The 144,179-nt window shown below is 44.9% G+C and overlaps 1 protein-coding gene across 1 annotated transcript; it reads left to right on the forward strand.

Annotated features, from left to right (window-relative positions):
* Positions 1-5,475: 5,475 nt before the first annotated feature.
* Positions 5,476-95,218, forward strand: LOC142494728 (uncharacterized). Its single transcript, XM_075599162.1, has 5 exons — positions 5,476-5,598; positions 6,414-6,530; positions 12,903-13,046; positions 17,299-17,391; positions 94,956-95,218. The coding sequence occupies exons 1-5, from the start codon at positions 5,476-5,478 to the stop codon at positions 95,082-95,084; spliced, it is 606 nt and encodes a 201-aa protein (XP_075455277.1). The 3' UTR covers positions 95,085-95,218.
* Positions 95,219-144,179: the final 48,961 nt, after the last annotated feature.

The following is a 144,179-nucleotide window of genomic DNA, read 5'->3' on the forward strand; positions in this document are numbered from 1 at the left end:
CAACTCCCCAGCCGCTAGGGGGCCAAGCAGCCTCGGATCTGCGCCAGTCCCACTCTCCACCACCTCTCACTCCCGTTGTGTGTGTGTGTGTGTGTGTAGGGACATTTTACTCCTGCCAACAATTTGTGCCTCACTTTCACCCCACCCTACCCCTGCCCTTCACCCCCCCTACCCCTGCCCTTCACCACCCCTGCCCTTCACCCCCCTCTACCCCTGCCCTTCACCCCCCCTACTACCCCTGCTCTTCACCCCCCCTAACCCTGACCTTCACCCACCCCTACCCCTGCCCTTCACCCCCCCTACCCCTGCCCTTCACCCCCCCCCCCCACGCCTGCCCTTTGACTGACGCACGCACACACCCTGACTGACGCACTCACACACCCTGACTGACGCACGCACACACCCTGACTGACGCACGCACACACCCTGACTGACGCACGCACACACCCTGAGTGACGCACGCACAGACCCTGACTGACGCACGCACACACCCTGACTGACGCACGCACACACACCCTGACTGGCGTACGCACACAAACCCTGACTGGCGCACGCACACAAACCCTGACTGGCGCACGCACACAAACCCTGACAGCCACACGTACACACACTGACAGCCGCACGCACACACCCTGACTGACGCACGCACACACCCTGACTGACGCACGCACACACCCTGACTGACGCACGCACACACACTGACTGACTGACGCACGCACACACACACACACACACTGACTGATTGACGCACTGACTGACACACACAACATACATACTGACGCACGCACACAACCCCTCACAGCCGCATGCACACAACCCCTCACAGCCACACGCACACATACACAGACTGACGCGCGCACACACACACACACACTGACTGCTGCACACACACCCACTGACTGCTGCACACACACACACTGACTGCTGCACACACACACACTGACACACACTGACACACACACACACACACTGACACAAACAAACACACACACACACACACTGACACACACACACACTGACTGACACACACACACACACTGACTGACGCACGCGCGCACACCCCCACACCCACGCACGCACACACACAGACTGACGCGCGCGCGCACACACACAATGAATGGTACACACACACACACATATACTGACACACACACACACTGACACTGACACACACACACACACTGACACACACACTGACACACACACACACACACACACTGACACACACACACACACACACACTGACTGACACACACTGACTGACACACACACACACACACTGACTGACACACACACACTTACTGACGCGCGCGCACACCCCCACACCCACACACTGACTGAATGACTGACTGACTGCCGCACGCACACACTGACTGACTGAGGCACACACACACGCACACACTGACTGTGTGTATGTGTGCGTCAGTCAGTCTGTGTGTGTGTTTGTGTTTCTGCGTCAGACTCACTGACGCGCGCGCACACACACTGACTGACTGACGCACACACAATGACTGACGCACACACACTGCATGAAGCTGTAAAGGAGGGAGGGGGGGAACTGGATTGATGTGAATGGGGGACAAACAGAGAGAGGGGGAGGGGTGAGGAGAGAGAGAGGAGCGGGAACATTACATCCCGGGCAACGCCGGGTCTCTCAGCTAGTATAAAATAAACGTAAAGAGAGGGTGCATACCATTCAATGATGGATACAAAAAAAAGGAACAACAGGACAGTCACTCTTATACTCCCAGAAAGTGAATATATATATCATTTACGTGAATCACTATCCGTATTTGAAGTGTGTGTGTATATAAATATATATATACATACAAATGAGCATACAGTAATATTTCCATTTGCTATTTGCCTTGCTATGGAGGGTTTTTGTCACTTTTTTACTCACATAACTTCACATATACATACATATATAATATATAATATATATAATATATATATATATATATATATATATATATATATATATATATATATATATATATATATATAATCCCTTTTCTCCAGCTTCCTTGAATGTACTACTGTATGAGGAAGATCATGTGACCAGATGCTAGTGCACGTTTAGAGAGAGGGAGGGCAGTGCTGACAAAGGGGTGTGCCTTGGTTTGTGACAGGCCATGAAGGGGCAGTGCCTAAGCAAATGCTTGTTAAAATAGAATACAAGAAAATTGGTCTTTCAAAGTTGTTTTTTTAAAAACCGAAAATGCTAAAAGTATTTTTTCTTACTACAGAACTGATTTATTAAAAAAAACACACATGCAGGATATAGACTGAACTGCAGCTTTAAGCTCTAAACATGAAGGTCAGTCAGTGCGGGCCACCATTGAAGCAAGTAGATATACAGTGGAGAGAAATGGTGCTCAAGCACATTGACCTCACATTAACAATAAGAGGACAAGAGGGCACTGGGAGGGTGTTAAACTTTGCAATACTATATTGATAAACATTTATTTAGAACTGTATATGTACAACGATTTTGATATTCAAGCGGAATGTCATTTTCTTGACACATTGCTAAGAAATTTTTATTGCTGATTCAAATTGATGTCATAATTATGTATTGTAGTTCATCTGAGGTCCAAGTTTACAAATATTCATGATTTGCGCAAGCAGTCATTTATAAATTCGTCCCTTTGTCTATTCAAAGCATTGTGCCTAATAATCCAAGATTCTCTAGAAAGTTACTGTGATGGAATGTTGTAAAGAAATCAATCATTGGTCATATCCAACAAACAGTTAATCATCGCTCATATCTAACAAATAGTTAAGGAAATCTATATGAAAGATTTATAAGAAACTTCAATATGAGCATTTGAACTGTAAGTGAGGAATAAGAAATTCCCAGGGTTAATCAATTGAATTCTATGTTCAATAACTATACTTATGTAATATATCCTCTGTTTCACAGGAGGGTTGTGTATATTTGTTTTTAATATAGGTTTAGTGATATGCTCATAAGAATTTTCTATATAGTTTAATATGTTTATTATGTTGGTTGTTAATATCTCACTGTATGGCTATATAGGATATTGTCTGCCTGACCTGGCTCATTACTAGTCCGAAACCCTCCCCCCGTGTAAATACATGCTTCTTCACATTATGTTATCCCCTCCCCAGGTGCTGTTTCTCATAGGAGTGTTCCTGTCTGTGTTTTCACATGAGAAGAGCTCTTGAGTGACTGATCTGGGGTAGTTGGATACATATTTTATTACTTGATCGCTTTTTCACTGTGTATCAATGCTTAGCAATGATATAGCGCTACATTCTGTAACAAGTAGGGAGGTGGATGGGTTTTTGGCCGCATCTCGCGATATTTAGCATTTAATCATTATGTTTGGACTGGTACAACGTTTGCACATGCGCAGGCAGGTGAGACTTGCTTGAGCCGCATCTCGTGAGAGTTCGCCGCTCACTTCCCCTCTGGGTGCGTGTCATCTGGCTGAGGCGTGTTCAGGCTTGCGTCTCACGGTGAGACTCAGTATAGTGCTGGTCTGCATGGCGCGTGCGCAGCGCACTCCGGTTCTGATTGGAGATCTTGAAGTGATGTCACACGCTGATTTTTGGCGCCAAAGCGGCAGACGATCCCTATATAAGGTACTTGAACTATGTTTTAGGCACTTCTTGATAAAGTGCATTTTTGTTGCACGAAACGCGTCGAAGGTTTCACAACCGTCTGTTTTATGATCTCTTAACTAATAAAAGATTTTTTGCCAGACCACTCTTGCCTCTTTGGCTGTGCGCTGCACGCTTCACTACATTGGACTCTCCCTCACTGGATTCAGCAGCACGCCTAAGGAGAGAGGGACTGGAGGTACTAAGTGTGAGTACGTTTGCCTGGGGCCATCCCAATGAGGTAAGGGGGGGGTGTTTTTGTGCATTTACCCCCTGCCTTCAGGGTAATTGGAGCCCTTTCATAGGTTTGTACTGCTTAATTGCTAATTCCCAGTGCCCTCTTGTCCTCTTATTGTTAATGTGAGGTCAATGTGCTTGAGCACCATTTCTCTCCACTGTATATCTCATTCATTGACCAGACTGACAGTGATACCCAAAATGGCAGCTCCCGCTTCCCTGGTAGACCGCGTGGGCCGATGGCAGACTATTCTGCAAATGCACAAGTTACAAAGAATTGGCCAGAAGCGGCGCCAACAGGAGAGCCCCGCCCGCATGGGGGGTATGGCGCGAAAGCTGTAGCCGCGCCTTCATGGACAGTAACTCACTCAGCCCCAGTGCTGAGTCAACCGATTAGTCTATGGGACCCTCCCCTAATATCAACCAGGGGGAGTGGTTTCCAGCTATGCCCCGTGGGTATGGATCCCGCGGGCCCAGGAGCTGGTGCGCTGACGGCACAATTACCAGAGGTAGTTCCGGCAGCTGAAATCGTGTGCAAAAAAGAAGGATACTTTGCACGCAAAGCAGCTGAAAGAAAACGGCTGGAATTGGCGGCAAAAGAGGGACCCCACCCTGTTGGGGATAAGGGCGCGAAAGCTGTGGCCGCGCCCTCTAGGACTGGGAGAGGTGCGGCCTCAATTAAAGGACATCCTATTCCCTTGTGGGACCCGCCCATAATCGCTACACTTGGGGGCGGATTCCAATTGTGTCAGATGAGGGCTGAGCTGAACAAAGGAGTGGCTGATCACCCAACCCCTGTTGGTCACTCACGCGGAACCAGCTTCCAGAACAGACCAGTGTTAAAAGTGGCTCCCACCAAGACAATGGCCTGCTCCCCAGACATGAACCGGATGGTATCGACTCAACCCTACGCAGTACCAGGGGGAGTACTAGTGATCCGTGTAGGGGACGCGGAGACAGTAGTGGGCCTCTGCCTGCAATGCAGACTGCCCGGCGGTACCATGGGCACGGCGGCGCGCTGTCCCCAGTGTGGCACACAATACCTGTAGCCGATGCCCACGTTTGTGCCCATTCAGACCAATGACCCAGGGGGGAATACGGCCAGGCTGTCCGCCGAGTCCCCCGGTGCCCTATGGACCAAGGGTGCGGATCCAGAAGAGCGTGAAGTGAGCGGTCAGGCTACTGACCGAGAGAAAAGAAGGCGGTCGCCGCGTTCGACGACCCCAAGTACCCTTAGTGCAGATCCCTTGGACGAGGGGCCCAAGGAGTTAACCAGTACCCTAGTCTGGCCGGTGGCGGTGTCCTGTGGAGGGAATGGAATAAAAAGACCACTTACCGGAAGTGACAGCGGACGGAGTCGGGTGTCACCGGTGGAGCAGAGACCGGAGAGGTGGAGCCCAGCTGTTCTCGGGACCGGCGGGTCCAGTGGCAACGGGCGATCCACGCCCAACCTGCGGACTGGTAAGGATAGTCCTTGTCCTTGCCAGGCTCCAATACCACCGCTAGAGGAGGAGAGGCCGTGCCAGGCCTGGACGGCGCACGTGGGCGCATGCTGACTTCCGGACATAATCGTGGAGGAAGAGATCCCGCATGGGGGTCCATCCCAAGATGGCGGCGTATCCGACTCCAGCAATGACGGTGTTTCCGGCGGAGGTGGCGGAACTAGCGGAAGTAGAGGACAAGCGTCTCAGCGATCGGGTGGTGGTTCCCGATCGACTAAAAAGACCCGGAGTAAGCGGCGGACAGAGAAGGGTGAGACGCAACCGGCGATACCACTGTCCAGTGGTATGGATCAATCTGATGACGGGGAACGGGTCGGAACCCCGCGGCTGCCAACCGCCTACCCCTACGCCCAACCCCACGCCCTAGATAATGCCCCTGTCCCAGTCACCTGTTCCCGGGGATCATCATCCAGTTTGGGGGTGTCGGAAGGGTCCTTGGGGGTTGGTGAGAACCGGACTGGGGAGAGACTGGGCAGCTTTGCTTCCGAGGGTGGGTCCAGGGGAGGAGGACAATTGGGACAAGTATCGAAGTCCCGGTGGGTGCCTGAGGAGGCGGATGTACCTTCTGGGGAGGCCTCAAAGCATGAGAGGTGGTCCAGGCCCCGTTCAGCAGGGACCTCTGGGGTATGCTCCTGGGGGGTACACATGAGGGGGACTCTCTAGAGTCTGGGCCCGAGAAACCTAGGGAGACCCGTTGGTGGGCGTCCTTATTTGAGGGGTACGTGGGGTGGATGGACCGCACGCGGTTCTTGTTAGAGAAGGATGACATCGTGGACTACTGGTGGGATAAAGGGGAGTTCACGCCCGCCGAAAAAGGAGATGCAATTCAGGTGGTTCATGATAGGCAGGAATGAAATAGAACCCATGGGTCCTGATATATTGTCAGACCCTGTAGACCCAGATGAGCCCTTGTCCTGGGTATTACCAGGGAGAGCGGGGAACGCCAACTTAACTAGGAGTAGTCGGGCTGAAAGGGCGATCACTGCAAAATACAAGTACTCCCATGGGTTGGAGTACCCGTACGTCCCTGAACCCCTCATGCAGGAGATTGAAGATAACAGGGACCAGTGGTTAAGGGAGACCATAGAGGAGTACATGGTCAACAAGGGGGGAGCCATTACTGGTAGTAAGGCAGAAGAAAGGATTGAGCACCTGATAAGGGTATGGAGTATCGGGCGAAGTGTGTACAAACATAAAGTAATGTACCGGCCTGAGAGGGGTCTGCCGCGCACTTACAGTGTGACGGTACTGGACATGGGGGGTCGGGAGGTGAAGAAACCCGATCCCCGGCACTACTATTAGGAGGTACTGGGTAGCATTACGCGGGTTCGTGGCTGCTGGTCGGGACGTGCTTGGCGCAATGTGACTTGTTGTTTTATTATGCTAATAATAATAATGTGTTCCATTTTACAGTGCTTCCTGGGGAAAGGTATTCAAATTTAGGTCCCAGCCGGGACAGTAAGGCCTGGTAAGTTATGGGCATGCCAGCAGTAATCATGGAGGTTTGCCCTCACACCCTGGTGAGGTGCCCTATGTATGGATGGGCGTGGTCACAGGCCCTGACTCCACGGTTGGTGATGTCAGAGTTGTGTCAGCCCCCAGAGGATACATAAGGCACAGCACTGATCAAAAGTTAGGTAGGAGCGAGTTGGAAGTAGAGAGTAAGAGTGTGTTGCTGAGTTATGGAGTTAAGAAGCTGTTAAAAGGACAGTGTTGGAACTGTGACCAGGGACCTGGTCACAGAGAGATATCCCTGCGGGGATAGGGAATCCCTACATTAGGAGGACTATACCTTTCAAAGGGAAGTACGGTGAACAATGGAGGGCTAAATTCACCCATTGTGGAGGGCAGCTGGCCCACCGTGCAAATAGAGATGTTCCTGTTAAAAGATACCCTCGTGTGTAAGTGTGGAGTGATTACGCAGGGGGCTGCACCACAGAGGAGTTCCTCACCAGGACCATCCACAAGCTCAAGCTGGGATCCTGATGAGGTGGAGGCGCTGCACTGGATCTAGGTAGGACTCAACCACACTACCTCAGCTGCCTGTCTGGGTTGGCAAATCCCCACACACCATCATGCGGGAGACTAAGGAGTCCTGTTGCCAACAGGTGCACCACCAGACATCACACTGTAATGGGGACTAGTTAGACCACAGGGGCCAATATGAGATTGGGTGGGTCAGGCCAGTCCAGAAAACCCGTTACATAAGACTGATTTCCTGTTTCCTCTCCCCTCGAGCCTGGAGACAGGAAGGCTGCTGGATGCAGAGAGGGGAAAAAGCCTCTCCCCAAACAGGTTAAATGTTTCTGTTCCTTTTTGTCTAAAACTGAAAAGTACCTTGTTTTGTTGTTGGAAGTGGAAAAGCCACTTCCACCCTGAGTTAGGGAAAATCTAAGTTAAGTTATCGCTCAGGTGAGCAGCTTTTTGTTTTGATGTGTTTCTGTTGTATGCACTGTGGCAGTCTCAGTGCCTGGGATTGAATAAAACAGGCATAGCCTGTTTAAAGGAACAGTACGTGACGCCTCATCATTTAACCTACCCTAAAAGACCGTGTTCTAACAGTCCCGGACAAACGGCGGAGGCCCGGAGTAAGCTGTTTGTCACAATATATATATATATATATATATATACTGGACACCTAACAAGCTCCTATTGAACCCCCAAAATAACCACAACATATATATAAGCATATGAGTGTCACAGAGGAGTGCTACTGAGCATGGCAATATATATGTAAAACCAGAGACAGCACATAAAACACAGACAAAGCTCAGTTTTAGCACATCCAGTGAAAATCATACACGGTACAGTGCCTAAATATATATGTATAAATATCTATTAAATAAAATGGTCTTTTAGTTTGACATTTTTGGCCAAAATTGTTGTAAGCCCCTGAGCCAACGTCACGGCAGACCACAATTCAGGGGTCCCTAACGCTAATATAAATTCTTAATAACCTGTGTAATAACAGGAAGAATGATTTATAGTAAATCTGTCAATATTAGTTGCAAAGTTCTAAGTCTGATTGAAGCCTTTATTAACCTGTACATTACCAGGAAAAGCACTCTGAATTAGAGTTGTCACAACCATCCTGCAAGCAAACAAGTTCCCTTGTGTGGAAGATGCTATGGAGTGAGCCCTTAACCATTTAAATGTGGGAGGGGGTGAGCTTAAATTAAGTAGGAGGTTGCCAACCTCCAATCAGCCAGGACTAGCTGAAACACAATATATATATCTATATCCCCTCTCTCTTCCTCTCCCTTCCCTCACCCTGCTCTGTCTCCCCCTCCCTCTCTCTCCCCCCTGCTTTCACCCTGCCCCCCTCTCTCTCCACTGCTCTCTCCCCCTCCCTCTCCCACCCACCCTCTCCCCCACCCTCTCTCCCCCCATTTCTCTCCCTCCCCCCCCATTGTTTTCTCCCCCCCCTGCGCTCTCTCTCCCGCCCCCCCCTGCGCTCTCTCTCCCGCCCCTCCTGCGCTCTCTCTCCCGCCCCTCCTGCGCGCTCTCTCCCTCTCCCCCTTGCGCTCTCTCTCCCGCCCCTCCTGCGCTTTCTCCCTCCTGCGCTCTCTCTCTCCCGCCCCCCGCGCTCTCTCTCCCGCCCCCCCGCGCTCTCTCTCTCCCTCCCCCCCGCGCTCTCTCTCTCCCTCCCCCTGCGCTCTCTCTCTCCCTCCCCCCACGCTCTCTCTCTCCCTCCCCCCGCGCTCTCTCTCTCCCTCCCCCCATGCTCTCTCCCTCCCCCACCCTTCCCTCTCCCTCCCCCACCCTTCCCTCTCCCTCCCCCACCCTTCCCTCTCCCTCCCCCACCTCTCCCTCCCCCACCCTTCCCTCTCCCACCCTTCCCTCTCCCACCCTTCCCTCTCCCTCCCCCACCCTCCCCTCTCCCTCCCCCACCCTCCCCTCTCCCTCCCCCACCCTCCCCTCTCCCTCCCCCACCCTCCCCTCTCCCTCCCCCACCCTCCCCTCTCCCTCCCCTCTCCCTCCCCCACCCTCCCCTCTCCCTCCCCCACCCTCCCCTCTCCCTCCCCCACCCTCCCCTCTCCCACCCTCCCCTCTCCCTCCCCGACCCTCCCCTCTCCCTCCCCGACCCTCCCCTCTCCCTCCCCGACCCTCCCCTCTCCCTCCCCGACCCTCCCCTCTCTCTCCCCGACCCTCCCCTCTCCCTCCCCGACCCTCCCCTCTCTCTCCCCCGACCCTCCCCTCTCTCTCCCCCGACCCTCCCCTCTCCCTCCCCGACCCTCCCCTCTCTCTCCCCGACCCTCCCCTCTCTCTCCCCCGACCCTCCCCTCTCTCTCCCCCGACCCTCCCCTCTCTCTCCTCCAACCCTCCCCTCTCTCTCCCCCGACCCTCCTCTCTCTCCCCCCGACCCTCCTCTCTCTCCCCCCTTCCCTCCTCTCTCTCCCCCCTTCCCTCCTCTCTCTCCCCCCCTTCCCTCCTCACTCTCCCCCCCCCTTCCCTCCTCTCTCTCCCCCCCTTCCCTCCTCTCTCTCCCCCCCTTCCCTCCTCTCTCTCCCCCCCTTCCCTCCTCTCTCTCCCCCCTTCCCTCCTCTCTCTCCCCCCCTTCCCTCCTCTCTCTCCCCTTCCCTCCTCTCTCTCCCCCCTTCCCTCCTCTCTCTCCCCCCTTCCCTCCTCTCTCTCCCCTCTTCCCTCCTTTCTCTCTCTCCCCCCTTTCTCTTCTTTCTCTCTCTCCCCCCCTACTCTCCTTTTCCCTCTCTCTCTCACCCTTCCCCCCTCTCTCTCTCCCATTCTCCTTTCCCCTCTCTCTCGATTTCCCTCTCTCTCCCCCTTCTCTCCTTTCCCCTCCCCCCTTCTTTCCCCTGACCCTCCTCTCTCCCCCTTCCCTCCTCTCTCCCCCCTTCCCTCCTCTCTCCCCCTTCCCTCCTCTCTCCCCCCTTCCCTCCTCTCTCTCTCCCCCCTTCTCTCCTTTTCCCTCTCTCTCACACCATTCCCCCTCTCTCTCCCCCCTTCTCCTTCCCCCTTCTCCTTCCCCCTTCTCTCGATTCCCATCTCTCTCCCCCTTCTCTCCTTTCCCCTCTCTATCCCCCTTCTCTCCTTTCCCCTCTCTCCCCCTTCTCTCGATTCCCATCTCTCTCCACCTTCTCTCCTTTCCCCTCTCTATCCCCCTTCTCTCCTTTCCCCTCTCTCCCCCTTCTCTCCTGCATTCTCTCCTTTCCCCCTTCTCTCCTTTCCCCTCTCTCTCCCCTCTCTCCCCCTTCTCTCCTTCCCCCCTTCTCTCCTTTCCCCTTTCTCCCCCCATCCCCACTCACCCCGTTTGCCCCCCCCCACCACCCCGTTTGCCCCCCCCCACCACCCCGTTTGCCCCCCCCCCACCACCCCGTTTGCCCCCCCCACCACCCCGTTTGCCCCCCCCCACCACTCCGTTTGCCCCCCCACCACTCCGTTTGCCCCCCCACCACTCCGTTTGCCCCCCCCACCACTCCGTTTGCCCCCCCCACCACTCCGTTTGCCCCCCCACCACTCCGTTTGCCCCCCCACCACTCTGTTTGCCCCCCCCACCACTCCGTTTGCCCCCCCACCACTCCGTTTGCCCCCCCCACCACCATTCCGTTTGCCCCCCCCACCACCATTCCGTTTGCCCCCCCCACCACCACTCCGTTTGCCCCCCCCACCACCACTCCGTTTGCCCCCCCCACCACCACTCCGTTTGCCCCCCCACCACCACTCCGTTTGCCCCCCCCCCACCACCACCACTCCGTTTGCCCCCCCCCCCACCACCACTCTGTTTGCCCCCCCCCCACCACCACTCTGTTTGCCCCCCCCCCACCACCACTCCGTTTGCCCCCCCCCACCACCCCTCCGTTTGCCCCCCCCCACCACCCCCACTCCGTTTGCCCCCCCCCCCCCACCACCACCACAGACCAGGGAAGCAGCCTTTGCACGGAGCTTCTGGCCGCCAGTGTACAGCTCTGCCTGCCCCCAGGTTTCCCCGCACGCAGCCCGCGCCCCCCCCCCCCTAAATTATCTTGCGCACCGCTGCCCTAGAGAATAGCACCGTGGTATGGGAGCGGATACATTGCATAGTTTGAAGCAGCGGGGTGGGGCAGAACGAAGGATTTTAGATGCCTGAGTTTATCCTATAATATACAGAGATATATTACAGTCATGTCAGTAATTATGCTCATCTCATTACTCCTCAGGTGTTCCTACACCTTCCTTAACATGCACCTGTTCAAGCCTGGAGATTGAACCTCTCTTGTACATATTCAGTATTTTTCCATTGCCCTCGACTGAACCATGTAACCCCTTCGCTGCCAGATAGATCTGCCACACTATATGATTTCAGGCATCTCTGGAAGCAAACATGTTAACTGGCAAAGGTACTTAATTGATTATGCCGGAAGAGTGTGGTTTATCAGCATTTTATTCCATAACTGACCATTAATTATTTATGAAGATGCAGATATGAGCGGTCTCCGTTCATTCAGGAATTTGCTTTGCATTAGGAAACACAAAAAAAGAATAAATAACTTTGCTTGTGTACAAATCAGATAAGCTCAGGAATTCATACAGATTTACAGGGGAGACAGTTGGAAAAAGCATGATCAATACTCACTAATAGCTGTGCATATTCCTCACTCACGTCTCCATGTTTCCTAGGTTATTGATTAAATACATCTTTCCTCCAATTAACCTTTCCATACTGTTTGCATTGACTCTCACATATCTTATTATGTATACCTGTTTGTCATTTTAGATCTTTGGCCATAGAAAGAAAATGTCTGCTATTCCCCCACTGCCAAAAAATGGGTTTCTGCTGAATAAGTCAATGTGTTTAATATGAGTATTAAGAAGAAATAATATATATTTATATATATATCATGGTGGTTAATAGTATGATCATCACTTTGCTTTCCTTTCTCAAACATATTTTGAAAGGGATTGCACCTTTGACAGCAAACAAGAAAATAAAATGGCAACGAGGATAGAGAGGAGCGAGTGGGTTTTGAATAGCTGCAAAATCACGGCTTACACAACCCATGTTTCTAAACAAGTGGTTATTCTTTTCCTGCTAACACTGAGTTCAGTGTTTGTGAAATTGCTAGCCGGATGCATTGAATTCAGTTTGTAATGCGGATCAGATGATAACAAGGCAGGAAATATCCTCCATTAAATGCATCCGTAGCTCCTATTTTGGTTCATTTTATTTATTTTTTGATGGTCCATATTTAGCATTTTTATGTTGCGCTTTCCCTTCTGTTAATCTGCTACTGCTGATGGTGGCGGCAACTGCATTACTAGAGAGGGTTTATGGAAACCATTTGCACAACAAATTGCTGAGGCCCACACATGGCATCAGAATCACTGCTTTGTTTTGTTTTGTGCTGTTTTATGATGGGCTTTGAGTTGGAAAAAAACAGGCATAGAAACTCAGTGCAAGTGAACTAACCACTTCGCTAGAAGTTGGAAAAAGCAGAGAGAAAGAAGGGGACTCTGCACCCTCATACTAAAATCTAGGGGACATTCCCTGCACCCCTTCTTCCATCCCTCATACCCCCAATTTGGATGTTAATTCAGACAAACACTCATCTCTATTCTCTTGTCTCTCTCAGGTGGACCCAGCCCGGCGAGCCCTCAGGCAGCACAGTAGTAGGGGAGGGGACCAGTCACAACACTTATTACTCAACCGTGTTAGTGAAGAAACTCAGCAACATCTTTAAGGTACAGTAAGAGAAAACCTTGAAGACTCACTTCCCTGCATTTAGTGAGTGAAATAAGTATCAGACACCAAGCCTGCCTCATGTTACAGGTGGTATCCTTGCTTGTTGAGTAGGATCATTACTGGGCTGCAGATCATCAGGGATTAGATCAGCGAGTCCTGTATTTGTAGCACCAGGTCCTTACATAGCTCAGTGCAAGGAAAGTGCAGTTGATAATGTGAAATCAAACCAGGAGTGGATGAGCCTGTTGCTGGTACACTGATCTCTCTCTGTTATGGTGGCTTGGGTAGTTTGGGTGCCACCATGTCCCTCGGTCTATGACTCCAGGTGCCACAACTGAAACAGCTCTGTTACATTTTGGGGTTAGAGATTTAAAACAACCCAGCCTGTTTTAGACTTCCCTTAAAAATCAGGAGTATCCATTTAAATGTGACGGCCACTAAAGTTTTGTAAAGGCATTGCAAAGAATGGAGGCTGCCAAAATAAAAAGGGGTAGAACAGAGGGAGAAAACATACAAATAAAACAGTTTATTTATTTTTTAAATACAATTTTAAAACATGAACTTGATGAACCTGGATATCCTCTAGTCTCAACTAGATTAAAAGGAAAATGTCTAGCACATGTCTTTTATCAGGTGCTTTGCTCAAGTGGTTTATCATGCCCTACTCCAATTCATTTCTTCAATACCCCCTTATAGCTTTAGGCTGCGGTCCCACTAACTACTACAGCGCACGCCTTGGCGTGCACTGTGCGATCAAGCCCCGCCCCCCCAGTTCCTCCGGTCCCAGTTCCTACCTTGTCGCGCACCTTTCCCTAGCGGTGCGCGAAAGGTTTTCAGGCAGGCAGGGGAATTTGAGATTGGCATTTGCGACGGAGGCGTGGCCACGCCCCCGCCAGCGGTTCAGCCAAAGAGGGCGAACCAGCCGCGGGACGTCATGGCCACACCCCGCAAACCTACCGCCACGCCCCCTCCCGTCGCAAACATTCTCTCTCCCCTCAGACCGCAGATCGCGGTGTAGCGCTGTGCACGCGCCACCCCCCCCCCCCCGCCGGCCGCGCGTGCCACAGTGCTGACTGGGGACTCAGCCTGAATCAGCAAATATAAGACTTAAATGGTTATTAATTAAACTGCAATAGGGCTGATCAGGGCATTATCACACACGCAAACTCCAAATTAAATCAATGGGAGTTTCTGTATGATAGTGCCCTAACGCCTAACCAGCACTACTGCAGTTAAATGAATAACCTCTTAAAGTGATTGAGAATGCAACTGCATTAGAGGTGGAGCCTTCATGTCACACATTGGATGCTCCCTCTCCTTGTGTAAACTACCAGAGTTTATTGGCATTAATAAGGCACTGTTATTGTTTCCACCTATTTTTCCAGCTGGTGAATAACAGGATACTGCTCACTAGTCTGTTAGGATAAAGAGTTGTGAAGCGACTAGGAAATATATATATATATATATATATATATATATATATAATATCAAGTATATATATATATATATATATATATATATATATATATATATATATATATATATATATATATATATATATATATATATATATAGAAGAAAGAGAGGAGAGAGCGCACACCCCATAGCGTAAAAACGTAAATTTATTGAGGGGAGGGGGAGGGGGGGATAAAAAATGCACTCACAAGGGTACAAGTTTTAAAAGCATATTGTAATATAATCACCACCATCCGGTAACTGCAACAGGTGCTGGAATAAATCCTCGGTCCCAAGATGGTATTGAACCACGTTGTTTGCAGGATGTCCTGGGCTTGGTGATGGTATGAAACGATTTCCAACGATACCAGGAACACACCGCCCTGCCTGGAGTTCTCTGCGATAGCCGGCGCTCAAATCAGTTGGTAGCTGCGCTCCGTGATGATGTAATGTCCTTGCGTGCGTGATGGCGCTCCCTGACGCGTTTCGTCACACACGAAACGGTGTGTTCCTGGTATCGTTGGAAATCGTTTCATACCATCACCAAGCCCAGGACATCCTGCAAACAACGTGGTTCAATACCATCTTGGGACTGAGGATTTATTCCAGCACCTGTTGCAGTTACCGGATGGTGGTGATTATATCACAATATGCTTTTAAAACTTGTACCCTTGTGAGTGCATTTTTTATCCCCCCCTCCCCCTCCCCTCAATAAATTTACGTTTTTACGCTATGGGGTGTGCGCTCTCTCCTCTCTTTCTTCTGCAGATTCCTTTCGGATGTGGTTAATCCTTTGAGAGCAGCCGGAGACCCCCAACACCATTTGCATTTTAATTTTTATTTTTTATTTTTCAATTTTATTGGACAATCAAATTGAGGACTGGTATCACTCTTTTTTTTATTGTTTTTCATTTTTATATATTTCATATTATATTATCCTTTTCATTGTATATGTAACCCTGTTTATTGCATCTATATTGGGTGTCACATATCACTAATCGGTATTTATTAATGAATATATTTTAGCACACTTTATACTATTGATTCATTTATATAATTGATTCACATATACCCACTAGGATAGGCACTTAGTCGTTTCATTACACACAATTAAATAGATTATATATTTATACACCACACTAATTTACCCCTATAGGCGCTGCTTTTTTTGTTTTTGTTTGTCTTTATATATATATATATATATATATATATATACTTGATATCATTATGCAGGGCAGCTTGTTGAAGTTGAGAGATCATTCTTCCCCACTTGTAATAAAAGTGGGGTATTGCGTGGGCGATCATCGCTGAGAAGTCTTTATTTTAAGTTTTGCTGACTGGAAAGATACTTTCCTGTGGCACAAGAATAGAAGGAAGCACTCTCTTGACACTTTCCTTGCTTTCCAGATGAGGGCCGGTCTTTGCGGAAGGATCCTGCCCCTGTTAAGTTCCAGCTCTTCTCACCTCTCAAAGCCTTGAGAATATTTATAAAAGCAGCTCTGTGACGCACACGCCCCGGGGTTTTTGGGTCTCTCCTTCTTCCTTCATTTCCTCCATAGTTCCTGACATTGTGCGGATTCGTACGCCCCTGCTGCTACTCGGACAGAGAACTTCTAATCTTCATCCCGATAGTGTGCAGGGTCAGTCTGGACACCAACCTGAGAAACCAAACCAGGGAGGATCTGAAGCAGCTTCTGCTCATCCTGCTGGCAACATTAGGGACTGGTAGTCTCAGGTATCCTGCTCACATCACAGAACCAGAGACACAGGGGTACATAGCAAACAACCAAATGTTGTGTTTGCATCAAATGTAGCAAACCTGTAAATCAAGTGCTTTACACCACTTACATCAGAAGACCTTCAAAACAAGAATTTTCTGCATGTACCTGCATCTTTAATGTATCTACTTTTCAAAAGGCCAATACTCACGAAATGCATGGGCGCTACCTAGTCCTTCTGCCAAAGGTTAACTCTGGCCACCTCCAAACACTTAACTCCTTGCTGTCTATAGGCTAGGCAGCGCCTCAGCAATAAACACTTCCCCTATAATTATGGGCTGAGCTTATGGTACATGTATCAGATTTAAAAAATAGTTTTCTACATTTGATGCATATTAAAATAAAGTTATAATAAAGTACACTTATGAGCACACGTGTCAGGCAGGTCCCCAAACCTGCCGTACCCCATACTCCCAAAGCATTGAGTGTTTCCACTTTAGCCAGGGACGCTGGGAAGTGACATACAAATGACAACTCGTAGTGTGTCAGTTTTTGCTTTTTATTCACTTTAACAGGGGTAACGGGAAGTTTATGCCACCTCGAACTTTACTTTTTTTTTGAACAATAGTAAACTGTGAGACAATAACACAGTGACAGAATTTGATACAGCTCAATATAATATGTGTATCATGTTCGCAAATCACAGACTGATGTTAGAACCTTTGATGCAGTGAAACAGGATAAAAATGATGTAATGTGTAAGAAAAATTGTTTCAAATTTCCCTTCAGACGTTACTCTCTGGGCTATTTATCGGTTCTGTGACTGCAAAACTTGTTCAAATTGTGCAAAAATACAGCTGGAAAAAGACTGGGGCAAATCTGGCGCAAAGTAAAATACACAGCACCAGATATATATTACAGTAGATGTTTATATCTAATTACTGACATGTCTGATGTGGGCTGCATGCTGCATGCTGCATGCTCACAGTCTCGTCCCCAAGCCTGAGATCTTGAAATTGCTGTTCGCCTCCATGCAGAGACTATTTTGTTAACTCCTTTCCCATTCCTTTTACTTTAGTTGAGAAAACTGTGCTTGGACCTGAGCCAACTTTCATGTCATCACCACAATCTGCTGAGCATTGTTCAACTGCTCCCAGACACCATCGGGAAGGTAAGTTGTGGGAAGCTGCTCTCCGTGCCGTGGTGTGTCTAGGATGCTTGCGTGCGTTATTCATTGCTGTGTATTACCCAACACAGAGGAGAGACTTGTATGAACAGCAAAAGTAGCCATTTGTATGGACTGTGGATTCAGACATCAAGAGACATACAGACATGTTCAGTTCTATAGGCCACAATTCTAGAATGACAAACATAGCAGAAGTGGTTCAAATAAAAGTAACTAAAAGGTCCAGAAGTTTGGGGGGACATTGCAGCGAATATGTCATGAAAGAAAAGAAGGTTATGGAAACTTTTCAAAAGACTAAAACTAAATAATGCACGGAAAGGGTACACTCGGGTCAAATGTGAGGACATATGTCTTCAATAAAAGGACAGTTGATGCATGGAGCAGCGGGGCAGTGAAGGCAGTCAAGTTTAATGTAGCAAAAGAGCTAAGCATAAGAAAATAGACACAAGGGTAATCTATATAAGGAGGCAGAGGTAAATTACAGTTGGAGGATTTAGACCAGGTGGGATATTTTCACAGACTATGGGGCTAATTAATTATGTGCTGTGCGACCAGCCGTAAACCCTTATTGACTTGAATGGGGGTTTGAGGAGATTGCATTGGCGTTTTTTGAAGTAGTCCCTTACTGTGTCAAATGGTCGATATCTGACATCCGTTCATATTTTATGTAATACCAAAGACACTTGCAGCCAATAAAAGAGAGCACATCGGAACTGTCCAGCTGATAAGTGGCTCTCAAGACGGCAACGAAGAAGCATCTTTATAACTCATCCCTCACTAATGTTAAATAACCCTTTCCCCTTTCAGCAGGAGCGATTTCCTTCCTGAGATACTGTAGGATGTTATTCATAATTCCCTTCTTTTATAACCTTGCCCTCCTTCTCTTCTTGCTGTGGTGGGGCGGATGGTTGTAGCCACTATTACAGTCAGCCGGAAGCAGAAGTTTTAAGCTGAGATAACAGTGACTTTAATAGCTCTTTCTCAGAGTTCAAGTTTCCTGAAGGGCTGGGCTCAGCACAGATCCAAATGATGGTATTGTTCTTACAGTGGGGATAAGCAGCTGTCTTCATAGTGCCCCTGCGTGCTTGTAGACCCTCTGTGGAGCACATAGTTGTGACTGGCACGTATGGCACACCTGTTAGCACGTATGGCACACCTGTTAGCACGTGACCTGTATATGGAACATGGGTTAATACACACGGCTAAACTAACCAACTCACCTTTTGCCTTCGCAAGGTACTTCAAATGAGTTAATATGTACCCTTACTTAGTTGCAATCATAGCTATCCGCTGCTGCCACCACCACAGAAATATCAAATATTAAATTTGCAAAGTCTAATGGTCCATGTTTATTAAAGAAAAACTATGCACTTAACACACAAAAATCTGTTGTGGCAAAATGTGTCCGAAAAGGTAATTTACTCTCTACAAAGTGCGTGCCACAGTTCAATCAGAGCCCAAAGCATTACTTATTAAATGATGTCTTTAATATTATAAAATACAATGCTTAGATTACAGAAAAAAGATTATTGCAAGAACATACAGTTATAATAAATGCAGACCAGTTTCTTAAAATAAAAGGAGATAAACAAAGAATCTAACTTACGTTACCATCTAACATCAGATATTTTCCCAAAGGGTCTTGAGTGGAAATTGAAATTTAACGTGCTCCAGCATGGACACTCCCTTAATTGAAATCTAACTTTCTATTTAAACATGCCAACTTTTATGCCCAGACCTTCTGCATTGAAACACACATAAACCCCAACCCTTTTCATCAATCAGCCATCATAACATTTACGACTTGAAAGAGAAAAAACCTTTCTCGCAACGTTTAAATTTGACTCAATATATAAAAGACCTCATAACTCAGTTTCTCTAGTACTTTGACACACGCCATCTTGACTGTTGCGTCTGTGTCATTAACCTACACGCGAGCATCTAAAAGTTGACAGCCTAACATCTATTTTTGCAGGAGAAACAGATATCTGTCGTTTGCACCTCTTAATCATGAAATGTTTGGCATCATTTGATTCCTCTCATTACAATGGTCACAAATAGGTATTTGATATTCTTGCAAATAGGTGTTAGGCCAATGATATCTTATATTCAATATATTTACTCTTGTGGAATACCTTCTTAGCCACAACCCCTGAACCTTTCAGAACCCTCCAAAGAATGTCTTTTGAAGGGGCCTTTAAACAGTTTTATTTGTTTCTTGTGTCAAGAAGCCATATTTTAATCCCATCTTTGGCATCACAGATGTTGACTTGAGATAACCTCAGTTTTATATAGCCCAGACCTGGCTCAACAGGCCATAAAAATAATTCTTGTATTTTTAACATAATTTTTAACCCCTGGTTAACCCCTGAAGCAACAGATTGATTAAAATACTTATTACAGTATATCATCATAGTATCATGCCACAGCTTTTTACCACTTGACAAAAGTGTAATAAAAATAGTGTTAAGTCATAAGTAACAGGTAGGTAGACTCATGAGTAATAAAAGCCCAGATTGAACATCCTAATCCAATTATTTCTTGGCATAACATAGGTTCAGATTAACTCTATCCTCAAACCCCCACAAATCCCCACAACTCAGAGCTCAGATGCTTCCTAATATACCAGTTAGATGCAACAATTTATAAGGGATCGTAATAAATGTTTTATGCTTTCCCTTTTAACTAGACATCTGCTGTATTGTATTTTACTTAAAACTCAATAAAAGCTGAGTATAAAAAATAAATGAAAAAGACATACAGAATTTCCTTTTTGTTTGAGCCAGTCTCACTCATTGGAGGGCAGTGTCACTGGATGGAAAGCTCACTCGTATTGCATGGCAGCCTTACTCACTGGAGGGAGGGCAGCCTTAGGCCTCAGACATGGTCAAAAAGACCGTGCTGAGGCGCGCTGAGCCGCGCTGAGGGGAAACATTATCCCTATCAGCGCGGCTTTAGACGGCGCTTCCGCACACTTCCGGAGGCGTGTGGAAATGCAGGAGACAGGCAAGTTTAAATTTTGCCACTCAAGGAAGCGCAGGGCCGGTCACGTGACTGCCAGAAGCCAATTGCAGTCCGTGACGTCGGCGCCGTGACGTGGCGCCCTAGCCCCGCCTTCCGCCCGGCTCGCTCCCGGCACACAAGCGCACTTGCTGACGCCCATGCAGGGACACGAAAAATCTCCTGCTTGAGCAGGAGAGCATGAGCGTCAGCGTTGCCCAGCGCTCTTCACTACACTATGTATCAGGCCGCTGGCACTGAGCTCGCTTGGCGCTTGGTGCTTGGCGCGCTTACCTTCTATGTGAATCAGCACATCCCCTCTCCCGCTGTGCTCATGCGCGTGCACACACGCTCTCCCAAGCGTTCTGCTTGGGGAGACAAGGGAGAGATACTTTCCTGCTGAGAGCAGGGTCACATGACCCTGCTCTGACAAATGGGAAGAGAGAGGGCGTGTTTTACACTCCTGTCACACACACGCTGACACTGAATTCAGCAGAGAAGTGGAAAGGGGAGAGCAAACGGACAGGGGGGGAGCAAACGGACAGGGGGGGAGCAAACGGACAGAGGGGGAGCAAACGGACAGAGGGGGAGCAAACGGACAGAGGGGGAGCAAACGGACAGAGGGGGGGCAAACGGACAGAGGGGGGGCAAACGGACAGAGGGGGGGCAAACGGATAAAGGGGGGGCAAACGGACAGAGGGGGGGGAATGGACAGGGGGGGCAAACGGAGTGCTGCTGTGTGGTGGGGGGGGCAAACGGAGTGGTGTGGTGGGGGAGAAGGGAGAGAGATAGGGGGGGAGAAAAATAGAGGGGGGAGAAGGAAGAGAGAGAGAGGGGGGGAGAAGAGGGAGAGAGAAAGAGAGGGGGGAAAGGGAGAGAGAGAGAGGGGGGAAAGGGAGAGAGAGAGAGAGAGAGAGAGAGAGGGGGGAAGGGAGAGAGAGGGGGGGATGTTACACCGGTGCTGCCCGCAGACCAGACCCGTCCCCTGAGCTGAAGGGGGAAGTGGTAATACACGCACCCGCAGCAAAGGGAGCGTGTCCGGAGTGTGGTATGAAGCGTTGCCAGGCCAGGTGCAGTAAGGTAGACAATACTTGCCGGTACCAGTTGTAGAGATAGAGTGAATGATGCCTTGCCGAAGTCAGGGAGTGGAGAGTGGAGATAGGTCGTAGTCCAAGCCATGTTCAAGGGGTTACCAGAGTGAGCGTTGTCCAAGGGGTGCCGAGATCGAGAGCCAGAGGGGGTAGTCGTACGAGCTGCGTCAGAACCTGTGAAAACACTGAGAGAATCCAGAAGTACTTCCATACAGAGACTATGTCGAGCAAAGACTGAGAGCAGAGAGGAGCTAGATAAAGCAGGAAGGTCCAATTAGGAACGGAGGCGGGACAGGAAGAGCTACAGGGAGACACTGCAGATTGGTGCAGGCATAACAGGCCAGGTGAGTCTTGTTAGTAACCTGAGTATGCCCGTGCAGTGTGCGGGGGCGGAGCCTGAGGTCCGGGGGACGGGAATCAGAGTGTGCAGACTGAGCGTGCTCCGTAACTCGTGTACGCGTGTGAACCGAGTCAGTGGATGGTGCAGGTGTGCGTGCAGGAGGGCGTGGGCGCGCCCGGCGCTGAGCAGAGGAATTGCCGAGGGGAGTGATCCCGCGACGGCGCAAGGAGCCAAGGAGGCCAGTAAGGCAGGATTGTTTTGTGTGTCCAGGTGCTCCCTGCAGGGAGGGAGTGCTCTGTGTGGGGAGCGAGGAGAACGCCGATTCCTGGCAGTACCTCCCTCTTCAGGAATGGCCTCAGGACGGTCCAAGAACGGTTTTCTCTGGAAACTTTTTCCTGAAGGACTTAAGAAGGGCCGGGGCATGAATGTCCTTTAAAAGGTACCCAGGATCTCTCTTCAGGGCCAAAGTCCTTCCACTGCACCAAGAACTGGAGCTGACCCCTGGATAGGCGAGAATCCAAAAGAGAGTGAACTTCGTATTCCTCGTTATTTTGTACAGTAATGGGATCCGGTTTACGAGTCTGATCCGGAAAGAAGTGACTGGAGATAAATGGTTTTAAGAGGGACACATGAAAGACATTGGGAATCTTCATACTGGGTGGTAGTTGGAGCCGGAATGCCACGGGATTGATTTGTTCACAAATAGGGAAGGGACCCAGGAACTTAGATGCCAGTTTAGGAGATGGTACCATGAGGTGGATATTCCTAGAGGACAGCCATACCAAATCCCCTGGTTTGTAACTGGGCGCCGAACGACGACGACGATCGGCCTGTAGTTTCGATCTGCGAGTTGAGAAGGGTAGACTGAATCCTGGACCATGCGGTTTGGAGGGAAGAAATGCGTTCATCTACGGCTGGTACTCTAGAAGGAATGTTGGGGATGGGAAGACAGGGAGGGTGGAACCCATAATTTTTAAAGAAGGGCGACTCCCGGGTGGACTCGTTTTTTGCAGAGTTGACGGCATACTCTGCCCAAGAGAGGAGTTGAGCCCAATCATCCTGGAAATCGGATATAAAACATCTCAGGTACTTCTCCAGGGATTGATTGATTCTCTCCGTTTGTCCATTGGACTGAAGATGATAGGCGGAAGAGAAAGAAGAAGAGATGCCCAATCTCTCCGTGAAAGCTCTCCAAAATTTGGATACGAACTGAGAACCTCTGTCAGAAACAATGGACGAAGGGATCCCATAAATCCGGAAAATCTGCTCCATAAAGATATCAGCAAGGGCGGGGGAGGTGGGTAATCCTTTAAGTGGAATGAAATGGGACATCTTCGAGAACCTGTCCACGACCACCAAGATAGTGTTCATTCCTCTGGACCTGGGCAAGTCCACAATGAAGTCCATCGAAATGTGGGACCAGGGGCGGTCGGGAACTGGAAGGGGTAACAGAAAACCCTGAGGCTTTTGACGGAGAGTCTTGCTTTGAGCGCACGTGGGGCATGCGCGGGTAAACTCCAGAATATCTTGAGACATCCTTGGCCACCAGAAATTCCGACGAATGAGATCAGTAGTCTTCTTAAAACCTGGATGACCTGCAGATTTAGAGGAGTGACAACAAGACAGGACCTCTGGAACAAATTTGGATGGTACAAAGAGTTTGTTGTTGGGAACGACCAAGTCCTTGGGAATGCGTCTCTGGGAGTGCAAAATCTTGTCAAGATTCTTGAAAGTAGACGTGGCGAGAAACATCTCATGTGGAAGGATAGTCTCTAAAGATTCCTCTAGCCTCTCTTCAGAAGAATGTATTCGGGAGAGTGCGTCTGCCTTTACGTTCTTCGTCCCGGGGATATAGGAAAGGTGAAAATCGAATCGTGAAAAAAAAAAAAGAGCCCAACAAGCCTGTCGTGGACCAAGGCGTCGAGCGTTCTCTATGTAAAGAAGGTTCTTGTGGTCCACGAGAATAGTAAACGGCTCTTTCGACCCCTCTAGCAGGTGTCTCCACTCTTGAAGAGCCATCTTCACGGCCAGAAGTTCCCTGTTACCCACGTCATAGTTCCTCTCGGCAGACGAGAATTTCTTGGAAAAATATGCACAGGGATGTAACTTATCTTGGGGCATGGGTCTCTGGGAAAGAACGGCACCAGCGCCGCAATCAGAAGCGTCGACCTCCAGGACGAAGGGACGTTTGATGTTGGGATGACGGAGAATAGGTGCGTATATAAAGGCTTCCTTGAGTGTCTCGAAGGCGGAGATGGCCTCGGATGACCAAGCAGAAGGATCAGCTCTTTCTTTTTTTGGTGAGCGCAGTGAGGGGTACCACAATGGTGGAAAAACTCCGTATAAACTTAAGATAGTAATTAGCGAAGCCTAAAAAACGTTGTATGGCCTTGAGAGAGTTGGGTCTTGGCCATTCAGTGACTGCTTGAAGTTTACCGGAGTCCATCATAAACCCCTCATCGGAAATGTTATACTGTACCCCAGGAACGGAGTAGAGGTCTGATGAAAGGTGCACTTCTCCAGTTTGGTGTACAAATGGTGTTCACGGAGACGGGAAAGGACGTAGGAGGTGTGGCGTATATGGTCCTGGAGTCTTTGGAAAAAATCAGGATATCATCCAAGTATACACTGGCGACACACTTTATTCGAGCTCGGCTAGTCCCACGAATTCGGGTATACCCGGGTGTATTGAGGTTTGTGACTGTTTTCTGCCCGAGTGCATTGAGGTATTTTCCAAGCAGGGATTGAAGCATTTTATTCCAGCTGGCTGCAATACTGCACAGTATATATATATATACTGCATTACAATTCATGAATTTATGCCATCTGGTAGACACGCGAAGCATTGCAGCCTATTAAATCCTAATCATTATCATTTAACAGATCAGCCGCCCATCAGCCAGGCATGAACCCAGGCTGGGAAGGCAAATGCAACGGGGCTTGTCAGAGGTGAGGAGCGGCGCATTCCAGGTATCTGCCAGGTACATACCGGGTATTTGCTCGGATAAAGTGTGTCGGTGCAGTACAATAACAAAAATATTGAGTACCTTATGAAAGACGTCGTTGATGAAATCCTGGAAGACAGCGGGAGCATTACATAAGCCGAAAGGCATTACCAGATATTCGTAGTGTCCACTACGCGTGTTGAAGGCCGTCTTCCATTCATCCCCCTTCCTGATGCGCACCAGGTTATAGGCACCACGTAGATCCAACTTGTAAAGAATCTTGGCCCCCTTTAATTTATCGAACAGTTTGGTAATAAGGGGAAGGGGGTAACGATTTTTAATAGTGATGTGGTTTAAACCCCTGTAGTCGATGCAAGGCCTCAACGACCCATCCTTTTTCTTGACGAAGAAAAACCCAGCCCCTGCTGGGGAATTGGAGTGACGAATAAAGCCTTTCTTGAGATTCTCCTGGATATATTCATCCATAGCGTGAGATTCTGGTAACGACAAGGGGTAGGTCTTGGACTTGGGTAGGGAGTAACCTGGAACCAGATCGATCGGACAATCGTAAGTCCTGTGTGGCGGCAAAAGGTCTGACTGTACCTTATTGAAAACGTCCCGGAATTGGTGGTAAACAGAAGGTAGAATAACCTCAGGAACAGAGGTATTGGCCAGCAGTTGATGAGTCTCGCCTGACCTTGGCCTCCAGCAGATGGGAGCAGAGGAAGTCCAGTCAATGAGTGGATTGTTAAGCTGTAGCCAAGGAAGACCAAGGCTGATGGGTATCCCAGGAGCGTGAATGGCATCGAGAACTAAGATCTCCTTGTGTAGATGTGAGGACAGAAGCAAGGGAGCCGTCTCTAAGGAGATGTGGGCCGGGGTAAGAGGACGTCCATCGATACGGACGAGTGCGATGGGAACCTTCTTTCTCACGAGTGGTATGCGGTTTAACCTGGCGAATTCAAGATCCACAAAGTTTCCTCCAGCTCCTTAGTCAATGAAAGCGGCGGTAGAAGTCTTGAACTTATCGCCTGAAAGGGAGACTGGAAATGTAAGTTTTTTAGGGAGTTCACCTTTAGAAAGGGGACGTGGAGACATTACACCCAGAGAGAGCCCCTCTGTACTCACTGGGTGTTCCCGTTTCCCGGCCGCCGTGGACACTCCCGAACCAGATGTTCCATGGATCCGCAGTAGAAACACAATCCCCCGGCGTGGCGGAACTGCCGTATTGGTGTGCGGATGCGTTGTACCCCCAATTGCATTGGCTCTGGCAGCTCCAGTGCAGGATGAAGAGGTATGGTAGCAGTTGGGGAAGCAGGAGTGTTGCTGGGAGTACTGGAGAACGGAACTTGAAAGTTATGGACGCGAGTGCGCTGACACTCTGAGCGGCGTACCTGGATACGTTGATCCACTCGGACAGCCAAATCAATGAGGACCTCCAATTGATCCGGCCTGGATTGGCGAGAGAGTTCATCCTTGATGGGATCTGACAGGCCTTGCCAGAACATGGAGACGAGAGCCTCTTGTCCCCAGTTAGTCTCAGCTGCTAGAGTCCGGAATTCCACAGCATACTGCGTCACCATTCGCCGTCCCTGAGTGATCTGGAGGAGAGAAACAGACGCCATCTCCCGACGAGCAGGAGAATCGAATACTTGTTGAAACTCGGCTTTAAATGCCGGTTAATCTTGGGTAAGGTCAGAACGTCGCTCCCAAACCGGGGAAGCCCAAGCCAGGGCGCTGCCAGTGAGGTTATAAATGTAGGCTACCTTCTTGCGATCAGTATTGTAGAGATGGGGGGCCATTTCAAACTGCACCTCACACTGGTTTAGGAAACCCCTACAATCTTGCGGTTCACCTGCATAAGGCTTGGGGGGAGGAATCCTTACATCTGAGCTGCTAACTGCGCTTGCGGAGTGGGGGCTTACATCTGGCGGGGTCGCGGTCGGTACCCTGTCTGAGAGTACTGCGACCTGGCGTGTAAGTGCCACAATTTGATCCGCCATGGCCTGGTTTTGCTGAAGCAGATTGGAGAGAAACTGTTGAAGTTCGGTCTGGTCTGCGTCTTGTGGGCTCGACATAATGTTACGCCGGTGCTGCCCGCAGACCAGACCCGTCCCCTGAGCTGAAGGGGGAAGTGGTAATACACGCACCCGCAGCAAAGGGAGCGTGTCCGGAGTGTGGTATGAAGCGTTGCCTGGCCAGGTGTAGTAAGGTAGACAATACTTGCCGGTACCGGTTGTAGAGATAGTGATGAATGCCTTGCCGAAGTCAGGGAGTGGAGAGTGGAGATAGTTCATAGTCCAAGCCGTGTTCAAGGGGTTACCAGAGTGAGCGATGTCCAAGGAGTGCCGAGATCGAGAGGGGGTAGTCGTACGAGCTGCGTCAGAACCTGTGAAAACACTGAGAGAATCCAGAAGTACTTCCATACAGAGACTATGTCGAGCAAAGACTGAGAGCAGAGAGGAGCTAGATAAAGCAGGAAGGTCCAATTAGGAACGGAGGCAGGACAGGAAGAGCTACAGGGAGACACTGCAGATTGGTGCAGGCATAACAGGCCAGGTGAGTCTTGTTAGTAACCTGAGTATGCCCGTGCAGTGTGCAGGGGCGGAGCCTGAAGTCCGGGGGATGGGAATAAGAGTGTGCAGACTGAGCATGCTCCATAACTCGTGTACGCGTGTGAACCGAGCCAGTGGATGGTGCAGGTGTGCGTGCAGGAGGGCGTGGGCGCGCCCGGCGCTGAGCAGAGGAATCGCCGAGGGGAGTAATCCCGCGACGGCGGCAGGGGCGAGAAGCCGTGGAGGCCGGTAAGGCAGGATTGTTTTGTGTGTCCAGGGGCTCCCTGCAGGGAGGGAGTGATCTGTGTGGGGAGCGAGGAGAACGCCGATTCCTGACAGGGGAGAAAGGAGAGAGAGGGGGGGAGAAGGGAGAGAGAAAGGGGTGGGGAGAATGGAGAGAGGGAGGAGAAGGGAGCGAGAGAGAGGGGGAGAAGAGGGAGAGAGAGGGGAAGGGTGAGAGAGATGGGAGAAAAAGCAAGGGGGGAAAGAAAGCAAGGGGGGAGAGAGGGGGGATGGCCGGGAGAGAGAGGGGGGCCGGGAGAGAGAGCGCGGGGGCAGGGGAGAGAGAGCGCAGGGGGCAGGGGAGAGAGCACAGGGGGGGAGAGAGAGAGAGAAAGCAAGGGGGGAGAAGGGGGATGGCCGAGAGAGAGAGGGGGGCCGGGAGAGATGGCAGGGGAGAGAGAGCACGGGGGGGGGAGAGAGAGCACAGGGGGGACAGGGGAGAGAGCGCAAGGGGGGGCGGAAGAGAGAGCAATGGGGTGGAGAGAGAAAGAGATCTATAGGGGGGGAGAGAGAGAGAGATCAATGGGGGGGAGAGAGAGAGCAATGGGGGGGGAGAGAGTAATGGGGGGAGAGAGATGAGGGAAGGGGGGATATATATCTCTTGGGGTAGCCTTAATATATATATATATATATATATATATATATATATATATATATATATATATATATATATATATATATATATATATATATATATATATACATATATATATATATATATATATATATATATATATATATATATATATATATGAGAAAGAGAGATACACACAGAAACACAGACAGCTCCTATACAGCCAATGACACACACCCCCCCTACCCCCCACTCCTGCTCTAAAAATGTTGCAGGACAGCGATCGCTCATGCTTGAGAGCTGGTGACATCACCGCTCTCCAAGCATGAGCGAGCTCAGCGGCAGCGGGGCCGCTGCCTTACTCTCTTGGGGCAGCCTTACTCTCTTGGGGCAGCCTTACTCTCTTGGGGCAGCCTTACTCTCTTGGGGCAGCCTTACTCTCTTGGGGCAGCCTTAATCTCTTGGGGCAGTCTTACTCTCTTGGGGCAGTCTTACTCGCTGCAGGGCAGCCTTAGTCGCTGCAGGGCAGACTTAGGCTGTGGCCAGGGTTAATGCGAGCGCTCTGGCGCTCAAGATCCATGACGTCATGTTGATCGGTCGATTCGTGGCCTGCAGGTTGCACGCATAGGGGGCGTGCCGGGGTGTGTGTGCCCGTGATGTCACGTGAGCGGTTGGTCCTCGTTGGCTGAAGCGCGCACGTGATCAGGGCAAGCGAGAAAAAAATCAAATTTGCTTGTCGCGGCAAGCAGAAAGCTCCTGGGCACATGCCCACGCACACCACACCCCCTCACTATGGACAATCACATTGTGATTCATGGTTTCGATCGCGTTGCACATGAGCGCGCATGGTCGATCCGCTTCACCCTAGCCGAGGCCTTAGTTGCTGCAGGGAAGTCTTACTCACTGGAGGGCAGAAAGAAAGAAAAATAGGACGCTCCTCAAATTACCTTGACCCGTGATACATAAAATATGTGACTTCAATAAATAAACGACTAAATCTAAGGCTTCCCTATTTATATGTCTATTTGTGACTTATTAAAAGCACAACAAATAGTGTTTTGAATATCAACAAATCGTGATTTGGTGATTAAATGTGACACAATACGGTGACTTGAATTAATCAACAGTGATAGTTGTCACGCTGTGCTCACCACAAACAAGGCGGGACGACGGTGCTGTGGTGGGAATGGATATTACACCACCCACAGCAACGGGGTACGTCTGGAGACTAGAGTAAGAGTGTAGAGTAAGTCTGAATAGCCGGGTCCGGGATTGGAGAGAGTAGAGTCGTTGTGGTCTATTTGCCGAGGTCAGAGTAGGAGAGAGCAGAATGGTCGTTAGTCCGGATGCCGAGGTCAGGTTTGGAGAAGAGCGGATGGTCGTGGAAAGCCGGGTCGGTACACAGGAAGAAGCAGCAAGGCAACACACGACAAGACTGTGGAGGCAGAGAAGAGGTGAGTTCAACTAGAACTATGCTCAGCCAAAGTGCCAGTGGCACAGCTGATTATATGTAGGTGAGAGCGTCCAATAGGAAAACTGCAGCGTGGAGGTGTGTGCAAAGCGAAGCTGCGATAGGAGGCAGGGTAACAAGGCTCAGGCGAGCTCCCTGAGATGGAGCCTGTGTGTACTCCGTGCCCGTGCGTGCCTGCACGCGTGCCGCCTGTCCTTGCGAAGGGACGGCTCTAAAGGGCTGGAGCGGGTGCTCGCTCGCGCCTGAAGTGCGATGGCCACCGTAGGGATCGGCGGGACCCTGGCAGGCAGGAGCGGGTGTCGGAAGAGCGCTGGCCACCGGAGCCGAACCTTACAATTGTAAAGTGAATTTGTGTAAATATAAAGGGGAAAAACTTATCTCTGAGAAAACCTACCTTTCCGTTGAATGCCTTATCCGACTCCGCATAATGCAGTCCACTACATGCATTATCCGACATCGGAACCGCTTATCCGACGCTCACCACCGCGGATTAACATGGACCCGTAATCCAACGGTGGTTTGCGGGACGCATTCCATCGGATAAGCGAGGACTGGCTGTAGTGTAATACAACACAAACACTTTTAATGTATTCTGCGTAAAGCTTCAATCGTTCCACTTCCACGGCCCAAATAGGGTTAAAAGGATATCTGAAGATATTTTTATGTTGCAAACGATGAGGAAAATTCTGGATCTTCCAACGAGAGTACTCCTTATAGCATGGAGATGTCCCTCTGGTGTCTTTCCTCCTTTGAAATTGCAGTAGCTGTGCAGGCAATCCCACCAGCAGGGAGAAAGAAAGAACCAATAAGGCATAAAACCTCTTTATGTAGCAAAAATGAATAAACTGTGCAGTCACACAGTCCAGCATTTAAACAAGCATGTATAAAATACAAAACCGAGATGCCAGGCAAGCAGGCTCGCAGCTCCTGGAGGAGAGCTCACTGCCACCCCTGTTGTGACTGGTGTCAATCGTCACTTCTGATCTGCACGCCTCCATGTCTGGTGTCCTCTTTCTTGGGTCAACCGGTATGTGGACTTGACGCGTTTCACCTTTTCGGCTTTGCCAGGAGTAGGCTGGAATTCTGCATGTGCCATTTTCAGAAATAAGATTCACTGCAGGGCAGTCTTACTCATTGTAGGGAAGCCTTACTTGAGGGCAGCCTTACTGGAGAGCACTTATTGGATGTTAGTGTCACGCATTGGAAGGTAATCTCACTTATTGGAATTTAGTCTCATTCATTGGATGTCAATCTCACTAATTTGAAGGTTTTCTCAGTCACTGGAGGGCAGTGCAACCAATTGAAAGGCAGCCTCGCACATTTGAAGAAGTTCTCACTCATTGGAAGGCAGTCCCTCTAATTGAAAGCTTAGGAACACTACATTAAGGTGTGATAGTGGCAATTTGGCACTATTATCCCATCATGAATCACCCCCTGTGTGTCTGTACTCTGCTAATATGAGACAGATAAGATTTGCATCCCAAATCCACGTTCCCTGTCAAGGATTAATTGATTGTGTATTATTCCACTGGGCAAGTTCAGACTGCTTCAGAGTTGCCAACTTGGGTGTCCTGAGCAACTCCAGCTGAAGAGGTTTCTGAGCATGTGCAGGAGTTGTGCTCATGGATAGGTAGGCTGTGGGATGGCAGCACTTCAAGAACAGATAGGAAATTGAGCAGACTAGGTGGTCTAAGTTGGACATATCAATATCTATGTTTCTATAGCTCAGAACACATTGTGGACAGATCTTAACCCATTCATTGCTGAAGGGGCGGACAGAGTGTCTTAATGTTCTAATGTGTTTTTAGGGGGCTATGTATTATGCCCAATGGTCTTCCTGAAGAAAACTGTGTACAATACTTAGGTCTATATGGAGCTTTTAGCCCCTTAAGTGCCCTAATCTCACATTAGTGTTGGGCGTTTTCTAGAGGTGATCTCGTTCACCACTCTCCTTCCTCTTCTGGTTGCGCCGTTGAGGGTACTAGGGAGCTGCTGCACTTATAACAACAACGGGGTTAATAAAACTGTCTTATATGCAAAATGTGTGCAAAACAAGGAGAAGAATTGTCACCAGCTTTATCAGAGAAAAGTAATTTCATTGAAAGCAATAAAACATTTTCCGTTGATAAATCTGGTGCAGGTTTTTGCACTGGTTTTGCAGATAGGAGACGTTGATATATTAACCACTTGAATGCCATTGGGGCTGTGACACCAGAGGGACTGTGGCACCAGAGTGCTACGGCCCATCCCACACTCGCAATCATATGATCGCTCTGTCACTGATGACGGAATGGAGAATGGATGAGTTCTCCTTACAATCCACTTAGATCACGGTCTCCCCTAGAAAGTGAGCAGGAATACTGTGATGTAGCTACTACACCACAGAGCCCCTGAAAGGGTAGAACGCATGACATAGTAGCTATGTCTAGAGCAGTGTTTCCCAACTTCAGTCCTCAGGTAGCCTCAACAGGTCAGGTCTTAAGGATATCCCTGCTCCAGCACAGGTGGCTCAGTCAAAATGACTGAGCCGCTGATTGACCCACCTGCGCTGGAGCAGGGATATCCTTAAGACCTGACCTGTTGTGGTTCCCTGAGGACTGTAGTTGGCAAACACTGGTCTAGAGAGCACCCAAAGACTTAACCTCAGTAAATGTTTCTCTTAGCATCAATTTATCAAGCCATTTTACTTTAGATATTATTTTATTTTCACTGAATCAGTAGAACTATAAATTATTGGATGAGTACCTCAATGGTTAAACTTGATGGACAAGTCTTTTTTTCAACCTCATCTACTATGTGAGCTTGCAATGTGGGAAGTGGATATGTGGAGCAATGGGAGGAGTCACAAAACACGTGCAATAATAGGACTTGTCAAACTCTGTATCAGGGACCATTATTTTTCTTCCTCATGATAGAGCGGGTATACAACCTTCATGATGAACAGTGTGCGTCAAAGGTAAGAAAATTGATTACCAAGTTTCTTAACATTTATCGCATTCACTAGCATAAATTGTTAGCTCTTTTGAAAGTCATATGTGCATATTGCCTACAGTTTACAAAAAATTAAAAACAGGGCTAGACTTCCAGTAGCAGGCAAAGATTTATTTTTTTATACGAGTGGTGTGTTCTTTGCACCGGTTGTGTAGCTGCTAACGAGATGTTAGCAGAAACATCTTATACAGAGAAGAGGTTTTAAAGGCAGGACTTGACTGTTGGACTTGTTTTTCCATTGTGAGTTTACTATCAATTGGGATACCAAGGCTTTTCACTGTCTTGGAGGGTGTTGTAGAGTGGTCTTGAACTTGAATGCTTTCCAGGTCCGCCAGTTTATTAATTTGGTTCTGACTTTCTATGATGTTAGTCTCCATCTTGTCCATGTTTAGTTTTAGCCAACTCTCATCCATCCATGTTTTTATATCTGCAATGTAAGCTTCAATAGCAGATGAGTGAGCAGCCGTCCCTGGAGTAAAAGTCAAACACAGCAGGGTATCATATGCATATCGATCATACGTCAGGCCATGACTTGCAATGAAGGATACCAGTGGCTTCATATAGATGTTAAAGTTCACCTGGCTTAATAAGATATCCTTGCAACAATTTTTAGCCTGTGTAATAGGAGGATATAGTCAACTGTGTCAAAGGCAGCCGAGAGGTTAATCAGGATGAAAATTGATGGAGATCCTCTGTTCATAGAATTATGCAAATCATCTATCACTTTTATCAAGGCAGTTTCAGTGCTGGGATATCTTTTGAAGCCTGAATGTTATTATTTTCTATGGGCTTGTAGTTGGAGCTCTATCACCTTTTCCAGGACTTTGGAGAGGAATGAGAGATTGGAACCTGGTCTGAAGCTGTTTGTCTGAGGTATCTAGTGTTGATTTTTTTTGAGAATGAGTTCCACTAAGTTAGATTTCAGGTTGTCTGTGAACTTGAAATGATCTATTGGTTGACAATACTGAGGATGGTGTTTGTGGAGTATGTGTTCTGATGCTTTCACAAGCCAAGATAGTCAAGGGTTATCTAATTCCCATCAGGAGATGTTAGAGAAGTGGCCCCCGGGAGTGTTTCAGCTGCTGAGTCCCCATCTCATTCCCCTGTATCTGATTAGGAATAATAAAAAAAAAGGAAGAAAAGAAAAGTTAGGAGAGAGGATTGTCACTTTAACCTTTCTCCTGCCGTAAGGACAGCTGTGCTTTGCTATCAGTAATATAGATATTAGAGATGATAACTAAAGGCAGCTTTGAATATAATTGAAGCAAGGAGCCTAATATCTATTCTGCATCTGTTAACATAGCAAGGCACTTGGCTCCAGTTTGCAATAGGATGGTTTATAATACCGATACAAGTATTATAATGGAATGTATCAATGGCTGCTTCTCTTCTCATTAAATCTATCCTTTTTGCTAGTGTCACATAAAAAAACATGCAAGAAATCTGGCTAACATGATGCCATGCATCACACCAAACGTATTTGTCTTGAGACATCTCGTTTGAACATTGCTGTGCAGCGTAATTGGGGCTGCAGCTTTAGTCTACCAGCATCAGTAATTGGTAAATGGCCAGCTTCCTCATCCCTGCAGTACCTTTCAGGGCATCTTCCCATGTGCGGGCAGCACCACTGCTCAGAAAACTGTCTGGTATGGCACTGGCAGAGATAGTAAGAGATTATAGTAGGGAAGCAGGGCGAGTTGAGGCTGCTCCGTGCAAGTGCAATGAACCAGAATAACAAAGAAACAGAGCCCCAAAACAACAAACTACCGGCCCCTCTCAATAACCCGTCCTGCTTTGGGCACCTGCCAGGACCTCCACTGAGTCAGCTAATCAAATAAACTCCACATAACCCCTCTCTGTTGGGGATCAATCTGCAGCTCCCCTGGGCTGCCTTTTAAAAGAGGGGAGTAACGCAAGGTACATCAGGGTCAGAGACAAAGCACATCTATAAAAGTAAACATAACTTGCGTGGATGAGAATAGGGAAGAGCACCATACAATCCAGTGTGTGTGTGTCTGGCTGCTGAAAGAGTACTAAATTGTACTCACTTCTTCCAATATTGATTTTTTTTTTCCTCCTTAATCCTTTGGCTGCTGGAAGACCTGAACTGCCTGTCTCTACGTGGGTTAACGAATAACAGCCTTGTGTGCCCAGTGGCCCACTCTGCCAGTAGCACATGAGGCATCACATTTTGTCACCATAACCTGTTCAGTTTCACATGTGAAATCCGTCACACTCCTACTGTACCACATGTTTCAAGTTAGCAAAAATATCTTCTGCATATTCTGCGCCCTCTGTGTAGTAAATTAGTAACAGACTCAGGGCCGCAGACAGATTTCCCGGGGCCTAGGACTAGAGTTACGTCCGAGCCCACCCCCCGGTGGTATTGTTAGCCCCCCCCCCCCCCTTTCACACCCCCTCTATTTCCACCCACTTCCCATGTATTTCTCTCCCCTCCGTCTCACTCACCCCCACTCACTCTCCTCCCTCCTGCCTCGCATGTATTTCTCTCCCCTGCGTCTTACTCTTACTCCATCTTTTCCTCACTCACTCCCTCCCCCCTCTCTCCTCTCACTCGCCCCCATCTTCCGTCAATTACCCCACTCTCACGCAATCTCCCTCCACAAAATACATACCAGAAAACCCCAGCCCCTACATACATATAACCCTACCCCCCAATACGTAATAAAAATACACCCCCAATACATATTTAAAATACACACCCCACACCCCAATATATATTAAAAATACACCCACATCCCAATACATATAAAAAAAAATACACATACCCCAATACATATAAAAATAGACCCCCACAATACACCTCCAATACATAAAAAAAATACCCCCATACATATAAAAAATACCCCTACCCCCACAATACATATAAAAATACCCGCACTCCCCCACAATACATATAAAAATACCCCCACCCCCAATACATATAAAAAAATACACCCCCAATACATATACAAAATACCCCCACCAATGCATATAAAAAATACACCCCCAATACATATAAAAATACGCCCACCCCTCCCATACATATAAAAATACCCCCCCAATACATATAAAATACCACCCTCCACCAAATATATATAAAAATACCCCCCAATACATATAACACCCCCATACATATAAAACAAAATGCCCCATACATAAAAAATATAGACTTACCTTGTGGATGGTCAGGCCGGCCAGGTGTCTGTGGGGGGCCCGGTCAGCACTGCAAGTTGGGAGCGACCTCTCCCCAGCTGGGGGCCTCTCCCCCACTCTGTACTACGTCAAGCTTCCGACATCAGCGCCAGGCCTCCTTCTCATGCCGGCGTGCACCGGAAGCTGGGCCAAGCTTACTTCCCATGTGCTGACGTCAGAAAGGCCTGTCACATGCCAGCGTTGGAAGCTTGGCATGGGACAGAGTGAAGAAGAGGCCCGGAGCTGAGGGAGAGCCGTGGCTCGGCCACGAGAGAACCGGCAGCCGGGCCTTCAAAACGAAGCCAGTTGCTCTGCTATTTGGAACAGAGCAACTTTGAAAAGCCCGCCCTAGCTTCATCGACTCAAGCCACAAAATCGTCTGGTTCTCTGACTCGGCCGTCTCCTTACATACACTCCACTAAGCTATCCTTAGCATTGAGGTAGGAGGAGCGATCAATCAGAGCGTGAGAATTCCTCCCCGCCAGCCAATAGAAACAGGGGCTCATCTCTTTGCTGCCGTCAGAGGAGGAGGCGGCGTGCCAAGCCGGCTTGAAAAGCCAATGGGAGAAGCGCATACGAGCTGTATCTCCCCCAGCTAACTCATTGCCACCCGCTGGGCAGGCTCCACCAAGTCTGGCAGATACAAAAGGTGTCCCCACAGGGTGCCCTTTGTTCTCCAGACTTGGCAATTCACCCTTCCTCGCCCACCAAATGATCTTCTCAACTCTGGACATCCTCTCCTCTTTGAACTATTGACTCTATATGGACTCTATACAGACATGCTGGCATCTATGCTGATGCCCTGGCTGACGGTATAGAGCCTTATAGTAAATGTCTAAAATATTATAAAGTATACTTTAATAAGATATACACATTGGGGGACCTTATACTTATACTTATAAGGGAAATGGATTTGGGATATTTGGGCTCGAAATCCAGGAGTCTGGGGGACACTGGGTTGCCCCGGTGTAATTCACCCCACGTACCGGAAAATCATGCCTGCTCGCAATCTCGGGGAGAATTAAAGGACTACCGGTAACTTCAGCCCCCGAACTCCTGCAAACAAAATAATTGCATTTCTACCCAAATACCCCCTTAAAACTGACACATAAGAAATCTCATAGTTCTAGGGCCAAGGAACATGAAAATAGAAAAAAGCAGGGGTCACTATATTTTCTACATGTATTATCCCTGGTCCCTGGCTTATGGTGCTTATGTAGCTACCAGGGACCCCACGGTTTCAGGGGTAACCAGAGGGCTTAACCTTTGTCCTCAAACAGGATTGTTTATTTTTCTGTATTTTTCCTGCTCTCAAGCTGTCAGCCCTCCCCAGCTAAAGTTACATGTTTTTCCCTGCTCTGAAGCAGCCAGTGCTGTGTATATTGCAACATAGTTGTTTAAAGTAATCCCCTTTTACACAGCCTCTAGTCAATAGCCCTGACAACCTACCAATACTCACAATTGAGATTGGTTTAGTACTCTCCCCCTGCCTTATCTGCATTGTTATGCCCCTTAGCCTGTTCCTGTCTGACAGGAAAGTGTGCTCCCTTCTTTTCCAACAAGCAGCCAAAGTGAGTAGACACTTCTTCCACTGCTCCCTCAGAAAAGGAAATCCTTTTTACCTTCCCCTCAGAGAAGCACTCCCCATAGCAGAACACCTTCCTCTCATAGGTTATTCTACTGACAAGAGAAATCTGCTAGCACAATCCACATATAGAACTTTTATATTTCTGTTAACTCCCTCAATAAAGTTGAAGAAAATAGAAGAACTTTGTGTGCTTTAAAAGGGGACGAGTTAAGCTACATGGACTTACTCACATGCTACATATGAGCCTGGGTCCAGAATAACCTTTATTATGTAGCCTGGGTACCCCCTACCGTCACACAAGTAAAATGGGCAAATGTGTGACTAGGAGTCTCCAGCTATAAGAGCGCATACTTCAGGGACTGTGCATCAAACTGACTCTGTAAGCGACCTGCAGCTTGTCAGTGAGCTTTCATTATCTCCATTAGTGTCCGTGTCAATTGTAAGATATTTGTTTGTGAACTTTGATACCATTTCATACAAGTTTCTATATGGATGCCACTGCACAAATGTGTCCGCTAGTTTAAAATAAGAAAGACACATGCAGGCAGAAGACACAAGCATTTATAAATTATGACGGTGAAGTAGTCCCACTCCAAAATCTTCTTATTGTCCACATAACCACTTTATATACACCTACAAACATGACAATGTCTAAATACCTTTATCCATTGACGAGAGATCCAGTTCACTCAGTTAGCGTTTAACATCAAATTGACATTTTTGTAACTTTATACATAGCTCCCTCTAACATGCACTGCAATGTTTTTTTATTTCTTTAAATATCTCTCTGAAACTTGGACACAACTAACACTTTTTATTGCCAGTAGGTATGTTAACTAGTAAACAGGGAGTAGAGAAATAATGAATTAATTAATGAGTATTATTTGTCTCTGTTGGAAACTGCAAATGTGGGTTAAGAAATCTATGACGTTTGAAAATAATGTGAGGGCAATAAAGGGCTGAGCAACACCACCAGAGGGTTCTGCACCACAAAGGGTTTGAGAGGGAACAAGAACCACTTATCCCCTCAAAGATGTGTTTTCCTGCTGTGCAGCTTACGCCTCTATTTGTTTGTCCCAGAGACTTTAAGTCTCAAGGAAAGAAGGATCTAACATGAAACAATTTAGTGTCATTTAGAGATGACAAATTGCACAAACATCAAAGCATTAAATGAAGGGGGTTTAAGACAGATCCAGAGGTAAGTGCAGGTGTGGTCCATAGCTACACACTTGTACGTCACGGTTCATACTCCAGTCTTTTCTTAGTGAAGGCTGAAAAGTGCTGTCCCAGAGGCTGTCTGTGTACTGTATATTAACCCTATTTGACAAAGTGGAAGTGCACTCCATGTATAATATAATATTTTGGTGGGTGTTTTAGTATGTGGTGCACTTATAAATGGAGGTGTATGTGCTATGCTTGTAAGTCCTGATGAAGGTGTAACTACTGCATGGAAACATTGTTTTTTTAGAATCAAGATTTGTTCTTTTTGTATTCAAGTCTGGTGTGTTTCCCCTGTCAAAGAATGTGTATTTTAACCCCACACAAATTACCTTTGGAGACTCTGCTGAGTTAGGGAGAGAGATGGAAAAATGGGGTGTGATAAAAGAAAACATCTCTGATGAGAAAGCAGAAGTGCAGCTCTATGCTACACCAGTGCAGCTCTATGCTACACCAGTGCAGCTCTATGCTACACCAGTGCAGCTCCTTGCCACACCCATGCTGGTGGGATTTGCAGCAGGTTAAGTTTAACGTGCCTTTTTATAGCCAGATTATTTTGAAAGTGTTGGGGAATCTGATCAGGAACCATATGCCCCAGCAATCCAATCCAGTCTCCACAGATATAGTTGTCTGCATATGAAATAGGCTGTATTAGCACCATTAATCATGTGAGTGATTCCCTACTCTGTCCTTTAACTATTGTTTCAAATGTAAGGCCATTTGATATATTTCATGTGAGTTTCATAGTCAGATTGAGTTTTAGCAGCTCAGACCTGTACATTTTTGTTGTAATATACATACATACATACAAACAATAACAAAAAAACAAGCAGAAATTGTCATTGTAAGACATGTCATTTATGTTCTCACCCATCTCCTCATATGTCCCTTTTAACCATATTGCTTATTGACAAAGGGAGTATGCTCAAATCAGAGTTTATTGGATGCAGCTATATGACAGTTGTGGTGTCCGTGTAATGCTAAGCTGGCCTCCCGAAGGCTTGATATATATTCTAGAACTGTGATTTTAAATGGGGTTCCGTGGCCGACAGGGCGGGCAAGCAGCGACAATTGCCCCAACTGTCGCAGGCCCAGCAACGCGGCGGCATCCTATGCAGCAGTGACTCAGCGGCTCCCCAGCAACAGCACCCGCCCGGTCACTGCTATCCTTCCTCTCCCTTCTCCTGTCGGCGCCGGAAGTCGGGTCCAACTTCCAGCTGACAGGAGGACGAGCTGTGAACCGGCTCAGAACTGCCGGCCTCGTCCCAAGTTGTAAGGGGGGAAGAGAAAGGGAGGGAGTCTAGGGGGAGGAATAGAGAAGGAGGAAGTCTAGGGGGGAAGAGGGAGAGAGTTTAAGTGAGGAAGAGAGCGGGAGGGAGAGAGTCTTAGGGGGGAAGAGAGGGAGGGAGAGAGTCTAATGGGGAAGAGAGGGAGGGAGTCTGAGGGAAAAGAGAGGGAGTGAATCTAAAGGGGAAGAGGGGGTGGATGGATGTGGGGAGGGCATAATTGTAGGGTTCCTTAAGGAAAATAAGGTTGAAAACCACTGATCTAGAACCCAGTATCAAAGCAATTCGTATTTTGTTATGGTAATTCTTTAACTCCTTGTCCCTTTTTTGTGAACTTATTGTGCAACGTTTGTGCTTACTGTATACTCATGGGTTTATTATTGCTGAAGCACTATACATTGTTAATATGTTTGCATAACATTCTAATAAAGTGCTTGGTGGCATGTATTGTATTGTATGTCTTTATTTGTATAGCGCCATTAATTTACATAGCAGACCGGCGCTTTAAAGTCCAAATGGGAGATATATAAGTTCAATGGATGATTGGAATTGCCAATGGATGTTGATCTGGTCCAGTGGACAGCAAGTTCCTCAGCAGCAGAAATGTTATGACATTTCTGCTGCTGAGGAACTTGCTGTCCACTGGACCAGATCAACATCCATTGGCAATTCCAATCATCCATTGAACTTATATATCTCCCATTTGGACTTTAAGGCGCCGGTCTGTATTGTTTTCTTTGTCTATCACTAACTGTGTTTGGGTTAGTTTTTCCTGGCAGCCTTGCCATATTGTATTAATATTTTTATCACGTTGTAGTAATTTCTTGCACTGCATTTGTATACACTTTATTTTTTAGCGCTAAACACACCATCCTTTTTTCCAATTAATTTACATAGCGCTTCACAGTAGTAATACACGTGGTAATCATATAAATAACAAATAATAAATAAATATAAATAACAAGTCATGGGAATAAGTGCTTCAGACAAACATAACATTTAGGAAGAGGAGTTCCTGCTCCGAGGAGCTTACAATCTAATTGGTATGTAGGAGGAACGTACAGAAACAGTAGGAGGGCATTTTGGTAAGTGCTTCTGCAGGGGGCCAAGCTTTATGTATCATGTGTTTAGTAATATCTACGGTGCTACTCATATGCTACTTTAAGCAAGTGTGTCTTAAGGTGGGTCTTAAAGGTGGATAGAGTGGGTGCTAGTCAGGTATCGAGGGGAATGGCATTCCAGAGGTGTGGGGCAGTCAGTGAGAAAGGTTTAAGGCGGGGGAGGGCTTTAGATACAAAGGGGGTAGAGAGAAGACATCCTTGAGCAAAACGCAAGAATCGGGATGGTGCATAGCGAGAAATTAGGGATGAGATGTAAGGAGGGGCAGAAGAGTATAAAGCTTTAAAAGTGAGGAGGAGAATTGTATGTGTGATACGGGATTTGATAGGAAGCCAGGAGAGTGATTTCAGCAGGGGAGACGCTGAGACAGATTTAGGAAAGAGTAGAGTGATTCTGGCAGCAGCGTTTAGGATAGATTGTAGGTAAGACAGGTGAGAGGCAGGAAGGCCGGACAGACGGAAGAGAATGAGGGCCTGAGTCAGAGTTTTAGCAGTCGAGCAACAGAGGAAAGGGCGAATCTTTGTAATATTGCGGAGGAAAAAGCAACAGGTTTTAGAGACGTTTTGAATGTGAGAGAGGAGTCGAGTGTGACCCCTAGGCAGCGTGTTTGAGCTACTGGGTGAATGATGGTACTTCCAACAGTAATGTGGAAGGAGGTAGTAGGGCCAGGTTGGGGAAGAAGTATGAGGAGTTCTGTTTTTGTCATGTTAAGTTTAAGTCGGCGGAGGGCCATCCAGGATGATATCGCAGAGAGACATTCAGAAAGTTTCAGAAATTCAGAAAGTTTGGTCTGTACAGCAGGTGGTCAGGGGTTGAAAAGTACATTTGTGTGTCGTCAGCATATAGGTGATATTTAAACCCAAGGGATGCGATTAGGTCACCTAGAGAAAGTGTGTACAGAGAAAAGAGAAGAGGTCCCAGAACAGAACCCTGCGGCACCCCCACAGAGAGATCTATGGAGGAGGAGGAGGAGGAGGAGGTGTTAGCAGAAGAGACACTGAAAGTACGATGGGAGAGGTAAGAGGAGATCCAGGATAGAGCTTTGTTACAAATAACAAAAGTATGGAGAATGTGGAGGAGAAGAGGTTGGTCCACAGTGTCAAATGCTGCACAGAGGTCGAGTAATATGAGCAGAGTGTAATGACCTCTGTCTTTGGCAGCATGGAGGTCATTAGTTATTTTAGTGAGGGCTGTTTCAGTCGAGTGAGCGGTGCAGAAGCCAGATTGTAGAGGGTCTAGTAGAGAATGGGTGTTGAGAAAGTGGAGCAAGCGAGAGAAAACAAGACGTTCAAGGAGTTTGGAGGCAAAAGGCAGGAGGGAGACAGGTCGATAGTTTGAAAGACAGGTAGGGTCAAGCTTGCTGTTTTTGAGTAATGGTATAACGGTTGCATGTTTGAAGGAGGAGGGAAAGGTACCAAAATAGATGGAGGTGTTAAATATGTGTGTGAGCATAGGGGTTATAGTAGGAACAAGATGTTTTAGGAGATGGGAGGGAATGGGGTCAAGAGGGCAAGTTGAGGCAGAAGAGGAGATCAGTAGTGCTACATCCTCCTCTGTGACAGCGGAAAAAGAGTCAAGGAAGGCAGGAGGAGAGTTAGGAAGCAGTGTAGGATGGGAGGGGGAAACAGAGGGGATGTTCTGACGAATGGATTCCACCTTTTCCTTGAAATATCAGCAAAGTCCTGGGCGGAGATGGAGGAAGAAGAGGCAGCTGTGGGTGGTTTGAGTAGAGCATCAAAGACAGAGAAGAGTCGGCGTGGGTTAGACTTGTGTGTGTTGATTAGTGAAGAAAAGTAGGCTTGTTTAGCTTGCGAGAGGGCAGAGTTGAAACAGGATAGCATAAATTTGTAGTGAAGAAAGTCTGCGAGAGTATAAGATTTCCTCCAGAGTAGTTCAGAGGAACGAGTGGAGGAACGCAGCATGCGAGTGTGGGAATTTAGCCAGGGTCTGGGGTTAGAAGGGCGAGGACGGCAGAGAGAAAGTGGAGCATGTAGATCAAGAGAGGAGGATAAGGCAGAGTTGTAGTTCCTGACCAGGTTGTCAGGGTCTGTAGCAGAACTGAGAGAGGAGAGGGAGGAGCGTAAAGCGGAATATAAGGCTGGTAGGTTAATGGAGCGCAGGTTTCTGCAGAAGCGAGGGGTAGATGGAGATGGAGAAGTGGAGAAACGAGAGAGAGAAAAGGAGATGAGATGTATAGGTCATCAACAATTTAGAAGCAACTACAGATGCAGCGGCCATTATGCAATAATTTCTCTGCGCCGTTTTTATAAAGTCTGCTGTATTCCATGCGGCATTCACTCGTTCAACTTCCATGAAGGCTGTCAATCAAACGCATATTTACTGTTGTTGATTTTCCGTGATTAATGTGATTGTGATTTGTTTGGGTGCAGTTCTGTGTGTTTCCGCCAGATGGCAAAAGTGAATCCCTTTGTACGGGGCAACCAGTGAGTTGTGTGTAGTCAATTTGCAGGTGTTTAAATACTAAATAAAAAGAGTGGCCACAACAGTCATCCATTGTAAATTGACCTTGCTCGCTGAAGACGTTATCAAATTTAGGCATTTCATAATTAAAATCTCCACAGTATATACCAGCGGTGCACAAACTGGGGGGCGCGACCCCCAGGGGGGGACGCGAGACTGCCTGTGTGGGGGCACGCAGCTTACAGAGGCCTCGTGCGCAATGAGGTTGCTTCTTACTGTATAATTGGGCTTTGCAGGTGTAATTTATTTTGGCAAGAACATTTGATCCATTTTTACACGGTCAACCCAGAATTACAAAAAAATTAAACAATTTACGGAGTTGCACCCTCCCTCACACATACCTCAGTAAACCGAGCAAAAGGCATTCGGCTCATGTCAAGTCAAGTTATGTCAAGTCGTTATACCAAACCACAATGTAGTTACGCATTTCTCATATTTTCTGCAATTAATGCTAGAACAGATAAGAAGGCGACTTTAGCAGAGATTTACGACTATATAATTGAAAAAAATGAATTCTTTAAATTTTCACCGAACCAACGTGGCGGAAGCATTCGATAAGGCAAACATTAACTAATGATGATTGATTTTTTCCCACAGCCCCTCCACTGGGAGATACCTGTACAAGAGGATATTGGTCTGTGCTCGCAGCGTTTGCCAGTATGTTTGCTCATGGCGACTGCAAAACAGGAAAGGTCAGGTTTCATCCATTTAAGATTCGTACAGTACTTCCCGACCCTGCAGTGTACAGGTACCCAATCCGGCTTCCCAATACTATTGCAATAACGGGCCGATCGTGACTGAAAACCTGGTGAGCAGCAATCCTTGCTACCTGGCCCCACCTGATTACCGGCTTCAGCAGGCAACTGTCAACTATAATGCTGATTACATGAGTGATCCCGGCTGTTACGCACAATGCTGTACACCCCTGACATTGGGTCATCTCCACCCGGTTGGCAATGTATATAATGAAGATAAAGATAATGCAGACTACATGAGTGACCCCAACTTGTACGCACAATACACCTGTGACATTGGCTCATCTCCACCCATTTGGCAAAGTTTATAATGAAGGTAAATATAATGTACTATACAGTATTAACTTTAATTCCCCTGGGGGGGCGCTAGATTTTCTTGGAGGGGGCACAGCAGTTATAAAGGTCCCGCACTTTCCCCCCCCAGGCATTTAAATTAAATTCCGGGGGGATTGCACGAAGTCTCCATAATACACTTACAGTACCTTCCCTTCCAGCAACGCATCATCATGGTAACCCGGTGTCAAATTACCATGGCAATGGGGGAGGGGGTGCGAGGCGCCGAGGAGAGCAGCCAGGTATAGTGTACTGGAATGCCTGCCATAGCCCGTCAATGCTTGTACACATGCGCACTAGAGCATGACTTGACGCATGCGCACTAACTGAATTTATAGTGTAACCATGTTGTAAAATGGCTACAGTCATCTCTCCTGCTGACAGTAAGGCCTGGTAATGATGGGCATGCCAGCAGTAATTATGGAGGTTTGCCCTCACACCCTGGTGAGGTGCTCTATGTATGGATGGGAGTGGTCACATGCTCTGAGTCCATGATTAGTGATGTCAGAGTTGTGCCAGCCCCCAGAGGATACATAAGGCACAACACTGCCAAAAGTTAGTAGTTCAGAGGTTGTTGGAAGGAGGTTATGTAAGAGGTTATGAGACAAGGAGCAAGTCTGAGTGCAGGCTTGGGAGGAGACAGCTTATAAGACTGTGACCAGGGACCTGGCACAGGAACTATCTCCCTGAGGGGAGATAGGGAATCAACCAAATTGGGAAAGGACACCTTTCAAAGGGAAGTGCGGTGAACATGAGAGGCTAAGTACACCCACTGTGAGGGGCAGCTGGCCCGCCGCAAGTCAATAAAGATGATCCTGTTAACTCATACCCTTGTGTGGAATGATTACACAGAGGGGTGCACCACAGAGGAGTTCCTCACCAGGACCATCCACAAGCGGACGCTGGGATCCTGATGAGGTGGAGGCGCTGCACTGGATATAGGTAGGACTCATGCACACTACCTTAGCTGCCTGTCTGGGTTGGCAATCCCTACACAACATCATGCGGGAGACTCATGAGTCCTGTTGCCAACAGGTGCACCACCAGACACTACACTGTAATGGGGACTGGTTAGACCACAGGGGCCAATGTGAGATTGGGTGGGTCATGCTAGGCCAGAAAATCTGTTACATTTGGAAGCGCTGCTGAGATAGACCTGTCAACAGGACAGGCTTTTGCTAGGTCACTTGGAAACAGGGAGAGTGTCTGCTGCCACTTTGTGCTGCGTTGGGACGGACCTAGGGGTAGTCAGGGGGCTGATGGAGTTTGTCAGTTCGCAGGGACGACCTAGGGGCCTGAAAGGAGTTGGGGGTTTGGAGCCGGGCTATAGCTGTCCTAGTCACCTTGAGGCAGTGCTAGTTGGTAGGATGCCTAAAGGGATAGCCTGTTAACGTGGTCAGGAATCCTGGAGAGGGTCTGCGCTAGGCTAGCCAACAGTAGGTAGATGCCCCAGTACTGCATGAAGAGCCAGAGTACTCTAGCCCATTCCAGACCACTTACCAAAGGGAGCACAGACTGGGAGGAAGGAGATACAGCAGACACTGATAGAGTGAGCCTAGCCTGAGGTAGTGCATACACGAGTCCAGCCTACATTAGGTACACAAGGTGGTGCATCAAGGTAATCTTTATTGTACCGGTGTGGTAGCTGCCCCGCAGAGAGGAGCTCCGTGTACAATAATTCTAAGTACAGTGAAAGAATGGCGACCGCTAGAATGGAGGATCCGCGCGGTGCAGAAGGTCCAAGATGGCGGATGGAGGCTAATGAAGAGAGCGCACATGGTTGTGTGTGCGGGTGAAGGGCAAGCTAAGGAAATTACTTTCACGAGCCTGCTGTGGAGTGGTGCTAAGGCTGTAGCCGCACCGTTTTGGTCCTGCCTAGGACCGCAGGGTACTACCCTGGAGGACAGTGTTGAAGACATTGTTGTAATGTGTGGTGAAAAAGAAGGATCTGCTTGCCAGCCGGTGAGCGCTATACAAAAAGCTACTTCAGTAGCTAAAGTGATTGGAAAAGCAAACCAAGATGGCGGCTCCCGCTTCCCTGGGAGACCGCGTGGGCTCGTTGCAGAGAATTCTGCAGTTGCAAAAGTTGCACACAGTTGGCCGTGATTGGCGCCAAAGAAAGAACCCCACCCTGTTGGGGGTAATGGCGCGAAAGCTGTGGCCGCGCCCTCCAGGACTGTGAAAGGTGCGGCCTCAATTAAAGGACATCCTATTAAGCTGTGGGACCCGCCCATAATTGCTACGAATGGGGGTGGTTTCCAGCTTTGTCAGATGAGGGTGGAGCTAGTCAAAGGAGTGGCTGGCAACTCAACCCCTGCTTGTCAGTCGCGCGGAGCCAGCTTACAGAACAGACCATTGCTGCAAGTGTCTCCTACTAAGACAATGGCCTGTCCACAAGAAGCGACTGCCATGGTATCTACCCAGCCATATTCAGTACCAGGAGGAGTACTGGTGATTCGGGTGGCGGGCACCGAGACTGTGGTGGGCCTCTGCCTACAATGCAGGCTACCCGGCGGTACCGTGGGTACGGCGGCGCGCTGTCCGCAATGTGGCACACAGTACTTGTGGCCTATGCCTACGTTTGTGCCCATCCAGACTATCGAACCCGCGGGGGATACGGCTAGGCTGTCCGCCGGGTCCCCCGGTGCACTGTGGAAAGAAGGTGCGGATCCCGGAGAATGGGGATCGGGGCCGGTTGTTAAGACCGAGCCCGAGGAGAAAGGAGCGGTCGGTCAGCGTACCGACCGAGAGACAAAAAGGCGGTCGCCACGAACGGTGACCCCGAGCAGAATGGAAGCGGATTACTCCGATGAGGAACCCAGAGTGTCGTCCGGTGCAGTGATCCGGCCTGTGGCAGTATCCTGTGGAGAAAACGGGAGGAAGGTACTACTTACCGGGAGTATCGGTGAGAGGAGTCGGGTGTCGCCAGTGGAGCGGAAGGCCGAGAGGCGGAGCCCTTCCATTCCTGGGACCGGCGGGTCCAGCGGTGACGGGCGATCCACGCCCACCCTGCGGAGCGGTAAGAGCAGTCCTTGTACTTACCAGGCTCCGGTGACGGCATCCGTGGAGGAGAGGCAGTGTCAGGCCCAGGCGGCGCTGGAGAAGGCAGCGGAACTTCCGGACGTCGTCGTGGAGGAAGAGATCCCGCATGGGGATCCATCGCAAGATGGCGGTGTATCCGGTTCCGGTGATGACGTCACTTCCGGCGGAGGTAGCGGAATGACCGGAGAGAGAACAGCAACGCCTCAGTGCTTCCCGATCACCTGTGACAACCAAGAGCTGGCAGGCTGCGAGGAGAGCCGAAAAGGGTGAGGCTCAATCAGCGGAGAGTCCTCGCAGTGATTCTGGACAATCTAAGGGTAGAGAGCGGGTCAGAACCCCGCGGATACCATTTGCCCATCCTTACGCCCAAACCCATGCCCTAGATAAAGCCCCTGTCCCAGTCACCTTTTCCCGTGGGTCCACGTCTAGCTTGGGGATGTCGGGAGGGTCCCAGGGAACCGGTGAGGAACGGACTGGGGAGAGACTGGCGAGTTATACGTCCGACGATGGGTCGGTGGGTGGAGGCTATTCGGGGGAGGCATCTACGTCCAGTTGGAGCCCTAACATAGCTATAGTAAAGTTAGAAGAAAGGCCCAAGTGAGTGGGGTAGCCTAAGTCCCGGTCTACTGGGACATCAGAAGTGTCTTCCTGGGGGGACACGGAGGAGGGAGAATCCTTAGAATCCGAGCCCGAAAAGGTTAGGGAGACCCGGTGGTGGGCCCCATTATTTGAGGGTTATGTGGGGTGGATGGACCACACTCGGTTCCTACTACAAAGGGAGGATGTAGTAGACTACTGGTGGGCTAAAAGGGAATTTACGCCGGAGAAACACCAAAAAGAGATGCAGGAGCGGTGGTTCCAAATCTGCCACGGCAGTATCAAACCCAAGGGCCCCAGTATACTGACAGACCCCGTAGACCCAGACGAGCCCCTATCATGGGTGTTGCCAGGGAAGGCAGGGAATGCAAACTTAACAAGGCGTAGCCGGGCAGAGAGGGCTATTACCACCCAGTACAAATATTCCCATGGCTTGGAATATCCCTACGTTCCAGAACCCCTCATGCAGGAGATTGAGGACAATAGGGACAGATGGTTGCGAGAGACCATAGAGGAATATATGGTCAATAAAGGGGGTGCCATTAAGGGCAGCAGAGCTGAAGAAAGGATAGCGCACCTTATGCGGATGTGGAGTATAGGCAGGAATGTCTATAAACACAAAGTGGTGTATCGACCTGAAAGGGGGTTGCCACGCGATTATAGTGTAACTGTCCTGGATATGGGGGGTCGGGAAGTCAAGAAACCTGATCCTCGTCAGTATTATTAGGGGGAACAGGATGGCTGTTGTGTAGGCATGTGGCTGCTGGTCAGGACTTGCTTGGCGCAATATGTTGTGAAATTTGTCAATGTTATGACTAATTATGTGTGTAATTCATTTTACAGTGCTTCCTGAAGAAAGGTACTTCAAATTTAGGTCCCAGCCGGGGACGGTGGGATTCACCAGGGGGAGAATGTAACCATTCTGTAAAATGGCTACAGTCATCTCTCCTGCTGACAGTAAGGCCTGGTAAGTATGGGCATGCCAGCAGTAATTATGGAGGTTTGCCCTCACACCCTGGTGAGGTGCCCTATGTATGAATGGGAGTGGTCACATGCTCTGAGTCCATGATTAGTGATGTCAGAGTTGTGCCAGCCCCCAGAGGATACATAAGGCACAGCACTGCCAAAAGTTAGTAGTTCAGAGGTTGTTGGAAGGAGGTTATGTAAGAGGTTATGAGACAAGGAGCAAGTCTGAGTGCAGGCTTGGGAGGAGACAGCTTATAAGACTGTGACCAGGGACCTGGCACAGGAACTTTCTCCCTGAGGGGAGATAGGGAATCCACCAAATTGGGAAAGGACACCTTTCAAAGGGAAGTGCGGTGAACATGAGAGGCTAAATACACCCACTGTGAGGGGCAGCTGGCCCGCCGCAAGTCAATAAAGATGATCCTGTTAACTCATACCCTCGTGTGTAAGTGTGGAATTATTACACAGAGGGGTGCACCACAGAGAAGTTCCTCACCAGGACCATCCACAAGCGGATGCTGGGATCCTGATGAGGTGGAGGCGCTGCACTGGATATAGGTAGAAATCATGCACACTACCTCAGCTGCCTGTCTGGGTTGGCAATCCCTACACAACATCATGCGGGAGACTCAGGAGTCCTGTTGCCAACAGGTGCACCACCAGACACTACACTGTAATGGGGACTGGTTAGACCACAGGGGCCAATGTGAGATTGGGTGGGTCATGCTAGGCCAGAAAATCCGTTACAATAGTATAAAAAAAAAATCCAGAAACGAAACTTTGAAATAGAGTGTCAAAAGATGAAGATGAAGTTCGATGGACCTCTAATATCACTTTTTTAAAACGTTGCCTTTTTTACTTTTATACAGTGAGTATCACCAGCTTCATACTTTTAAAACTTTGCCAAGCTACAGTATTATTTTGGACAACACACTATGCACTGTGATTCAATTACATGTCATATAACCTGTAATAAAATTTCACACAGAGATGTTGATTGATTTTATTACATTTGATGGTTAATGGAAAACATCAAGTGATGCTTTTTTACATATTTAATCAATGTTAAGATTTAGAAAATAATTACATTTGCAAACAGTTCAAACAGTTGTTTTCTAATCCTTCACGATCATCCGTGCACTACCGTAAGACAGACCAATTGAGTTGCATCTTACCTCCCTCCCACCCCCCACAAAGCAAAGGCATGGGACTACAGTACTGTAGCTATCTAAATGTTTAAGATGGTTTCATGATTTGTCTGCTGGTATAGAAATGTTCTTTTTCTGGTTCCTCACGCATGCGCATTGTGAACTAGTGTACAATAGAAAGCCTTCACTGCCAATCAGACTTACAGTACTGTAGAAATCCAACGGTAAACAAAAAAAATTAAAGTAACATTTTTTTTGAGAAGGAGAAAATAATTGTGAGCTGTAAACAAAACCTTATGTGATGCATTTTTTAATACTTAATCAATTTTAACATTTATAAAATCACTAAATTTTTATTTCTCCATGACTCTTCAAGGGACTGAAAAATGTTGTGTATATTTGACAAAATGTCAAATGATTTATTTCAACTGTAATCCTGCACGCTCATCACAGCATACACCAAGATGAAACATTTTAGTTGCACCTTCCCCACCCCCCCCCCCCCCCCACACACACACAAAACCAAGGAAAAGGAATTCGATTCGTTATCAACACCTCCCTCGGCCGATCCAGGACATTCACACAGAAAGACACATTACGTATGCTTCGGGTCTTGCATGGCTGATAAGAAGACCTGCACTGTAATTTGACTAGAATGACTTCACAAGACATATCCTTTTTTTTTTCTTTCTTTTTTTTCCTCTTGAAGGGATTAATATTGAGTGATTTGAAGAAACACTTTATGTAATGCTTTTTATTTTTTTAATATTTCATCAATTTCAACATTGTTCAAATCACAACATTATTATTTTAGCAATGAGGTTGCTTCTTACTGTATAATTGGGCTTTGCAGGTGCAATTTATTTTGGCAAGAACATTTTATCAATTTTTACATGGTCAACCCAGAATTACAGAAAGATTAAACAATTTACGGAGTTGCACCCTCCCCCACACCTCCCTCAGTAAACCGAGCAAAAGACATTCGGCTCCTTATCAACACCTCCACTCCTCTGGGCCATGGGACCTTAAACATGAAATTAACATTATGTTTGAGCCTTATGTTCTTTGCCGGAAATTTACTTTGCCTGGTTTCACGCGCATGCACATGCCTGAGAAGTCCTGCATACTAAATGGTCTACAATTACTTCACTGCCAAAGTGAAGTTCAAGTAAAAATAAAATAAAAAAATCATATTTTTTTATTTATTTTTCTCGAGCAGGCCTTAATAAATGTGTGATTTTAGGGAAAACTTTGTTATGCATTTTTTTATCATATTTTATCAATTTTTACATTTATAAAATAACTACATTTTAATTTCTCTCTGATGTTGCATTTTGCATTATAATTACTGTAGACCTTTTTGTGTAATTAATTTGGGGAAGAAACCCCCCCAAAAATAGTAATGTTTTTTTTTTTTGGGGGGGGGGGATTCTATTCTATATGTTCAACTTTGGCTAGGCTTGGTCTGCTCATAGTATCATACTGTTTATGGAAATAACACACACACACACACACACACACACACACACACACACACGGTACAGTCATAACTTTTATTGTATTTTACAACAGCTCAAATGATTTCTTTCAACTTTAATCCTGCAGGCTCATCACAGCATTATGTACACCAAGATTAAACATTTGGCTAGTTTTAGCTTATCTGGTTTTTCATTCCATGGGGTTTAGCTGAGTCACCTCAGCCGGTGTAAATTACCTTTTGTCATTGAGAGAGGGGGGGATTAGGACAAACTATTGACTGTTATTATGCACAGAGTACAAAAAACTTGTACACCCCCCCCTTCCAGAAGTGTTGCATCTGCGAAAGGAAAAAAAATGGCTGCAGAATTAGTGAATTGAAGGCCTTGACAGGTTAATACTACTGAAAGCCGCACAAAATGAATAAACTACAGTATAACTTGCCGTACATGTAAATAAAGCATTTTTAAATAAAATAGGTAATACACAAATGTCTAATACAAATACTATACATAGAGTTCTGTATATTATTTATTTATTTATTTATTTATTTATAAAATATTTTACCAGGAAGTAATACATTGAGAGTTACCTCTCGTTTTCAAGTATGTCCTGGGCACAGAGTAAAACAAATAATACATGGTTACAAATACAGTTACATAAATGAACAAGGTATACATTTATATACAAGACATTGCATGCACAGTTAAAGAAAATATATATTATGAGCTTATGAAACAGTTACAGACCAGATTAAAGTGTGAGACAGCCTTAGATTTGAAAGAACTTAAGCTGGTGGTGGATATGAGAGTCTCTGGTAGGTTGTTCCAGTTTTGGGGTGCACGGAAGGAGAAGGAGGAACGTCCGGATACTTTGTTGAGTCTTGGGACCATGAATAGTCTTTTGGAGTCTGATCTCAGGTGATAGGTACTGCATGTGGTAGGGGTGAGGAGCTTGTTCAGGTAGCTGGGTAGCTTGCCCAGAAAGTATTTGAGGGTGAGACAGGAAAGGTGAACTTTGCGCCTAGACTCTAGTGATGACCAATCTAGTTCTTTGAGCATTTCGCAGTGATGTGTGTTGTAGTTGCATTGGAGAACAAAACGACAAATTGAATTGTAGAGGGTGTCAAGTTTGCTAAGGTGGGTTTGAGGAGCCGAGCCATATACTATGTCTCCATAGTCAATAATTGGCATTAGCATCTGCTGTGCAATACGCTTTCTGACCAGGAGACTTAGGGAGGATTTGTTCCTGTAAAGTACCCCTAGTTTGGCATAGGTCTTGGTTGTCAGGGTATCAATGTGCATCCCGAATGTTAAGTGGGAGTCAAACCATAAGCCCAGGTATTTAAAACTAGTGACAGGTGTTAGGGTGGTTTTAGCGTTGGTTCTAATCAGGAGCTCAGTCACTGGAAGCTTTACAAATTTAGTCTTGGTCCCAAATACCATTGTTACAGTCTTGTCAGTGTTTAAAAACAGTTTGTTTTGGGAAATCCAGTTTTCGAGTCTCAAAAAGTCAGACTGAAGTATGTGTTGAAGGTCAGAGAGGCTATGGCTGTGTGCATATAGGATTGTGTCATCTGCATACATGTGTATTGAAGCTTCCTTACAAGCTGTGGGAAGATCATTAATGAACACTGAGAAGAGTAGGGGCCCCAGAACAGAGCCTTGCGGGACACCACAGGTGATATCCAGGGGGTTGGAGTTAGAGCCTGAGATGGACACATGTTGGGATCTTCCTGATAGGTAGGACTGAAACCAGTTTAAAGCATGTTTCCCTATTCCAGAGCTCTGGAGTTTGTTAAGCAGGATAGCATGATCAACTGTGTCAAAAGCCTTTGCAAAATCTAGGAATACTGCACCAGTGAGTTGGCCCCGTTCCATTCCACACTGGATTTCATTGCAAACTTTTAGCAGGGTAGTTACGGTGGAGTGTTTGGGACGAAACCCAGACTGGAATTGGCTAGGGAAATTTGTCTTGGTGTAGAACTCGCTTAATTGGGAGTGGACACATTTTTCCATAACTTTGGATAGAATTGGGAGAAGTGAGATTGGCCTGTAGTTTGAGACAGTGTTTTTGTCCCCACTTTTGAAGATTGGGACAACTCTGGCAGTTTTCCAGGTCTTAGGGATATGGCCTGCAGACAGGATAGAGTTGACTATCGACGCAATTGGTTTGGCAATGGCTGGGGCACCAAGTCGTAGGAACCTAGATTGTAGTAAGTCGGGTCCACATTGGCTGCTTAGTTTTAGTTTGAGGAGCGCTTGTGTAATCTCCTCTTCAGATACTGGGCTAAATTGAAAATTGTGGGCAGTGTTGGGAGGGGGTGGGACTATAGGGGTACTCCCAGGATGAGATTCAGGTTTGGGGTTTGTGCTGCGTTTCGCTAATAGGTTAGTGGCACACCCCACAAAGTAATCATTGAATGCATTTGCAATGTCAGTGGGGTTTGTCAGAGTAATATCCCCCTTAGTGATATTACTTGGTTGTTGATGGTTAGGAGGCTGGAATATATTGTTGATAACCTTCCAGAAATTAGCTGGGTTTGATGTATTCTGGAGGAGATTGTCAGAGTAATATTGTGCTTTTGCATGCCTTGTTTGCCTTGTGCACACGTTCCGCAGGCATCTGTAGTGATTGAGATCCTTGGTAGTGCCAGTTACTTTGTAGCTTTTCCACAAGGCATCCCTGAACTGGTAGAGTGCTATAAGGTCAGGTGTAACCCATGGAAGGTGGGCCCCCCGTACCCTTATTTTGCGTAGTGGAGCATGGGTATCGCAGAGTTTTAAGAACTCGGATTGGAAATAGTCGAGCGCAGAATCAGGGTCGGGAATTAAATCGATTCTGTGCCATGGGCAGTTGGTAAGGTCATCCAGAAACTGTTGTGGGTTAAAGTTTTTAAATGTTCTAGTTAGGAGAACTTTGGGGCTTGAATGGGGTGGTTTAATTTTCCTTACACAGTACACTATTGCATGGTCACTGAAAATGTCAGGAAGGATGCCAGAGGATTGGATTCTGCTGGGGTTTGAGGAGAGAATCCAGTCTAGCAAGGAATGGTTATGCGACTTCAGGTTTATTCGTGTGGGTTGGGAAATGAGTTGCGATAGGTTAAGTGACTTGAGTTGTATCTGGATTTTGTGGTTTTTAGGGTCAAGCCAATTGAAGTTGAAATCCCCAAGAACTAGCAGCTCACTCTTCTCATTCAGAGAGGAAATGGAGGCAAGAAATTGGGTGATATCAGTCAAGGATTGTGGAAGGGCTTTAGGTGGGCGGCAGATGCCAGCAAGCAAGATGGGCTTAGAAAAGGGGAGGCAGATTTTGCCAACTAGAGTTTCAAAAGAGGGTGGACTTGGTGGGCAATGTAACAGTGTAAATTGTAAGGTGTCTGCAATATAAAATAACACCCCTCCTCCTCTCTTTGACCTATCTCTCCTAAAAATGGAGTATCCCTGAATGGCGATATTTGTATCAGGGGTTTTAGAGGATAGCCATGTTTCTGTAAGAACGATGGCTTTGGGTTTATGCATAAGGCACCATGCCCTTAGTTCGTCTAGTTTGGGCAGCAGGCTCCGGATGTTTATATGGGCGACAGATAGCCCTTTTTGGAATTTAAAGGTGGAATTCTCAGGGGCATGGGACAGAGCTGAAATGGGAGGACCTGGGTTAGTTTCAATATCACCTGCTAGAGAGAGTAATAGTATGAGAAGAAATTTGGGTAGTTGTTTACAAGTTGTAAATTTGTGGTGTTTTCCATTAGAGTGAGCAGTGGTTGGTGTGCTGGTTTTTAGAGTTCTCCACCAACATTCAGTAGATAGTGCAAGGCTTTTGAGTAGTCCAGGGTGTATGGTGATGTTGGGTGCGGGCCAGGATGGAGGAGTTTGTAGTATATAATTAAGTATACAGTATATCAAGTGGAGCGTAAGCACAGACATAAAATGGTTAACGTTCAATTTCCTTTAATAGAAGGCTAACATTTAATCAGGTTATTGTCAGTACCATACTTACCTGTACTATACTTACTGTACCTGTACTTACCTGTACTATACTTACTGTACCTGTACTTACCTTAGTACATGACGGTGGCATGTCCATTATGCTCTAAAAGAACAGGCAAAACGCTGCTAATATGGTCTATGTAGTTGTGCATCTTTGTACAGTCAGTATGTCGTTCCAGAAACTCATTATTTCTTGTATTAATTCATCCTTTTTGGACGGTTTAACAACATTTCATATATGATCCTTCTGCTCATGCCATATCAGTTCGATGGGGTTCAAATGCGGTGATCTGGAATGGGAGGGGGGGGAAATGGCGAATTAGTTGAACAGATACAAACAGTTTAAAACAATGAGAAAAAGTTAATGTACACTGGAGCTCTTACTCTAGTGGCGTCTTAACCCAGTTGATACTGCTCGCAAGAGTATAGGAAGTAGAGGCGGTATGTTTAGGGTCAGGGAAATCATGTCTAATGTATTCAACAATACGAGTGACTATTTGCTCTTGAAAAAATACTTTGTCCATGATTCCTGGATCTAGAGAAGAAAAAATTATGTTAAAACTGAACATTAGGATACAGAATACACTACAGTTGTACTGTACAGTGCATAAGGCTACAGCGTGTGACTTTGTACATTATTTTACCCTCAAATATGATGATGCATCCTGGTCCACGTCTAGAGATCGCACCCCACACATGCATCTTCACTGGGTGTCTGGGACGCGGCTTCAGAGGTAGGCGTCGTTTTTTGTGGAATGCAAAAGTGTCAAATCTCTCTAGAGCTACAGTTGTCTCATCAGAAAAGATGACATCTTGAAAAGTCTCGCCACTTTCGATCCATGCCCATGCTTGGTTCACTCTTTTTACCTTGTTGGCATCCCTTATCATTGAATATGCTCTGTTAATACATGGAAGAATTTTATAGGTACAGTAAAACCACACTTTTACCTACAGAACAGTAGTGTACAGTACAAAACTTTACTTTTCACGGTACTAACTAAGGCACAGTAATTACAGTATCAACCCTGTTCTGTCACTCTGTTCTGTCACTTTGCAAACTACAGTATTGCATTATACTATACTTTATTACAATAAGACACCTACTTGACACGTCCATATTTGCATCTCAATTGGCGTCCCATCACCCTGATGCTGGTCTCAGATGCTGTGATATTGTGACTGTTCTTTAGAACAGTATTGACTCTTGCTGCACAGCGCTCATCATTAGCCTTGCTGATTTCATCCACCAGACGCTTTGCCGTACTACAGTTTAAAGGAAAAGAGAACAATTTGAGTAATAAAAGCAGAAAGAGAAGAAAAAACATTTAATATTTTCTTCTAAAAGTACGGTAGTACAATAATTGCTTAGGCTTAAAAGAATTGAAAAGAAAACAAGTAAACAAAAACATCCTTTGTGATATGCAAGAAGCTTTTAGAGTAATAAAAGCAGAAAGAGAAAAAAAAACATTTTATATTTTCTTCTGAAAGTACAGTAGTACAGTAATTGTTTGGGTCTAAAAAATTGAAAATAAAACATGTAAACAAAAACATGCTTTTTGATATGCAAGAAGCTTTTTGAGTAATACATTAATTGCAGAAAGAAACCAAAAATACTTACTCTGTTGTAACTGGGGGACTCCGCTTTACACTTTTTGCCTGACCATGGGCATAATAGCTGATAGTGCTTTGTGCTAAATTGAGACCTGAATTCAGTAACCAGCGTTTGATTTGTAAAATTCTGTGTCCTTTCTTGTACATGTCCTGTATTCTGATTGCTGAAATCCTTTGAAATAACTTTCTTCAGCATCGCTGCTTTAGAAAATAAATCAAGCACAGAGGAATGTATATTCGATGTGTATTCGATGTATATTCAATGTGCATTGAATCAACAGAAGTGAAGGTGTATTTATAATGTAATGGACCTCGCTCGACAGGTTAAGTACTGTATACACCCACTTTTAACATCTGCAGCTCGTGTCCATGCCCGCCAAAAAAATCAAATAGGGGCACAGTGCATAAAAGGTGACACAAAATGCATAGCCTCGCACACGTTGATCTCTATCTGAACGAGCTCGTGAACAGATACTGTATCGTGCATTCTTCCATCTGCGTCCATGGATCAACCCTGATTATACGGACGCAGGAACCTGCTTTTTCTGCTGTGTCAACCACGAGAAAGCGAATGTCAGAAGCTGTTTTCAAACCAAAACCAAAGGTGCCTAGAGAAAAGGTTCTGAAGGATCCCAAAGCAATGGACCCTGGCTCTTATTATGTGAAGAAGAAAATGGCCAAAATCCACAAGGATCAACTTGTTTGGACGCCAACCAGAAGTGCCCCTGCACCCGCCGAAGCAGAATCAACCACGCCGATGTAAGTCCTGAAGCCCCCAGCTCACCACCTCCAGCCCCCAGGCATGCAGATGTTCATCCGGGTGACACCAGCACTCCTTGCACCAGATCCAGCTTGGTCGCCCGCATGCTGGATGTTTTCAGTGGTAACGAAATCACTGACAACTCAATAGAGCAATACAGGGACCAAATGGAGGCCAAGATGGATCGTCTTTTGGAGACCATGGTGAATATGGATAGGTGCATGGGGGTTCGTCTGGATAAGATTGAGAGGAACATCATGGGGCTCTATTCTTACTTGGAGTCCCTGCCCCTGTATGTCCGACGCAGGAGCATGAGGGTGGCCTGGAGGCGAGGCGCCTTATTCTACCATGGATGAACTGCATACTCCCTCCTCCCCCCCCCTCCTCGTGCACCTGCTCAATCCCTGGATTTGACCTTCACGGTGCCAACACCAAGCACACCATGGACCCCCCCCACACGCTCACCCCCTCCATCTTTAGAATACATGTATACCCTTCTGCTGGAGGAGATTTCAACCCTAGGCCACAACACTGACTGACCTAGGCCACGACACGAGGAAAGCATCCTCCCCTACCATCTACCCCCACCTGCTGCCAGAAGCACACCCACTCTAGCATCTAGGATTGTACAGCTCCCAGACATCACCCTGAGAGACCTGCCCCAGAGCATCCTGGAGAAATACAAGACCCCCCCCCCCCCCCGCTTGGTGCAGGAAACTCTCCTAGCAATACTGCCAGGTAAGACACAGTGCTCAAATCCATGCATGCCATGTCTCTTCCCCCAACCCCCCACCCCCCCCTGCCTGAGTGGTAGCTTTCCAATGCGTTTCGTAGCACTGCAGGCTACTTCTTCAGGTTTTAAAGTGTTGAACAGACTTTCAGAATAAATACCACTCAAATCACTATGGTTGGTTAATTACTAGATGAATACTATCAAATCACCACACGCTCAAGTATTGCAGCACAGCTGTATAACAAGCTAAATAATTGCTTACGGCACTAATTTTAATACAATTACAACAAAGTCTAAAATAAACTAGTGTTAAGAAAAATGTTTTATATGAAATATATAAAAACAACAAATGGCAAAGAAAATAATTAGTATAAATTCTGAAAGAAGGAAACACAGAATTAGTAACAATACATTTAAATGTCAGGTATGAGTAAAAAGACTTAAATCAATACAGGGACCAGATATCTACATCCTCATTTAACCCCTTCGGTACATAGGATTCTAACTGATAGATCCTGAAAGTTTCCTGGACAGAAAGATGTTTAATTCTATCTCCACCTCTCCTCTCTAAGGGAACAGTTTGGATACCCTTAAATCTAAGGGAAGATGGGTCCCTATTGTGATGTAGCAAGAAATGCAGAGACAGACTATGTTTGATATTTCAGAAATGTTCTTGGATCCGCACTTTTAGACACCTTAGTGCGACCCACATATTGGATTTTACATGTACAGTACACTCAATGAGATAAATCACATGGGTTGAGTTGCAGTTTATAAATTCCTCAATTTTAAATTCCTCATTGTTTACAGCAGATTTAAAAGTTTTCCTATCTCCATGCAGATATTTACAAATAGAGCAGTTACCACAAGCAAAATTGCCAATGGGTTTATTTAACCATAACCTTTCTCTACTGTTAATAGGTGGATTAATGTCGCTTGGAGCCAGTATGATTTTAAAATTCTTGGCTTTTCTATAAATTAATTTTTGTATTTGTGAGATATGGTTCCCTAGAATCATATCCTTACTTAAAATTGCCCAATGTTTTTTAAAAATCTCTTCAATTTTACCATTAGCAGAATTAAATGTAGTGATAAATGGAATCTCTAGACACCCAGTGGAGTCCAGAGAGACTTTTTTTATCCCTCGGTAAGATCATTAAATCTCTATTCATGGTTCTGAACTTGTCTAAATCCTGTAGTAAACCTCTTTCGGGATACCCCCTCTCAATAAACTTGTGAAGAAGTAAATTTGCCTGCTCCTCAAAATCTTCAACAGTACTGCAATTTCTTTTAATTCTGACAAATTGGCCCCTTGGGATGTTAGAGATCCATGATTTTTTGTGGTTTCTGGGGGCCATAAGTAGGTTTTTTGCATCTACTTCTTTGAAGAAGACTTTTGTATGTACTTCTCCTTTATCAGTAGCAGTTAAATTGAGATCAAGGAAGTTAATGGAGCTTACATCGGAAGTATTGCTGAAAATTAGATTCATGTCATTATCGTTTAAATAATTGACAAATTCTTCCATCTCTTGTTCACCACCATCCACACGCACAGAATTTCGTCGATAAAGCGACGCCATATGACTACATTCTGTTTAAAGGGATTGTTGGTCCAGATCCTTTGTCTCTCCCAGTTTCCCATACACTGGCGACACACTTTATTCGAGCTTGGCTAGTCCCACGAATTCGGGTATACCCGGGTATATTGAGGTTTGTGACTGTTTTCTGCCCGAGTACATTGAGTTATTTTTCAGGCAGGGATTGAAGCATTTTATTCCCGCTGGCTGCAATACTGCACAGTATATATATATACACTGCATTACAATTCATGAATTTATGCCATCTGGTAGACACCCGAAGCATTGCAGCCTATTAAATCCTAATCATCCTCATTTAACAGATCAGCCGCCCATCAGCCAGGCATGAACCCAGGCTGGGAAGGCAAATGCAACGGGGCTTGTCAGAGGTGAGGAGCGGCGCATTCCAGGTATCTGCCAGGTACATACCGGGTATTTGCTCGAATAAAGTGTGTCGGTGCAGTATACAGGTTCGCGAAACTTGGGGCAAATCGTGTCCCCATTGCAGTTCCGCAAACCTGCAAGAAAAACTGGGAGAGAAACATAAAATAATTATGAGTAAAAATAAATTCAATTGACTTCAATATGAAATCAATATTGAGGGGATGAAATAAACAATCACCCTCCAAAAAGGATCTTACTGCCAACAATCCCTTGTCGTGTGGGATGTGTGTGTACAACGCCTGTACATCACAGGTCAGCCATCTAAATGACTTCTTCCATTCAAAATCAGAAAACATCTGAAGTACTGATGATGTATCTTTCAGATACGAGGGCAATTCAACTACATACAGTAGCTCTGTAGAAAAAAATCCACATATTGTGAGAGATTAGACGTAAGTGATTGAATACCCGAGATGATCGGTCGACCAGGTGGGTTACTCAATGACATGCATTTTAGGCAAATGATAAAAAATTGGTACTCTAGGGCATTCTGAATATAAAAAATCAAACTCAAGTTTTGAAAGTACCAAATCATTCATGGCTTCAACAAGTAGTGTTTTAAGGAGAGCTGTAAACTCAACTGTGGGATCGACCAGGCGGGTTACTCAATGACTTATGCATTGAGCGTGTGGTGATTTGCTAGTATTCATCTAGTAATTAACCAACCATAGTGATTTGAGTGGTATTTATTCTGAAAGTCTGTTTAACACTTTATAACCTGAAGTAGTAGCCTGCAGTGCTACGAAACGCATTGGAAAGCTACCACTCAACTACCTATTTTAATCTCTCTTGAGTTCTAAGGTTATTGATTATTTCATGTCCCTCTGCATTATACGCTACACAATCAACCGCCTTCCTGGGCGCATGCGCCGTGACGTCATCAATCTTCATAGACGCACAGTGAGGCGCGGAGACCAGACGGTGCACGCTGCTTCACGAGATTGAGCTGGTTGCTCTCCGGTTCCATCGGGTGCATTGGCGCACAGATTTGGACTCTCGGACTGTTCAAAAGACTGCCTGAATACCGGTTCATCGGTTGCTGCTCTACCCTTGCTGAATGTGCGGGATATGAAGCGAGACCTTTGATGAAAGAACCTCTTTGCAGTTCCTGGTCGCAGTTAGTGGTAACAGCTATATTGTAGCTTCATGTGCCTATACACTTCTTATCTGATGTACGCAGAACCTTGAAATACTTATTTTATAAACACTGTTTTTATTAATTCACGATGAGCGTCGTGCGCTTTGTTTTGTTGTTTCTAAACAGTGACTAAGCTCAATTCTGAAGCTGCTGCTTCCAGACATTGATCACCTCCCTCGGATCACTTCAAGTATCCCGGGCTGAGGGAGGAGGTTTACGTGCCGGAAACCCTCAGGTCCCTCACACTTCATTGATGGGAAACGGGACCGAAAGAGAGACAGAAAGAGTAAGGAATAAAGAGCAGGGGAAAGAGAGGAGTACCCGAAGGAGTCGGGCAGGCTGAAGGCTTCTCTTGGGTCACTGAGAAAAGAAGACGCTGAGTAGCAGCACTGGGCTGTGCTATCCACTGGACATGTTCAATAGGAGCTCCTGGAGAAGACTTTCCATGAGATCAGTGTGTAAGGTGCTTGCTTGGTGTGACGGATCCTCTACTCTTTTTATTCCCAAGGATCTCGTGGCTTCTAACTGCAAATAACTTTTCTGTTACAGCCTCCTGCCCCTTACACACCGTATGTAGTAGAGTAATGTATTTATCATCCTGGATGGCCATCCGCCGACTGAAACTTAACATGGCAAAAACAGAGCTCCTTATACTACCTCCCAAACCTGGCCCTACTACATCCTTCCACATTGCTATTGGAAATACGATCATTCACCCAGTAGCCCAAGCACGCTGCCTAGGGGTCACACTTGATTCCTCTCTCTCATTCTCCTCTCATATTCAAAACGTTTCTAAAACTTGTCGCTTTTTCCTCCGCAATATCACAAAGATACGCCCTTTCCTCTGTTACTCAACTGCTAAAACTCTGACTCAGGCCCTCATTCTCTCACGTCTCGATTACTGCAACCTCCTGCTGTCCGGCCTTCCTACCTCTCACCTGTCTCCCCTACAATCTATCCTAAACACTGCTGCCAGAATCACTCTACTCTTTCCTAAATCTGTCTCAGCGTCTCCCCTGCTGAAATCCCTCTCCTGGCTTCCGATTAAATCGCGTATCTCACACTCAATTCTACTGCTCACTTTTAAAGCTTTACATTCTTCTGCCCCTCATTACATCTCAGCCCTAATTTCTCGCTATGCACCATCACGACTCTTGCGTTCTTCTCAAGGATGTCTTCTTTCTACCCCCTTTGTATCTAAAGCTCTCTCCCGCCTTAAACCTTTCTCACTTTCTGCCCCACACCTCTGGAATGCCCTTCCCCTCAATACCCGACTAGCCCCCTCGCTATCCATCTTTAAGACCCACCTTAAGACACATCTGCTTAAAGAAGCATATGAGTAGCACTGGATAATCATGGACACATGACACAAAGCTTGGCCCCCTGCAGACGCACTTACTAGTATTCCCTCCTACTGTCTCTGTACGTTCTCCCTACCTACCAATTAGATTGTAAGCTCCTCGGAGCAGGGACTCCTTCCTTAATGTTACTTTTACCGTATGTCTGAAGCACTTATTCCCATGATCTGTTATTTATATTTGTTATTTATATGACATGTATTACTACTGTGAAGCGCTATGTACATTTTATGGCGCTATACAAATAAAGACATACATACATACATACATACATTTAAATGCATGCTGTGACATGGTGCAAGGAAGAGTAAGCCAACTATTGATAGAAACCTACCTGCTCACCATCTCTTATAGATCCATGTAACTCCCTTTTTTTTCCGGTTTCTCTTTCACTAAAACATTGCAAGCAAATGTTGGGCAATCCTACTCCAAGCAATTATTTGCATTCTGCTGGGTGATCCCCTCCCCCATGGGAACAGGCTCAATGCATTTGATTAATCTGCACAACAGAACACTACAATAGGTCAGGAGAGAGAATTTAAAAAAATCACTTAAAAGTTTAGACTCGGAGTTCATTATTTTTTTGATCTGCAGAGTTAAAGGTTCCAAAGTTTGAGTTTCAAAATTTACCCATTGATTAGTTTTTCAAATTCAAAGAACTGTAAAACCACTTGAAACAATGTCACTGATCATCAGTAGAGCAGACAGAGCAATTTCACAGTTTAATGATCTGTATCAACGAAAACTCTGATAGAAATCCACACTCACGTGTACAAGATACATAACATCACATAACTAAGAATACTTTTATATGAAGGGGGTTAAACGGTCTATAATAAATGAATGGTGTGTGAGTGTGTGTGTCTGTCTCTGTGTGTGTCCGTTAGCAATAAAGCTTTGAATAGAAAAAAAAAAAACCTTGGATATGTTTTAAATATCGAGAGCCACGCTCAGAGCGCGTTATAAGTGGATCCGCGTTGTAGCAGATTGCGCTTTAATGGGGTTGAGCTGTACTATATATATAAATGTAAATCCTCTTTAAAATTCTCGTTGGAAGTATAAGTAGTTAATAAAAAGTGGAAGTGGTGATCCAACTGTAAACTTAGTTTCCACTCCACCCAAGGAGAATGCATCTATTACTATTATAGCCAAATTGTGTCACGCTCTACCCCGGCTTGAAATACCGCGTGGGCTCGATAGATATGTTATGCTTATATCATTGTGTAATCTATACTACCCTGTTCACCATGTATTGGATCTGTTTTTCATGTATACCGTATATTTACTCACTAATAAAATACAAGTTATATATTTCCCAACGAGAATTTTTTTTTTTATCTCTTTACTGATATATACATATTGAATACCAGTGAGCAAATGATGTATTTGTGTCCATATGTAAAGTGTATCGTTATAGATCATATATTGCAAGATAGATATTTAAATATATGGGTGGCCACTATGTACCTCATTGATGTATTTAGCATCTTGTTATGATCCACGACTGTAAATGTTCTGCCCGACAAACGGTGTTCCCCGTCGTATTCCTTTGTTTGGTCTTTGCCGGTTCCAGGGTTACGTGGCTGGCGTGATCACGTGGTACTCCTCTGGAATTGGCAGATGGGTGTCATATTCTCTAGCCTGCTGTACCCATGCTTGGCCACCGGGACTGCTGCCACTCTCAATGTCTTGTTCTAGCCTGCAGTACCTATACTTGTCCACCGGGATTGCTGCTGCTAAACTAAGGAACATTCCAGACCCTGATACCTGACACCTCTGCACCTGTGCTCCACCTCCCAGCCTGCCTATATAAACCTCCCTTTCCTGTTCCTCCTTGCCTGTTTATACTGGTTCCTTAGCTCCTGCAAGGTTCCTGTGTTTACTGCTGTGCTAGCTATTGCTATCATCCTGTTCCAGTTTCCTCGTTGCCGACGTCTGCTTGTTTCCTGACTTCGCTACCTGCCGCCTGCCTCGGACCCCTGCTTGTTTCCTGACTACGCTACCTGCCGCCTGCCTCGGACCCCTGCTTGTTTCCTGACTTCGCTACCTGCCGCCTGCCTCGGACCCCTGCTTGTTTCCTGACTTCGCTACCTGCCGCCTGCCTCTGATCACTGCTTGTGACCCCTACTTCGCTCCCTGCTGTTCCTGCCACTGGGATCCACTTCAGCCGAAGTCCAATCCTTGACAGAATAAACAGGCCCTACCATGGATTCCGCTGGAACAGACCCGGCTCAGGCTCAGACACTCCATGACTTACAACATATCATGGTTGGTTACCAGGAACAACAAAGACAAGTGTTTAATCGTCTTGGCCACTTGGAAGAACAAGCCGCCACAGCGGAAGATGAGAATCATGAACTACATGCAGCCTTCATCACCTTGTCTGGTCAAAACACTGTGCCTGTGCAAACCGCACCCCGTATATCCCTTCCGGAAAAATTTTGGGGGAAAAAACAATCTTTCCAGAATTTCCTTAATCAATGCAGACTTGTGTTCAAGCTTCAGCCCATCATTTATCATACCGAAGAAGCCCAGGTTGGACTGATCATAACCCTGCTCAAGGATGAGGCCCTTGCTTGGGTCTCCCCTACGTTAGAACAAGATAGCCCACTACTAAGGGACCTGGAGGAGTTCATCGAAGCCATGAGTCTTATTTTTGATGACCCAAATCGTAGTGCAACCGCTGAGGCAACTCTGAACAATCTTCGTGAAGGAAGACGCTCGGCAGCTAAATACGCCGCTGAATTCCGCAGATGTGTTAACGATACTGATTGGAATGAGGCCGCGCAGAAATATCATTTTCGGCAGGGTCTCTCGGAGCAAGTTAAAGACGAACTAGCCCGGGTGGAGCCCCCAAAAGAGATTTCAGGACTTTGTCCGTTTATGCATCCAAATTGATCGCAGGCTTACGGAAAGACGATTGGAGAGACAGGGGTTCATGCCAAGCAACCCCGGGTTTAGAGATGTTAGTACCCCAAGACGTTTCAGGGAGACTGAGGAGGGGCCGATGCAAGTAAATACACTGCGGGACCCATCTCAACCGGGGAAAGGAATAGACGCCGAACAGAAGATCTCTGTTTATATTGTGGAAATGATGGGCACTATCTCGCTGATTGCCCAAACAAGTCCAGGCGGTCTTCTTTCCAGAGCCCTAGGAGAAATCAGCTGCACGCTATTTCAAAGACTGTTTTCTCTGCTTCTCAAGGGAAAGATAACCCTCCTTCGCTACACCCTCACCTCCTGGTTCCTATTATAATCGAGGAAGGAACACATCATTTTTCAACCACAGTAATGGTCGACTCATGGGTGACAGGGAATTTTATGGACATAGAATTTGCCAAGAACCATTCGGTATCATTTGTAGCCAAGGAATCGCCAGAAAGTATGGAAGTCGTTGACGGTTCTCCCTTGAGCTCTGGACCTGTTACCCATGAAACCAGTAACTTAACACTAATCATGGAGCAAAATCACCAGAAGATTTTTTTGGTCTCATTCCATCACCTTTGTTTCCAGTGATTCTGGGAATTCCATGGCTCATGATCCATAACCCACTAATTGACTGGAAGACAGAGACCCTCACATTTCCCTCGGAGCACTGTCAGCTAGCCTGTCTACCTAAAACTCCTATACCAGAGTGTGTAGGAATACATAAGATTTCCTCGTCTCAAGAAAATCTTCTGCCGGCTCCTTACTCTGAGTTTTTAGATGTGTGTGACAAGAAGAACGCAGATATGCTTCCACCACATCGCTCTTATGACTGTCCCATTGAATTATTACCGGGTGCTGCCATTCCGTTTGGAAGAATCTATTCCCTCTCAGAACCGGAATTGAAGGTCCTCAATGACTACCTACAGGAGAACCTATCAAAGGGTTTTATCCGACCCTCTACTTCTCCAGCAGGCGCTGCGCTCTTCTTCGTGGGAAAGAAAGATGGTTCTCTACGCCCCTCCATTGACTATCGGGAACTAAATAAGATTACGGTGAAGAACAGGTACCCATTACCTCTGATTCCTGAACTTTTGGAAAGAATTCAGTCAGCCAAAATCTTTACCAAATTAGATCTCAGAGGAGCGTATAATTTGGTCCGCATTCGACCCGGTGACGAATGGAAAACAGCCTTCCGAACCCGTTATGGGCACTATGAAAATCTGGTGATGCCTTTTGGACTCTGTAATGCCCCTGCTACCTTCCAGCATTTAATTAATGATGTCCTCCGAGAGTTATTGAACCAATTCGTAGTGGCATACCTGGATGACATCCTTGTCTTCTCAGGTAACATCATGGATCATCAGAGACATGTCCGAATTGTCCTTGAGCGTCTCCGTAAGTACAAATTGTACATCAAGTTAGAAAATTGCGAATTTGAAAAGACCAGCATGCAATTTCTCGGTTACATCATCTCTCCCGAGGGTTTGAGTATGGACCCAGGCAAGATTCAAGCCGTGGTGGAATGGCCAATCCCTCGAAATGAAAAGGACATTCAGAGATTTGTGGGTTTTGCCAATTTCTATAGACGTTTTATTAAAAATTTCTCTGGCATTATTGCCCCAATCACCCAACTCACACGGAAATAATTCCCCTTCAAATGGTCTCCTAAAGCGGATGCGGCATTCGAACAATTGAAGTCACTCTTCACATCTGCCCCTATCCTCATCCATCCAAATCCAGAATTACCATTCATCTTGGAAGTGGATGCATCTGACTCCGCTGTTGGTGCCATTCTGTCACAAAGAATTGGACCCAAGATGCTCCTTCATCCATGTGCTTTTTATTCATACCAAATGTCAACAGCTGAATGAAATTATGACATCGGAAACAAAGAACTCTTGGCTATAAAAGCTGCATTCTCTGAGTGGAGACATCTACTGGAGGGGGGCAATCATCCAATTACGGTCTTTACGGATCACAGGAACTTAGAATTCATTCGATCCGCAAAGAGACTGTCTGCGCGACAAGCCAGATGGGCTCTCTTCTTTGCAAGATTTCAGTTCCACATCTCATACCGCCCTGGCTCCAAAAATGGGAAAGCCGACGCCTTGTCACGGTCCTTTCCTAATCCTAGTTCAGACAAAGAGCAAGAAGAAACTATTCTTCCAAAAAGAATTTTTTTGGGCGTCACATTCTCTGCCGATCTCCTCACACGAATAAAGGGAGCCTACTCAAATGACACTTTTATTAAAAACCCTCCTCCGGAAGCAGAACTATTTCTATGTGATGGTCTCTGGAACTGTAAGGATCGTCTGTTCGTCCCTAAGGAGGTAAGATTAGAGGTGCTCCAATTAATGCACGACTCCCGACCCGCTGGTCACCCAGGTGTCCTCAAGAAACAGGAACTGTTGTCTCGCTCTTTTTGGTGGCCTAAATTAGCACAAGATGTTAAAGACTATGTCCTCTCCTGTGAGGCTTGTGCTAGGACCAAGACCCCTCGAGCATCACCTGTGGGTTTACTGCAGCCTCTTCCGGTTCCAACTCGTCCTTGGGGGTCCATATCAATGGATTTTATTGTTGACCTGCCCCGATCAAATGGACATAATACCATCCTGGTAGTGGTGGATCGACTTACAAAGATGGCTCACTTCATTGCAGCACAGAATCTTCCTTCTGCAGACCAGACAGCCAAGTTGATTGTGAAAGAGGTGTTTCGGCTTCACGGGGCTCCTCATGAGATCATATCCGATAGAGGGGTACAATTCCCTTCAAAATTTTGGAGGACCTTCTGTTCCTCTCTAGGAATTCGTTTAAATTTATCGTCTGGCTATCATCCACAATCCAATGGCCAGACAGAAAGGACCAATCAGACTTTGGAACAATACTTACAATGTTTTGTTTGTCATCTCCAGGATGACTGGATTGATTTCCTACCATTAGCTGAGTTTTCATACAACAACTCACATCATTCATCGACTCAGAAGAGCCCCTTTTTCTCAAATTATGGATTTCATCCAACCTTTATTCCTCGTTTTCCATCTTCGGGCCCCATTCCGGCAGTTACAGAGAAACTGGAGACTCTGCGAGACATCCAGGAGACCCTCAAAGAGACACTTCGTGAGACTCAAGTAAAGTACAAAAGAGCAGCAGACCAACACCGCAGACCCTCCCCAGAATTTCAAGTCGGGGATAAAGTCTGGCTTTCTACAAAAAATCTACGTCTAAAGGTTCCAACCATTAAATTGGGCCAAAAATACATTGGGCCATTTCGCATCTGAGCACTAATAAATCTAGTGTCCTTCAGATTAGAGCTTCCTGAGACCATCAAAATACACCCTGTGTTTCCTTCTTCTCTGCTGAAACCTTTCCGTGAGAACCCGTTTCCTGGACGGAGACTTCCTCCCCCTGAACCCGTCCTCGTGGATAACGAGGAGGAATTCATTGTGGAAAGAATTTTGGATTCCAGGTTACACCGAGGGAAACTACAGTACCTGGTTCACTGGAGGGGCTATGGCCCAGAGGAGAGATCTTGGGAACCCAAAGATTTTGTACATGCTCCGCGACTAGTCAAAGCTTTCCACCAACGATATCCAGACAAGCCTAGCAAGGATAGTCCAGAGAACGCTCTTGGGAGGGGGGAGTAATGTCATATTCTCTAGCCTGCTGTACACATGCTTGGCCACCGGGACTGCTGCCACTCTCAATGTCTTGTTCTAGCCTGCAGTACCTATACTTGTCCACCGGGATTGCTGTTGCTAAACTAAGGAACATTCCAGACCCTGATACCTGACACCTCTGCACCTGTGCTCCACCTCCCAGCCTGCCTATATAAACCTCCCTTTCCTGTTCCTCCTTGCCTGTTTATACTGGTTCCTTAGCTCCTGCAAGGTTCCTGTGTTTACTGCTGTGCTAGCTATTGCTATCATCCTGTTCCAGTTTCCTCGTTGCCGATGTCTGCTTGTTTCCTGACTTCGCTACCTGCCGCCTGCCTCGGACCCCTGCTTGTTTCCTGACTTCGCTACCTGCCACCTGCCTCGGACCCTTGCTTGTTTCCTGACTTCGCTACCTGCCGCCTGCCTCGGATCCCTGCTTGTTTCCTGACTTCGCTACCTGCCGCCTGCCTCTGATCTCTGCTTGTGACCCCTACTTCGCTCCCTGCTGTTCCTGCCACTGGGATCCACTTCAGCCGAAGTCCAATCCTTGACAATGAGGTTTAATAGAGATAAATGTAAGGTTTTGCATTTGGGAAACAAGAATAAACAGGGAATTTACATATTAAATGGGGATAAATTAGAAGAATCCTTGATGGAGAAGGATTTAGAAGTGCTTGTAGACAGCAGGCTTAGCAATAGTGCCCAAAATCATGCAGTAGCTGCAAAGGCAAACAAGATCTTATCTTGCATTAAATGGGCAATGGATGGAAAGGGAAGTAAACATAATTATGCCCCTTTACAAAGCATTAGTAAGACCACACCTTGAATATGGAGTACAATTTTGGGCACCTCTCCTTAGAAAATACATTATGGAACTAGAGAGAGTGCAGAGAAGAGCCACCAAATTAATAAAGGCGATGGACAATCTAACGTATGAGGAGAGGCTAGCTAAATGAGATTTATTTATATTAGAAAAGAATCGTCTAAGAGGGTATATGATAACTATATACAAATATTTTGGGGGACAGTACAAGGAGCTTTCAAAAGAACTATTCATCCCAAGGGCAGTACAACGTGTGACGGTGAGGGGGTAACCAGGCCATCAATAAAGGTATTCTGCCTGGCTGGTTACCTCTGATCCATATTTGCGGTTTTAGATTGTCAGCTCTTGTACCTGTTTATTGCATCTGCAATGTATGTAATTGTGCAACAATAAAGAATTTACTGTGTTTTACCTCTCCAGGTGTGCCAGCAAGCAAAGATTGCTAGGCTACGAGTTTCTACGGGGGTTTTACGGAGAAAGTTTTGTCAGAATGTGTCTAGATAGCGGGGTTCCAGAGTTACTGGATACCCAAAAAATGTACCTGGGAATCAGGACTGATTCTCGGATACATGGAGACACATTGCTCCGGCAAAATCTTCCCTTAAAAACGCTTGCTTGACTCACCGCTAGAATTCCCTGCTTCAGCACAGACCAGAAAGGTAAATGGGGCATAGGGATGTGTGGTATCCCTGAAATGGTAAAGGCGTCCCTAGTATAAGGGGTGATGCCCAGTTAATGCCCTTATCACCCAGAACCTGGTATAGGGGTTCTGGGGTACTCCAACCATATATAAGGTTGCAAGGGTTTTTATAAAACCTAAGTCCGGTTTTCAAGAAGGGAATGAGATACAGCCCTGAGAATGAACCTAAGCATTATTTCGTTCTACTTTGGGACTCAGAAAAAATATGGGGGAAAATATTTTGTTCCATAGTGTTTAATAGTACATATGCTTGTGTACGGTATTATGAGCTGGGGACTTCCAGGTCCATGGTTCCGAGAGACCATGTGGCTACCAAGCTTGGTGCCACCAAGTCTGCTCGAGTCCCGGACATGAAAGCCTCAGAGGTTGCCAAGGTGTGAAAACCATTTGGGCACCAGGGCTGGGCTCAAGTACTCACGTCCTGGGATGAATGGGAGTCCTCGGACCACCATTTGCCCCAAGCCAGACTGTGAAGAGCCTAACCCAGCGGATGGCTTCTGACTAACAAGTGGCAGAGTTGCCAAGTTGGCGCATGCCCTTGTCCGAATCCGTGCTTCCCTGGCTTCGATAGACTGGCAACACACTGATTGGCTGGTAGTATTTCTCCCACGCTCGGATTGGCTTGAGTTTTCATGAATGAAGCTGAAATACTATAAGAAAGCCAGCAGCCAATCCGTTGACGAGATTCCAAGCGCCAAGACAGCAGCGTCAAATTTGAAATCACCAAAAGATGCTCTGAGAGAAATACCAGGGAGCCGGCTTCAGAAATTTCAAGGCAAGAAATGTTCAAAGTCCCACTTTTCGGGGCCAATTTCTGAAAAGAGAACGTAGCGGTCACTGCTGGGATTGCAAGCCGAAAAAAGTACCAGGACGTTTTTTACTATCTCACGGTCAAGGGATTTCGCCAGCTGCGGAGCAGATACAGCGGTGGCGCCAGGAACTTCATGCCGATTTGAGTTCCAGGACATTTCGGGACAAGTCTCAGTCAACCTAAAGACTTTGTTTTACCTCTTATTTCACCTAGGAAATTCTAGATTTTTTAGCCCAGACCTCCTGTAAGTGTGTTTTTCTCTTGTATTTTGTAATCCACTGTGTTTACGCCCGTTTCAATGAAATAAATGGCAATTTATTTTACTAACTTGTTTTGCTCAGTGAATGATCCCGGTAATAAGGTGTAAATACCTGGTCTCCCGTGACACAAAGGACTCGGGGTCATCCTTTAAGATTGGAGGAAAGGAGATTTCACCAGCAAAGGAAAGGTTTCTTTACAGTAAGGGCAGTAAAAATGTAGAATTCATTACCCATGGAGGCTGTGATGGCAAATACAATAGATTTGTTCAAAAAAGTTTGGACATCTTTTTAGAAAGTAACGGTATACAGGCATATACCAAATAAGTGTACATGGGAAGAATGTTGATCCAGGGAGTAATCTGATTGCCAATTCTTGGAATCAGGAAGGAATTTATTTTTCCCCTTATGAGATATCATTGGATGATATTTCACTGAGGTTTTTTGTTTGCCTTCTTCTGGATCAATAAGTAAGTATAGATATAGGATAAGGTATCTGTTGTCTAAATTTAGTATAGGTTGATTTTGATGGACGCATGTCTTTTTTCAACCTCATCTACTATGTAACTATGTAAATATATCAAGTAGTGTCTTTTCAATAGGATAACTTTTCTGCTAACAGAAAAAAAATGTATAAAAAAAAGTATTTTGGCCAGTAGTAATGTAGAAAAAAAAGAATATAATGCAAATAAAAATCAATTATAAAAAGTGAAATAAAAACATGCGTACATGCTTCAAATAATGTTTGTTCTTCCTCAGGGCCGTACATGACTATGGGCCTCATGCAGTAAGCGACGAATATGTGAAATCGGCAAGCTTACCGATTAGTCATGTTATTGGCGATTTTCCCTCTCCGTATGCAGTAAGTGCCGAATACATTCAAAATCAAGCCGAAAACAAATCCGCCCACTCTCACGATGATTTGCCGATCACACACAGGTGTATCGTCGTGCGTGGCGGGGTGCTGTTAGGTTGCCCAATCAAAAATCTTGCTGAATCAGGCAAAGCAAGCATGTATTGGATAGCGCGCCATATTTAAAGGCAACGTGTACTGTTAATCATTCTCTGTGTTGTTGGGAGTGAGAGAGAGAGAGACGCACAGAGCTGGGCGATTTAATATTTGCATATTGACTGAGAGACTTGTTGTGTATTGCGAGAGCTTTGTCCTTTGTTGTTTTGTTTACATCTTTGTCTTGTTTTCTATGTGGAAGTGTTTCGTGTGATTGGCTGTACATTTGTTTTCTGTTTTTTGTGAGTGCTGTAAGTATGACCGCAAAGCGTGGGAAGAGTGATGCTGGTGGGAGTGGTAGTGCTACTCGTGCGAGTACGCGTCGGAGTGAACGTACTGTTTAGGGGAGTGATGTTGCTAGGAGTGTGAGTGCTGTTGCTGGGAGTGGGAGTGCTGTTGCTGCGAGTGGTGTTGCTGGGAGTGTGAGTGCTGTTGCTGGGAGTGTGAGTGCTGTTGCTGGGAGTGGGAGTGCTGTTGCTGAGAGTGGGAGTGCTGGTGCTAGGAGTGCGAGTGCTGTTGCTGGGAGTGGGAGTGGTGTTGCTGGGAGTGTGAGTGCTGTTGCTGGGAGTGCGAGTGCTGTTGCTGGGAGTGGGAGTGCTGGTGCTGGGAGTGGGAGTGCTGCTGGTGGCTCAGTTGCTGATGGGGTGTCTGGTGGTGACGTGCTTGCTGGTGGCCAGCTTTTGGAGTCTCTTCCATTGGAAGAAGGAGAGTCCAGTCAGCACCAGCCAAGCTCTGAGCCTAAACCTGGTCGGAAGAAACGTGTGGAGAAGCCACGTAATCCTCGCTTCAATGACCAGGAAAATAGAGCTCTTGTCACTGGGATTCTGGAGCACTATGACAGTATCTATGGACATTTAGTAGGTAAGTGTACCTTTCCATTTATTCTTCAAATACATGTGATCCTAGGTCATGTGAGTTTTGTTCATATGCAAATATGGGTACAGAATATCTTTCTATGTTAATTAGTGTGGAAACACAGCTTTTTATCATGCGTTACAAGGACAACAAAACTCAGGCGTACAATTTGCGATAACTGCATACAATATTAATGCAACCTTGCTTACATGTATAGGTTTAGTAGTGAATGCTCATGTGCTTCACATATTACACCTAAAACAGCATGTTTGCTTTCTCTTGGAACAGCTAGCAGTGTAGGAAACTGGTGCTTGTATTATTATTAATTAACCTCATATATTTTCTATGTTTTTCAAGGGCGGACAAGTTCATCAAGCAAAAAAGAAATGTGGGACACAATAGTAATTGGTGTCAATGCGTGTGGGAATCGTGTCAGGGACAAGCGGAATTGTCGCAAGAGATTTGACGATATTCGGTCAAAATTAAAACAGAAAATACAAGACCATCGCGTGCATGCTACTGGCACTGGAGGTGGGCCGACACCACAACGTCTGATATTAACTCCATTGGAGGAGCTGCTTCGGGGAAAATTACTTCCCGTCGTCGTGGAGGGCTTGGCCGGTGACCGTGATATTGGAATTTATCCCTCACAATTTCCACCAGGTGAGAAATATTACTGTACTAGGCGTGTCGTTGCTTACAGTTATTTTGCATATTTCCGCTGCTTTTTATACTGTCTTCACAATATAAGCATACCTGCATCTATATATGTCTGATTCTGTATATATATATATCTCAAAATAGACATATATGTTGTAGTCCTACTAAAAGCAGTAACTACTATAGCACGTGCCATTGCGTGGTCATTTACATGTGAATTCCCAAAATGCATTGCTGCAGTGGAAGCAATTGATGGTGGGCGAAGATGGGGAACAACAGGGTTGTACACATGTGTAACACATGCTAATGAGAAATTATTACTAGCTACAGGTACAGAACATAAATATGTATAATATTATTGTGTATTTTATTTATTTTACTCCTACAAACACGACATTACTGCCTATTTTAAGCATGCATCAAATATATTGCATGCAACGGCCTACAAACATCACTTGCACTAACACATCTATAGTTGTTTATGAAAAGGTCCATTTTTGCTTTATGTCATATACAGACAGCATAATGAGGCACACGTAGCATATGTTATGTCATTGTGTTCATAACTTAAACACTGCAGACGACTATTTAGCTCCTCTACCATTGTGTTAAAGCAGCTGCAATGAATATGTCATCACAGCATACACGTCAACAGAGGGGGTGGGGTTCAGCACACACACAAATTACAGGGTCATCTTAGGGTCAACTTAGTTCACACCATTTTCACCTGTTTGAAGTAATTGAAAGGTCTGGCTGATTAGGGTTTTTGGGGAAGGGAATACCGTTCTTACAACCTGACTAGCACAACTGAAGTTAATCACACTCATTTGAAAGCTTAACTCTAGCTACTAAATGCCCCAACAAGTCATTAGTTATCAAACCGTACGTCACACATTAGTTCACTCATATCTATAGTTGAACTACTATCAATAATATTAGGACGCGCAATGTTGTCAGTCGCCTACTTGGAGCTGTTTTTAATGTAGTGTTTGCAGTATCCTGGGTGTAACTGTGAAGACCATATGAGTTAACTATTCATTAATCAATTCATGGTCAGTGTGCCTGCTATCCCTGCACCTTATGTGAGGCGTCTTCATATCACACTGCTGTGTATTCAAGCCAACACTGCTGTATTTGGAAGCTCTATAATACAGCTATTATACCATCACATACCAGCGTTATTACCTCTATGTAAATATGCAGGGGAGCTATATTTAGCAGTAATAGGATATTCAATCCTGTGGCCACCTACCTGAATATATTTATATACAACTCTACATTTGGTCTCATCGTTGCCCCAGAGGGGTTAATACCCTACTCATAGCAGTCCCTGTCTTTAACATCCCATCATATCAATTGGTACTGGGATAGTAAGAATAACTAACGACACGGTTGCTTGATAGCTATGATTTAATACATTTTTAATTCACATCACACGTTACTTTGGTAATATATGTTTTAAGTATTTATTAAAAGTTAATTTTTACACTTGGGTGGTGTGCATTTAAGTGAATTCTTTTGGGGGCACATCCATTTTGTGTTTCCCCTTCCCCTTTTCTGAACTACTATCAACGACACATTATCACACACTGCATGTGTTGTCTTGTTGAGTGACAGCCACATTCAGGTGTGCCACATCTTCTATTAATGTACCACACATATCCTGTACCAAAAACAAAACTTTTTGCAATATGACCACCTTCATGATAACCATTGTGAATGTTCATCTCATGATAGTTATGTACATTATGATACTGATATGACTACACAACATATGATTTTTATGTACAAATTTAATCAATTTATCCTCACGCATTACTGCAGAAACATAGTATGTTGTATGTTAGGGAACTCAAAAGTTCTAAGTACACAGGCATGTACATTGTTATTACAACTATTTATGTTCACTTTCACACACACATTTTCGGTTAAGGAACTGATGCTGTTAGGTACTCATAAATACAGAACATACAATAACTGTTTGTTCAATATTTACACATGTAAATGTACAACTAATGTTATTGTTATATATAGTTGCCCCTGGAGGACATGTGTCACCTGAGACGGAACAAGTGTCTTCACCTGGGTCATGCAGCTCAACACACCTAGAAGGTGAGTGTATGAGTTGGTGGCCATATAATATGTGCACTTCTATATGTTATGTTGTCATGTTCATTATTTGTTTTGCACATCTTCTTTAAATAGGATTACTTAGTGTCAGTGAAAATGAAGTGTAAGGCAACATGTATTGTGTTAGTGATGTTAACTATCATGTAGGAGTTGTGAGTTTAGAGCAAGTGTTCATTCATTCATATTTCATACTGAGTCCAAACATTATTCGTAAGTCAAGGTAGATTTTAATGTGAGGTTATGAAACGTATGGAAACATGTTAGGTGTTACTTATGACACAGTATAATGACATAGTAAAACAGCAGAGATTAACATGCCATTTAATAATGTGTACATTTATTTTTAGAACATGATGATGAAGATGATGATGATGCCGCCATAGACACAGAAATACAATCAAGTGACCATGAAGAGGTTCCAATTGAAACAGTTATACCGCCAAATCGTCCATCAACTAACACATACGATGCAATAGTAGCTTCTGAGGGAAAAATTGTGGAAGCAGAAAATCGTCGCCATTCTGATCTGATGACAGTGCTGGAAAGGATGATTTCACTGCAGGAAGAAACGATATCACAATTGGCACATCTCCACAGAGTCTTCATTGAAGTGCCTAAACAGTTGCAAAAAATCAACACCTCATTCGAAGCATTAGTTGTTCAGCAAACCCAAGCAAATTACTTGAGAATGACTACTGTACCACATTTCAACTTCAACACCTCACAGGCAGGATCTTTACATGCTGGTAATTTTTCACCACATGCATCTGATCTTCATTCCCCAGGTCCGAATGTTACCGGTCAAGTAGCAGACATTGCTGTGCAGGTTCCTGACGACATCCTACCGCTGCCATCTGTAGAAAATCAGGAGCTGACACCTACAAAGGAGGCGACAAAAACAAAACAGCACAAGCAGTTACTACTGACCAGTTTTTGGAAACAAACAAAAAAAGACACACATGAAACAGACCAACCATTACTTGTGCAGTGTCTACCAACTTGCTCACATGTGTCAGTGGGCACAAGCCCTGTCGGTGAGTCACTGGCCACAAGCCCTGTCCGTGAACAGTCACTACCCACAAGCCCTGTCCGTGAACAGTCACTGGCCAAAAGCCCTGTCGGTGAACAGTCACTGCCCACAAGCCCTGTAGGTGAGTCACTGGCCAAAAGCCCTGTCGGTGAACAGTCACTGCCCAAAAGCCCTGTAGGTGAGTCACTGGCCAAAAGCCCTGTAGGTGAGTCACTGGCCACAAGCCCTGCCCGTGAAGTGCCAGAGGCCACTCAAAGTGGCTCTGTTGTGGCTAAAGTTGTTGCAAAACGAAAAAGGAAAATCCAAGAGACAACAAGCAGGCCTGTTACTCGCTCTCAAAAGGAAAAAAAAAAAATGTTATAATTCACTAAATATGTCTTTGGCCTTGTTTTGTTGACTTCAGATTATCTAATTAATATTGTATGTATGCTGAAGACTGTGTTGTTTCCAAACTTTCAAGTATGTTCTTGTACACGTGAAGTTTTGGAAATGTTAACAGTCCTAATTAATGAATAGTGTTATTAATATTGATGTATTAATCGTCTGTTCAGTAATGGTCCACCAGGAGCCAGTTGCTATGTTTAGAGAAGCTGCCATTGACTTACCTGCAAAACATTGTATTTGGGTGTGTTACTTGATATAATCATTGCATGTGCATATTATTCACATGCAATTAAAAACACACATCTATTTAACTGCAAACATCTTTCTTGTCCGTGTACAGCAGGATTATGTGTTAAATATTACTTACCTTCGCCTTGCTTGGCCATTGTAATGTTGTCCTTTAATCATTTATGTGTTCTTGTTTCAAGAACATCTCTGAATGTATACTAATATATATGTAGTATGTATGGATGTATGGATGTATATATAGTACTATCTAAACTGGTATAGATGTATTTACAAAAAACATACACTTCATGCTTCCTTGTGAAAACACAGTATTTTAATAATACAGGCCTAATGTTTGTGAACTATACTAACTGTGAGCCTATAACAGTATTGGGCTAAAATAAATGTTTATTACTTAATTCACTCATGTTTATCACCATTTAAATAGCTTTCATACAAGGCCTACTTACTGGCATCAATATGTTGTGTGTACTCCTGCATTATATATATATATGATTGGTTTTAACATTACAGCCCTTTTAAATTAAAAAGAAACCTTTTTTGATGGTAAATCACATTTACCAGACAGGTCAATGCAATAGGCCATAAAAGTTTAAGCCTCTATTATGTTAACCTTTAAATAAATCACACCAATATAAAAATCCCTCTTTACATATAAGCCCTTAAAAGTTTTAATATACACACACAGACATGTAAAGTTTGGTTTTACAGACATATTGTAATATATATAACTATATATATATATATATATTAATATATATATTACTATATATATATATATATATATATATAAATATATATATATATATATAAAACTATATATATATTACTATATATATATACTACAATATACATGTACATACTGTATACTACAATATACATATACACATTATATATATATATATATATATTTATGAGAGAGATATATATATCTACATATACACACGTACTTAAACTGATGCAGACAGGGAGTTAACCAGACTTTCAAATACACACAGAAATTTATGAGGAAAAAAAACATTTACTTTTGCAGGTGTGTGTGTATTTCATTATATGGCTGTGTAAGCACTATTTTGAGACAGTGGTCAATGTTATTTTTCCTCAACCCACAATGTTTCTTAATTAAAAGTCTACCAATGTTGTGAGAAAGTAGATAAAATTTGCTACATGTTGGTCAGACAAATGGCTATCACAAACCACAAACGTGAAACCAATTATTTCTACACATCCAATTGGTGCTTCAAACAAGGAGTACAAGTTGAAACTTTTTATGACCTTGAAAAGGAAAGACAGCAAATAGTTAGCAATTGAGCCGTTTCATTCTTATGAGCAAAGAACAGAGAACTGCAGACATCTTTTCTGTTAATCTGCAATGGCTGATGAATTATTAAAAAATATGCATCCGCACAGAGGCTACAAATTCATGATAGCAGAAGCGATTTTGTCCGCGTCGGGACACAAAGCCAACACGGGCCAAATCTATGATTTGATTAGAGCCAAGTATCCTTATTACCAAGAACCTGGGCATGCGCGAAATTTTAAATCCTCAGTAAGATTCACTTTATCAACTAATGACTGTTTTGAACGTGTGCAGGATAAGCTACAAGACAGGTATGGTTTTTGGAAGATTGCTAAGGAAAAACATTTCACCGTGGAAGAGGGCACACATATTGTGCTAAATGGCATATTTATTCCTAATGCCAATAGCAATGGATCCGCTACTACTGTTCCGTGTGAATCGATACCTGCTGCAATATCTGCACCCTCCATTCCTGAAACCCACATTGTACAAGAACATAACTACTATGATTATGTACCAAGCCTTTCAGCTGAAAATGCATTGGAATGGGTACCCGAAGAAATGAACCTACCTCCGGACCAATTGTTTGAAGAAAGCTGTGGCGATTCCTATGAGCGCTTCATGGAGGAGATGTGTGTCATACAGGATTCAGCGTTTGGGTCAAGCGTGGATGCAAATGCCTTGCTTTTCTGGAGCGACCAGTTGCAGGCAGACGAAGTGTTAATTCTACAAGAATGGTAAATATAACAATCGTTATGCGTTGACTCACAAACAAAATCACAAACAAATTGTTTCCTATTACAATATAGTAGAACCTGAAAGAGTAGTACACATTGTTGACGGAATAAATATACGTACTTTCCTATCCCTTTAAACATATTAGCAACATGTTACCATAACTCTAACACATACCTGTTTTGTTATCATGCAACATCTACAAAATAAAACACCGGGTCCACCACGTATGACGTGGGACCCTTGTCATGTGCCAAGGCGTCCTTAAAAAGGATTACGGATGTAAGTCCCGCCCCCAAGCGACGTGCGCGCATCAAAGCCTATTGGCTGTGTTGTTTTGTTATAGTTACGGTAACTGCACTGTGTCATGCGTGCGGCTCAGTGTTTGTGGGCGTACACTGGCTGTTAGCCGAATGTTAATTGAGTGGGAGGAGTGTTTGCGTGCGCTTCACGCTGCCTTAACATGACGTCACACGTATTGCATTTGCGCATTGTGTTATCGGCCGTGCTTTCTGTCCACACACGTCTGTTTAAAAAGAATACAGATGTACTCGTTTAGAACGAATGTAGTTTCGCCTTCATAGTATTTGAAATAAATATTTTATGGTTAATGGTATTTTCAACATGTATTGAACGCACAACATACGCATTGTTTTGCGCATGCGCTAACAGTTAGTTGACCCAAGCGTGAAGTGCGTGCGCACACTAAGATGTGCGCGCACATTTTTCAGTATACAGGCAACGTTCACTTCATATACATAGTTATGCCTGCTACTAATTTAATGAAAGATTACATAATGATGTACACTTGTACTTCTAACATATAAGTGACTGACGTGTGTATCTACACAATCATATAGAGCTGTGTAACGCGTTGTCACGGATACATATATAGTAAGGTGCCATCTTTGACCATCATGTGTTTGCTGTATTTCAGAGATGTCGGGGAAGATACAATCGGATCAATGTATGATTTCAGAAGAGTCTACCTTTATATGAGATGATTGTGAGGAGGAGCCAACGACTACTATACTACATATGGAACTAATTTTATATTGCTTGCAGCGCTTATTAACAAACAATTAAAAATGTGATACCCTTATGCCTATATTGCATAAGCACTTAATTAACATAATGATGTTGCAAAACAGTGCCTCATGAATTTTTCTTGAGTGTTCTTTAATTACTACTAACATTTTATGGCATGGTGTGTTTTATATATAACAACCATTCCCACTCTGCTAACACATTTGTGTATTCTATTGTGTAATGGAACGTATGACTGTCAAAACTATGTAACAATAATAATAATAATAATATGAGCATGTTCATGTATAGCGCTGCTAGTTGTACGCAGCGCTTTACAGACACATTTTTCAGGCTCAGGTCCCTGGCCCGTGGAGCTTACAATTTATTTTTTGCCGCCTGAGGCACAGGGAGATAAAGTGACTTGCCCAAGGTCACAAGGAGCCGACACCGGGAATTGAACCAGACTCCCCTGCTTCAAACTCTCAGTGCCAGTGTGTGTCTTTACTCACTGAGCCACTCCTTCTCCCAATGTAAAGGACACTTACAACCAACTAGCCATTTCTTGTTAAAAATCTCTTGTTACATGGGTATGTTGATAAAAATGGTTTGGGACTGTAGCAAATAATGTTATTGGCTAGATGTTGTGGTCCCCTACAATGCATGATGTTCTGAATATTACATCAACATCATGTAATGAAGTACGTTTCTGTGTATATTTCATTTACCTAACTAACTATAGTTTACTGTGTTTATTAAACGTTCTATAAATAAATAGTACAGTCAATATGATGATATAAGCTACCATAATAAACCTGCTATTATCATTTGTCGATGTTATACATGGATCCTACACAAATTGATACAGACACAAACAGTTGTCTTAAAAAGTGTGCCTATGCTAATGTGCACGTGATTGACGTTTATATTTTGAGAATACTTGATAATTATCATCATGATAATGATGAAGTGACGTGAATGACATTCCAAATATATTACCAACATTGTCATTGTGGGATATTAGAAATGCAAAATTACAGTAACATTTGGGACAAAATTGTGGTTTTGTTTACACTTTGACACTTGTTACATGTAGGTCACATCCACACACGTGTGACTTATACACTGGCGACACACTTTATTGAAGTGTGGCCAGTTCCGCAAGCCGGGAGATTTCCCGGCTTGCAAGTGGCATCCCCTCGGCGTGCCGCGCGTCACCGATGCGCGGTCACGCGTCATCGGGTGCCTGCGCCCCCTGCACGCGCGTCCAGGGCTCCCCGAGGGAGCCCTGGTGTCCCGCGATGTGGGGGACGGCGGCAGGGGGTTCCGGGGGACCCGGCGGACCCGGAGAGGAGAGGGGGAAGCCGCGATCGGCGGGCCTCTCCTCCGCTGCTTCGGCGCGCGCCCGGCACCCTCCGGCGCGTGCCAGGTAACTGCTGTGGCCGAGAACGGGCAAATGCTCGAATAAACTCGGCCGCAGCAGTACATACACATGTCACAAATTTTAATTAATGTTGACTATTAATTTCTAGCATTAATAATCACCTACATTGCTAAATATAAGATGTACTACGCATTGTTGTGATTACAGGCATTCATGCATGTAGTGATATGATCAGTCAATTGCATCCGTGATGAATGAGCTCCCGTAAGTAAACAAATAAGTACAGTTATCCCCTTTCTCCAAACACCTCTATATTACATTAATGGAATTTATAAGGGAACATACATAAAATGTGATGAAATGGGAGTAATCATTTTCTAATACAATGCACATGAAACCTCAATAGTAGCTAAATGCATGTACATGATACAGAAAGTACATGTATGTTACATTTTTCTTTAAACCAATATGTTGGGTTTTTACTTCAAATACTTATACGAATATTGAGGTAGGCACATCTTATGACAGATGTCAGCAAATATACATACCATGATCTGTCATACTGGAGATATACCTATAATGCAATGGAACAATATATAAATTGCAAACATTGACATGCCATCTTCAGTACCGTAAGCAACACAGCAAAGTGTGTATTTGGTGTTAAATGTGCAACACCATGTATATTTAATGACATTCAAAATGTAAAGCAGCCTGGTGTACACATCATATGGATGTACATGTTACACTGCACCAATAACATTGTATGTAAGCATACTAGAAGAATGAATGACTATGGGCATACTATGTGTATTGTGTTTGCATAAGGAACAACACAATGCTAAAATATTAGTGCTTTGTTACCCCAGTTGTATTCACATACACACAACAAATGTACAATTGAAGAGGGATTATATAACCTGTGCAACAATAACATACCGGTGCCACATCCCTTTGTGCACACAGCAGAGAAAAGAAAGGTGTGCAACCCATATTCATCTGTGTCCTAACAGAAGGTTATATAAAAAAACATTATTGTTAATATAATATAATTGAACTATAAAAGTAGTACTAGGAACATATATGTTTTTACTTACAAGAAAAAAATGAATTGATGAGATTCTGGCGTGTCTGGCCACCACTGGCTGTTTGTTCATTTTCAGCAGCTACATGGGTGGGATGCTCGTCTGATTGTACATTGTGCCTGAGTGCAACATTGTGCAAAATGCAACAGGCAAGGATAATATCAGACACTTTTTGAGGCTTGTATAGAAGAGCCCCACCAGTTCTGTCCAGACACCTAAATCTGGTCTTGAGTAGGCCAAATGTCCTCTGTATAACAGATCTTGTAGAGATATGGGCTGCATTGTACCTCTCCTCTGCTTCAGTTTGAGGGTTTAGCACCGGAGTCAAGAGCCACGGCCTAATTCCGTATCCTGAGTCACCTATAATGAATGGAGCACACATAAGCTTACATTAGTGATAAGATTCTACAATGCCAACATTCCTAAAGAAAAATGTGTTTTGTGTTAGAACATCTAAATCTGTACTCACCCAGCAGCCAACCATGTTCAAAATGTCCCTCTTCGAACGCATGGAAGACTGAAGATTTCCTCAGGACAGAGGAATCGTGACTGGAACCAGGGAATTTGGGTACCACATGCATTATCCTCATCGTGGCATCACATACCACCTGTACATTGAGTGAATGGTAGTGCTTACGATTGCGGTAAACATGCTCACTCTGACTAGGTGCAATCAAAGCAACATGTGTGCAATCGATTGCACCCAGCACACATGGTATCCCTGCTATATTATAAAAGGCATTCCTGACTTCCAGCCACTCTGTTGCCTCTGTAGGAAAATGAATATAATTCCTAGCGCGTCTATTGAGTGCATAGAGAAACTGGGTAAAGGCCCGCGAGAATGTAGATTGCGAGACCCCGCCCACTATGCCCACAGTTGTCTGGAATGACGCGGAAGCAAGATAATGTAATGAGCACAGCATTTTAACAAGCCCAGGGACTGCACGACCTCTGCTGTCAAAAAATCTAAATCTCCCCTTATCTCTTCATAAAGAGATAAGATTGCTGCTGAACTCAAACGATAGCGACTTACTATCTTCTCCTCACTCATCCCATCTAACAGGGTTCTCTCCCTGTACACACGCGGACGAGGCACAACTTGTCTCCTCTGTCTTCTCCTCTGATCTCCTGTCCCTCTACCTCTCCCTCGGCCTGTCCCTCTCCCTGTCCCTGTCGTATCCGCGTGCCTGTCCCTCGGTCTGTCCCTCCCTTGCCCTATATCATTCTCTTGATCATCAAGCATGTCATAGAAAAGAATGTTCCTCCGTCTCCTAAACAATCGCAACATTTTGAAATGAGTAGCTGTGAATGAGCAGGTAATGGGCGTCCTTTAAATAGGTATGTGATGATGTCAGGTGACATAGTAAAATGCAAGGTGTTACATTAACATAATAAAGTACTTCTGTGCCAAGCTGTGTGCAGTTGATGTTAGAAGTATTTGTTGTGTGTATTCTGCAGGGAATGATGATATTTGCCAATGATGTCACGTGAAGCTTTGTACAAACATTGCTTGAAAATAAATAGTTTAATGTGCAATGCATGTAACACGTCTGAACGCAACAGTCAGTCATGTAATTAGACAAAAAGGCTGAGATTGACGTGGGAAAAGTTTGCTGTAACATGTGTAATTAGCCATGTTATTGTCACATGTTGACAACAATGAATTGTCGTGTGCATATGCATGCATTTCTGTAATGAGGATAGTTGCTATAGAATGAGTTTTCAAGGTGTCACAATGATTAATTACTGTACATGTGTGTAGAAGTTAGGTTGAAGTGCTTGTAATGCAACGGTTACAATGTAAACATGCAATGTGATTGAGTGTCCAATAAGTGACGTCATGAAAATATGGAGGACCCAAACTAGATGTAAACATGAGAAGAAAGATGTACATGAACGTTTAAAGATGCGTCACACATTACAAGCATTGTGTAATGTAAAGGAACATGAATATACGGTGTATGTGTGACATGTGTAACATCATGTAAATAATTGTCGCTCAGTTCAGTAAAATGTGTGATATGATGTGAGGTTCTCCTTTAAGAGTTAAGTATAGTATTTTCCCTTGACACATCATCACATGATGAGTAATGTGACACGCAAATGATGAAAACATGTAAAAGTACAATGTTATGCAAATAATACACGTCAGCTGTGACACAATGCAGGGAATGCCCCCCACACTGTAATGCAAATGACGTTTGTATTGTGAGCAATGAAACGTAAACAGTACTATACTGTTATACGTCCCCGCTCCATTGACTCCATTGATGTACAGAAGAGTTTTTTTTTCTAAGTGCCGTTCCGGCAGCCTTAGCGATCGTTCTCCCCTCCAACCTGCCAACTTTAGTTGGCGGGAGAAATTGGCCATAACATCTCAATTTCGTAGTGCCGATCAGCCCCGATAAGCTGATTTTGGTACTTGAATCCAGCCGATTTAAAAAAGTGGCGATCAGTGGCGAAAACAGGCTTATCGGCAGCCGACTGGCCATAACAAAATTATCGGCTACGAAACCTGCCGAAATCAAGCACTTATCGGCGCTTACTGAATCTCAAACCCAATTTTGGCTATAAAATGCCGAAAAAATCCTTATCAACGCTTACTGCATGAAGCCCTATGACACATACCTTTAACCATCTATTCCGCAATATATGATCTATAACAATACACTTTATATATGGAGACAAAATATATTATTTGCTTATTCAATATGTATATATCAGCCTTAGTAACCGTATACTTTACTCAAACCAGAGTAATAAGATGCAGCACATTGCAGGTAAGTAAGCAAAAAAGTGTACTGACAGAGAAACAACATTCCAAAGTTTTGGTCCCTATATCGGGACCTTTATTAGGGTGGTGTAATGATGCTGTATATGTACTGCTCCTACTTTCTCTTTACTGTTTGGGTAAAGTATATTTATATTTGCATGTTAGGATGCATGCACTTGCCATTACATGCCAATGCGTTGTTACTGGTGTGTCTACTGAACACATATATATATATATATATATATATATATATATATTTATTTTTTTTGTGAGAGGAAAGGTGGTGAAGTTGTGGATGGGAGATACATAAGCCCTGCCTTTGCCAATTATACCCATCCCTACTAAGGGTTAAAGGCCGTAGGAAGGTTTTGCAAATGAAGCCAGGTGCAAATCACCTGGCCTTAATTAATAGAGTATAAGAAAGGTTCTCCCCTCTCCACTTATTCCAGCTAAGAGAGCTGGATGCTACGGACAGGCACTGGCTTGCAACAGGTTTGGTTTATGATATCTGTTACATTGTTTGGTAAGTGGAAAAGCCACCCAAAGATAGCTAGAGAATTGCTTTCTAGTTAATGCTTAGATAGAGCTAGGATTTATTTTGATTCTTTTCTTTGTCTTGATTTTGTCTGCTTAAACCAGAGCTGGATGGTTCTGTGGCTGTGCTTTACGGTAAAAGACAGTGGGTTTTAAGTGGGTTTTAAGGTTCCCAGACAAGAACCCTTCAAACAAAAAGGGTATTTTGTCACATTTGGTGGATAATGCAGGCGCCCACATTATATTTCTATGGGTATAAACTACTTCAAACTCACCATGGAGGAAATTGTGAATGCATTGCTCCAGACTGCATCCACACAGCAGCAGACAAACGCTACCCAACAGCAGGCTATCGCTGCACAACAGCAGATACATCAGCAGGCTATCGCTGCACAACAAGAAACCAACGCTGTTCAACAGCAGGCTACCGCTGCACAGCAAGAGACCAGCAAGATACACGCTGAGGCTCTCAGAGTGACCCGTGAGGAACAGCAAAGTGACATCCGTGAGCTGCGACAGGAGATCCAGGCTATGTCTGAGAGGCTGAGCGAGGATCTTGATGGGAGATACCAAGGACCCAGGGCAATTCAGGCCAGTCATTGCCTTCAAAAATTACTGCAACAGATGATGTTGAGGCGTACCTTCTGGCATTTGAGCGCACAGCAGAATGAGAGGGACGGTCGGCAGCTGAGTGGGCAAGCATACTGGCATCGTTCCTGAGTGGAGAACCTCAAAAGGCCTACTATGACCTAGAACCAGCACAAGCCAGCGACTACAACAAGCTGAAGGATGAAAATCTTGCATGCTTGGGAACATTCCAAATGCCCACTGTTTTACACCCTCCCGAAAATACAAATATTTAGAAATGTCTGGTGCTATGTTAGTTTCGTCGGACACATACTCAGGGGCAAACAAATTATCAGCTTCCTGCTGCCACAATTGAAAATCAGGGCGACTAGAAAGCACCTTATCCCATACACACTTACCTTATTCAGCTGTAGCGGGGTACTTCACTAACGGTCTAATAGTCTAACGAGGTTTTCTTTGACCTCATTCTCCCCAGCTCGCACATATTATGGCAGGTTTCCTTTCTAGTCGCCCTGATTTTCAATTGTGGCAGCAGGAAGCTGATAATTTGTTTGCCCCTGAGTATGTGTCCGACGAAACTAACACAGCACCAGACATTTCTAAATATTTGTATGAATGGGACAAATTGCATAAACAACGCATAAAAACATGGTGGGAGGTCTATAGCCTTGAGCGATACTTAAGCGCAGAATTAATACCAAGAGGCCTAAGAGTTGACCTAGCACCCGCACACCACATTGCGGATGAAAACTTTGACCGCTCATGGGAATTAGTGCTGGGACAATGTTCCAAAATGCTGATGCAACTGTTAGTAGACAAAAAAACAGATTAAAAGAGATTAATATACAAATTGATGAGAGGCTTAAAGAAGTCGACACATGGCAAACAAATACCAGGTTCACTGAACTGGAATTAAAACTCCAGACTAACATTGAGAAATTTTCCAGTGAGATCAAAGAAAGAAAAAGGATTAAATATAACAGAGACGCTAAAGACTTTGAAGTAAATAAAATTTACCGCTATAAATTTGCCCCCCAAAAAAAGAGGGCCGTCCCCAAACCTAATAATGTACCCCAGTACCAGGATTCGTCTACCGATTGGGAACCCTCTGAGGATGAGGAAAGAGATTTCCCTCATCCCCCACCCCCCACTGTTGCATTAAATACCCTACCTCCCCAGGTTCCTTTTTCGGGGCAGAATCTTACAACCCCAAAAGAAAGGCAAAAACAAGATGGGAGAAAGGTCTGGGACCTCAGGTCAAGAGGGGGACAAGCATATCGGGGAGCAAAGAGGGGGAAAAAACAGCAGCGGTACTAAGGGATAAGCTTTCATCTGTTACCAATTTATCAACCTTCCCCTTAAACGAGTCACACATAACATTGCTTAGCAAAGGGCTGTCTTTTTCACCATCAACGGACATTAATACATTTGAATGGGTTAAAGACCTAAATCTGTTTGCCCGCAAACTCAAGCTGAAAAAGTTTTTCAAACTTAGGGCAAACAGACAAGCGTACACACTTAACATCCCTGACCTTGAAAGCGAGGACATGGAGGCCTATAACACTCTGCTAGCATTGGAGGAGGACTCAGTTAGAGCAATAGGGGAAGGTCCATTTACTAATCTGAAACCTAATTCTAGGTTTCTTCCATTTGGTGACACCTATGCCAACATAGATGTGTTTGTTGACCTAGTAACAAATGACCTTGAACTGTTAACTCATTGCTGTACTCACGACAATTTGACAAGACCAGAGAAAAAAGCACTGAAAGAACTCACAGAAAATAAAGGTATTACTATAAAACCAGCAGACAAGGGTGGGAACTTGGTTGTTTTGGACACTATTGACTATAAGAAGGAGAATATCAGACTCCTTTCAGATATAGCCTGTTATGAGGTCTTAGATACTGACCCAACATCTAAGTATCAAACAGAATTGATGAAAATCTTGCATAAAGGCCTACATAACAAACTTATTAGTCAAAAAGAACATGACTATATGCTGGTCAAGTTTCCAAAAACAGCCACTTTCTATAGCCTGCCCAAGTTACATAAACTTAAGAGACCCCCACCAGGTAGGCCAATTGTCTCGGGGATTGGGAGCTTAACCGAAAAAACAAGCTCATACATTGACTGCATCCTTCGACCATTTGTACAATCCTTGCCATCCTACCTCAGAGATACCAAGGATGTGCTGAAAAGACTTGATGGTATCACTGTAACCGACAAAACCATCTTTGTCACTATGGATGTCGAGGGACTTTATACCAGCATCAAACATGATGCTGGCATAAAGGCAGCTCTGTATTTCCTCAACACTAGGGGTACGCTTTACAAAGCACACCATGTATTCATGGCCGATATGATTGAGTTTGTACTGACACACAATTACTTCTTGTTTGCAAACACCTATTACCATCAGATTCAAGGTACGGCCATGGGTACTAAATGTGCCCCATCATACGCCAACCTATATTTAGGGTGGTGGGAAACTACGCTGGTCTTTTCAGAAGCTATGGAACCGTACACATCACACATTGATGTATGGGTTCGCTATATCGATGATGTGATGATGCTATGGAATGGCACCATTGCTGAACTTCTGGAGTTCGTGGATATTCTTAATAGGAACGAACTTAATCTTTTTCTGACCTTAGAATATGACTATAACAAAGTTACGTTCCTAGATGTGTGTATTTCTCGAGATACTGACAACACTATTGCCACTACCATTCATCGTAAGGCCACAGCAACAAACAGCCTTCTTACGGCCAGTAGCCACCATCCCAGATCCCTCATTAATTGCATCCCAGTTGGACTGTTTCTAAGATTGAAACGCAACTGCAGTAATCATACTGATTTTGAGGAACAGGCAGGTTTGATGGCTGAAAGGTTCTACGAACGTGGCTATAGTAAACGAATAGTCAAGTTGGCATACAAGAGGGCTAAGTACACCCCACGTAACTTATTGTTACAGGACAAGATCATTAGCAAAGATGACAAGACAGTCAGATTCATTGGTTCATTTAATAACCAGTGGAAACTCGCAAGGGATATAATCAACAAACATTGGCATATCTTGAGAGCAGATAACACCATCGGTGAATTTTTAAAGGACTATCCATCATTAGTCAGCAGAAGGGCCAGAAATTTAAATGTTCTATTGGTCCACAGCCACTTCAATGAAGAGGTAAAAAGAACATGGATACCTCCCAAACCACAGGGATCATTTAGATGCGGTAAATGCAAGGCATGCGAGCATATACTACAAACCAGCACTTTTTGCAATTGGAATGGGACACAGACGTTCAACATAAGGAAGTTCATTAATTGCCACACCACAGGTGTTATATACCAAGCTATCTGTGACTGTGGCAAAGTATATGTTGGCAAGACCCGTCGCCCATTCAAGGTAAGGGTCTTGGAACATATTGGTTCCATTCGCAACAAGTCTGATAAGCCCTTAGCAAGACATATCAACTCTGTTCATCAAGATTCTCACACACATGTCAAATTTATTGGCATGGACCAATTTTCAATGGACCGACGCCACGGTGACTGGGACTCAGTTCTGCTACAAAAAGAGGCAAGATGGATATACACACTAAAGACACTAACACCCAAAGGCTTGAACGAGGGGTTTGTGTTTACCCCGTTCATTTAAGAACCTGGTTACCGTGCCACTATGCTATAACATGTTTGCATCTGAGTTATGGGTGCATTCCTTTGGGTGTCTGAAGCCAAACAACACACAGGTATATAATCCATCTTTGTACATACACACTCATCTGTTACTGACCTCATGCAACATACAGACCTGAGTCACCTAGTCACCACATAATGTCACACAGAGTGAATCCACAGTGTTCATTTACTCGGTCTCAGCCACTCAATAAGGGGCACTAAGCGAATTAGATTGCTACTTTGACAACATGACATATTTAACACATTATGTGACAACACATCTATGTTACCTGCCAGTTATTAATAACTCTGACATATTATCCCTATACCGGGTTAGGTATGCATTCATCTACATCTTAATTCTGCATAAATTATACAGAAGATGATTATGCTAATTCCTGGTTAAATGTATTCTAATGCTTCATCTGAGTTGATTAAGAGACCTCTGTTCATCATCAGAAGTCTCCTTAGGGGTTAATATTTCCACCAACTCAGTATTATGTGTACACACCACTGACTACCAGATGTATTAACACTGGAAGCAGTGAATAAGTGCAGCAAAGCTGTTTACCATATACATAACAGTTCAGCAGCATAGGTGTATATATATATATATATATCAACATGTGTATAGGAGGATAGTCTGTGTTTATCATAGAAGTGCTGTATTAGTGCTTCCAGCTACAGCACTGCATAGACACACCTCCATGATGAAGCCCCTAGCCAATAGAAACACACTAATACATATATAACTAGCACTATGACCCATGGGACTTCCCCCTCACACTAACTAAGCCTTGAGAAAGCGTTTCCAATCGCGAAACGCACGCGTCGGCACCCGTCACGTGCACGCGCGCCGTCAGCATTCACGTGGCAGCATCTCATGTATCACAGTATACAGCTGCCAGACGGCTCGCGTGCTGTTCCCTTCTAAGTGGGCAGGAGTCTAAGTGGTGACTCGGGAAGTACTGGTGAGGGGGGAGCTATCTGAATTTATATTGTATCACTGTGACATCAGCAATCATAGACTCCTAACGGTGGTAGCACATTCATTAATATGTGCATAGGCATACCAACAGCCACACCGTTCCTAGGAGTAGATTAGCTCCAGTGCAGATGTCAATTAGTGACAGGAGCTCTCTGTATGTATGGAGTTTACAGCTTCAATCTAGGTAATTAATGTGAGTATTTTATGCAGTTTATGGGACTGACCAAGCCATCATTGGGCTAATCATCTAACTGTTCAGTCAGCCAGCAGTACTCTGTGTATACATCTCTGCATATTGGCAGAATATTCACTTTGCAAACCTCATCATACACTCACCTTGCACCTATCTTTGACTAAAAAGATAGGTGAACCACACTATACAGAGGTCTCGGTGGTAATAGTATTCTAAGACAGTGGAAGCGCATTCATAAATGTGCGCACAGGCATACAGACCACCACACTGTCGATAGGAATCTATACACCGCTGTAATTTCACTGTGTATTTCAGCTAGCTCTTGTACTTTTGGAGCAATTTAGCTGTTGTCAGGTGATTAAGGACCCATTACCCCACGCATAGTGAGGACATACCAGATATACTGCGCCGATTCATTTATCTGCATACCACCATTGAGTAAAATTACATCTTCTCACGTTATTACCTTTATACCTGTCTGACAATCAGGACAGGCTATCAGTTAGCTTTCCCCCTACACCAGTGTATACCAAATTACCACCATAAGGGAATACTGCATATCAGAACCCTGGGAACGTTTTGATCTAATAAACCTCATACGTCTCCCTAACTTTACCAACCCGGAGTATCCTATATACTCATCAGTAGGGTTTATATATATGTGTGTCAATTGATGTATTTTAACACCCATTATTTTAATCAGCAAAGCATTAAAGATTATTTTTAATATATTTATCACTACACATTTAGGGGATATTGAGTGCTTTCAGTGGGTTCTTGTCCTTTCTATATTTACCTACTACGTTACCCATTAGCACCTTATCCCATACACACTTACCTTATTCAGCTGTAGCGGGGTACTTCACTAACGGTTTAATGGATAAAAGCATGGTATACAAAACGAGCCCTCAGGCCCCCACCAACGCGTTTCGAGCTTCCGCTCTTTCTCAAGGTGCATCCTTGAGAAAGAGCGGAAGCTCGAAACGCGTTGGTGGGGGCCTGAGGGCTCATTTTGTATACCATGCTTTGATCCATTGAAACCTTTTTATTGGGGACACACTCTCTAGCAATTATTTTTTCCAGTAGTGCTTCATCTCTCCCTCGTCGAACCTGTTACAAAGTAAGGCAGCCAGGAAGAAGAAAACCTAAGCAATTGTATCATATAAACTTGTTAAAACCTTGGAAGGATAATGAAGTCCTGGTTGCTTTAAAGCCCTTAGAACTTCCCACCACTGATCCTGAGATAAACATACCAGACACTCTGCCTGTACATCAGAAACAAGAAGTCAGGGATTTTGTCAGGAGAAATAAGGATGTTTTCTATGTGACCCCAGGGAAAACTAATGTCATTAAACATGACATAATAACAGAACCAGGGAAAAAGGTTAATCTTAAACCCTATAGGATTCCTGAAGCCCGAAGGGACGCTGCACTTCAATTTCCTTACCTGTAAGTAAGAATAAGGGGCTTGTGGCCCAATACATATATCTTTCAATCTTACTTAAAAAGGTCTGTGCTTTTCTTCTTTTCATTTGCATACACTCCAGAAATCACTTTTAGATGCAAATGAAACAAAATACTGTAGCTGCAGAGAACTTTAACACATTATTTTAAGAAATCCAAGTTTAAAATGACTTTCCCAGTGTAATTTTAATGACAAAACTGATGTATCTAAATAACACTTTGTGTTTGTCTTCTCACCCCAGCTGTCTTTACTCTTCCGATTCATGAAAGACATGAAACCATCCAATCTAAAGCAGCAGCTTGAAAACGAGTGCAGAACAGAGGACGATCAGGATGACAATCACAAAGAATGGCACAGAGATTTGGATTGAGAGGTAGGGACAACACAGGTATATAGTAAATGTGCATGTTGAGGACCCTCTGTGCAAAGCTACAAAGTCCTTACTACTGATTCTATGTGAAAACTGCTGGACTTATTGTCAGGGGATGTCATAGGCAGGGAAACAAAGGCAGAGCTTGACAATGTCACAGCTAGAGGGGCGAGGAGGAACAGCAGCAGCAGCAACATTATTCAACAACAGGGAGGAACTACATATTCCACAAACGCGTTTGGTGTCATCAGCTGTGATAGGTGACATCTTAAAATGTCCAAAATTAAGCAAGAAATGTCTAATGGTTGATATCCTGTTTAGGCTAAGACATTTAACTCCTTCTATGCTGAGAGTTCTCCAGTGTTTGGTACTCTGGGAATCCGAGGAGTACAATAATATATAGGTTTATTTACCAGCAGGGTACATAGTAACCAAGGGCAAGTAATTGGGAAAACCAAGGGCAAGCAATTGGGAAATCCAAGGGAATCCGGGGTCATAAACGGTACAGAGTCGCATAGTAAGGACGGAGTAAGCACAGGTAGAGTAACTTGGCTGCAGAAAACAGGAGACGAGACAGGAGCATGTAACATGCATCTAGGTGAGATGCAACGGACTGAATAGGTCTCATTCCTGGGTTTAAATGGTATCAGCCCAGGAAGTGGGAGTGTCCTTTTGGCAAAGGCTTATAGAGGTCATAGTCTTTTCCACTTACTGCCCGGTGGACACTTGTGGCACTGCAGCCTAAATCTTTTTCCATTTGGCATGATCCTTTAGACCTGCTGACCTGTCTGCGGACCGTCCTTGCAGGTGCCTGTATGTGGACCATAGTTTAAGACCTTTCTATATGATGAATATCTGTGTGCTGCTTGCTTATGTATCTTAACATAATGAAAGGTGAGTTTCACAGCAATTACCAACATATGGTGAGTAGCTGAGAGGTTCAGTGGGAATCATCAAGGAGTCTTGCAGGATCTACATGGGACAGATTTTGGGGTTCACGAATCCTTTTTGCCACTGTATAGGCATTTACTACTTTGCAGAGCTGATACATAACACAATGCTTTTACCCTGCGTATTTACAATTACCCTGTCCCTTCTGAGATGGGTAAGATAATGCTGTTTCCCTGTTTTTGTCTTCTTAGGGAGCTGCTTATTTACAGTGATGGTTTACACAGCTTTCTACATCTGTCCCTTTTATGTGGTACCAGCCTGTGATGGTTTTTGAGCTTGACCAGCTGGTATTATAAAGCCCTGCTGATTGCTGTGCCATTTTGTCTATTTTCTTTTTAATTAGATGTACTTGCATTTTATTTTCATAATGGCAGATACCAAATTATATTCAGTCTAGGCACTTTTTTTTTTTTTTTGTTCTTTCGCTCTCTCTTCTTCTCTCACTTAGTCTGTGTCTTTTCTTTATATTGTTTATCTTCCTCTTCCCATCCATAGTGTTCCCTGTGTAACAGCAATGAAATCTTCTAGCAGCATCTTTATTTCTCTTCTCTTTTGTGAAGAGATCGCACACACTCGCACACACCTCTGTCGCTCATGAGCAGGGAGCTGTACAATCCGTGTGCTAGGATTCTCGCCTCAGACATGTGACCTCCAGGGCAGTTACGTGGTTTGGACACCATTAGGCCTGCTCACGAGCATCTCTGTTTAAACTGTCATCACTAATTGGTAGCAACTGTGCAGAAAGGGGCTATTTTATATTGGCAGCTCAGCCTATTTTCTTTGAGTGGGACTCAGGAAGTGCTCTTGATTATGAGGTCGCAGGAAGGATCTTATAGGCTGCAACAAGGATAACCCTATGTCTGTGCTCTGCTTTGTGTCAATTTATAAAGGAAGTTTCTGCTTGTGTAACCCCTTCTGAAATCAGCAGGCGTGCCCCCAAAACAAATGATCCAAAAATCCCACTCTACATGCAGGGGGTCAGTTACTATTCTAAAATAATTGACAACCATTTGCAGTGACTGGTATAGGTTTTAGGTCAGGATTAGGGTCAATGCTGTTGCCCTAAATATTTAAAAGTTCCCAATTGTAAGGATTCTTCTCGATCCGTGCCGGGTTTTTCACTGCGATCCAGGTTTTCTGTCTCTCCTGTCCTTTCTGCTCTCTGTGGCTGCAGTTACCATAGGGAGTCACCGAGCAAAGGTCTGTGTGTTTCCAGCTCCTGTCGGTCTTTGCAGTTACACCTTATCCTCTTGTCTGTTTTGAATTTGTGTTGCTGACCCCGGACCGTGACCCCGACCTCACTGCCTTCCGCCTGCCCTGACCTCTGCCTGTCCCCTGCACTTTGCAACTCTGCTGCCAGCCTAAACCCCTGCTTCCATACCGACTACGGCTACTCTTACAGGACTCTGTTCCTGGGTTGTGATCGTTTTATTTGCATCCCTACCTCAGCCTTGCGGGTCCGCCTCTTGATTTGAGATGAGCACCATCACACCAATTAGCTCTAAATAATCAATATCAGGCAATGCAAGGTGGTCTTCCTAAATATTTCTTATTCTAATATTCATCATCGTTTTTATTTCCCTATGTTATGTATTCATTTTAGTAAAGGAAAGTTTTTAATCCTAGAGGGGAATGCATAATTCATTGCATAGTATGTCATACAGATATATATTAATACGTTTTGCATGTTTCTGCACTCAATTAGTTAAGAGTTATGTTTGGGGTGGTGCGCACCGTACAGAATGTAAATGAGACCATAATACATTAAAATGTATATCTGTACATTAGGCCTAATAATGTAAAATGCAAATGTTCGCTCACAGACATGAAGCCTGACAAACCGAAGAGAAATATATATGAGATGCATTCCAGCCAAAAGCTTGAGGGTGATTATCTGTGATCTTCTGTAAAATCACTTTATTTGCGTAATGTGCTGCCTGTATTTTTCACATTATTTAGATCTCCTCCTGCATGTTTGGGCTGACATGGACAGCTGAATTTACTAAATGTTCCAGCATTGCATGAGTGATCTGATTTAGAGATGACTGATTTGTATGATTTCGTTTACTGATTCCCACCTTGAATATTAGAGCTGGGCTGTAGTGTGGAACATTCTGTCTCGGGTAAGAAGGCGGGGAAGCGGAGTTTGGGATGCATGGGCTGAAAGAGAAAAAACAGCTGTATACTGTATTTGTAGCTATTAAAGAAAATCCCAGGGACGGTGACCTGAATTCTGAGACAGAGGAAGAACCATTTCCAACCACGATACAGTTTATTAAACTACTCCATTATTCACCGACTTTAACATACTGTATGGTAGGGTGTTTTTGATAAATGTTTCTAAAGTTCCTCAATACAGATGCAATACAATCTCAGTGCCCCTCAGGAGTAGTATGGGCAATGGTAGCTGTTTTGCTGATCCCTTTCAGGATTAAGGTGTTTCATAATTGTACTTTCACACATTCCTTGTGACACCAGCTAATTTATTTCCTTTCCGCTTTTTTTGTTATTGGTAGAGTTTGTGGCTTTGTATTACCTTGCAATACAATTGATAAGTCTGATCTAGACAAAGTAATGTCACTATCTGTAATTCACTCCAGTGTCAGCCTACAAAGGCAGGAAAGACCCAGCACCATTTACTAATATATTGTGTAGCCCTGTGTAGTTTTGGGGTTACATGCCTTTCTCCTCCTGTGAAATAATCCCTGTTAAGGGCAGGTTGCCAGGAGTAATCATGGGGTTTGCCCTCACCCTCCTGTGCTGTGTAATATCTAGTGAAGGAAGTGACATCAGGCTCTGCGTCCACCTACAGTGACACAGGGGTGGTGCCTACTGAATCTATTTAATATGCAGCACTTCCTGAATTTAGTTAGTGTCTCAACCACCTGAGTGAGACTGGTCTGACCCAGCAAACTGTCAAGGCTTTGGCAGCTTTTGAGGCCCTCCCTTAGGGGAGAGGTGTGTCAGGCTACTCCTCTTACTCCACCAGGGAGTATGGGAAGAGCAATGACAGCTTCTAGGGCCCTGACTAGGAGTGCGTGTCCAGGGACTTCCTTTGGATTGGCAACCTGAGATGAGCGGCTAGAAGACCGGCCGCTATGATGGGTGGCTGTCCATGTATGATGACAATAAAGGATGCCAAAGAAAGAGATCGCTTCTGTCCTGATTGTGGAGTTACTTGTTAAGAAGGTGCACATAGAGGTTCTCTTTCAGAGACTCTTCACTACTACGCTGGGGGTCTGGAAGAGATGGAGTCGCTGTACCATGAGTGAGTATAACTCAGCATTACCTCATAAGCCAGTCTTGATGCCATCCCCCATACCACCGCGGGAGACTCAGGGATTCTGTAAACCAGCAGGCGCAAACACCGTTTCAACTGTATACAGTATTGTACATGCATTCAAGTAAAAGCATTCTGCACCCTGCACTCTGATTGGAAACATGGTAAATAAAGAGTATGGACTAAAGATTTGACTTTTCCAGATGTCTATTCCTGAGGGAAGATTTAAGTGATGCAGCAATGAGATCAGAGTAACAATATTAATAATAATAATATTTTCTTATGAAGTGTTGCAGTACAAGCAGAGCTATACTGTACATTGAATGTCTGCAGGCTCAAGCCCTTGCCCCGTAGAGATTGCAGTCTGTGTTTGATGACTGAGGCACAGGGACATAAAGTGACTTGCCCAAGGTCCACAAGGAGCTGACCCTCTGGATTTGAACCGGGCTCACACATTTCAAAAGCAGCAATTTCCCAATGCACTGCTGCTTTTCTCATTATTTTTTTGATGCAGTTATTAGAAAATGCAACTTGAGAGTTATTTGTCATGAACCCTGCACATATTATTTAAAAAAAAAATGTTTTTGCAATACATCACTATTTAATAATTTTACAAAGAACTGTGTGATCAGAATGACAAAGAAAAAAATAGAAGTTTTATAGTGTGAGCTGGACCAGTGCTTAAAATAGTTTTGTTGTGTTTGCTCAACGGAATTAGAGAGGTCGATGTAAATGGAGTGAGGAGCATACAGGAGGCCAGGGCCGAGATTTGAGGTGGTCCGACCTAGCAAATTAGGGTCCCAGAGGATAGGGACCAGCAATGGAAATGTTTGATTTGATGCCAGCGTCAGATCTGAGAAATGATGAAGACTCTACATACAAAGATCTTTGAAATAGGATGAAAGCTGTCTCCACCGCAGAAGGCTGGCACTCATCTGCAGAGTGTCAAACAGAAGCACGAAGGGAGAGAAAGGCATATTGTACGAATCGTACTGTAGTTGCAAACAAGAGGAAAATAGTCTTTTTGGGTGGTGTTTTAGCACCTTTGTGCTGGTGCAGCCTGTGATACATAGGTAACTGTCAGCAAGGCAGCTAAAGGAAAATATAAATCACGCAAGTATACAGAGAATGCAGTGTGTGCCAAGTGATGTCACCATCTTCCAACCTGTGTTTCCATCTGTCTAATAAGGATGCTTTTTAACCCTGTACTATATGCTTGAATACTCTCTCAGGACAGCGGAATACAAGACTGGCCTGAATGCTTGCATAAGATACGTGTTGCTTCTGTTTGCTGCTTGCTCACAGCTGCTTGTAGGTCTGGCCAGGCCAGTGATGTCGTGAATGGAGAAGAGATTCAATTCACTCCAGATGACATAGTCAGGGCGAAATGGGATTGAAGAGCTGGAGCTGAAGGCTTGTCTCACCCTGGACTCCTGGAGATCAGAATCGCTGTCATCACTTGCCTTTGTGCCCAGAAACTGGCTGTGGTTGGGAATACACAGCATACACACGTGGAGCTGTTAATTCATTCTGGCGTGTGTAGTATTGGGATATACCTCTGCCGTTATTTCTATGTGATTATCCTACCTTCTGGCTTGCACATTTCTCCCAGAAGCTCCAAGGAGATGTCTGTCTAGCCTCTGCATTTATTTTTATCCTCATTAACCCACTATTTGTTTTGTCATTTTAATAACAATAATAATATTTTCTCTTATATGGCGCTAGTAAAGTAATGTATATACATAGATTTATTTGGGCACAATGAGTCGTTGCTGCCTAGAACGTACAATGTACTTTTGTTGTGTTTCTGTTGACTTACCCAAGGTCACAAAGAGGTCTGGTACTGGGATTTGAACCAGCTTCATCCGCTTCAAAAGCAGCAGCTCATCTTGTAAGGCCCTCTTTTGTCCTTTTGGTCCCCACCTCCATCCTCACCCCTCATTTACAGGAGGGAGGCACCGCAGAATGGCTGCTTTTACGTGAAAACAGAATTGCCTCATCTTATACATTTTGTTAGTATACTTTCTTACTTCACTGTTCATATTATGTCTCAGTGTGCTCCATTAGTAGGTCATTTAGACACTTAAGTTTTCGAAACTCACCTCTGAGCACATAAAATGTTCTTTTAGGAACAGACCATAAATTGATTCTGTCCACTTCCTTCTTTTATTTAATGCACTGTCCTAGATGATGAATTAAGATATTTTCTTTGCTTTATATGCCTTCTCTGTTCAAGAGAACTCAGTTCTTCTGCCATATTGTCATCAGCCATTAAGATAAAGCCATCAGTATATTAAAGGATCACTGGCTTCTCCAACTCTCCTCTTGATTGACACTGAACATCTGGAGTACTCTACTGATAAGTAGCAGACATGTAATTGATCATGGCGTATTACCCTGATTACTGACCTAATATAGCATGAGCCTTCTTAGCTATCCTGCTGCCACTTTCTCATGTTCACCAAACAGACAACCTGTTGGTGCTTCACCTATCTTCAAGCAGCACAGAGGCAGGTTCTTCAGGGAACACACCTCTACTATTTATTTTAAGTTAGGGGAATATATATATATATATATATATATATATATATATATATATATATATATATATATATATATGTGTGTGTGTGTGTGTGTGTGTGTGTGTGTGTGTGTGTATATATATATATATATATATATATATATATATATATATATTGCTCTTTATTAGATCATTCATGTAGCCTGCTTAGTAATAGGATCAGTACTTCTCTCTGCTATTGCCATTGTTAGCGTAGCACTGTTTCTCTTCCCCTCCCTCCCACCCACCCCCCTCTGGGAGATCTTACTGCTGCTACCTGTGTTGGGGTGCTTGCATACCTGCGAGGGTCCAGGAGATACCGAGTGGTCTGCGATGGCATGGGGAACAAGACAGGCTTTCATTGGCTTCTCATTGTTCGCTCTTGGTGTCAGCGCCTCCAGCTCCAGTGGCTCTAGGGTAGCCACAGACAGTCTCCCACTGGTGCACATTACAGGCATACTCCTACCCAATAAACTGAGAACTCAGGCAGGAGTATATATAGAAAAGGGGTACTTTATTGCAGTCACTGGCAGATGATACACACACAGCGATGCAGATGCTTATCAGAGGTTTCCAGGCTTCAGGATGGTGCATGGACCTCAGGTCATAATGAGGCCTAATTGTAGAACTTAAAGCCTTTGTGACAGTAGATGTTCCCCATCCCCCTAGGGGCTGGAGTGGGCACACTCATCCCTGATAAGAGAGACTCACAGCCCTTCCTCCAGTCTCCAACTCCAGACTGGACGGCCCAACTAACTTTTGACACTTCCCCCTGATCTCAAGAATGGGAGAGCATAGTGTCTGTACCACGATTGGCTACACACACACCATGTCACCTCCTCTCCTGTCAATCAGAGGATAGCAGAAGGGGGGTCAATGGCCCTGGATCATTCTATCACAGCCTGAAATACCTATCAGGGCTTGTGTGACAGGAGGCAGAGAAGCAACAGGGCCAGCCATGTTACATTCTCCCCTGGGTGGAAATACCAACGTCCTAGCTTGGGACTAATGATGCACCATCCATCATTCTGGAGCCTGCAAAATAAAACAGGTTACATACAGTATATGGTACAACATAACCATTTAGTTCACAGAACCCCTGATTCATCCACTGAATACAGCGATGATAGTCTAACTCTTTTTAACTTAAAGAGTATGGGAGCTATTTGTAATACTTTGGATCTCCTCACCACGGAGGAATGGGACCACACCAAGCCAGGCCCGGCAGAAGTAGGATAAATGGCCACAGCATCCATGGATACAATGGAGTGGTCACAGTACTGTCCTGAACAGGGGCCTGAAAAGGAACATATCCACTGATGGCCAGGGGTTGAAGCTGGACAATAGCCTGAACAGGGGCAGGATCAGTCTGGGCAAAGTCCACAATGTGCTAGGGCCGATGTCAGGGGCATAGCAGAGTCCATGGACTGTTCTGTAAAGCGAGGCTTCCCTTTGCCCCAGGGAGGTGACACAAGCAGGGACTCAGAGGCCAGTGACCCCTTCCCATACCTGAAGCCACATAGCACGGAGCGCCCTTTGATAAAAGTCCTGGTTCCATCACTGTTGAAGCTGGCAGCAGCTCAGGATCTTCAGGGGACTTCGCGGACACCATATTTGTGACATCAGAAGGCGCGACCCTCTCACGAGAGCGCCTGGCTGGCTCGAGTTCGGCGGCAGCAATGACATCACATCCGGCTGGACCGGAAGTGCATCACCCGCAGCACACTAAACAGGGCCTCATCTGGCTGCTCCTCATCTGGGTAGGCCGCAACAAGATCCTGTTGGAGGTAAACAGCAGGAGTCTCTCCCATCCGCAGGTAAGGGACGGTGTCTGGCTCCACAGGTTCCTCCAACGGCAGAGTCTTAATCGTGACATCGTCCTCCGCAGGCGTAGGACTTCTCCAGAGCTCCGGTGTACTCACGGCCTTCTGGATGGATGACTCCGACCTGGTGTGCTGCCTCAGAACACCGGTAGGGGATGGTCTTTTCTCCGCAGGTGCAGCACGGTAGAGGTCATCTGCTTCAAATCCGGATGGGGACACCTCCCCCAGGACGTGATGTTGTGGCAATTCGCTCACCCAGGCGACTGAGTGTATGGAGCTTGCCTGCTCCTGGTCAGCCTGGGGAATCGCACGCGACACCCCTGGGGCAGTCCACTCACCCACAGGTCCCAGTCCTGGGGCCGACGATACTTGGGCGAATGGGCCCGCAGCAGGCTCAGTGGCGGTAGATCCCGCGGAGACAGTGGGTGTTGGCACTGGACCACTTGGGCATCCGGGCGCGATAATAAGGGCACATGAGCCCACAGCAGGGTCCACGGCAGCAGATTCTAGTGGCACTGAACCACTTGGACCTCTGGACGTGTTGATAAGGGCACATGGGCCCACTTTGTCCGTGGCAGGGAAAACAAACGTAACCGCACCGGTTGGTGTGGTGACTCGTGAAGGAGGTACACATACCTCGGCTGGTACCAGGCTGGCAGGCCTTAGATAGTAGGTACCACAGTATAAGCACCACGCATCGAGGCCGACAGTGCCTCCGGGTAGCCGGCAATGTGGGCTGGTTGTTCACCCGAACCATCAAGTAACCTCCAGAAAGCTGGAAATTGCTGACTTCCAATTCATCAGGAATTTGGTTGGACGCCATGAGGTAGCTAATTTGCATAGCAGTGGAAATGATAGCTCTTCTCTGACGCTCAGCTCCGTGGAACTGAACTGAGTGCAGCAGAACACAGACTCCTCCCAGAGCAGTGAGAGACTCTGATTGGTTGGCTCCTTTTCTTTCCCCTCCCCTGGGTGAATTCAGAGGCAGGGGCATAGACAGAAGGAGTGACTTGGCTCCGACCTAGTCAATCATGTTGATGGGCGTGGTCTATGCCTGGCGCCGAAAGCATGCAACCTGGCTTGCAACTTTTGCAATTTTAGTGAACAGCATCCCATGCGGTCCCGTTTTCTTGGCGGGAGCACTATTTTGTAGCACAGTGTCCAGCATGCAGCCCCCTGGTTAGGGGAACCGCCATTGTGGATACCCCTTTACATGCGGTCTCCCCGATTTTGGTGGAAAAGCGCTCTCCTTATGTTGCAGATGGTCTAAGGCAGAAGTTATCCCTCAGTTAGGCAAAACCTCCTCTAGTACACTGCAGATGATAATACTTAATAACAAGTGCCTGTAGTTCCCTGGGCTTCAGCTGCCAGCAGTACAGTGATAGTTCCTCAAGCAGAGGTTCTGGCAATCCTAACCTACAATCAGGACCTCCCTTCCTCGGACTCTACCCAGCTATACTGTAATGCCATCTCTTTTGAACCGGACACTACAGTCCACTTCCAAATGTTTCTAAGCCCGCGGCAATCAGAACACCCTATCCAGGTGCCCCACACCTATCCGTCCGCAGGACCAGAGCAATGGCAGTTGCTTCCACACAGTTTACTTCGCTTGGGAAAGCGCCACAGTGGGCGTGAAACGCGTGGGAGAGTACTTTGTACTGTATGTCCATTTTGTTTTTTATGTAGTTTAATAAATTAGGTTTTAATTCCCCTGCTGGTGAGTCCTACTTTTTTCTGGGAGCGGATGGATATGGATCTCTGTTCGTGCACCTTACTTCGCTTGGGCAGACTAGGCCATAGCTCCCTGGTGGGGAATGTGGTACCTGGTTATGGTGAGCCAGGGTCCCCTGAACACTATTCCTAGTTCCCCCCCACCCCCCATCTTTACACTTAGTCTGAAAGCGTTCCTTCTGTACCTTTCTGTGTCTTGCTTTCACTGTGAAAGCTTGCTGTCCTGGGATCTCAACAGCTCCTCCAATTGTAGCACTGATCTTACTGCTGCTACCGGAGTTGTGGTGCTTGCATACCTGTAAAGGTCCAGGTGATGCTGACTGGTCCGCGATTGCATGGGGAACAGGACAGGCTTTCATTGGCTTCTCATTGTTCGCTCTTGGTGTCAGTGCCTCCAGCTCCAGAGGCTCTAGAGTAGCCAGAGACAGTCTCCCACTGGGGGCACATTACAGACATAGGGGCTGGAGTGGGCACACTCATCCCTGATGGGAGAGACTCACAGCCCTTCCTTCAGTCTCCAACTCCAGACTGGACGGCCCAACTAACTTTTGGCACTTCCCCCTGATATCAAGAAGTGGAGGGCATAGTGTCTGTACCACGATTGGCTACACACACACCATGTCACCTCCTCTCCTGTCAATCAGAGGATAGCAGAAGGGGGGTCAATAGTCCTGGATCATTCTATCACAGCCTGCAATACCTATCTGGGATTGTGTGACAGGAGGCAGAGAAGCAACAGGGCCAGCCAATTTACATTAGTCTTAGGGATTTCTTTATATTCATGAGGCTAGACAAGTCTTTGAATTTAGAGCTAATGTAAACTGGCCTGTCTATTAATGAACGGCACTCGATTAAAGGTCCTTTATCATGCATTAGCCTCTGTATCCTGTGGAGAGATACAGACAGCATCTCTGCTCTCCGGACAAGTAACCATTTGCATATAAGATCCATGAGGTCACATCAGTCAAACAACACCCATATATCCATAGTGGGTGCATTCAATTGTGCACCCTAATATGTTGACCTTCTTGTGGTGAACCAGTTTCAGCTATATAAATCATTATTATCATCATCATTTCTGTGTAATGTGTCAACATATTTACAGATAAATATGGTTGTGAAGGACAGTAAAAATCCAACATTAACATCAACTGATACAGTAGGTAAGTTAATCCCTGTTCTTATGAGCTTACAATTTAAATGTTACCTTCTGAAAAATACAATAATTCCACCTCTACCCTGATTATTGTCTGTAATGTAATTTAGAAAAAGTTAGCATGGGAAAAACTCTTAGACTATAGAAATAAGAGTCTGTACTCAACCAAAATTCTCAAAAAGCATGTTTTATCAAAAGATCTATAAATGCCCAAAATAATACAATGCAATATCAAAAAAGCATACAAATACAACAATATACAAAAAAAGTTAAAAGAGCCAACACACCTGAGAAGTCCTCAATGTTTTGGGATACACCCCTTTGTCAAGAGGAAATATAGACAGACCTCAATCTGCCATGCTTACATAGTCAAGATGGATGCCCAGCGTCTTCACACATTGTCATTTCCTTCTGCATCAAAAGCACTGACGCGTTGCCATAGTGATGTGGCGGTGCCAACGAGAGCATAGTACACATATAAAGAAATCCCAAACAGCTTCTAACCAATAGAGCATAACATAGTGAAAGTGCTACAGTACAATAATATTCTAAGTGCTATTGTAATATGTATACACTTGTGCAAAATGCAGATGGATGAGAGCGAGAAGGACAAGAACTCCCATCTGGTATACATCTTAAAGAAACCGGAAAATATCAAATAGTGATCACATAAAAATAACAATATATTAAAATCACATCAAAGACAGATGGACTCTATCTCGTCACAGGGTGATTTAAAATAAACAGACTGATTAAATAAGTGTAAATGCAACACATCTCTTATAAGTCACACATGAAATGCTTTTCTTCATTCATACCATGAGTCAGTGTTCAATGTATACTGCACCGACACACTTTATTCGAGCAAATACCCAGTATGTACCTGGCAGATACCTGGAATGCGCCGCTCCTCACCTCTGACAAGCCCAGTTGCGTTTGCCTTCCCAGCCTGGGTTCATGCCTGGCTGACGGGCGGCTGATCTGTTAAATGATAATGATTAGGATTTAATAGGCTGCAATGCTTCGCGTGTCTACCAGATGGCATAAATTCATGAATTGTAATGCAGTATATATATATATACTGTGCAGTATTGCAGCCAGCGGGAATAAAATGCTTCAATCCCTGCCTGGAAAATACCTCAATGCACTCGGGCAGAAAACAGTCACAAACCTCAATACACCCGGGTATACCCGAATTCGTGGGACTAGCCAAGCTCGAATAAAGTGTGTCGCCAGTGTAAATGCAATACAATTCACGTTTCTTGAGGACTGTCGTTCCAATAAAACCTCTTTTTGGTATATCAGCCTAGTCAATAGCTTGAAATCTGAGTTGTCTAATTGTATGTCCACTAGAATAAAAGTGTTTTGCAACTGGTGGTTTTTCAATCCTATCTCTTACCCTTCTCTTATGTTAACTGATCCTTTTACAAAGGGGTCTAGTTGTCCCAATCACATAGAAAAATGCACAGAGACTCATCATTATATATATGACAAAAGATATCTGGCAATTCAAATATTTGTCAACAATAAATGTTTTACCCCTGAAAAAAAGTGTCACCACCTTTTGCATTATTACATTGAACACATGGAAATTTACTGCTGACTTTGGATAACCACTTTGAGTAACCCGAAGATGTGGATAATTTCTGTAATAGATCTGCTTTCACTAGGCAATCTCTAAAGTTATTTGCTCTTTTATACAGCATCATTAGAGTTTATCGGAAGAGATCAGCATTCTTGGGATCTGATTGTAAAACATACCAAAATGTATTAATGACCTGTTTTACTTCCTGTAAGTCATCACAACAGGTATATGCTTTTCTTGTCTATACCTTTTTGTCTGGTGTAGTAAACTTTTTCTTGGCATCTGTTTCACCTTTATAAATGGATGTTGAAGTCTATCTCACCAAAAGCCCTTTCTGGAGAACTTTTGAATCATCTCCCTAGCCTGATTTTCAACAATTAATCATCATCTGTGATCCTTTGTAGTTGCATGAGCTGGTTCATGGGTAATCCCTCCTTAAGTGGTTGAGGGTGAAAATTGCGAGCATGCAAATATGTGTTGCAGTTAGTCGCTTTCACATACAGATCAGTCCTCAAACCTTCTGTAAGTAAAACACAGACATCCAGCAAATTGATACTCTGATATCTATGTTGTGTTGTAAAAGAGATGTATGTTATGAAGACTGTTTGAACTGCAACAAACTTTACTCACTTACTTGCCAAATGAAGATCAGGTCATCTATATAACTTTAAGGATTCTGCTTGATCTGTGCCAGGTTTTGCTGCCAGTTCGGGTTTTCCAGGTTGCCTGTCCTTTCTGCTCAATTTGACCATTTTGTGTACTGGCAGCTTCCTATATAAAGCTGTGCTTCTTAGTGGGAGTCCCCGGGCAAGGTTCTTACGTTTGCAGGTCCTGCTGTCTTCGCTGTTATGCCTTACCCTTTTGCCAGTTTGGATTGCCCTGTTGCTGACTCCAGACCGTGACCCTGACCTCGCTGCTTTCTGCCTGCCCTGACCTTTTGCCTCTTTTGCCTAGATTTTGCACCACTGCCACCTGCCCTGACCTCTTGCCTGCCTACCAACTTCGAAAACTCTAAGAGGACTCTGTGCCTGTGCTCTGGTCGGTTATCTGTATTCCTACCTCAGCCCTGTGGGTCCGCTTCTTGATTGGAGATGAGCACCGTCACAATAATGCCCACATGTAATTACAGGAGTTAATTAAAAAGATTGTAGAATAATATATAAACCTCCCTTCCAAGTCGTCCATGAACAGGTTAGCATAAGCTGGGGCCACATTGCTGTTTCTTGAATTTGCAAAAAATAACTAGTCCCAAATCTAAATAGTGTTTCGTTCGGACCAATTAAAAAAGTTCCAACAAACAAATATTTAAAATCTTTTGAACGTTTAATGGTAGCCATGTAATTCTTAATCACTTCAACCCATTCAAAGTGAGGGATAGAGGTGTAAATGCTACTCACATCCATAGAGCAAAGAATATCACCTTTTCTGATGTCCTGTAAAATCCTCAAATTATTTACAAAATCTGTGGTATCCTTGATATAATATTGAGTACTTACTACTAGGGGTTGCAGATACAAGAAGAGGCTGGAACAGTGAATCTGTGCTGGCCACTATGGGTCGACTTGGAGGGTTCTACACATCCTTGACGACCATTGGGAGGTGGTAGAACACAGGAATAACTAAATCAGTCATCATCAAAAAAATCTATTTGTTATCATCAATAATACCTCTATAACAGAAACTTATCTCTGCAGAAACTATATCTAAAATCCAGCAGGGATCTGGTTAAATGCAGCAGGCAATTAACCAGACTCCACCTGGCCAATTAAGTCTTTAAGAAAATCCTCATGTGAGAATTGAAAATGGAGAGAGAAAATAATGCTTAACTACAGAAGACTACTCACAATTTACTCTGAGGTCAAGACCGAATTGGAGGATCTAAGGACGAATCTAGATACTGTGAACACTACTATTGCCACCATAGATGAAAAGCAGAGCCAATCTGATAGAATAATTGATAATCTAAATTGAAGTATGAAGAGGCACTGAAAGAGATTACAGTCTCTCAGCAAGAGGTTCGCAATTGCCATAGAGAGTTAGAAGTCTCACAGAATGAGGTTCATACTCTCCGCATAGAACTGAATGCCTCACACCAGGAGGTCAACAGTATCTGGACAGAGGTGGACATATCACAGACTAGGGTTCATACTCTCCACATATAACTGGATGCCTCATACCAAAAGATCAGCAGTTGCCGCACAAAACTGGAAGTCTCTAAAAAGGAACTTCACAGTCTCGCTGAGGAGCTGGACATCTCTCAAAAAGTTGTCTACAGTCTAAGTATGGATCTTAAAGTCTCTCAGAAGGAGCTTCACACTCTCAACCTAGAGATAGAAGTCTCACACCAGGAGACCTGGAGTCTCAACTCAGAAGTGCGTAAATGGAAGGAGGACTACAAGGAGGCCCTGAATATTATAGATACTATAAGAAGAGAAAATACAAGGCTGAAAGATAAAGTTAGAAGCATTGGAGCAACGTACACAAGCAGAGTACCTACTGCAGAACCAACTGCATGGTCTGCGTAAGCACTTACATATTGCTGAAGAGAAGCAGCGATCTCTGCAGGAAGAAAATCTGCAGACTTCTAAAGAAGTACAAGTACTGCGGGAACATCTAAGAACCAAGTATGTCCTTGCAGAACAGCATGAAGAATTGAAGGCTACCCTGATCATCACCAGAGCATCGCTGGAGGCCAAGCTTAGAGACAAGGTGACTATGTATGAGAGGGAGCATGAGAAGGTCCAGAAACTAGAGCAAGAGATGGAGAAGCAGAGCGCCTGCTCCATTCCCAAATGTCAGTACGCCCAGGAGAAAGAGGCGTGGAAATCGCAAGCAGCAGCAACCCTGCTGATGAAATCTGCAGAGCTCCAAAATATCAAGGATGCATGGAAGCAAGCTCACAGCGAGCACAGTGAAGAGATTAAGGCCTTGAGAGGAGAATTGCAGGATGCACTCAAGAAATAGAGATCTCTCGCTGATGAGTTAAAGCTGGCAGCTCAACACAAATACCAGCAACTTGCAGCTCTGCAGACGCAGATTGCTGAGCTCAAGATACAGCTCACCAAAAAGGAAGAGAGTGAAGAGGTGTCCGTTGGTCAAGTGGCCAGCCTGAGACTGCACTATGTGGCCAAGATGGCCGATGACCGCAAATTGCTGGACAATGAGAGGGCCCGGCTTCAGCTGGAGCTGGACAACATCCGGGAGGACCACCGCAGCTGCTGATCAGAAATAGAGAAAAGGAAACAGATTTAAGCCTTGCTCTGAGTCAACTGGGAGATGTGGAATTTCAACTCAATTCCAAAAAAGCTGAACTGGCATCTAAATTGAGTGGAAAAAGAAGTGCAGAAGGATAGCTTCAAGAGCTGAAATAGCTATTCCTGAATGCTCTTTAAGTGATACCATGAAATGGCACAAGTCTAGGATAGTAGAAATAGATTCCGAACATCAGACAGAATTCAAAAGTAAGCTGACAGAGGCTTTGGAAGACCTGAGCAAGGGTTACAAGGAATGGACATTTAGTGCTAGATTGGAGTCCATGGAAAAGATGTCGAGAGAAAGCTATTTGCGTAAACGCTCTGCAACTGTCGCCATACAGTCTGCCTACAAAGAGAGGATTGCCCGACACATGGGAAATCTCATGAACACGCTGTCAGTAGAAAGACTGTACTTGGAAAAAATCCTCCTCGAGGGACTGAGGAGTGCTGATCTCAAGCACCTTCTGGAAGAGACGCGAATAACCTGGAGAAAGGGCTCTAATCCCAGTGAGACTGAGGATTCTCTTCCTCCATCCACTCTCATTCGAGCCACAGAGATATCTTGAGTGAGAGTGGAAGGATGGGCTTCGGCCGTGGTAAGCCCGAGCTTCTCAAAAACAGGGGAGGTATGTAACAGGGACTTATCCCTGTTGAAGAAACTATATCTAAAATCCAGCAGGGATCTGGTTAAGTGCAGCAGGCAATTGACCAGACTCCACCTAGCCAATTAAGTCTGTAAGAAAAGCCTCATATGAGACACAGGAGAGAGATTCTTTAGCTCACATTTGGGCTGACAGAAGGAGAGCAGGGAAGCCTGCACAAAGGCTGTGCTGAGATCAAGACATCCAGGCACCCAGAGACCTATATTTCCTGGACACAGAAGAAGCTGAACTGGCAACTGCATTGAGTGGAAAAAGAAAGGGCTTTAATACAGAAAGGTACAGTACACAAAATGGATAATATACTCATCAATAGCAGCAATATGAAGGGAAAGGTATACACACATCCTATAACTTACACCGTAAGGTCTCTGGGTGGGGGCTATACGTCCGTGGGCATCCAAAGGGATCCTTAGTGCCAGGCATAGTTGCAGGGGGCAAGCATGAAGAGTCCAGGATGCTTCAAGGAGAGGCTCACAATAAGTTAAATTATTACCCAGATTAGTCTACTACAGGGGTCCCCAAACTTTTTGTGCCCAAGGGCACACTTGAGACTTCAGGAGAGAGTGACAGACACCAACCAATTAATGCGCACGCACACACACACACACAGAAAATACTCTTGGGTGGGGGCCTCCAATGCCATGACAATCCATAATGGTGGAAGGAGCGGGCTTGACTTCCGGCGTTGACAGGCATGAAAGAGCCACGCAGCAGCTGTTGGCGGCACTGCACCCATGCACCACATTGGGGACCACTGGTCTACTATCGCAGTGCCAGGACGGGTCCTTAAAACAATTCTCTCTACATACATTCCTATGGGGCTTAAGCTGGGCCAATAGGAAAACCTGTGGGTAGAGGATTTAGGCCAATAGAAAGGGGTGTGCATAGGGGCCCGTCCTTGAGGCCTTCCCAGCCAATGAGAGATGCTTGGTGCGGTTTAGGGACGGGTCAATTAACTGGCCACATTTCCAGACAAAGAACCCTCTCACTCTGTCCCAGAGCAAGGAGAGGAGTATGTGGGGGACCTCACTAACCACTTTAAAGATAACGTTGACGCTATTCGACACGACATAGCACCTGGTCCAGTTGCATCTACACAAAATAGCTTCCACCATGCTCGCAAAGCAATCCTCATCTCCTTCCAACCTGTTCCAGAAGAGGAAATCTCCATTCTTCTCTCCCTATCCCCCTCTACTACAGTACCTGCACTCTCAATCCCATCCCTCACATCTCCGCTCAATCTCCACCTCAATTATTCCTACATTAACTACTCTCTTCATCCGCTCTCATTTCCTTCATCCGTCTGCTATTTGCATCCAAACTTCTTGAACGACTGAAATTTCTCTCTGCTACCTCTCTCCTTGACACACTACAGTCTAGATTCCTTCCTAACCACTCCACTGAAACTGTCGTTACAAAAGTCACCAATGACCTACTCAAGGCCAAATCTCAAGGGGAGTTCTCCTTATTCTTTTTTTTACCTTTCTGCTGCTTTTGATACTGTTGATCATCTCCTTCCTTTACACACCCTCAATTCTTTTGGCCTCTGACACTGCCCCCTTCTTGTTTCCATATAACCTAAGTAACCCCACTTGCAGTGTTTCCATTGCTGGCACATCCTCCTCTGCACTCCCATTCACAGTTGGTGAACCCAATGGCTCTGTTCTAGGACATATACTCTTCATGTACACCTCTTACCTTGGTAAACTAACTATTTGGTATGTGTCTGTATGCTGTATGCTGACTCCAATCAATTGAGAGAGAATTGATAATCTAATTAACTATTTGGTGTGTCTGATTTGATTAGGCAAACCCCTCCCTTAAGTGTTAGTCAAATGCATGTGATTAGGGTACTTTAGTCAGTGTAACTTGGCTGTGAGCCATATGGCTGTGTAACATCAAAAGAGTCACATCTTAAGTGTCATATCTAAAGTGTATACAAGAATTAATTTTGGAGTTGAAATTGGAGGTGAAGATTGGAGGAAGATCTGGACTTTGCATTACAAATTTTTGCCACTGTGAGACATTCTCTTTTAACATCTGTGATTATTTGTTCATTTTTATCCTCCATTACCTGTGAAGTCTCTCCTCCTGCATAAAGACAAAATACAAACCGGCGCCTAAAATGTTCAAAGACAGTCTATACGAAGTCCAAATAGAAAGGAGTGCAAAGAACTGCTTCAATTCTTGTACTTCCAAAGATGTAGATGTATCCACGGCCAGATGTCACGTGATATGTGGAATACAAACAAAAAAACAAATCATAGTGCAAACTGCTACTCAAATAGACATACAACACAATCACTAACAAACAACAAATATACAACAATAGACAAATGGAAGCAAGGCTGAAAAATAAAAGAGCTAATACACTAGCTACATCCATCTCTAGGAGACAACGCAGGGTATAAAGATAGATTGCAGAGACACAATAGTTAAACCCAGAAGAAGTCTATCCACGGATGAAATGCGTGGGCGTTTTGAGCATCAGAGGCCACCGTACCCACTCCAGCAGGAATCAGTGCAGTTGCACGGCAACGGCAGACGGATGCAAGGCAATCCTGGAACGCGAGTGAGACGCGAGTGAGAGTCGCACTCTGGAGGGGACCTGCACGTGGACACGCGCACAAAAAGGAACCAAGCCAGAAGTTGGGTTGGAGTACCCGTAAGTTACTGCTTTTGACCAGCGGGGAAATTGTGAGTTGTTCCATTCCCCCCTGTGTTGTTTGTTAAAGAAAATAAAATGTTAATGTACCATATTGCATGTTTCTGTGCTTCCTTCTTTACATGAGGTTTCTCAAGAAGCAACTACTTCAGAGGATTCTGTTTCATGGAGCTGCAGTAAAGTGACTTCAGTGTTTATTTACACACAAGCACTGGGTTTATTGCACTGTTATATTGCACCATTTATATTCACGTTCATTTGCGCCACGAACACCAGGTTGTTTAATTTAGTGTTATTTTGTGGTTTGGGAAACCACAGGTGTTTAGGCTGCACTTGAGTTTGTCTATTATTAATATTAATTATATTTGTTGCGCCTTATTTTTGTTCACCATGAAACCAGAGAACCCTCATTCACATACCTGTAATCCGACACTCATTAGACACCACTGTTAGAATCCTGGCCGGGATGACAGACATCGTGTTAACGAAGAAGAGAAAAACTTGTCACATGACATGGGAAAATGATATACCAGACTGCAGACAAAGAGACAATGTCTTGTTACAGGAACTTTGACTTCTTATGAGTGATTGTGGACTGGTATTTTATGATATGTTGATTAGTTTAAACTGCTCTTTCACCGTTTAAGTCCTGCGCTTGTGCCGCGCAAGCTTCCAACTTGTCATCTTCAATTCCTTAGTAGTGAGGTTGACCAAAGTCGAGTGGTGGTGTGAGAGGAGTGATCATATCAATTTCAGCTGTCACAATCCTATATCACCCTATATATAATTATACTGTTGCGGCACACTTTATTCTAACAAATCACTGGTTTGTCCCTGGCTGGTTCCTGGAATGCCACGCTGTTCACCTGGAGCATGCCGCGTTCCCAGCCAGGGGTCATGCCCGGCTGACGCGCGGTTGATGTGTTAATTGATAATGGTTCAGGATTTACTAGGCTGCAATGCTTCGCGTGTCCGCCAGATGGCATAAATTCATGAATTGTAATGCAGTATATATATATATATATATATATATATATATATATATATATATATATATATATATATACACTGTATAACAACAACCCCTATAACCCCTAACATACAGTACTGTATATGCACATCAATGATACTATAGGCCGGCGGGGGCGAGATGTGTTTGCAGCAGAGAGAGAACCGCTGCTCTCTCTACGCAAACATCGGCACATTAAAAATTATTTAAAATACATTTTATTCATAGTGTAGATGTGCAGGGGGTCTCCGGAGCTGAACCGCGTTGGTTTCAGGTCCGGAGACCCCCTGCTTCCCGAGATACAGGCCCCTTTATGAGGTGCCGGTATCCCTCTGCATTTAAAGGTCCCGATCACGTGACCGCGGCATGTAAACAAAGAAGAGGTATACCGGCACCCCCTAAAGGGGCCTGTATCTCGGGAAGCAGGGGGTCCCCGGACCTAAAACCACAGCGGTTCAGCTCCGGAGACCCTCTGCACATCTACAGTCTGAATAAAACACATATATAAATAAACACTCATTCCTTACCTTTGCGGCTATGTGCTATGGTAACGAAGCAGCATGACTGTATTTTTAATAATATTGTACAGTGAGCAGGGGGTTCCCTGAGCCAGAAATCAAAGCTCAAGGGACCCCCTGCTCCTGCACAATATTATTAAAAATACAGAAATGCTGCTTCATTACCATAGCTGATAGCCGCTAAGGCAATGAAGGGGTTAACCCACCGTGCCCGCTTTATTGTGGGTAGCGGGGGTGGGTGAAGGGGGTATTTGGCCCTTGGTGTGAGTTTAGGACTTGCGGGGGGGTTGCGGGTGCACTTAACCCCTTCACAGCCGTAGCAGTTAATACCGCTACGGTCATGAAGCGGTTAACCCCTCCCGCTACCCCCCCGCAAGCCCTAAACAACCATCGTTGGGGCTAATACCCCCTTCACCCACCCCCGCTACCCACAATAAAAAAAATTCACACACAGCAGCCGCCCAAAAAATAAATAAATAAATCTAAATAAATAAATAAATACATGAATATAAATAAATACATTTAAAATACATTTTTATTCATAGTGTAGATGTGCAGGGGGTCTCCGGAGCTGAACCGCGTTGGTTTCAGGTCCAGGGACCCCCTGCTTCCCGAGATACAGGCCCCTTTAGGGGGTGCCGGTATCCCTCTGCATTTAAAGGTCCCGATCACGTGACCGCGGCATGTAAACCAAGCAGAGGGATACCGGTACCCCCTAAAGGGATACCGTTACCCCCCCCCATCCTGGCCATGGCCCCTCCGCTTCTGCAAAACAGACACAAAAATTAAAACATCCAAAGTAATGTCCCCTAACCCCTTAATCACCATAGCGGTTATTAACCGCTACAGTCATTAAGGGGTTAACCCACCCTCACCCACCACTCGGGACACCTACATACCCTCCCACACTAACCCCTCACCCCATGAGGCCTAACCCCCCTCACCCACTACCCACAAGGGAGGCCTACCCACATACCATTGGGGAACCCCCTCCACCCCCAGTACCCACAATAAAAACAATACAGTGACCCACAATAAACATTATTATATTTATTAAATACATTACCCACCCCCTGTGCCCCCCCCATAAATACAAGATTTATCCTTTTACAAACAGAGTTCATAACACAGCCCCACGCGAGTCCCCGGTGGGCTGGCGGGGCACCTGACAGACATACAGGGTACCAGCAGCCCTTTTCAAACAGGTTCTGGAGGCCTGCTGGTGGGTCCCGCCAGCACCATGGCCTCCAGGTGGTCTCCTTGGGCCACCGTGGGCCACAATTGGGTCCCCACGGTAGGCCCAAGGATGTCTGGGAGCCCCGGGTCAGACCCACAGGTGTCTGCGGGGCCTCGGGTGGTTCCCACGGGGGTCTGGGGAACTCACGGGTGCTCACTACGGGTCCGTGGTGCCCCCACAGAAGTGGGACCACACATCTTCATCCCTGCATCTTCGGGTCGGCGGTGCCCCCACAGAAGTGGGACCACACAGCTTCATCCCCGCAGACTACGGGTCCGCGGTGCCCCCACAGATGTGAGGCCACCGCTTCATCCCCGCATGTGTCACCCGTGGAACCACCAGCCTGGTACCCGTGAGATACCCGAGGAAACCACAGGTGGTCTCCAGAGGTCTCACGCGGAACCACGGAACAAACCCTGAATGTAAAAAAAATAAACCTGTCCTATACATTCAATACATACACCCCCCCCCCCCCCCAACACCTACAGTACAATAATGTGCAAAATAACTATTATCCAGATATGGATAATAGATTAATTGCCCATTATTAAAAACATTAACAAGCATATTCAAATAAATAATAAAGTGCTACTGACCTCATCAAGAAGAAGTCTCTGTCGCCAGCAACATTCTTGTCTTGTCCACAAAATACATTGCCAAAACAAAGCCAATGCATTGCAATTACATTCAGATATCAATTAACCCCTTAAACACCTTATCGGATAATAAACGCAAAGGTAATTAAGGGGTTAAGCCACACTGGCCCGATACCCACCCTTCACCCATGAATTTGTACAGTGGCTTCATCATGCAACTATATATACAGTATATATATATATATATATATATATATATATATATTTATTTATAAAATAGAAGAAAAAAGCGCCCAATCCTAGTGCATTACTGTGCAAAAAATGGTTTAATTCCCAATAAAAGGCTCATAAAATGAACTCACAAACATAAAAGATAAAAAAGCATTGTATGAGTAATACTCATGCTCCAAAGAATCTGTAAGCGCTGCTGCTGCTCTGCTACTCTGTTCCGTGACACCACTGCATCCAGTACAGCCCTCGTGTATCTCTGCCAGCAGGAACTCACGTCATCAGGCTCCTCACAGTATTCTTTCCCCGGGAACACACCTCCAGATTGTTTAGGTTCCCACTGGGGACAATGTTTGCGGTGGAATGAACAGATGACATCACGCCGTGTACGGAGATGGCAAGCAGGAGAATGTCAGGCAGAACTCATAAATCAACGCTGCAGGAATCCACAGCACACCTGGCCCAACGCGTTTCAACAGCTAAACTGTTTTCATCAGGGGATGGACTATGGGTGTGCTAGACATATATATATACACCCACACATCCAATTAGCTATGCAAAGATAGATTAAAAAAATCAGGTGTAAACAATTAGCATAATGAGAATGAATCTGATATCCCCACATAAGAAAAACATATGCAGCTGTAGATTTAAACCATAACAATCTTAATCTTACACAGAATAAACTTGTAAATAATGTATAATACATAAAATTACTACGCTTGCAATTGTCAAAATATTTCTGAGGTAAACAGACCATAAAATATCTATATATAATAAATATCTGAAATCAACTTAGTGAATAGTGAAAAAAACCATTGTAATGTTATCAATAATTAGCTTGAGGAGAATGGACTTCATAATAATACTAGATCTATAATCTATATAAAAAGAAAAAGAAAATTATAAAAAAATATATAAAATAAAAGGAAAAATGAATATAAATATAACCTAAAATAGACAAAATCAACAATTCGTCCAAATAAAATAAAAAGTTAAAAAGAAGAAAATATATAGGTATACCAATATGAATCATAGAAATGTTAATACAATATAGAATAAACACAAAATGTATTAGATATATCTATTAGTTCATGAAAAATAATATATTCAATCAAATATGAAATGAACACAGAGAGAGGGGGAAACCTTAAATGTGCATGTATGTACTCCATGTGAGTGTAAGAATACACTCAGAGAACCAATATATGTGTATATAAAGAGACTGATTGTCTCATAAAATACCCCAAAGAAAGATAGATGAGCAGATAACACATGTATCCAAGATCAACAAGAATCTCTGACCTGACCAGACCGTGCAATACAGTCACTGACACCTCACTTCTCATAATGTGAATTGAAATAGTGATATAAATAACCTAAATCTGAATGTATAGTATTTATAATAAAATACGTGATGTATACTAATTTATAATAATTTGTCATTGCCACCCTGTGTAGGTATCGGAAAAGTGACCTATACTTTATACTATGTGAACAGTATATGTGAAGTAACATGAATAAAGACTACATAATATATTGTGTCTAGTGTTAATAAATAAAAAATCACATCCCCATATGGAATGACACGAAGGGAATATGTCTAGCATGTTCAACCCAGACCTCCGTGCTCATCCCACATGGGTAACAAAGACCACTAGGCAAAGGGAAGAAGAAAGAGGGAAAATCAAATAATCCCAGGATTCAAACAACAGTGCTGATGTCAATACAATCATTCAGTCCTTCTGGACTGAGTGTATTTAATACATAGATCCAGTATGTCTCTCTTAAATTAAGAAATTTATGCCTGTCTCCACTTAGAAGTGTTGAACGAATGGCTTCAATACCCATAACTTTCAAAGAAGAAGGATCTTTATTGTGTTTGAGATTGTAATGTCTAGAAAGACTGTGTGATTGTAATCCATGAATTATATTCCGACGATGCTCTAAAAATCGTGTTGCCAGGGACCGTTTGGTCCTGCCAATATATTGAATCCCACAGGGACACATAATGGCATAGATGATGAAAGTAGACAAGCAGTTGATGTGACCCTTAACTTGATGTATGGATCCATTTGAACGAGACCTGATGGTATTGGACTTGTACAGATGTTTGCACGTCAGGCATCTCGGACGGTTACAACAAAAATTCCCATCTTTTATACTTATACTGGGAATAACGTCAGTATTGTTCTTGAGTTTTTTTAGTCTACTACAGTAGGTGCTACCATAGATTTTATATTTCTTGCTTTCTGAAAGACGATTGGTATTTTAGAGGGTAATTTCTTTCCTATAATGGGATCACTAAGTAAGATCTCCCAGTGTTTATTAAGAATGTTTCTTATTTTTTGAGAGGCACAATTGAATTGAGTAATAAAAAGGGGTGAACCAATCTGATCCTGATTTTGTACAGTTGTTTTCTTTTTCCTAGAAAGTATGTTAGTTTTTGATTTTTCCAACAGCATATGTCTATCAAGTCTACCCACTTGTTTAAATGTCTCCTGGACTGTGTGTCTATTATATCCTTTAGCTGTAAATTTGTTTACCAAAACGTCCCCCTGGGCCAGATAATCAGAGTCAAGAGAACAATTTCTCCTGATTCTAAGAAACTGGCCCCTGGGGACGTTCTCCAACCACTTGTGATAGTGGTTGCTGGTATGATGCAAATATGCATTGGTGGATACCTTCTTGAAGAATGTTTTCGTAACAATCTGATTTTCATTGTTAACCATCAGTTCTAAATCTAGAAAATTGATTTTACACTTGTCTATTTCAAAAGTAAACCGTAAATCCATTTGATTATCATTAAATGATGTAAGAATATTAGTGAAAGTGTCCTGATCCCCATCCCAGATAAAAAATAAGATCGTCTATGAAACGGCCATAGAACACCAAGCCCTCCCCCAGCCTAGCATCACCCCACACATGCCTATCCTCCCATAGGCCCATGTATAGGTTTGCATAGCTGGGGGCAAAGCGGGTGCCCATGGCCGTTCCACAGACCTGCAAATAATATTCACCCTCAAATAAAAAATAATTGTGTTCTAAAATAAACAAAATGGACTTTAGAATAAAATCCCTCTGTGTGTTGTTAAATAGAATTTCTTTCTCCAAGAAATGTGCCACTGCTGCTATTCCTTTATTATGATTGATACAAGTATATAGAGAGGCCACATCACATGTGGCCCATATATATGTGGATTTCCAGGGGATCCCCGAGATGGAATCGATGACATGCAAAGTGTCCCTCATATATGATCTTAAATTGGCCACCGAGGGCTGTAGAAAATAATCTACATACTGGGACACATTGGACGTCATCGACTCCACCCCAGAGACTATAGGTCTCCCCGGTGGATGTTCTAAATCTTTATGTACCTTTGGTATATGATAGAACACTGGGGTCCTAGGAAATTTTTTGAAAAGGAATTCAACTTCTGATTTTGTAATAATCTCTTTATGTTGTGCCTCCAAAAGAAATGCTTTTAAATCTTTCTGGTATTCATCCATAGGATCTTGATCCAACAATATATATGAGATACCATCCCTCAATAAGCGGTTAGCTTCAGCCACATATACATCTCTATCCTGGAGGACTATGCCTCCTCCCTTGTCTGCTTGTTTTATCACAATCCCATTAAGATCACTTAATTCCTTTAGGGCCTGTATTTCGTTCTTATGTAAATTCCTCTTTTGTAGTGACGGCATACCCTGACACAATGACTCAAAGTCTTTCAATACTAGTGTATAAAAGGTATCTATAAATCCTCCTTTCGCTTGGTATGGGAAGAAAGTTGATTTAGGAACAAAAGGTGAGTGTTTAATATCAATTATATCTTGTTCCAACACCTTAGAACCATCATGTGTGGATACTTGAGAATCTCTTAAATCGCACATATAAACTGAATTATCCAAAATATTTTGAGAATGAGAAGATTGGGAATGTCTTAAATCGCACATGTGAACAGGATTATCTACAGGATCAGAATTGACAATTAAAGAGAGAGACAATACTGGATCCTTCATAATTCCCAGACCGCCAGACACAACACCACTCCCCTGTGTAAGATGCTGTGTCAGACAGTCCAAGTTGACATCAGCACCACCGATGATCTCTCTAGGTGTACCATCACCCCCATCTGATAGGAGGGAAGTCATAGCTTTAATACAATCCCTCTCCTGGGTATTGAAAATTTCCTCCTTCTCCCTCCCCTTAGATGCAAAGAATCTCATTAGGGTGATCTTTCTAACATACCTATTAAGGTCTACAAATAAATCAAATTTTCTAGGTAAACTACTTGGTGCAAAAGAAAGACCCTTAGAAAGAAGTGAGGTGTGATGTGCTGATAACACAAAACTGGACAGGTTAAAGATACCGTGACTCTCTGACGTCAATGTCCTTAATCTGCTCTCTTTCTTTCTTTGTTCACGCTGCCCTGATCTTCTTCCTCGCTGTCTCTTTTTCTGCGATGTGATGAACCCCCCCGTGGTGTGGGGTGTCTGTCCCAGAGGGGGTATGTTCTCCCTCTTTCTCTCTCCTCCTCCTTCTTCACCATCTCTAAAAAGAAGCAGTATATGAGGTTGCATGAGTGGAATTTGGCACAGGTGGCGAGTGTTCCCTACTCTGATGTTTTGAAATTGCCCCACTTGCTTTCTCCCTATCTCTATTCTCAGGGTTGATATGGGCGATGGTAGTGGAATCCTGTAATGCATCAAACCTATTATCTGTAGTGCATTTATATGCTGAAGATGTGTCTTCCTTACTTTTATTATCTTTTTTAGATGTATATGTTTTGGATGATGCTACCGGGGTTTGGCGATATTCTCTACTTCTTTCCCTAGATTTGTTGTTTTTCTTTCCCTTTCTTGGGGGATGGTGATGTTTAGAATCATCACGCCTAAATCTTCTCCAGTCAGTAACCCTATCGGTAGCATAATCATTTGTATCTCTAAGGTATTTTTTGTCCTTACGTTCCATGGTTTCCCTCTCAAAACTTAATACTCTCTTATTAACTAATTGGTCTAATTCCTGAAATTCCTCACTATCCACATATGGGACTAGAATCTGTTGTACTTCTTCAATTTCTTTCTCGGTACTTTTAACCTTATTTTCTCGGTATGAGATTAGTAAACGAATTAATGAGAAGGAACATTTCTCCAAAATATTCTTCCAGTTAGTGGAAAATTCCTCATTTGTTTCAAAGGTAGGTTTTTTTGTAACTCTTAGTCCCCTTGGGATAATGTTTTCATTTAAATATCTTTCTAATGAGAGGAGATCTAGCCAATGCTTCATCTCCTCTTTTGCCAATTTCTCAAGCTTAAAGAAATTGGTTTTTAAATCAATGCCCTCCTCCATACTTTCTACCATTGTAGACTCAGTTGATTTCAGATATTTTTGCCTTCTGGCTAACCTTTCTTTGCTACTAGACATCATGATTAAAACCACAGTATTTAACTGTCACAGTAAACCCCAGCTGCTGTCCTGAAAGTTGAACACTAATCACAAATATATACAGAAAAGGACTGCGCTTTGGGTATGGTGTGACAGCAATAGTATAATAATAAATAATCAGAAAATGTATAAATATATAAAAAACCTAAATGACAATAATAATATTTAACTGTGCAATCAATACGTTCACCATATATATAGTTATAAAAAGATGTGCTGTGGACCCAATAACAAACTTTTGTCACAAATCCTTTGAAGTCCAAATGAAGTCCAAAAAATGCAAGAAACAGAAAAGCACGGACAGGAAAAAGGCTGCTTCTTTACAGGGCACAACGACCTCCCTCTCCACCTGCATAGAAAATAGAAGAAAAAAGCGCCCAATCCTAGTGCATTACTGTGCAAAAAATGGTTTAATTCCCAATAAAAGGCTCATAAAATGAACTCACAAACATAAAAGATAAAAAAGCATTGTATGAGTAATACTCATGCTCCAAAGAATCTGTAAGCGCTGCTGCTCTGCTACTCTGCTCCGTGACACCACTGCATCCAGTACAGCCCTCGTGTATCTCTGCCAGCAGGAACTCACGTCATCAGGCTCCTCACAGTATTCTTTCCCCGGGAACACACCTCCAGATTGTTTAGGTTCCCACCGGGGACAATGTTTGCGGCGGAACGAACAGATGACGTCACGCCGTGCACGGAGATGGCAAGCAGGAGAATGTCAGGCAGAACTCATAAATCAACGCTGCAGGAATCCACAGCACACCTGGCCCTACGCGTTTCACAATCTGTGGTTGTGTATATAGATGGTGGTATTAAAAAAAATCATGGCTTTCCTATCCACCAGAGCCGTTAACACTATTGGGTCAAGTGAATCATTAAGATTGGATACAAAAGCAAGGAAGCTGTCCTCATTACCTGCCCAGATGAGGAAGGTGTCATCTATGTAATGCACTCACATATGCCAGTTTCGCACGAACAATGGATTACGATAAACAGTTATGTTCGAATTTGTTAATGAATATGTTGGCGTATGTGGGTGCAATGTTAGAGTCTATTGCAGTTCCCTGCTTCCGTATGTAGTATGAGTCTTCAAAATGGAAGATGTGCTCCCTCAGGATAATGTCTAACAAATGAACGATGATCATCCGCTCCATTGGTTTAAACAGCCCTCCAGAGTTCAAAGATAATTTTACAGCCTCAATCCCATGACCATGTGGGATAGAGGTGTACAGGCTGTTTGCAGCCAATGTAGCCAGGAGAACCTCTTCCCTAATCTCAGAGAGGTCACGAATTGTTTGTAAAAAATGTTGTGTCCTGATTATAGGAGGGTGAGTTGGTTAACAAAGAATGGAGGAGCTAGTCTATAAAGACAGTCAACAGCTGAAAAAGGGATTCCGTGCTAGCTACTATGGGATGACTCGTAGGTCTGGCAAGGGTCTTATGGATTTTGGGGAGAATGTATAGTACTGGAATGATGGGATCATTCTTGAGGAGAATGTCCCTCCGTCTGCTAGATATCACCCCACTCTCCATTGCTTAGGTGATGATCTACAATAACTTGTTGGCAATACCAGGGGTAGGGTTATGAGGCACAACCATATAATTGGATGTATCTGCTAATTGACGAAGAATTTCCTTTCTGTAATCAACCCAGTTCATTATCACAATTGCTCCCTCTTTGTCCGCTGGTTTTATGACTACATTAGAATCCATCTCAATCTCCTTAAGTATTTCCCTTTCCTTGTTAGTTAAATTTGTGTTTTTTCAAGGGTGTTTGTTCTGGAACCAAAAGGAGTACGCTGGGTAATGTATGGTCAGACAGCTTAACTAGTTTCCTTTTACAAGCACCACAAGTTCTTTATATTTTCTTCACTTTATTGAAAAGCAGCAGATGACAAAGTTACTTGTAGATGGTGTAGTGAGAGAGAGTTTCTGCAGTAATAGTGCTTGATAGTAGGGACAAAAAGTAAAAACTATACTTCTTACCAAGAGCTGGGAAGCATAGGTAGTACTTGCTAGCCTGCTGAGGTGAAAAGGAAGCAAAATGGAGGGTGTCTCACAGGAACAGAGCCTGGGCTAAGGGAACTGTGAATACAAGCAGGGGGTAATGGGACAGTCCACTATGCCAGGGGAATAACAGGGGTTGACATAGCAACCACTTGCAGGAGGCTAGGAGACTGAGAAGAAACTAATGTATCCTTTTCACCTGCACTGGGAATAATAACTGCAGGGAAAGTGCTACTACATAAAGGGCCAGCAGGCAGAGCTGCAAAAAGGGAAAAAGGGAACAGAACTATGATTCTTGTTCCATGACAGTGTTAGCAGTTCTTTTTTAAAAGGTCCGTGTCTTTCTGTACCAGGGAAATATAATTCTGAATAAGGTGATTAGCAAGCGGGGGATTACATTTTCTCAGATTTTTACATTCTTTAGTCAATATATGAAATGGTGTATCCTCTTCAATGTCTAAGCTAGGGGTGGTTGATGGAGTGGGGTGTTTAGAAAAAAAAACCTTTTAGACGTAAAGTTCTATAAAAAAATCTAGCACGATCTACATCTAGTTCCAAAGGATGAGTGTGTGAGGTGGTGACAAAGGAAAGTCCTTTGTTCAACAGTCTAAATTGATCCTTGGAAAGTGTCTTATGTGAGTCATTTACCACCAGATGTGTGATCCTGGTCTGCATCCCCCTTCTCGGTTGTTTGTAAGTGGCGGTGTTTCCGCCCTGCACTCTGCATTTTGACCCCGTCTTGCCTTGGGCTGCCTCTGTTCCAGAAACCCAGAAAAGGGGCCATACCGATGGAGGAGTCACTCTGTCGATTCGAGAAAGCCTGTGTTGCGTTGGTATCGAGGTTATGGTTTCTGGATCCTCCATCTTTGTTCCTCTCTCTGTTGATTTCCCCACAGCCATGAGTACACCCTGCTTGAGCTGTAATCGCGGGCATCACGCAGAAATTTGTTCTGCTTCCTAATTTTGATATCGCGGCTGAAAACAAAGATGGTATCATCAAGTTGTTTTTTGAGATGCTACACTCATATTTTTATAAAGATCACCTATATTGACCAGTTACCCGGGTCCATAGATTTTGTCTCTTCTGATGGAGTTTCTTTACCTCTCTCCCCAGATCATTGAGTTCGTGTGTTGTGCCGTTGTTCCCTGTTTTTGATTGGTGTGCTCGTGTTTTATTCCGCTCGTCTGACCGTTTGCGCCATCTTGTGCTATTGATCCGTCCTTGATTACAGTGGTAATCATACACCTCTACTCAGCTCATTGTGTCTAATATCATCTCTCTCCTTCCATTTGGAATCCTGTGACATCAATTACTCTTAGAACTACATTTGCCTACACCGGACATGCTAGGAGTTACCCTACCACTGACAAGATCTTTATCACCGTGAGACCTTCTGTGGTGTTATTTTACCCACTACTATCCCTCCTTGCTTTCCCTGACTGCCTTGATCAAGGGTAACTCACCAGGAGGTTGCACATTGGATATAGGGGCCTGTCACTTGATTATTTAGAGTAGTGAATTTGGATGTCATGTATTAAGTGATACCAATTAAGTGATACCATTATTCTGATGGCAATCTCAGTGCCCTTATTTCCCATCTAGTTTTTATGTTTCCATCACTGCTGACCATTTGGATCCATACCCCTTTTTTTTTTTTCAAATGTTTTTTATTAGGCATGGTTATTTTCACACACATTGAGTTACTTTACATTTCTGGCCATATACATATAGGTTTTCCTTGTTCAATTAGGGGGGTCCACACTCATGGTCCATGAGGTGTGGAGAAAGAGAGAAAAAGTATGGTGAAAGAGAGGGGGGTAAGATAGGGAGGGAGGGGGTGGGGGGAGGGTTCATCCCTCCCCTCGTCCGGCCGCGCTTCTTCTGATCTCCCCTACGACACAATTGTCATTTTTATGATTCAAGGAATTTTATTCTGGTTCGAACTATTGGGTTATCCAGGGTTCCCAGATTTTATAGAACCCTTCAGTTGATCGTTTTAGGAAAGCCGTAAGTTTCTCCATCCTCATGACTTCGTTAAGTCTATTTTTCACCTGTTGTTTTGTGGGGGGCGCTGTCTTCTTCCAGGAGTATGCTACTGAGCATCTTGCTGCTGTCAAAATAAAGGAGATTAATTTCCATACTGGGCGATCGAGCTCCTCTATCGGTCTGCCCAGAATGAAGGTCAGTGGATCCATAGGAATTGTGAGACCTGTGATCTCTTTTATTAAATCTTGGATTATAAGCCAGTATTTTTGGAACTCTGGACATAGCCACCAGATATGGGCCATGTCCCCTCTATGTCCACAGCCTCCCCAGCATAGCTCCGATGCCAGAGGGTAGATTTGCTTTAGTCTCACTGGGGTAAGATACCAGTGATACATTATTTTGTAAATATTCTCCTTCACCGTGGTACATATGGATGTTCCTGAGGCTGCGTCCCATATGTCTTCCCAGTCCTCCCGGTCTATAACTATGTTCAATTCCGCTGCCCACTTGAGCATATAATCATGTGTGGTTTGATTTGCTGGGTTCTCCATGCCAGCATATATTTGCGTTATTAGACCTTTTCGATGTGCTCCTTCTTGGCACAGTTTCTCAAATTTTGTGGGAGGGGGAAATTTCAACGTTGGGGACATTTTTTGTAGGAAGTGTCGAATTTGGAGAAAGAAGGTGAGGTACCTTCAATTTGGTGCGTAATTCTTGGAGACTCAGGAACTGTCCATCGCTCAGCAGATCCGCGACCACCCTGATCCCTAATGATTTAAATGTGTCAAATTGTTTAGTTTCGCATCCTGGGGGGAATTTAGGATTGTTGAATAGTGGGGTTGATTGTGAACTGAGGGAGGAGAGCTGGTATTTAGTTTTGAGTTTCGCCCATATTTCCCATGTGTGTCTCATCACTCCCAGTTCGAATTTGGGCGCCATATCAGTTCCCCTTTCACCACACCAAAGATAAGCTTGCAGAGAAGGCGTTCTGGAGTAGTGAGATTCAATTGCTAGCCAACAGAGATGGTCTGGGTCCGAGTTCCACATGACCGCCTGTCTTATTTGGGCTGCCTGATAATATTTAGCAATGTCTGGGACCCCCAATCCTCCTTTTGTCCTGGTCGCCATAAGAACTGACCTAGATACCCTGGGTCTCTTCCCTTGCCAGATAAATTGAAATTTTTTATTTTGGATAGTCTTTAGTTCAAAGCCAGGGATATGGATCGGGAGTGTCTGGAAAAAGTATAATAATCTGGGGAGTATATTCATTTTTACTGAGATCATCCTCCCGATTCATGAGATCTGGTAACTTTCCCAATTATCCAGGTCTTTTTTAATTTTCTTAAAGAGGTTTGGATAGTTATTTTGGTAAAGAGAGCCGTAATTCCTTGATACATGTACTCCCAGGTATTTGATGTATGAAGGGCTCCACTTATAGTTAAAGTTTTGTTTCAATGTCCGCATTTCGGGCTCTGACAAATTTAGATTGAGGGCTTTTGATTTATCACTATTAATTTTATATCCTGATATTTTACCAAGTTCCATTAATTTCTTGTGGAGATTGGGAAGAGAGATCTGGGGTTGCGTTAACGTTAGGATAATATCATCTGCGAATAACGAGACTTTATAATTTTTTCCGCCAATTGGTACCCCCTGTATATTTATGTTGTCTCGTATTTTAGACGCCAGAGGTTCAATTGTTAGGGCGAACAGGAAGGGAGATAGGGGGCATCCTGGTCTCGTTCCATTTGTTATGTTGAATTTCTTAGCGGATTCGCCCGGGAGTTTCACCACCGCAGATGGGCTGCGGTATAGCGCTCGGACCCCCTCTAGATACGTATCTTTGAAGCCGAATTTCTGCATTGTTTTGTCAAGAAATAGCCAATTGATTCTGTCAAACGCCTTCTCTGCATCTAAGCTTAACAGAACCGCTTTGGTAGCTGTGAGGTGGGCATGGTCAACGATATTTATAATTTTGCGGGTGTTATCTGAGGCTTGTCTGCCTGAGACAAACCCCACCTGGTCGTTGTGGATGAGTCATCGGATTCAATCTATTTGCCAGGATTTTGCTGTATAGCTTGAGATCGTTGTTTAGTAGAGAGATTGGTCGATAACTCCCACAGAGCAGTGAATCCCTACCCTCTTTGTGCATTATGGCTAGGTTGGCCTGAGTCATTGATGGGGGGACAGGGTTGCCCTCCATGAATGAGTTAAATAAGCTAAGCAGGTGTTTAGATAGGATCGGGGAGAACCTTTTATAATAGACATTGGAGAAGCCATCGGGGCCAGGGGCTTTCGAGATTTTTAATGTTTTTATTGTGTCTGATAACTCTTTTTGGGTGATCTTTGCATTAAGCGTCAGATTTTCCTCCTCTGTCAATGTGGGCCGGAGGCAATCTGATAGGTATTTACTAATGGGTTCAGAGGTGGGTATCAACGCCTTCCCTCCCTGAACCCTGAGGTTATAGAGTTTAGTATAGAATGCGGTAAATTCTTCCGCTATTTTCTGCTCATTATAGATTATTTCCCCCGATCTATTCTTTATCGCAGTGATCTGGGAGCGTTTCTGTATACCTCTTATTTTGCTAGCCAAAAGTCTGTCGGCCTTGTTGCCCTTGTCATAGTATTTCTTGCCAGTCCATGTGAGGGCTTTTTCCACATCTTCCATTTGGGACTGTTTTAGCTCGTTTCTGGCTGCGGTCAAGGTTTTGTAATTTTTTTTCGAGGGGTTGGGTTTATGCTGCTGTTCCAGCTTTATAATTTTATTTGTCAGATCCGTTATTAATTTTACCTTGGCCTTCTTTCTGTGGGATGCAATTGATATAAAAGTTCCCCTGATTGCTGCCTTATGGGCTTCCCACAGTACCGCCGGAGATTCGACTGTACCTACATTGAGAGCGAAATACTCCCTAAGAGCCGCTTTAATTTCTTTTTCTACTGCCGGATGATTCAGTAGGGAGTCATTCAGCCTCCAAGTGTAGGATGTCAATTTTTGAAATGGGGTTGAAAGAGTTAGTGTGGGGAGAGGCGTGGCTAGCAGCCGAACTGTGAAGCAGCGCAGCCACAGAGCTCCATGCTGCAGCAACCAATAGGACATCACAAAACCCCCCAAAACACACAAAAGTGCGGCGAAAAGGTGCCCCATGGGTGAGGGAGATTCCCCCACGCACCCCGTGAAGTCCCACGGCGACGATCCGAGCGGGCAGAGAGCGCAGTGATCGGGGGATCGGGCGGGAGCCAGGGGGGGAAGAAGGAGTGGCCATCTTGACTCCGCCACGGAGGAGCGAGTCGAGGTGTGCGGCCTCCTCCAGAGAGTGAGTGGCTCGGTGGGGGGTCCAGAGGAGGGGGGGGGACCCCATGGAAGAAAGCGGAGCCCCCAGGTGGGAGAGACGGGACAGAGAGCTGCACATAACCTCAGGCTAGTCTCAGTGGTGCGGCCGGAGGCTAACTAAAATGGCCGCCATTGGGCTGTAACTGGGTGCTGGGCTTACCTCTCCCGGCCGGCAGTAAAATAAATTAGCCTTCCCTGCTGTCCCCCCCAGCCTCCCTGTGAGTCCTCCCACCTGTCTACACCGTCGCTGCGAGGAGGGGGTCTGAGCAGCCAGCTGCCTGGATCGGAGCTGTCTGGCTCCTTGCGTTTCAGCCTGTGTGTGTGCCAAATCCAAGATGGCCGCCGCAGGTTGGATTTAAAGGCACATCTGCCCCCAGGAACATAAATAAATAAATAAACACCACAACATAACAAAATCAGCCTAATCCTAGTCCAGGGGCTGATGAGGCAGGAGAATAAACAACAAAAGCAGCTACACATGCCCCAGCCACTAGGCAATGCCCGCATAACCCCTGAAAACCCAAGCATAAATGCAATAAAGTGGCTCACATGCAGAGGAGCGACACAGCAGACACTGACAAGGTTAAATGACTTTGCCCCATTAAAAATGTTCTAAAGAGGGGTTTCCGGTGACGTCCTCCGGAATGGTGATGTAGGGAAAGAGCTCCGCGGACCCAACAGAATAAAACATAAATATAACGCTCTCCCGCCAACATTCCCCGACCGCATTTCGGCTACCCAGCAAGAGAAACACAGAGAGAATGTCCAAACAGAAAAAAGCAGCAAATCAAGGGGTTACCAAGTATTTTTCACCCCTGCAGAAAAGCCCCAAGGACACTGCAGAAGCCCAAGATGGCACCGGAGCACGCGGCCCACAGAGCAAATCAACACAGCCCAAAGAGACAGCTGCACCGGAGTAACCTGTAACCAGAGCCTACATGGAGGACCTAATGGCGTCCATGCACATGAAATTACAGGCTCCAAGCGGATCTCAGAGCAGTGGCAGTGGAGCTAAAACAAGACATGCAGGGCCTCACGAAACGCACAACAGGCTTGGAGGGGAAGCTGGCAGAATCCCTCGCGCGACAGACCGAGGCTCAGGAGGAAATCGTCCGCCTTGGAGAGGAAATCCAATTGCTAAAAGAGGGCCAGGAGAACCGGGACAGGAGGCAGAATTTGCGCATCCGCAATGTCCCTGAAACGGTTCTCCCGGGTCAAATCAGACCTTACCTCACGGAACTCTTCACATCTATATGTTCGTCTCTAGAGGAAAAAGATCTCGAAATTGACAGAGCCCACAGAGCCCTGGGCCCGCGATCAGAAGATCCAGGCCGAAGACATGACATAATAGTCAGAATGCACAGCTACACGACGAAAGAGAAGATCATCATAGCATGCAGAAGCTCCTCATCAATTACCTTCCAAGAAGAGGCCATACAGATTTTCAACGATCTATCTCGCATCACGGTCAACCAGAGAAGGGAGATGAAGCCCCTCACTGTGTTTCTCCGTGAAAATGAGGTGAAATACAGGTGGGGCTTCCCATTTAAACTTACCGCAAATAATGGAGGCAAGTTTCTCACCATCCGACGGCTGGAGGATATGCTCCCTTTCGCCCGAGCGCTGGGCCTATCTCCCCCAGCTGCATGGCTGCCTAACTCAACCCAGACAGCCACGCGAGGAGGGGACGCAGATGGCGGCCCTGCAGACACCACAAAAAGAGCGGTGCATCAACGCTCCACCAGAAATAAATGAGCTAGCAGCAAACTGAACTCCGACACCCGGTCCCCACACTGATTGACTCACCTCTGGATTGCGACGACAGCGGAGCAGGAGGGGATGGTACCTCGGATGGGGCACACCAGCCCTGGATGTCCTGCGTCTTGCGGCTTCCTCAGCAACAGACCGTCACCACGGCCTTCCAGGCCCAGAGGTTCTGCAATCGGCCGGCCGCGCAATGCCCCTACTGGAGTCTGCTCACCTGGGGCCCAGGCTGGGTGGCCAGGGGAGCGAGTAGCAGCCGGGGGGATCGGTACCCCTGCAGAGAATACCGCGGGGGCCCACGCATATGCAGAAGCCTCCAGGCTTGTTTTTTAAGGGGGGGCGGGTTAAGCGAGCAAAGAGGGCCCAGAAAGGGAATGGGATCCCACACCCGATTAAGGAATCCTCAAACTGTGAGTACACCAGCCCCCTCCCCCTTCCCTCCCCTATGGAAGGAGGCCACATAACAGAGACCCTGCAGACTAGAGGGTTGAGCCTGGCGGCTGCCGTGGTATAAATACCCCGGGACCGGGACACAGTTTGGAGAACGGGATCGGTTCTCTTTCCCTTCCCTCGTTTGAAGGAGCATCAGCACATAAGTTAACACTGACATCCCTGTTTGCCCACTTCCCCGCTGTTGTTACCACCGAGTATTATTTGTTGAAGTTGATAAGATGTTAATGTGATATTGGGACTATTTTCTCATGTTCTCTAATATTTCATAAGTGTTCAACTAGTGAGGATAAGTGCCAAGATCCAATCCGCAGGGAAACGCTTAGAAGAGCCGATATCTAAGCTAGATACATAAGGGACATAGATCCCATAACAGATGATAAGTATCCCTCCCCCCCCCCTGGTTTCCCCCCTCCTCACCCCCCCTTCACCCCCCTCCCTTTCCCCCTTCCCCCCCCCCCTTCATTACTTCCCCCATTTACCCCCCCCTCCCCGATGGATTACCTAAACTGAGAGAAGCTTACACCATGCTACCAAATAACACCACATGTAGCAAACATAATTGCATCTCCCCCTGTTCTCCCTCCCCCCCTATCAACCCCCCATCCTTCCCCCCCACCCCTCCTTCACCCTCCCCCACCCCTCCTTCACCCCCCCACCCCTCCTTCCCCCTCCCCCATGGCCCACACTCCCCTTCCTCCCCCCCCCCACATCATCCCTGAAAGGACCAGGAAACTGCTGCTACACCTCTCTAAGCATCACAAACACTCCATAAGGGCGACCTCAACAACGCTAACTGAGAGGACGAGGGCCCACACGAAACTGGAGGGCAGGTCTAAAACAAGAGTAAACGTGTAGTAGTGGAACAAATAACAATGGTTGATGACTGTTAAAATGCCTATATATGTAAAAAGATGCACTGCTTATAGTGTAACATATGCTCACCATATCTTAAGGTACCAGTGACTAGAGTAAACATATATGCACCCCGTCCCGCTCCCCCCCGTCCCATTACCTCCCCCCCTTCCCATTCCCCCCCTTCCCTAGCCCCCGCCTACCCCTACCCTCTCCTCCTCCCCTTCCCCCACCTCCCTGTCCCCACCCCTTCCCCTCCTCCCTCCTCCCCCACGCCAACACTGAAGGGGCTTAGAAACTGGTGATACACCTCTCTATGTGTCACAAATACCCTATAAGGTTGACCTCAAGGTTATTCACTGAAAGGGCCAGGGCCCGCATGAGACTGGGGCGCAGGCCTAAAACGAGTGTAAGCGAATAAAGGTATAATCTACAGTGATTGATGATTGTTAAAATGATGATACATGTCAGGAGATGTACTGCTTAAGATGAAACATGACTAGAGTAAATATGTATGCTCTCTTTCCTGCTCCCCACCCCCTTCCTCACCCCACCTGATCAAAGGTCTACGAAGGAGACCAAACGACAAAATATGTCATCAATACTCGCCAATGATTCTGATAATAACATTGCCAAATGTTACTTTGTGGTTTTCTGTCTACCAATATTAATCCCCCCCCCCCTCCTTAAGCTCCAGGGTTGCGAGACGGATCAATAGACACAGAACGGCTTATCAGCCAAATAGAGTTCCTGTCAATATTCTCACTGTTACTCTGAGCTTACTACTATCCTAGCTCCCCATCCCCTCCTATACTATTCTCTCCATCTCCTCCCCCACCTCTACCTCCCTCCCCTCCAAGCCCCTCACTCCCACCCTCTACCCCCCTCCCCCCCACCCTCCACCCCCCCTCCCCCCACGCCCACCCCCCTAACCCCCCCCTCCCACCCGCCCCATCCCCCCCTCCCACCCTCCCCCCTCCCACCCACCCCTTTATCCACCCCCCTCCCCCCCTACACACCCCTACCATCCCTCGCCCAGGAAGAGCTACTTCAAGCTACTACATGGGTCCGAGCTTTTCTTGCACAGCCGTACCTGGACCCCTGGATCCCCCCCTCATTGGGCCATACGCCCAAATGCCGGTACCTAACCCCGGCGGTATCCACTGGAGGTCCATAGTGGACCTCATCCTACTTTACCTCTTGGTGCTGATTCTGCCCCAGCAGACTCTTTCCCCCCTCTCTCCTACCCTCCCCTCACCCCTTCCCACTCCCACCACCCCATCCCCTCGTCGGGCCAACCTGAACCGCACATACAGAAAACGACCCCCAGAGGGGATAAAAACGATCTTTGATTTACGATATAAGGATCCACCCGGTAGGAAGGGCGCGATCCCAATAGTGACAACACTCCAGCACCCAAATGGCTAGTCAATCAGCAATCAAACTGGTTTCACTGAATGTGAAAGGTTTGAACAATAATAGAAAAAGAAGACTAGCGCTCCAGGAGCTGAAAAGGTCTAAGGGAGATATCATCTTCCTCCAGGAGACGCACTTTGCATCTCAAGAGCTGCCCAAATTAAATAGCAATGTATTCCCGACGGGTTTCTTCTCATCATTTAACAGTAAAAAGCGCGGAGTAGCTATTCTACTCAGACAAGGAACCCCATTCAATATTACCAAAACGACTTCAGATCCAGAGGGTAGATTTCTAATGATATATGGCTCGCTCGCGGGTACGATGATCGCCCTGGTCAACATCTATGCGCCAAATGAAAATCAAACAGAATTCCTAAAAACAGTACTAGAGAAGATTGATCCTAACTACCTATCCTCTTTGATTATAGGTGGGGACTTTAATATGGTGATAAGCTCCACTGAGGACAGAGTCTCAACTCTGAATCGCTCACAAAGTGCATCCTCCCAGAAAATGGAGAGACAACTTAAAGCAATTACTAGGGACTACTCCTTGATGGACATTTGGAGAATCCGACACCAGGGCCAAAGAGACTACACATTTTGCTCGACGCCACACCAATCATACTCTCGTATAGACTATTTTTTTGCTACCAAAAATGTTCTCGAAGCCTCCACCAATTTGGACGTAGGCCCCATTACTTGGTCAGATCATGCCCCTATCACACTAACTCTTTCTTTTTTTTGTTTTTTTCCAAACGGTTTTTATTAGGCATATTCATTTATACATACATTGGGTTACGTTACATTTCTGGACTAATACAAATAGGTTTTCCTTGTTCGGTTAGGGGGGGGGGGGTCCGTACCCATAAGCCTTGGGGCCTGTGTGTCGGCGCCCCGCGTGACGTCATGCGCATGCGCGATGGGGATTCTCGTGCGATGGTGCACAGATTTGCCCAATTAGTCTAATGTGTACACAGGTATATAAGGTATCCCAAACTCCTTGATAAAGGACCTACCGGTCCGAAACGCGTATTAGGTGTGTGTTTTTTGTCCCCAAGGGGGTGAAGATGTTATCAGCTATGCACTGAATTAAAGGTATTTATTTTACTCCACCTGGCTCCCTGGCTGTGCGCCATTTGTTCTTTCTTGCTGCTTCTGGATTCCCCTGCTTGGCTGGCACGCCAGTGACTACTCCTGGAGATGACGTGAGTGGGTTAAGAGACTTTAAGACTGCAATAGTTGAGTACTGTTATATGTATACTACAAGTGACTCACAGGTCTATTGATTATACCCACTCCCATTGGTGTCTTCATGGAATGTGTTATACTCATGGGCGTCCGCAGAAATTTTTTCAGGGGGGGGTATAATTTTAACGGCCAGTGCCCGGCGTAAAAGTGGTGGTGAGTGCACCGTGGCGAGCGAGCCCGACCAGCATAAGGGGGGTTTTCCCCCCCCCATCTCCCATCTCTCCCCCCTGCATCTCCCATCTCTCTCCCCCCCATCTGCATCTTCCATCTCTCCCCCCTCTGCATCTCCCATCTCTCCCACCCCTGCATCTCCCATCTCTCTCCCCCCCCTCTGCATCTCCCATCTCTCTCCCCCCCCTCTGCATCTCCCATCTCTCCCCCCCCCTGCATCTCCCATCTCACGGTGAGAGTGATTAGGGGTGCCGGGGTGCAGGAGGGAGGGCCAGAGGGAGAGTCTGGGTGCCGGATGGGGAATTAAAGCGCGGGAGGGCACGTGACGGCCCCCACCCCTGCCCCCCCCAACCTCCTCCCACCCCCAATCTCCCTCGCCCCCCATCCCAATCTCCTTTGCCCCCCCAATCTCCCTCTCTCCCTGGTCCCACCCGTATGCGGCTGCCTACCTCAGGCCGGCGGGCGGCAGCCACGGGTTCAGCAGATGGACGGTGAGGGACGGTGAGGCTGGAACTGCAGATGGTTCGAGGTGCCGTGGTGCAGGATGGGGAGTTAAAGCGCGGGAGAGCGTGGGGGCCCCCACCCCTGCGTGACTGCTGCAGTCCCCGCCCCCGGCCTCCCATCCAATCCCGGGCCGCGGCCCAGCATATTTTATTACGTTAATGCGAGGATCCAGGGGGGGCAAGCGCCCCCCCTTGCCCCTCCCTGCGGACGCCTATGGTTATACTGTTATGACTGGATGAAGTTGTCTGGGTTTGAGCACCCTAATTTTTCTTACATTTGATTGTGTAGATACACTGTGCCTAAACTGTCTATTTGCTATTTACTCATTGTATGAACCTTTCTTTACTCTAGTACAATCTCCCTTTTTTGGGCATATCCATTTCACATTGATTCGTTATTTACACTTGAGTGCTGGGAACCTACGTTGGGTTTTGTGTGACTACTTCTGAGGGTTTAGGGCCCCTCTCTTGTTCCCGTTGCACCACCATTTTCTATTTTGAATACAGATTATCTAATTGAGTGCTGTCTATACCTTTTGCACAATCAAGTCTGTAGCGACAGATGACCAAGATCAGAAGCAGAGGTTGAAGTAGACCACATATCTTTCTACGAGGAATCTTAGTCCTTGCGTAGTTCTCACAGGATGTCACAAACTGGTTGACATGATCTTTAAGGCCTGACCACTAGAAAGAATGTGTTATCAGTTCTGTGGTCTTGTGAACTCTTATATGCCCTGTTGTAAGGGTATCATTGTATAACTGAAGAGATTGTAGCCTTAGCAACCTTGTCACCTGTTCAGAGTTGACCTTTGAACAGTAAGCAGTCAACTTGTAACCGGAAAAGTTTGGGCACAACAACCCAAGGCAGCAAGAGCTTCTGTGCATGTAGATCTTTTCTGAAAAACAGGGATTTGCTGTAGAATGAGCTCAATTACTTGGATGTAGAACTGTTGTGGGTAAAACTGGATCTTCTTCAGCTCAGTAACATTTTCTGGAAATAATCTTCATGAAGCACCAGCACACATATGGGCTATGTTTTACTAGCCAGCCAAGATATCCTTTGAATTGCAGGAAAATAGGGTGAGCTCGCCAGATAAAAAATTGCTAATTTAAAGTGTTCCTTATGCGAAAACAGTTCCGGAGAAAGTAGTGGCTCAGTGGGGGCCAATTTCTATTGAATAGGAAAACAGAATTTGCAAGCAAATTGTAGATCGATAAATTTATTAGAAGACCCATATTCCAACATTTCTCTAACAAAAATTAAACAATAGAATCTCCCCAACAGGGAAGAAATGGTATGGCTCAAAGGTATGGGATGCACTAATTGAGGAAAGAAACCATCTGGAATGGATATTCTTCCAATATGTTCCATCCAATAACAAATAATTGCAATGTAGAATGCACCCTAAGCAAGACTTATAATAAATTCATTCTAGAGTATGTCTTGTGGAGGGTTGAAGGGTTGAAATGTAGAATTTAAATCCCACTCATTCAAGAGTGCAAAATAAAGCAATAAGTAATAAGTGCCCCCAACATCCAAGAGCAACCTCCTAGTGTCAAGACAGTCCAATAATAAATGGAAAGGTACTCACAGATGAATGAATGAATGAAATGTCCTCTCCTGGTAAAATCCACATAGATCAGGAGTCTCCACTTGCTGGGTGTGATCCTTAGTGTGCAATGCACTGAGGGTAGATGAAATTGAAGAGAAAAAGCGGTCAAAAAGCTAAAAAAAAAAACGCTGCACCGCTTAAATGAATCAGTAAAGAACGAAACATGTCAGTGTAATTTTCTCACGTTTTTTGCTCTAAATAAATCATTTTATTTTCACCCTCTTCACTGATTCATTTAAGTGGTGCAATGTTTTTTGGCTTTTTGCCAGCTTTTTCTCTAACAAAAATGAGTCTGCCAGTATATATTAATTGAAGTTCCAACAAAACATGCGGGGGTCCCAGATTAGTTGGCACATGGTACAGGAGGGGCTTTATATTGCAGATGATTGACTTAAGTGTATGTGCTGAGACCCCCAATCTAAACTCCCTTACATGGGTGGGGGACTGAAGTGTCCCTCTTAATGTTTAGGCCTGCTAGGGCATGTCTGAACATAATGTCCTGAAGAACCGCCATACATGCAGAAGTTCTGCAAAATGTTTCTTGACTTGAGAAGCTTGTGTGTCCACTGTTAATGTGCATGGATTTGGGTACAGGTGAAACATCTGCATCAGGAGAATAAGAAAAGGGTTGAGGTGTGATGGAGAATTTGGCATTGCTCTAATTCTCTGAATAGCTTTGCAGGTGACGTAACGAAATCAGTGTCGAGACAGGTGCAAAGTTCAAAGATCTTGGTGATAGATCAATTCTTGCCAACTCATCTTTAAAATCTAATTTTAAGTCTTTACGAGAATGAAATATTTTAGCAGGTTCATTCCAGTCAGTGTCTGCCACCAACCGCCTAAATTCTATTGCGTAGCTGCAAACTGGACGCTGACCTTGTCGAAGAACCAATAGTGCAGTCTCTGCAATCTGGGTCGGATTAGGGTAATCGAAGATCGTTGACACTAATAAAACTATCAATATTATCAAGCAGAGGGCTGGCTTGTTCCTGAGGTGGGGATACCCAGGATACTCCAGTTAGCAAAATGAGCATCAATCCTACCAAGGTGCCCTCAGTAGAATGAGTTAGAGGGCGTAGTTGACATTGCAGCCTGCACCGATTTTAAAATACCCTGAAGTGCCTGAAGTTTTCCAAAACATTTTTAGGTAATGCTATTTTAAATTATCTTTGCGGTAGAGAAATTGGTGCTTCTGAAGAAGCTTCTAGGGTGGCAGACTGTTCATCCATACATGTCTGGAGAGTGTTTATTTGCCATTTCAAACTCTTTATTGTTATTACCAAATCAGTTAATGGGCTATTTTCTCCAACCGTGTCCATAGTGTGTAGTGCAAACTGTGACAATGGATTAGAGCTTAGGTGATGCACAAATAGCAGATAATTGTCAGGATCCCAATAGCTGAAGCACAATATTTGGTAAGTATGATGTTCGCCTGATGTTTGCTGTATCAGATTTGAAGCCAAACAGCTGAGGTTCAAAAGGAAAAGCTCAGGAAAAGTCAGTCTCAAATTAGGGGTCAAGTGGTTAAAGTAGAACAAAAGTAGGTGGGCAGCATGTTGTCAAACCTGAAGTCCACCAACAGAATTACAAGAGGAACAGATGAACAGTAGAGTCAGGTAACAAGCCAGTGTCAATAGCAATAGCTGAGGTATAAGTGGAGCAGGCAGCAGGGTCAGGAACAATGCAGGGTCAAGGTACGAGTAACAGGCAGGAAGCAAACAGGAACACAGGAAAGGCTGAACAGAACAGGTCTAGTTGCTAGAACATGATGCCTGCCTGCGGGTTTGTGGTCTATAAACAGACCAATATCTTTGCTTTTTTACTAGCCAATCAGACATTGGGGTCAATTTTTTATTTTTTATGTATAAAAATGTTTAACCAGGAAGTAATACATTGAGAGTTACCTCTCGTTTTCAAGTATGTCCTGGGCACAGAGTTATAAAAATACATGGTTACACTAAAAGAACAGGGTTATACAGTCAATTCACAGACATTTCATGGACAAATAGAGCTGGAAAATTGGTTACAGGGGAAAAAGGGCTTGTGAGTTTCCGATTGAAATAGAGCAGTTTTAACATCACTTTAGCATCACCAAACAGTACACGAATGGCAGCAAACGGCTCACACCCTTTGGCTGTATTCAGCTGCGCCAGAGGCAGTCCGCCTTTGGGGCAACGCAAATGTACACTCGGGTTGTTGATTTTCAATGCAGCTGTGAACAAAAAGTTCTCTGTGTCCTCTTAGCTCATTAACATTCCAGTGAGTGGGGTTTGACGTTCCACAAAGTACCAGCAAATGAATAAAGCACCGCTAAATGCAATCTTGTTGTAAAACTGACACACAAACGAGTAACAAATTCATGTGTCTTGTTGCGCCAATGTGTAAAACTAATTTTGATGTGTTGTGCAGTCTGGTTTTTTTTGTTCACTACCAATAAAATGAAGCTAGGGAGTGGAGTTAGAGGCAGAGTTTTGATGTTGATGGTTGTGGCACACTCATACAAATAATATGTACAGTATATAGGTATGTACATCTTTATTCATACAGCGCCAACAGTGTACTCAGCGCTTCACAAAGACAATACAGTACAGGGAATTATAATACTGTAAGTGCAGCAAAGTCAGACAATAGGAAAGGAAATCCCTGCCCCGGTCAGTCATACTGAGCCACTAATTGAGCTAGCTGTGCTGAAGTAGGGATATCCTGAAAACCTGGCCTGTTTGCGGCCCTCGAGGACTGGAGTTGTGCAGGCCTGATATAAGTGGTATGTTGGGAGACTTACAGAGACAACAGGTGAGGGAATAAGTGCAGTAGATGGCAGTACTTGGCCCCAATTGTTGGTAGGAGTGACTGTGTGTGTGTGGGACAGTAGCCATGAGTGCAGGCTATTGAGATGCTTCTTTTGCGATGTGAGTTTTAAGTTTGGTTGGTATTAAATTAGAAGGGTTAATACAATTAGCGGGGAAAGAGGTGGCATGGGTGAGAGCAGATGTGTATATGGTTGGGTCACATCCCTTGAAGAAGTGCGCGCATGCGCACGAAACGCGTTGGGAAGATACCGTTTTTAGAAGCATTTGACTGCATCTGGAGCTGGTGAGCACACTATACGGTCAGGAGGCAAGGGAGAGGAGTTACATGCCCAGATTGGGAGGATAGGAGACCGGCAGGAGAAGAGAGCGCGACGCCACGTCCAGGAAGCTCTACACAGCATCTGCCACACGTGGGGAAGCCGGAGAGAGAGCTACGGCCGCCATCTTGGATTCGTAAAAGTGATTCCAGTCCTGCTGCCTTTTATTGTCCATAATTCTGTGAGTAGGGTAAAGATTTTACCCCCCCCCCCCCCCCGGATTGGTGTGTGATAGCCACATCCAGAGTCCAACATTAGTTGATAATAAATAGCTTTTTTATTATTTTTAGTCTGGCCTGTTGTTGTTGTTAGTCTGTCTTGTATGTTTCATGTTGTTAGTGTTATATGTTTTTATGTCCCTATGTATTGGCATACTGCACTATAATTATTTCTTTTTATTTTTCATATACCACGTCACGTCCTGGAGAGAGTTTGCAATTGCCTACCCACCTTTATCATCCAAGGACTTTGATTTGGACTATTCACTATATGGTTTGATTTATTTATTGTTTGGCGCCGACATTGTCTTTTTTCCTTTTCACTTATGTTACTGACTGTACAGTCAGTTGTTGTCTGGCTGCCAATTTTTATTAATTGTCCTATTAGGGGCTCATGTTCTTTAGCGCTGTTTTGCACCGTCTTTTTTGCTTTTATATGGTTGGGTCCAGGATTAGGCGAGAGTCCCCTGTTGCAAGAAGAAGGTGAATAGAGGATTTGGGGGGGTGCTTTTTATTTATGGGCGTAGAAAATTGCAAGCAGGCGCCACTTTTGATGCTATAAAAACATTACAAATTATACATCAAGACAAAGGCAAGTAGATGTAAGCAATTCTTAAAGCATTCATACGTATAAACATGACGCACACAATACAAAGAATAGCAAAATGTGCACCAAATGTAAGGACATGAATAATGATATACTAACATATGCCACTAATGATTTTAGTTAAGACATTTTTTGAAGCAACGCACTCTTTCAATTAATTTAAAAAAAAAGTTTATACGTAGCCCCTATTGAAGCAAAAGTGTGTAGGTGAGTCAAGAGCAATCTCACAGAATAAATTAGCAGAACAGGTAAGGCTGCTGCCTAGGAAGATTAAAGTCCAGGTTCAAATCCAGCAACAACTGTGCAGCAGTGGATCACAGATTAATTAGTCACAACAATAACTTCTAAAATGAAAGACTGAGCATCCTCCAGGGACTGGAATAATCTGCATCTTTCGTCATTGAAACAGAGGAAGTGCCCATATCCTGACTTACAACTTCCCCTACCAAATATAGAACAGGCTTTAGTGATTCATACAGCCCTAATGTTCAAAGACATTTTGGATTCATGTGTCCTTGTGATGTGTGACACCTGATGGAGCGGTTAATGCCAGTGAAGCTTTGGCATTGTGTAGACACATCACAATAAAGTTGAGATCTTACAAATCATGCATTGTCTCTCCTTTTTTCCCTTCTTATAATTACTCCCCTGATCCGTTACTGGAACACCAAGTACAAAATAGTTGGATATGTTACCATGGGCTTCAAACAAGCATCAGGAGGCATCATGATGAATTTCTTTCAGTTAGTGTATCAAGGTGCTCTGCATCATTCTCTGCTTCACGTGTCAGTGAGCAATTTGTGAAGTGGTTAGGGAAGGAGTGTCTGTCCTAAGTATTATAATGAGATTTACATTGGTAATTGCAGTAGTTTTCCTCTCTTTTTTTGTCAGTTAACTCTGCCTGATCAAAGGTAGAGTAAATTCCGTACCCAAGAGCCCTGCATCAGAGGCAAGAAACTCAAATAACTAGTTTCATACATTTATGACTGGTGCAAATTGACTCTTCACTCAGCAAATTACATCATCATGATACTGTCACGCTGCGCTCACCACGGACAAGGAGGGACCCCGGAACTGAGGTGAAAAGG

This window comes from Ascaphus truei, chromosome 5 (assembly GCF_040206685.1).
Source record: "Ascaphus truei isolate aAscTru1 chromosome 5, aAscTru1.hap1, whole genome shotgun sequence".
NCBI classification, from domain to species: Eukaryota; Metazoa; Chordata; class Amphibia; order Anura; family Ascaphidae; genus Ascaphus; species Ascaphus truei.

Excerpts from the sequence above, each read along its gene's own strand:
- LOC142494728 (XM_075599162.1), top strand. The coding sequence starts at position 5,476 with ATGGCGGCGTATCCGACTCCAGCAATGACGGTGTTTCCGGCGGAGGTG. Across the intron at positions 5,599-6,413 it reads ATCGACTAAAAAGACCCGGA|GAGATTGAAGATAACAGGGA; the intron begins GTAAGCGGCGGA and ends CCCCTCATGCAG. Across the intron at positions 17,392-94,955 it reads TCCCAGACACCATCGGGAAG|CTGTCTTTACTCTTCCGATT; the intron begins GTAAGTTGTGGG and ends TTCTCACCCCAG.